This window comes from Desmodus rotundus, chromosome X (genome assembly GCF_022682495.2).
Source record: "Desmodus rotundus isolate HL8 chromosome X, HLdesRot8A.1, whole genome shotgun sequence".
NCBI classification, from domain to species: domain Eukaryota; kingdom Metazoa; phylum Chordata; class Mammalia; order Chiroptera; family Phyllostomidae; genus Desmodus; species Desmodus rotundus.
The window spans coordinates 98,757,134-98,899,939 of NC_071400.1; the positions used below are offsets into that span (position 1 = coordinate 98,757,134).

Consider the following 142,806-nt stretch of genomic DNA (forward strand, 5'->3'; position numbering starts at 1 on the left):
GTTGAAAATGAGGATCCATGAATAAGAAGCACTAGGTAAACTATGACAAGCTACACGACATAACACTACGCACCTGTGCAAAGAAATGCAAGCTCTTTCTATATTGATTTGAATGCAGGCAGGGTCTGGTTCTGCATAAAGAAAGTAATAAAAGGAGTTATTCAGCATGCGGGGCTTCCAACCCCTATTTGTCATTTGAACAAATGCCGGCATGTCCGCATGAGCGAACTAATGTGGAGATACTATCACTTCTGGTCTGTATGTTCCTTAAACCCATTTTATTTGGAAAATGCAGTTGGTGTTGACATCCACAGGAGAAACTGTTCGGAATCAAATATTCCTCACTGCCTTTTCATGTAATAAATTTCATCAAAACACTTCTGCACAGGTCCCTTGGATTTAAAAATGTTTTCGTTCCTGTAAAGTTTTCAGATGTCCGTATAAAGTAAAATAATTTCTCCCGTAATTTGTTTGATTTTCCCTGTTTGTTATTTCTTCCATTTTATTTCACGTTTTGGATTTGTGCTATCACCCGTTCTTAAATTAAATAATCTACTGGCTTATCCATTTTACTAATTTTCCCAAAGAGGCCACACTTCGATGTATGGATTTCACCATTGGTCTGTTTTCTAATGCTTAATTTCACTTTTCTTCTTCTTTTTTTTTTTTTTTTACCAGATATATATAGTAAATTATATATAGTAATATATAATAAATGTATATACATATACATTTCTTTTTTAATTTATACTTTATTTCATAGAATATTTTAAGGCTCACAAAACTTTGAGGGAAACCATTAGTTTTATTTTCAATTCTTTTTTTTCCCTTATTGACTAAAATAATTTTGGAAGTTATTAAATTTCTTGTGAGTATGTTTAAGCTACCCGCAATAAGTGTTCTATAAATTCTGCATTTTATATTTTCATTTTCTCTTGTACTCAACAATTAGGACACAGATTGTAATCGATCTTGTCCTATTTCACGTTTAATTTTCAGGGCGCTTGTCTTAACTTTCTCTTTTGTTACTGATTTCTCATTTTATCGTTTGTGGTGGGACATGGTGGCAGTTACTATTTCTACTTTCTGGAATCTCGTAAGATTTGTGTGTGTGTGTGTATTTAAGTGTGAGAGAATCTTTTGCTTTGAATAGGTGGATAAATTTATCTCACATTTACTGCTGTGACAGATATATTGCCTATTTTTTCTATATTTTCTTTTATCTTTTAGTTTTTATTATTTACAAAAGTTACTCCATTTTTTGATGGAGTTTTGATAATGATTTTAAAAAGGAAGGCGGCTTTGGAGGTATTTTTATTAAAAAAAGAAGAAAACCTGGCTGATATTACAATCTGCTACGAATCAAAAGACCTATGAGTATAAGAAAACTGTACAAACTATTTGAAAAGGAGGCTACTTTGCATATGTCTTTTGTTCTTAAAATTCCTTTTTTTTGTTAATGCTGACTTCAGTAATAGTGAAGCTCTCATGTGCAAAGAAAAGTAGCCACATTGGCTTTTGCTTCCGGTAATAAATTACAGAGATTTCAAGAAATTATGTACAGCAATACTTCCCTGTTCTGAAGAATGAAATCCATGTTTCGGAGAAAATTTTATTTATGTTTTTATGTTGTTTAGAGCTACAAGAAGATGGGCGTGCGTAATTGGTTTTCCAGAGAAGTTTCCGACGTCCTCTCCCGAGGCAACGTGACATGTCCTGTGTCAGGATCTCTGCACAGAATGCATGGCCGTGCACAGAACCTCCAGTGGTTCTTCCACCCTGACGGCTCGTGAGCTGCTCTTGCTTTGTCCAAGTTGACATGTTTTACTGTGGAACGGTTCTGCTTAAATCCCTCCTTAAGCCTAAAAGTCCCTAACATAAAGTTCAGTGAGCGTAACACCGTCTTTCATTGACCCCACTGTTTTTCTTTTCCTTTTCTGCTGTAGCAGGTAAAAAAAAAAAAAGAAAGGAAATAAGCCATAAGGACCATACTTTTTGTTAACAGAGAATCATACTTAAACATGCCCATAGTTTTAGTCTTTCGGTCTCACAGAAAACATGTAGGATGGAGGTCGTCTCCCTGGCTAAGGAAACTTTAAATTTCGCATCCGCGCCTGCTTTATTCACTAACAGGATTCAATGAGGTCTTTGCTTGTGTGCACATGTGGTATGTGGCAGAGTAGGCTGGGCCTCTGCAGAAGCTAAGGAAGAAGCGGAAGCACCAGATCAGCTGCCGGAGAACGAAGAGCAGGTGCACCACTAAGGAGCTGGGACAAGAATGCCCGCGCCACATTTAAAGCAGTCCCAAGTAAAAGCAGTTTCCTTCCCATTTCCGTTTAAACTATCTTTTCCCTGTAGAGGTTTTGATCTTTCTCGAGATTTGGGAAAAAGAAGAAAAATAGCAAGGATTTCTTTTAAAGGTTTTTGTATGGGATCCAAAAGAAGGTGTTTTCTCCCGTGAGACGTGTTTTTCTAACCAACACACGCACGTTAATAATCTAAGCTTGCTTCTAGGCAATGCTTTATTTAAAAATTAAATGAGTAGCCCTGGCTGGGGTGGCTCAGTGCATTGAGCACTACACTGCGAAGAAGAAGGTTGCCGGTTCGATTCCCAGTCAGGGCACATGCCTGGGTTGCAGGCCTGGTGCCCAGTAGGGGGCGCACGAGAGGCAACCACACACTGATGTTTCCTCCCTCCCTCCCCTCTCTCTAAAAATACATAAATAAAATCTTAAAAAAAATAACACTAGTGTAATTGATTCGAAACAGATCCCCAAAGAGAGTTCTCTGAGCTGCCAACCCCAGTCCTGGTAGAGTGTGCAGCGTGTGGCGTAACAGCGTGAGTCTCGGGGGCCGTCCTAAATGCAAACAGCACTGAGCTAGCTGCAGGCTCACACATCTCTAAACGACGCGTCTACGGCACCTGGCCCGCTGCACGCGGCGAGGAGCCGCAAACAGGTATCAGTAGGTGGACGTCCTTCAACGCCAGCTGCTGAGGGGAGTAGAGCATGCTCCACGGCTAAGAGAAGAAGGCACCTGTGGCAAGGGCAACGGTGAACTGGCAGCTGAGCCACCCTCTTGGAAAATGTATACTTTTGATAAACGTTTTTAATTCCTTCCAGGGGCGACAGGTGCCGTGATAACGACTGCACACCAAGAAGACTGTTAGCATTTCTGACAGCCCCGTGCGTGCGGGGAAGGGGACCTTTGGCAGGGTCGACCCTGGGACTGCGGTAGGTGCTGCGGAACACTGTGGTTTCTTCCCCCGCCCCGTTAGCATGGAAAGTATGGCATCATGCAGGGGACAGAGGACTACGGCCCCACCGAGCGCTGTCGATAAAGTTTTATTGGAACACCGGCACAACGACTTGTTTACCTTGTGTATACCTGTTGTGCTCGCTTGCAACAACAACAGAGCTGAGGCTTTGGAACAGAGATTGTGTGATTCAACACGTCTAAGGTGCTTACTCTCAGGAGCCCTTCCGGGAAAAGCGTGCGGACCCCGAGGGGCACGCAAGCACGGGGATTCTGGAGTCCGAGCTCCAGCGGCTGTGGCATCTCACACTTCGGTTTTGTTGGTTGCCCTCTGACACAGGCCGGCGTCGATCTCGGCTATGGTGTGACTGGTGCTCACCATGTGGCAGGATTTTCCCATCCCTGGTGTCGCTCACTCCCGGAAGAGCCTAGCACGGCGTCTCCACACCTGCATGGAAGGCGGGGAGACAGGGAGCACGCCCTCGCCTATTTACAGCACCCAGAATGGCAGGCACTGTGAAGTTTCGGCGCGTGCCGCCTTTTCTCTCACAATCACACACACAGTGTTTGCTTACAATGAACCACCATCTCCTGTCCTTGATTCTAGGACATGAGAAGAATCTGTTTCTAGGACCCGAAGTTCTGTTTGCAGGCCTCTCCTGCAAACAGCAGCTGGCCTGAGTCACCAGTTCCTTTGGCAACAGTCCCGTGTAAAGCTACCCACCAGCCCCTGCTACACGGTGCCACCCCGCCCTTGAGGACTCCCCTTGTCCTCCTGTGTCTCAGCACCGACTCGCAGAAGACGCCCCGTCTTTGGCACATCTGCCCACTGCATAAAGCCACCTCTCGCCCCCTGGACGCCATCCAGCTGGTTTTCCCTGACGCACTCATCTGCAGGCCCCGCCTCCCATTCTCGACGTGGCTTCTGGTCCCACCTGGACACCGTGGGCGACGCTCACACACACAGTGTTCGCCTTTGTGGCGCACGAAAGGGGCGCTTGTCTAGCACCTCTAATCAACGTGTCAAAGGACGCTGTGCAGCGTGCCAGCTGCACACACAGAGTTTATTCAGAATATCTGGCCGCCGAGGACGCAGCGTTCCAGCGCTCCCCTTCCAGGGCGATGTCAGACTGAAGTGCTGGCAGGGGGTCTGGGAGTCCGCGGGAGGCACGCTGCCCAGCTGGGCACTGGCCCGGGCCCAGCGGGGAGCCAACGCGACCACCGGCCTGGTGACGCCGGCGCTGGCCCACTGGAAGGACTCCAGTTGGACTCCTGTCATCCCATTAAATCTCCATTTGGGTGACGGAGCTGTGACAAAGGCTCAGTGAGCTGTGGGAGCAAGAGCAGGAGGATCGAACAGGAACAAGTGTTCGTATATGCTACCAAGTGCGGGGACTTAGCGGAGGGCACGTGAAGGGGCACGGCTGGCATGAAGACGTTACTCTTGGCTGTGGGCCGGCATACGGAACGGGGCTCCAGGGATGAATGGGCAGCCTGTTCGTGGGCCAGGCCCATCCCCAGGCGTGAAGACACAGGACGCCTGGGTTGAGGGAGAAGTCTCCTGGGCCAGAGTACCTGCCAAGCAGGGATACTAGGGAGACTTAGGAGCAGTGGGTATCATTCTGACGGACCAAGATTTGTGGATGGGCCTTTCCTTCTGACAGACATCTACTGTCTCGACCAGATAGTCCCTTGGAAGAAGCCTTGTCCAATTCGCTGAGGATCGGCTGACGGGAATCACTTGCCATATGGACGCAACACACACACACACACGATCAGCACTCGCGGTTAAACAACGAAATAACACACACACATTAAAAAAAAGAAAGACTTCCCTGAGGCTTGAATAACCCACCTATCCTGTCAACAGCCATGCTTGGCAGGTTGCTAATGAGAGCAAGTTGAAGCAGCTTGTGTCTAATGCAAGTTTCCAGTGAAGAGCATGTCCCAGCCGCAGACAGTGGAGGCTGTAAAGGACACTCTGGCTCCGGGCCGGGGGAGCCGGCCTCTCCCAGGCCAGGGTCCGAGACAGACCAGGTGTGATTTATGAGGACTCTGAAGAGACCACATTCAGGGTGTGCCAAGTGCTCCGTCCTGGTGCACAGCTTGCGTTGCTGGGGGGCAACTGGCCTGGGAGGCTGTCTCCAAGGCTGGCTGTTCTGTCTCTATTTCCTTTTTCATCAGAAGAAAGGAGGAGCCCTAGCTGGCTTGCAAACCAAAGGGTCATCAGTTCAAGTCCCAGTCAGGGCTCATACCTGGGTTGCAGGCCAGGTCCCCAGTAGGGGGCGCATGAGAGGCAACCAAACATTGGTATTTCTCTCCTTCTCTTTCTTCCTCCCTCCCCCTCTGTCTAAAAAATAAATAAATAAAATCTTTAAAAAGAAAAAAGAAAAGAAGAAAAGGAGAATCGCTTTTTTATTTGGACGTAAGACGTCTTTTTCTGTCGAGAAAATGCCTGTTTTCCTTTTGCCCATCTGTGACAATTCATTTATAGCTCCTTGAAAGGAGACGTTCTGTAGCCTTTGTTACAGAAATGCACAGCACGGAGAGTGGAGTATGAAATAAAAATAACTGGAAAGGAGGAGGGGCACCTGACAGTCGCCTGCTGCGATTCCTGTTTTCCCACCATACCTGTCAGGGAAGACTTGGGGCTCCCTGGGAATGAGGGTGTGCGGCAGGAGAGACTTGCCCTCTACTCTTGGAAAGCTAGGCCGTAGCTGGAGACGCGATCCCCCAGCAGAACGCTCTGTGCTAGGTTTCGGCTGCGAGACGCTGTCCGCGCATCTCACACAGGGGCCTGCAGCAGCCTCAGAGATGCCCCAGGCAGTCAGAACAGAAGGGGGCACAGATTCCTGGATCGTACACGGCTCACCGTGTTCACGGGAGAGAAGACCCCGTCCAAGAGAGCCACTGCAAACCGCTGCGAGCGGACTTTGACTCAGAGGGCCGCATCTGGGGTGCAAGCCCTGCGTGAGGCCGTTCGGCTACAACGCTGACCTCAGCTTCCCTTCCCGCCGCGGCTGGCACATCTGCACACCGGGCCCAACTCAGCCCGCTATGTCTCTGCAGTCTTCCAGGCTACCCCCCAAAATAAAGCACTTCCTTCTTTCAACACGAACGAGTCTATGCCGAGATGAAGACCGCACCCGCTGCAAAATCCACAAACTCAACACCTACGGTTGGATTCAGAAACAAGCAAAACAGCTGAAGGGTACGCAGAACAAACGGACCCAAGGGCACATCTGGGGCCAGACGACCAGGGAGACTCAGCAGTCCCCTTCTGGTGGGATCTGAGGGGTCCCCAGGAAAGCTCTGTCCAAGTGGCATGCCTCCGCGACCCGGGAGGTGTGCTCCCTGAGTGCTCACACCGCCCGCTCGGCCCGACTGGGGCTGAAGGCTCACCCTTGGCAGGTGTCTCGCAGGTGTGTCTGCCAGCCCTGAATCGCAGCGGCCCCTGGAAGAAGCCATGAGGGACACCCTATGCACAGAAGATGAAGGGCTGATGTGGCAATGACAGATGCACGGTAGCTCTGAGGGAGCAGGTCCCCTTCCAGAAAGTTCCATCCGAAGTCTGCCAGAGCCACCGTGGAGGGCGGCACATGCAGCTGGCTCAGGGAGCACGCGGCTGGCTGGCAGGGGATGGGCAGCCAGAACGTGCTGGACCCAGAAGGAGGTGTTTGAGATCAGAGATGCCAACCCCTTGAGCTTCTTTCTCTTCGAGCTGAAAGGGCAGGTCATGGGGCTTTAGGATGCAGCCCCGACTTCTTTTGCATGAGAGACAGACAGAACATTTTTAGATCTCCCTCAAAGTCCACCCCGTGTGTTAGATCCAACAATTGTGAAAGGACGTTTCCCCAGCCGGGGGGGCAGAGGGGAGCATTCATCGCACTGGCTTACAATGTACCGGCTCCACAGGCTCAAGGGCTCCCAGGTGGCACGTGCAGGTTTCTAAACCTGGCCTTGAAAATTCCCAGTGAACGGGTCGGCCTAAGTAGTTCCACGTGAGAGAGTTATTTTTCCCGGGTAACTCAGCTTTTGTGTCCTGCAGTTAAATGCCTTCCCCCACAGCCCGAGGGGGAAACGAGCCCGAGGGGGAAACGAGCCCGAGGCCGCAGGTGAACACAATGTGGGCCATGTCGGCAGCAACAGCGTCCTGGAGAACGACCGTCTCAAAGCTAGCCCTGGCTCTTCCATTGTCCTAGAGTTGGTATTAGGCTCCAAGCCACTGAATTGAGTCTTAGTAAGGTTTCTGTTGAGAAGAATACCAGTAAGTTCTACTTACAATGAAGTGATTTGCAATTGTTTAGGTGGCGGTGACGTCATATTTGTGTTGAAGTATTAAACACAGACACACAGATGACAGGTGACAACCAAGGGAGACAGATAATGCATGAAGGATAGCCGAGGACCCATAAATCACGGAGAGATAATCAACAGATAGATGATACATAAGGAGAGAATATCCAAATCTCTCTGCCTGTATTTGAATAACAACTGGTGTTATACTATTCTCAGTTACCAGTAAATGTCTCTCACAGGTTTGGAACTCTGAAGGAACCCACAAACCAGAACAGCGAACTGTAGAAGTCAGGAGGATAACTCCACGCAGAGTCCTGAAGAGGAGAAAATTGCAGAATCAAAAAAAAGAAAAAAGAAAAAAAAGAAAAAGAGAGAGAAAAAGATGAGCAACCTACATAGCTCAGGTCACACGACCAGCAAATGCCTTTTCTATTGAGTCAAGCCGGAGATTGAATTTCATGGATATAATTATACAATTAATTTACGAGCTTCAAGTTCACGTTGTTTTGATGAGTGAGTGAGGGACAGAGATGTTCTGCTCTAAAGATAGTTTGTGCCAGCCGGCTCAATCTGTCCTCTGCCCGTCTTTGATGTTAATAAACCAAGTATCCGAGATCAGCACAGCCACGTAAGTAACCGGCGCACACTGCCGGAAATACACCCTGTTGGACAGGATGGCGGGGTGGGGTGCAGAGGAAGCCATCGTGGCCAGGAGGTCTGCAGGGGCCGTGACCTGAAGGGCAATCAAAAGCCCCCCACTTCGTCATCTCTCAGTTACGGTCTCTTCCCAAAAGTCGAGATGCTTGTTCCTCGCGATACCTCGCAAACTAAACGTTGCGATTCTTCCAACGTGAAAAATGGCTTGGAGCTTATGCAAATCAAATTCATTCTGGAAGTGCGTCTTTCTTAAGCAGATGAAATCCAGGGGAAGCAAAGCAACATCTCTCAATAAAAGAATTCCCAGCAGAATTCGCAGAGATACTGAAGTTAGCTAGCGCCCGTACATATGGAAAGAGTTCAAACTTGTGCTTTGGACGTGGTCCAGTGCATGAGGTCATCAGGTAAACAACATAAACACACAAACGCATTTCCGTTTCACCTGACAGCCCCCGGCTCATCACCCGCTGAAGACAGCCTATGTGAAAGATGCCAAGTGCAGGTAGAATGAGGGTGTGATGGAATCGCTTCTACAGTGGATCCAGTCCCAAACCTGAAGTCTTTTCCATACGTCCCTCTCCCAAGAGGGCCGTGGGCCGGGGTGTGGAAAGGACTGAGGCCAGACGACAGCAAGCAAGCGCCGGAGCTGCCTGTCCGAGGAAGGGACTGTGTCCTAGCCACCGGCTCAGGCAGGACCGCACCCTCACCACACGGGCCCCGATGCTGTTCTCTGGCGAGCCTGCAGACAAAACATCCCAGCCAGGGACGGGCCAAGGATGACCTCACGCACATCGGACTGGGCTCCCATCCAAGGGTACACGACACATCAAGGCAGCCCATCGGGGAAGGAAAGCCCAACGAAAGACGTTATCTCGTGTCTGTCGCTATGGGAAAAAACCACGCGGCTAATGAGGCCACGGCACTACGGTCGTGAAAATGAGAGGGGGCTGTGTTTTACATGGAAACCCAGGGAGTATGTTCGTAGCTCAGTGAAGCCGGAGAGCTGACTTCCAGGGGAGGTGGGGCGGGGCGAGGCCTGCACAACCGGCTTCAGGAGTATTGGTTCTTTACACGTGCATTGTATTTATAAGCAAAGCCATATTCCACAGAGGTTCTGTCCTGTGCTTTCTGTCCCCGAGCTTACGGTAATGCTCTATTCCAACCGGCATGCCGCCTTCCGTCAAGTACAGAGGCGTGTGGCGCCTCTGTCCCTGTGAGCTGCTGTGACGCCATCCCCTTCGCTGGCGCCTTATGAACAGCACAGACCGGTTTCTCGCTGTTCCGGAGGCGGGAAGTCTCAGCTCACAGTGCCCGAGCTCACGGTCAGGTGCTGGTGGGCACCCTTGTCCTGGGCCACAGACACGGACACTCGGGGGCACACAAACACTCGGGCTGTGGCTTGGTCTTTGGTAAACTTCAGTCACTGGAAGAGGAGCCATTGAAGAGAAATCGCTTGCTCCCGCTGATTCCAATAAAGGTGCTTTTCCTATAAACCACAGTTCACGAGTCCTGGTATCTCTGCTGCGTTTGATGGTGGATGACAGATAAGGGGGAGGGATTACACATGGCAAAAGCCGGTATTGCCGCCAGATCTCCACACGACGGGCGGGCGAAGTGCGCACAGATTAGAAAAACGTCTGGTTTGGGTGGCTTTCCCCAAAGCAGATCTTGGGATAGAGATGTGAGGGCGAGGAGGCCATGCAGGAGCCTTCCTGAGGGTCGGGCGGAAGCAGAGGGGTGACACAGGGAAGGGGCGGAGCTCATCTTCGGGGTGCGGGTGAGCGGGGCCTGCCAGCACAATGGCACGGACCTGTAACAGGTGGGGAATACCCCTCGGAGCTGCCTTCCACCGGGGCCGAGGACTATTCGCCACCACGTCCCCTCTCTTTAACTGAGTGTTCCTGCCAGCTCCAGGGTCCCAGGGGCTGTGCGCCCCAGCCAGGAGGGCTTCCAGCTGCCACAGTGGGGCGCTGGGTGGGCAGAGTCGGCATGCAACCTGAAGCTTCGGCCGCGTGGAGAAGTTGTCCGCCAGGTGCCTGTGGGGTCTGGGACGGCCAGAAGACTACCCAGGGAGCCGCAGGCTCTGCTGCAGGGCGTCACGCAGTCATCACGCAGCTCTTACTTGGTGGCCCGTGGACCATGATAAGAATGAGTCCTTTTGTTTTATAGAGCTGTGGCAAGTTCATTGGAGAACCGAGCGGCAGGTACAGAGAGTTCCTGTCTAACTCGGCACCACACACATACACGGCCTCGTCATGTGTCTGCATGGCCAGCCTGAGGTATGCTTGTGTTACAGAGATTGAACTTACATGGACACGCCATGGTCCCCCCGAGTCCACAGTCACATTGTGGGCCACTCCTCGAGTTGTACACTCTACGGGATGTGACAAATGCATGATGACGTGAACCCACCACCAAAGTTCCTTCCAGCACAGAATCACGGCTCTTCAAGCCCCGTGCTGCTTGCTGCTCGTCACAGTTTCTCCCCACCCCCGAATGTCATCTCCTACGTTACTTTCTAGAACCTGGCTCAATCACAGTTCCCTCAGCGGTGAAGGGAGTGGTCAAGCTAAACCAACCCTTTGCTTCCGGCAAAGGTAATATGGGTTTGCAAATACAAAGATCGAACCTACAGTTTTGAAAAAAACATGGATCCGGCTTCTCAAGTCTCACTCAGCTATTTGGAATCAGCTCCTCGAAGTTCAAAGGCGCCGCTGCTGCCTGTGGGCCGTGCTGGAGTTACAGGCTGTCCGTGACGGTCCGGGGAGGGGGCCGGACCCAGGTCTCCAAGGCGTGTCCAGGGACGTCCACACCATGTAAGTGGTGGCAGATCTTAAAGACGCTCTGTTCCCTGAGGGGCTCATGTGACCTACCCACTTGAAGGGCCACGTGACTTCAAGACAACGAGTTCCATGAACATGATCGTTTTCACCCGAAGCGTGGAGTGAGGGACGGCATCAGGTGCAGCCGTGGCTAATCGGTTGTGCACAGGGAACTCAACTCAAACGCACTGAGTGAGCTGTATGTCAGCAACAGGAAGACAGTGAGGCTGGAAAACAGAGACTCCTAATGAATCACAGCCCTTGCTCTCCGAGAACAAAGCGGAGCGGTAAGTAACTGCGCATTTCACCCCGGTATGCCACGCTCTCAGTGCGTGCCACGGCAGACCGCTGGTGGGAAGAGAGGATGCTCGTCCTGTGGTGTGCTAATGGAAGGCAGCTTGAAAGCTGGGTGCTTGCCGTCCACACAGCCGAGGCAGCTACTGAACACATGGAGTGCAGGCCCGAGTGCAGTCCCCACACACGGGTCCTCAAACACCCATCCTGCTGGCCTGCACTTGTGCAAGGTCTCACTTCCCCGCCCCCGGCCACGTGTCTGGGGCCAGGCAGTGACCTTCGGGGAGAGCTAAGTCCTCCAACCACTGTGAACCGTTGAAACCAGTACATTCTTTATCCCGTCACCCAGCCCGGAAAACTAGCGCAGACAATGATGATGCCCGGGCGAAGCATGGCGCTAACCCGGATTATCCTTCTCGGTCATTGTGTTTGAACGAACCTTTCGATTCTAGGCAGACTGGTTCAGTGGGGGCTGAGGTAGACTTTCTGTTTTTCATTATTAGTAGCCCCAGAAAGCTTTGTGGGCATTCTTTGCTCTCACGAGCACTCCCAATGACATTTCAATACCTTTGAAATTCTATCTATCTGTTTATATATGCTACACATCCGGATTTTGTACATAAAAGGAGTGTGTGGTTGTCACGTCCGAGAAGCAATTTCCGCCCTGTTGGGGTGCTGTGACTCCCGTTGGGGAGGCGACGCGGGAAGGAAGCACTCAGCAGCCAAGAGGAAAGCACAGACTACGGGAAACGTGTTTCTAAGCATCTGCAGTGCTTACGTGATGAAGAACACCATTCCTAAACCCCCCCGGGTCTGCTTCTGGCTGGATCTGGCACCACGCAATGGAGTAGAACTATTTGCTTCTTGAAATGTCGTTAGTCTTCTATCCGAACAAGCGTTTCTCAAGGCCAGCAGCACCTCGTGTTCATGGCTTTAACCGTCACCGAAGATGGAAATGTGTGTTCGCTTTGCTGAGGGGATGAAGGGAGGAGTCGATGAGTGAGGAGGGATGCGGGAGTGAATGGCTTGTGGGTGATTAGTAAACACTAGGACTCAGAGGAGCCTTTTACAAAAATCCACTGACCACTGGGACATGAAGAGGTGGGAGTGTGATTAGTACCAAGGAATATTATAAGTAGAATTATATATCCAAGTATTGGGTTATGCGCCCTGGCCGGTGTGGCTCAGTGGGGTGCAGCATCGTCAGGTAACTGAACGGTGGCTCGTTCACTCCCTGGTCCGGGCACGCAAGACCCCCGACCCAAGCGGACGCGGGAAGCAACCAAGAAATGCTTCTCTCTTGTTTCTCTCCTTTCCTTTCTCCCTCCCCCTCCCTCTAAAAGCAATGAAAAACGTCCTCAGGTGAGGGTAAAGAGACAAAAAGTAGATTGGGTGCCCCAGCGGAAGGAGACAGGAGTTCACAGCCATGTTGAGGGTGGTGGGGTGTGTCTGATGCAGGGCGCTCTGTTGTAGCGGGGGTCCGCACTCAGCGCCCCCGAGCGCTGATTCCACCCCCGCCCCCTGGTGGGTTCACTGGCAACAACCTACTCTGGAGAGAAGGAGTGTGAGGAGAGGGGATTACAGGAACTACTGTAAAGGACACATGGACAAAATCAAGGGGGAGGGTGGAGGTGGGGGAGGGAGGGGGGTTCGGCTGGGGTGGGGTGGAGGGATGGGGAGAAAAGGCACACAACTGTAACTGAATAACAATAAAAATTAAAAAAAAAGAAATGATGAGAAAAAAAAAAGGAGTGAACTGTCCATCTGCTTCCCCAAGATGGTAACCCTCCAAAACACTTGCCTTTCACTTGTAGGAAAAAAACTATTAATGTGATCTCCAGAAGATTACCGAAAAATGAAGGACTTGGGCGATTGTTTCTGACCTGTGAACTTTGCACCTGATTCTATAGCTGAATGCCAAAGAGAAATCTGTCAAAGAAAATGGCTGGGAGATATTTGATCCACGGTATTTCCAGAATCAGTAATTGTTGAAAGTAAGCAAAATGTACTGTGTACAGAGGCCCGAAATCAGTCAGCAGATGCAGGTGGGCTGGCCTGCGCACTCCCCCAATCTCCATCAGGAACCCAAGGTGGTTTGGTCTTCATAATAAATTATTATTTCACTGCCATGCCATAGAAAGCTCCCGCTTTGTCTCCATTTGTAAAACAGACAAGAGTTCTCTATTTTGAGACAGATTTTATTTTGTAGAGTCGTTTCAGGTTCACCGCAAAATCGGGCGAGAAGGTGCAGAGATTCCCCATACGCCCCCCGTGTGGACCCGTGCGCAGCCTCCCCCCTCACCAGCATCCCCGCCCAAGTTCATTTTCTGCAGTGAGTGAGCCTGCACGGACCCACTGTCATGGTCACCGCAAGGCCCTAGTTGCCAGCGGGGTCCCCCCTGGGTGCTCTACAGGCTATGGGTGGGGACAAAGGTACCGTGAGAGGTGCCCACCACTACAGGATGGCACAGAACGAGTTTCTTCCCCGGAAACCCTCTGTGCCCTGCTGCTCACCCCGCCCTCCCCACACCCCCGGCAGCTACCGATCTTTGCAGTGTTTTGCCTTTTTCCAGAATGTCATAGAGTTAGAGTCACACAGCATGTAGGCTTTTCAGAGCAGCTTCGCTCACGTAGTCCTAGGCATTTCCGGTTCCTCCCTGTCTTTTCACGGCTTCGTCGCTCCTGTCTTCTTAGCGCCCAGTAATATTCCTCGGTCTGGGCGCACCGTCGCGCGCCCGGGTCCTGCTGAAGGACATCCCAGTCGCTCCCACGTTTTGGCACTGATGAATAAAGCCACAAGGAGCATGCGTGGTAGGTTCTTGTGTGGACGAAAAGAAGGCACATGAGTCATGAAGCCGAGGGATATTACTGGGTCTTTTTCTTTGAAGTTTTGAGGACACTCACCAAACTCATAAGCCCAGTCTCAAAAACACATGCAATACACACACACACATGCCCACACGCACACAGACAGCAAACCAAAGAAGGTGCACGTGCTTCTCCTTGGCACGCACACCAGCTCACATCTCCCGCGGGAGTAAGCAGACGATTGCTAAACACATCCTTCCTTTCTCTGGAAAGTAAAGGAAGGCATGTGACATTAACGAGAGTCCCCTTCCCGAGCTGCGTGGGCTGTTACCACGCTTTGAAGTAAACTGGGGCATTATGCAAACATCAGCTGGACGCTTTATTTCGAAATCCCTGGGGTTTGGGGAGGAAAGGCGGACTATCGGCCAGACGACCCTGTCATGCCAACTGTCCACAGGAACACTAGCCTTCCGCGCGAGTCAGGTCACGGGACTATTCGAGATCCTGTCACGTTAGAACGTCAGCATGCCACTTGTCAAAGCCAGAAGCCACGAGGTCAATTTTACTGTCCTAACCCAGGAGGTCGGAAGGGACTTACCTTCCCTCTCTGCTGTGCATGAAAAGGTACCTTCTCTCACTAACTGACAACAAACAGGTGGGATAATTTGAAAGTGGGAACAGATGTCCTCCTATCTGTTGATCCAAAAATAAAATTGATATTTGAAGATTCATGGATTTTCCTGGACCTCCTTAAAAGGTTGTAAAAAGCAATCATTCCTGCATTGGGTTGGCCAAAAAGTTCATTCATTTTTTTTCCATACGATGGCTGTGGTGGCGCTTAGTTGTCCTTAACTTCATTTAAAACAACATTGTTAAATGTGACAGCTGTCCTGTCAGTGGGCATTTAAAAAAACATCAAAATCGGTGAATTTTTGAGTAGTCATTTTACTATTAGAGATGGAAGAAAACATGCAACATTTTTAGCATGTTATGCTTTATTATTTCAAGAAAGGTAAAAACGCAACCGAAACACAGAAAAAAGATGTGAGCCGTGTGCGGAGAAGGTGCTGTGACTGATGGAACGTGTCAGAAGTGGTCTGTGGAGTTTTGTGCTGGAGATTTCTCACTGGACGATGCTCCACAGTCAGGGAGAGCAGCTGAAGTTGATAGCGATGAACTCGAGACACTAATTGAGAAAGATCAGTGTTTTCCTACATGGGAGAGGCCGACATACTCAAAAGGTCCAAATTAATGAAGTTATTGGTGACAGTGAAAAACGTGCCTTTTATTTTATGGAAAAAAACTAAATGGACCTTTTGGCCACCCCAATGCATTTTTTAAAATGTATGTACAATGCTTCATATCTTGACAAGTATCTCCTGGAATACTGTCAATGATAAAAGAGAAAAGAGCATACTATGGTTTCTGTTTAACCCCAAAACTCTCTGAAATTAAATATGCATGACTTGAAATGGAACGTATAATCATGTCTTAAAAGCGCTGCAAATTTAGAATTTAATGAGGAAAACTAATGTAAAATTAGACCGAATGAATCATGCCATATGCCGTCCTTTTAAGTAAATTGAAACCTTTTTTTCGTTTTCTTCCTTGTTGCCTCCCCCTCTCTCATCACAACGGGCCTTTTGATTGGACTATTTCTGGAAGCATGTTAGTGATTGAAATGGTATTTGCTGGGATTCAAACTCCTTCAGAAGACAACACAATTAGGAAAAATAATATAAAAGTAAAGCTTTCCAGAGAAAAATTGTGGAAGAACAAAAAAATTACAGTACTTCTGTATTCGGTTACTATTTCGAAATCTTCAATCTGATGAGTTTAGCATTCGAGTTTAAACTGAGAAGAGACCTTTCCAACTCCTTCACATCACAGAACCAATGACATTCTTAAATGTTTTTTTTTAATGAAATGTACTTTTTCCAGAGAAAAGGAAACAGGAAAATAAAAATAAATAGTCTTAATCATCTGGAAAAATGTTACTGCAGAATATCTTCTTATCCTCTTATTTTCTGGGTGTTTCTCCCTCATCATTTTGGAGGGGGGGGAGTTTAAAATTTGTTTTAACCTATGAAACAGGATGTTTTGAAATGCAATCGATGACTATCTTTTGAGGGGGCTTTTGAGACTTTTGAATGGATAAGACATGCGGCAGCTCCTCTTCCAAGATAACTGGAGGGGACAGAACTCTGCGTCTTGAGTCTGAGTGTGTGGCCTCCCGAGGAAGACCGGTGGGGTGAGCGTGGCCCATGACCCCCGGTTCACCACGTGCAAGGTGGGGAAGGCAGGGGCTTGGACCGCGAGTGTCACCGCGCCCCGGGCTGCGTGGTCCCTAACTGTGTTCTCCAGGCTCGGGGTAGCTGGTGCAGTATGTTACTGGTTCCCTTTCTAACGAGCGGTTGGGTCTCATTGTTGTCCTCGGGCATGAATGACCGTCCCTGCAAATTAGCAGTGATGAATCAAAATCTATCGCTACCCGTCGACTGAAAGACGAAGCATATATTTGTGAACATTAAAGTCAAATCACTTTATCTAGTTCCTCTCTTTCAAAAAATGCAATGCTGTCTGAATGTCTTATTACAGAAATTATGCCAATTTCCCCGCTCCTGCTTGCTCTTATCACATCAACTGGAAAAATTAATAACGTGCTTGAAGAAATCCAATATTTACCGGCATTTCTAATTTAATTTTTAAGCGAGCATATGTTGTTTTATATCGTACGTCACGGTGTAATAGTGACCGATTTTTGTATCATGGAATAAATCAATAAATAGAGGGTGCTCATCGTCGGTGCTCAGTTTTGAGTATAAAATGAGTTTTTTTCATCCCCCAAACCATTCTGGTTTTGCACATGGGCCTGACCCGTAAGCACTGGGTTTTTCGCACGTGAATTTAGTGTTTTAAGATTACGATTTTTACCTAGCACGTCTTCCAGCTCAGACGGGCCCCACACTGGGCCCGTTGCCTCCACATGAGAGCGGAGTTCCAACCCTTCTCAGTATGGACACAGACCCCAAAGCCGTTCCCTCCTCCCCTGGTCCATCGGCCCCGCCTGCAGTCTCTCAGCCTTTACAGTGGGATTTTCCTCCCCCATCCCCACCCCCCACTGCTAACTTCCCCCCAAGTGAGCGTACGCTCAACTCTTCTGCATTCAAACCATCTAGCCTCAATCCCACTGTTGTACGTAAGTTTTCACAGTCACTCTTCTTACCCTCAAGGAAACGGGAATATTGGGAGAGAACAGCCAAGTGTTGGTGACGCCTCCTCTTTTCCCTTCTCTAGACTCTTCACTTCTTGCAATTCAGAGGCCACCTCTGCAGCAGAATTGAAACTGGTTTTGGAGTTAGCTTCACAAGATGAAATTTTTTTTTTAACCTGCTCAGCTTTGCAGGGTTTGAAACCACGCTCGTGCTCACTGTCTGCTTTTCACCAATCTCCCAGCTCTCTTCCTACGGCTGCACTTTCTAAATCTGTCCAGCTGCAACCTCTCTCTCTCCCTCTCTCTCACTGCCACCTGCCCTTACTGCTGATGTTTGTGCAGGGTTTACACTCAGTCATCATCTTGTTCCCGCCACACCACTGGCCGCATGCTGACCTCCGGGGCTACCGCTACCTCTGCAGGCCAGTAACTTCCTCTCTCAGGGCTCATCTCTCCTTCCAGACTCCATTGCAGTGCCTCCCAGTCATTCCCTGTGCACTTGCCCCAGTGACTGACTCGGGCTTTATTGGAGAGAGCATTCCTATCCCTCTGCCCAAGCACCTTACTCTTCTGATTACAAGTACAACCCCCCAGACCCCAAACATCATCAAGCTTAGGTCGCTGTGACTTCCCTCCTTCGCCTTCAAACCAGCCAGGGCAAGGCTGTCTCAGTGTTCACACTATTCCCTCTCTATGCGTTAATTCATCCAGTACGACGAACTGAGAGCGACCAGGTGTGCTAACTCTCCCCTCCCCAATTAGCGTGAGTTCTAGACAGAGCAGAGGTGTGGACCTAACATAGGAGGCGGGCGGTACAGGCCAGTAAATACACTTATAAGCATTAGTACAAAAGCTTCCTGGAGACGCCTGTGTGGTGTTGTGGTCCAGGTATGGTGTGTGTGTCCCCTGGTGTGATTAAATGTCAATTTACTAAACATAACAGGTAAGAGAGAAGTGTAGGCAAGACTTGGCGGCTTGACTCACGGCATAGAGGGGGGTGCTCTTCATGGAAAACAGGAGCAAAACAATGAACTTGCAGCATCGTCAACTCGAGACCCTTGGCAAAACTAGAGGGCGCATCTACCAGTTCCTCGATCATAAGGATGAGAGAGTCAGAGACTTCTGTGACCGAGTTAGAAATCTGGGGCTTACCACTCATTGCCCTGTAGGTACTGTCGGCAACTATGGGTATTGTTTAAAAAAGCTCCCATTACCGGGAAAATAAGGATTATTATTTCAGGGCGCTCACAGTGAAAATGTAGGTGGGATGCCACGGTGGTGCAGCCCGAGAGGCAGAAGGGGAGAGAGGGGTCGAGGGGAGCAGGCAACGGGAGAGTGAGACACAGGGAAGCCTGGGTGGCCTCCATTCGGACTGTACGCTGTCCGCCTCCAAGGTCCCTGATCACGCTCTGCCTATTGGGTTCAATCCGAACTACCCACCGTGGTTCACATCCCGACACATGGGGCTCTGCACTTCATCCCGCACGTTGACCATCCCACACGTACAAGATGAGCTGAAGTCTCAACTCAAGTCCACACGCGCGGGTTCTCACCCCTTGGCCCCAGCAACTTGAACACCTTCCAAAAGGCCATCAAGAACCCCCACAGCTTATCTGCATCTGTCCCTTGCTCCTGCCCGCAGGACACTCGAGGAACAGTGGCCATCGTGTGACCCCTTTGCGGAGGATTCACTTGTTCGTGCCTCTCTCTGTCCCTCTGCAACTCCGAAAAGTCTGCTTCGGGGCAGTGTCTTGGGCTTAATAAGTGAATTGATCTGGGGGAGGGACTGTCAATTTTATTAAGTCCTGATGGCTAAGGTTGTCGGCGTAGAACTCCGCCTGTCATTTAGAAGTGCAGACATTTGGAGAGTCCAAGGGACTCGCAGATCCGTTAGCTCAAACAGCCCACTTTCCAGACAAGACCGAGGCAGACAGCTGTTCGCTCACATGCACACGAAGCCATCGGTGACCAAGGAGACGTGAACGCCAGCTCTGGAGGGGGCCCAACGTGGAAGCGAAAATTATTTCAACTCCTGTGATTAATGTGTCTTTGGTGAAAGCCACACTGACATCTCTCAAACAAAATGTCATAAGTGAAAATGTTTACGAAAGTCTTTTCACCGGAAGTTTACTGGTGGTTGTCTGTTCTACAAAATAAAACGTGTTATTTATACAGATAAAATTAGTACTTGTATACCATACTGTACTGGTTAGAACAAGATCTTTTTGTTTTTACTTAAAAAAAAAAGTATTAGCGCTTTGTAGTTGCATTTGCAAAGTTCTGGTCTCACCTGGCATGTTAAAACATATTCCTTTAAATTATATGATTTTAGCACCTTATGTAACTGACAAAAGGCAATGAGGGGTGCCCAACATGGACAAAGAAATTAGTCATAAAACTGAAGAACTTGCCTTCAAAAATAGCTATTCCTACCAATGTGGAAAAAAGATATTGTTGTTGGAGTCAACTGCAATTTTATTTTTAACCACCCCTCTCCCTTGGAAAATATGGCTGTGGTTTGAAAATTCATATTCCCTTACAGCTCACCTTCTTGGTCCTTGAAGTGAGATTTCAGGGCTGGAACGCGTGGTGAGCTTCTTTGGGAGGCCGAGGTTCCTGCTGGGTACCTTCTAAGGAGGCACTCCTGAATGTTAAAGTGATTCAGGACGTCTTACTAACTTCCCAGCCCACTGGCCGATAGGCACATGGAACAGCAACACTCTCCTTTCTGAAGAAGCAGTCCCAGTTCTAGTTCTCGTGTTTAGAAATGCTGTCTGCTTGATGTGTTCAATCACGGGCTGCCACGCACGCAGCCAGCGAGTTAGAGCATCTTGTGAGGAAGAAAGAGCCCTATGAACTGGAGCTCCGCAGATCTCACTTGTCACCGGAGATTTTGCAAAACAGCGGTGAGTTCCTGATTTTAGTTTGTCCCGGGGCGGTCTTCTGAGGCCCTAACATTGATCTCTAGACAGAAAGCGGAGGCTTTCGGGGAGGTTGTCTGCAACCTATTAGTTCTCAGTCCCTTGTTTACTCTTGACCGTCTCCTTATCACAGAGAGGAAGGCAATTACCTGGTTAACAGGAAAAATAAAGTTTGACCCAAGTTGTCGAGGCGACTGCTTTGTTTGAAAGAGAAGCCCTGACTGGTATGTAAATGACATTGAGAGATAAGTCATAAAACGAGATCAAGTAACCAAACCGTGCAGAACCTCCTGTCTGTTCCTGGTTAGGTGGATGGATGATAACACAGCGCAACAGGGTCAAGTGCAGGTTACAGCCCAGGAGCAGAGCAGACTGCGCTCCAAGCCACGGTGACTTCACTGGATTCAGAATGCAGTGTTAGCCCTGGCTGGTGTGGCTCAGTGGATTGAGCTGCAGACTGTGAAGCAAAGGGTCACGGGTTCGATTCCCAGTCAGCGCATGTGCCTGGGTTGTGGGCCAGGTCCCCAGTAGGGGGTGCACAAGGGGCAACCACACATTGATGTTTCTCTCCCTGTCTTTCTCCCTCTCTTCCCCTCTCAAAATAAATAAATGTATAAAATCTTTAACAAGATGAACACAGTGTAAGTGAGGACAATTCTCGAGATCAGGAAAACAGTGTGCATGCTGGAGAAAAGCAGAAAAGCACATTAATTTTTATCACAAGTGAAAGTAATCGGGAAATAAACCGTAAAATCACTTAATTCCAAGCAACAGTTTTTCCTGTATAAAAAATCTGAAGGCGACCCTTCCACCCATGCTGTGGTGGGCTGCCGAAGGCGTAGGCATCTATGAGTTTGTCTAGCAAGTACTCAGCCATGTAAGATGAAAAAGGCAGACATTTATGGAAGAAGACACAAGGTACAAGAAACATTGTGCACAGGACAATGACACCTCAGTCCCCTTCAGAGGAGGCACCTTGGGACCACACACAGTTCTCCCAATCACCATCAGCTGCCCCATCATATTTTCCTGAATCTCATGGACGGTCTGAAATCTCTTCCCTTTCAAAGGTGATTTTAGTTTTGGGAAAAGCCAGAAGTCGCAGGGTGAACAAATCTGGGCTGTAGGGGGGCTGAGTCACCTGGGTGATTGGATGTTTGGCCAAAACACTCTGCATGAGTCGTGATGCATGAGTGAGCACAGTTGTGATGAAGCTGCCAATCACCAGGTGCCCACAGCTGCAGCCTTCTGAGACATCCCGATAGTTTCCACGGAGGAATGTCCAAGCTTAACGCAAAATCTGATGCAGATTTGTTGCTCTACTGGCTCAGTCATTTTGAGTGTGACAGCCACACAGTACACACGCTCACTCAACAGCGTCTACCGCCCCCACTGACTAGTACAGTGAAGTTGTCCTTGTTCACGCATGTGCATTCCAGTCCGTTCTCCTTGGCTGCCAGGTCACATTGATGTCACACAAACCGTTCTCGTTATATTAACAGTGGTTGGACTACTTCTGGACAGACCTCATACCTGAAGCCGTGCATCACCACAACTGGGTTCCTTCATTTGTTTAAGAATGTCCCAACTTGGGCTCTGTGTCAAGGTAGTTAAGTCCTTTCCCAGATGAAAGCCAGGGCGACATGGGGCTGGTGCGGCTGGAAAACTGATTTTTAAACTTCACGTGATCCGAAATAATGCAAACGTAGTCCCGCGGGGCTGGAGGCCGCCGTGTGCACCGCTCAGCTCCAGACTTTGGAAGAACAGACGCGGGCCAGTCCCGAGTCTGATGTCTCTGTATCTGTGTTTGCTGCCTCTCCCCGCTGCATTTCCTAATTGTTGGGTAGTTTGCAGTGTTGGTAACATCCTCCGGTTCTGTGCTCTTCCCGTCTGAAGGCATCGTAGGCCACAACACTGAAATACGTCAAGCTTACCCAGTCTCCTAAAGAGAAAATCAGGGACGGATAATCGAAAAGTCCTCTAAGGTAACTAGCTTAATTGAAGCCCTGGGCTCACCTCTATTGCATTGTTCCGGTTGGTTCACGCCCACCTTTGGAAGTCGGAAATCTCTGACGATTGTGCTTCCCTGTCAGTTTACAGATACAAATTGTACACGAACAGTAACTCCCACCCATAAACCCCCAGTAGTCTGCCCTATGCGAAGCCACTCCCCTTAGACTAGTAAAAATCCATTACGAGTTAATGACATAGTGCTTTCGATCACAGGTGTATTCTTCAATTGAAGGAGGAGCACCGGCTCACGTCCATGAGCGAGAGCAGGGTCACCCCGTCAGCTACGACTGCCGCAGAAAATTGGGGCTGCCCGGCTCGGGGTTCCTGACACCTCTCCTAAGTCAGGCCAGGGTGCCCTCACCTCTCTCGAGCTGGTCTACAGAGACCGTCTCAATTCCCATGTCATCTCTCCCTCAGCCCACAAATTCAGAGAGTCACGACTCTGTCCATAGAACTTCAGAGTTTCACTAAAATCAGTTCTGTCTCTTTCTTTCCCCATGGCCTTTGCTGTGGGTGCAATCTTTCATAAATTGGTTGATTGACTGATTGATTTGACAGAGAGAGACACACACATACACAGAAACCTCGATTTGTGGTTCCACTTACTGATGTGTCATTGGTTGATTCTTTATTTAAAGGCTTTATTTATTTATTTTTAGAGAGAGGGGAAGGAAGGAGAAAGAGAGGGGGAGAAAGATCAATGTGTGCTTGCCTCTCATGCACCCCCTACTGGGGACCTGGACTGCAACCCAGGCACATGTCCTGACTGGGAATCGAACTGGCAACCCTTTGGTTGGCAGGCCGGTGCTCAATCCACTGAGCCGCACCAGCCAGGGCTGTTGGTGGATTCTTGTATGTGTCCAGACCAGGGATCGAACCCACAACCTTGGCGTACGGGGACGACGTTCTAGCCCACTGAGGTGCCCAGTCTTGTATCGGACTCTGTTCAAGCTTTTTAAACAAACTTTGGTCTATGTGATGCGCTAGACATCGTCACAAATTCTCTTCCTAAATTTCACATCAAACCACAGTCTACGCTGTTGACAAACAAACAAAACACAGAGAAAACTTGACTGCCAGGATATGGTACGAACGCTTTCCCCTTGAGCCTGCTGTTGAACGCCCTCGAATACATTTAGCTGCTCTTTCACCCTTTAAGTCCTTCCAGTACAACATTGGCCCGGCCACAGACGCAACTCCGCCCACCCTGGGTTGGTTATAATCGGGGCAGACGCTGAGGAAAGAAACCTAATAAAGTATCAGAAGCAAGTGTAGATGTTCGTGAACAGTAGAAGGAGAACTAAACGGGCGCTGACACAATGCACGCAACCCAGTGACTGGATCTGGGCGTTGGGGAAGCATGTTTGCGGGAAGCCGTCCTGGAGACGCGGGGAGCTGTGGGCTGCAGGGACAGGAGCTGGTGGAATGGGCAGGAGCGGTGAGAATGCACTGTGATGGGCAGAGGGAGGGTGACCTGGAGGGGCCTTGGAGGGGGGCGGACATGGTTAGCTCACGCAGCCAGGTTTAAGTTCCACGTGCCTTGACCACGTCGAAGTGGAGATGCCAGGGGACACGTGAGGGGAGAAGAGAGGCCCCGGGTGGGGGGTGTAGGGACAGCCACACTGAGTGAGCAGCTGGAGCTCGGGGTGCAGGGCGTGGCCTGCGCAGAGGAAGTAGGGAGACGAGCTCTGGCACCGAGCTTTGCATTCAGGGGGGCACAGCCCGAGCTGCCCGTGCTCAGTGCCCACTCGGTCTCTTGCCTGCAGGGCATTAGAGAAGCGGCGTGTTCTGGTTAGCTCTGGAAGGATGGGCCCTGCGGTGCCCCGTTTACCACGCCCCCATAGTTGCGGTCTCACCCTCAAGGTCACCAGCTCCTGTCTAGGCTACCTCTCTGGTCCCTGCAGCTGCCTGGACTTCACCCTCTATTTTTCGTCACATAACGGCGCAAGCACCCATCACCCAGCCTCTGTCCGTGTCCCCGCTCCTGTGGCCACAGGCTAGGATGCCCACCTTCCTGAGCACAGGTGAGTGTCAGGCTCCTGGGCTGCCTCCACACTCGGAAATCCTCTTCCCACTCTCCCTCTGGGCAGCCTCCTCCTGCCTCAGGCTTCAGGCAGACATCATCTCAGGGGAGATCATCCAATTCCCATCCTCTTTCTGCAGCTGGAGGGTTGTAAGTTTTCTGTGCATGCGTTTCCACTTGCTGTGGCATAGATGGTTCAGTGGGAGAGATATTGTCCTGTTTTTACCTCCTTCGTGGCACTTGCGTGATCACACGTCTGTGCACTGGACTTTGCAGCAAGAACTAAACACACCAGGATTCTAAGAGCTGGCTCTGTGGTCTGCAACCAACGGCCCGAGACAGTGGAACAAGGCGGGGGACTCCGAAGGCCTCGGTTCCCGCCTTGGGGGAAGGAGAGTTGGGAATGGACTTCAGAGACACGTGAGCGTGCCAGCCGCAGAAGGCTCACGAGAGGAGGGGTGTGTCTTTTCTTCACGTACAGACCATGCATCAGGTTCTCCACGGTCAAGTCCCGGGAGTCTGCACCGGCCAGTGCCCCCTGGCTGATGCTGTCGTGGTGGCTGTGGGTGTTTCTGCTTTGCTCTCGCCTCCTAGGCTTCCTTGCACAATGTAACACCTGCCCATCCAGTCGTACCCGGTCCTCTCTATGTTTTAGCCTGTGATTTCTTTTTCAACACTGCCAGCGATAATGTGAGAGGCAGAATCTTGGCTGAAGCCACTTGGGTAAAGGAAGGCTGCATATTCATCCCCGTATGTCCGACTGAGCAAATATTGCTAGAGATTTTAAATCTAAGAGCGTTTTGTCTCTTTCCAAGAGGTTGGAAAAAACAGACCATCCGCTTTGAAGTGGCCAAAGAGCATCATATGCACACACAGCTCTGGTGAGAGAAGAAAGCCTCCAAAGGTATGATGATAAAGACTTAAATGTGAACAGTTCCAATTTCAATGAATATTCATCACATGGAAATAGGGGGCTCATTTAATATTGAATACTGATATGAATCATGTTTAAAAATGTAGCAAGTTTCACCATACTTCTGGCTCTTTCCTCTGTTTCACTGGGCCCACTTGAACTTGTAAAAAAGTGATCTAGAATTATTCTCTTGGCCCGAGATTGAAAGGGGCATGCTCATCTTTTTCCAGGGCGTTCTGGCAATAACAAGCACGTCCGAGACGCCCCTAGAATCTGCACCCTTTGCAGCAGGACCGTGCAGGCCACCCTTTTCGTCTCTGGCTGTCCTGGGATTTTAAGGTTTTTTCTCCGGTTTCCAGGGAGTCTGCAGTGACTTGGACTGCGTTTCGTGCCTGTGTTCCCATGGGGGGAGCCCGCCGTGATTGACAGCTCTTTGCAGAGGGGCTGCCGCGCGCCCGAGAACTTGGCATGAGGGCTGAGAAATGACAGACGGGCTCTTTGCACGGGGAGAGTCACAGATGCGTGCAGCGCAGAGTGTCTAAGGGTATTGATTCTAACGGCATCACAGCGGTGGGAACAGGAGGGAAGGGTGGGAAGAAATGCCCGCGCGTGCCGTGCGCACGGTCCTCGGTCTGCCCCCGCCTCCCTCCCATCCAACCGTGTCCCGTGGGCTAACTCCTACCCCTGAGAAGTGGCTTCTGCTATGTCCGTAAAAGCTGCCAGGCTGAAAATGGGAAAGCGGTGGGTCTGAAACGCAGAGGTGGGGAAAGCCGCGGGCCTCGCGTGCTGCAAGAGGAAAGTCAGAGAAATCCTCCCCAGCTGGACACGTGTGGCCCAAATGGGTCTGAAAATAGCGGATCCCGATTTTTCATTTTAATCATTAGCTTATTTTGTGATTAATTTTATCGGGGTCACATTGGTTGAAATGGTTACATACTGTCCTTCGATAGAAGATTGGATGAAGAAGAACCTCAGTTTTAACAGAAGACATCGATCGGTATTTGTTTTCTGTTGCCGCGTGATGAATTGCCGCCGACTCGGGGACCTAGAACAACAACTGCTTAGTAGCTTACACTTCAGTCGGTCAGAAAACCCTTGAAGACGTCGCCGAGCCTCTGCTGAGGGTCTCCCTAGACCAGAGTCAAGGAGCTGCCCCCACGGGCTGGGATCTGCCCGCCGGCCCGGGGGAGACTGTCTCCTACGCTCATTCGCGCGGCCGCGGAGTGCAGTTTGCTGTCCTTGTGGATGGAGGTCCTTGCGCGGCGGCTGCATGTGCGGCAGGGGTCTCTCAGTTCCTGGAGACCCTCGCCTGGGCCCTGTGTCTGAAAGCCAGCCAGGATGTAGTGACCACTGGCAGTGTGAAAGCCCTCTCACCTCCACTCCGCCGATGACCAGTGCGAAGGCCCTGCTCGTAAAGGACGCCCGAGACACGATTAGACCCATTCGAGCGACCTCCCCTTCAATATCTGCAAAACCAAATGATTAGGGACATAGCTGACTTCTTCAGAAAGCCCCTCCGCCTTGCTCGGGGCGTGGGGTCTTACGTTTCTGGCTTTGGAGACCAGGGCAGGCAGCGTGGAGCTGAGGGAGTCTCAGAACTGGGCAACCACAGCCAGCGTCTCTGCCGTGCATGCTCCCCATACTCAGCCACGGGGCAGCCCCCCTGCCTCCCAGTCTGCTTCCCAGTCTGCTTCTTTCTGCCGGCACAACCCCACAAACCCAAAGTGAAAGCACTACCCGCCCCCCCGCCCCGTCTTTTAAGCTGAAAGACTGTGTGAAGGAAACAAGGCACTAGGCTGTGTTTTGGCATCTCACAGTACAGGTATCCTGTTATCTGTCACTTAGGAACTCAGACATGAAAGGCAGCCCTTGAAGGTTTAATGCAAGAAAACCCGATCGTCCACAAGCTGATCCTCTATCCTGCATCTGTGCAGAGCCTTCCCTGTCACCGCAGCCACCGAGCAGCAGAGGAGAACATGAGGAAAACGCAGAGAAGGGGACCCACACCGGCCACCCTCCTCCAAAACCAGAAGGCAGCGGTCAGAAAGAGGGCAGGGAGGAGAGAGGGGAAGACCACGTACACTGCAGGGAAAACAGATCTCGAAGGAAAGAGAGATGGTTTCTGGAGGAGAGTGTCATACAGACACACACACACACACACACACACACACCCCTAACCCTCAGCAACAGTCCTACCCCTTTGCACCCCTTAACAACGACGAGATTTATACAATGCAAAGGAAGCAACCAGGAAGCCAGGACCAGTTCTTGAATCTAAAAAGTCCAAGGATGGCGAGAATTCACCAGAAGGACAGAAGACAGGGAAGGAAGCCCCTAGGTGACAAAGCAGAAACATAACCCTGGGCACTTTCAGACCTAAGCGCTTTCGTTGCTCAGTCAAGGACCTTTAGTCACCCAGGGAAGACTTTTAGAAAGACAAACAAGGACAAAAGGGAATAAATGATTAAAACACATACAATTAGAAATATACAGTTTTAGGTCACAGGTAGAGGTGAAGCAAAGAACTCTCGACGTTGCGCAATTTCGGAACATCAAGAATGAGAGGAACCTCACAGACGCAGGACAATCGTTGGGGTAGGTCACGTGCAAGCAGGTGAAGGTTTGCGTCAGATGTCTCGTGTGCAGCTGTGGGAATGATGAGTACTGTCTCAGACCTCATAGGAAAAGCGGTGTGAACCCACCAACATCGTTCGTCCAGTCTGAGGTGAAGCATGAACACGGTCAGGCTTTACGAAACTCCTGTGCCACGAGGTCTTCTTGCTCACACAGACTTTAGGAGAACAAGTGCAAATACAGAGAACAGACATGGGATTTGGGGGATGGGTGAACTAACCCAGGAGTCTTCGAAAGAAAAATGACAGCTGAGAAGCTGTGCGGGAAGCAAGCAGTCCAAATTAGGGCTGGGAATGTGCAGACCCTTAAGAAAAAAAAAATCATAAAAGAAGAGTGCCGTGGACTGCACGAGATTGAAATAAGGAATGAAAAGGATAAATAATGTCGTGTGTGCTTTAGGAGTGATGTGCTCATGTTGAAAAGGTAACCAGTGAGAACGACTGTGCCTTTCACGGAGAGAGTGCTTCAGAAGTGCCTACAGAACGTGTGGCAGACCCTGGACAGCCCCCGCAGCCACCCCGCCGTCCCCGCCCGAACCCCAGAACCCGCGGAGATGATACTGTCCATGGCAGCCCAGGGACTGGGCAGCTGTGGTTAGTTCAGGATGCGGAGACGGGAGGTGAGCCTGCATGACCTCTGGAGGGGGGGCCCAGCGTCCTCACAGGCCCTCAGGAGAGGGGTGCGGGAGGGTCGGAGGTGGACACGTCCCGTGAGGAAGAGAGCGGACTCTGACCTGCTGAGCGCCGAGGACAGGAAAGGGCCTGTGCCACAGAAGGCAGGGGGCCCAGACTGTGGAAGAGGCAAGAAAACGCACCCTGCCTGGGGGCTCCTATGGACATCACCTAGCACGGCCCTCCCCGGCTGACCCCCAGCACTGTGGAATGGCACGAGGGGGGCCTCCACCTGCAAGGGGAGAGCTGGCTGTACTCGGGGTCTCCCTAAACAGGGGCTAGGACCGCCGAGGTCCCCGGGTCCCAACGACTTTGTGTTTATACTCTGCTGCTTCTGCATGCCTCGCCAGTGCTGAGGAGGGACAGCCTGCTTCCTGTTGCCTCTTTCCGAGTGTAGCTCCACTGCAGCCATCACCACGCACATCCCTCCGACGAGGTGGGCGCCACAGAGAGACACGGGCCCTCTCCGGGCTGGGTTTGGACCATTCCAGTACGCCGTGTTGGCTCTGGAGTGCTTATGCATTCCTCGCTTGTTCCAAAGCAGAGCAATGGTCTCTTACTGTGCTCCCCATTTCCCAGCTCCGCGGCTCCAAACCACACGCTGGCCCCGTTATGAGAAACAAGAAGCAGCCCGCTGAGATCCTTCGCTCATCGAGAGTGGGCGTGCCTGAGGCAGCTTCTGCAGACCACGACTGTGGGTCGCGTCTCGGGAAAAGCGCTCCTGTACCATGCCCGATGAGCACTCTCCTATTAAACCGCAAGACGCAAAGACGTTTCTCAACTATATGGGAAAGCCATTGTGTATTTCCACCTTATGGTTTAAGCCAGGTCTGGCTTTTATCCCATAAAAGCAAAATACAAGAAGATATAAGCACAGAACCCGATTGTATTTGTGACTCCCGGCGGTTCATATTCATTGAATGTTCTAGGGGACATTCCATGAATGGAGGAGCCCCACCCCCGCCTCCCTCCCACCCCTGCCGTCACCAAACGGGCACGGGTCCCACTAGCATTGACAAACGGCTCTCTACTTGTCCATCATGAGCAACCAGGCTACTTACCCTTGACCCCAAGCAGCTAAGCAGTTGGGAGCCTGCACGTGTGATACGCCGTCCAGTAATTGTAAAGGTTTTGTGGCCGAGTTCCGTGACTCCTGGCACACGAGTGTGGACTTGCGCCCTGTTCTCCCTTTCAGCTGAAAGCCGCCCCTGACTGAATCTGTCTCTCAAACTTACCCTTGCGGCTGACTTGCAATCACACCAAGGGCCCAGGCGGTCCATTTACACATTGTGAGGCCAAACCTCCTTCGGAATCCAGTAATTAGGCAGACGAATGTTATTAAATTGGAACTCTATTACGCTGCTTTACACATATGGCATTCGGTTCGAAAAGCTCACGGATGCATTGATCCCCCTTTGAACGCTCGTGTTTCCCCACCGACTGGCCGCTCCCTGCACTGGACCCAGGGGAATGCGCCTCTCGAATATGCAGGACTGACTTTTCCATCTTCCAGCCCCGGCTCCCCCGTGCAGCACAGGGTGTGGCACATTCTCTGAAAACCCCAAAGAGTGTCCCCTGCGTATTTTCTATCCCCTCTGCATCTGTCACCCTGGAAAGCACTGGTAGAAACTATTTTGTGGCACCTCCTTACACCCTTTCAAGTTAGGCACAGAGTTAATGATGACGGGTACCGTTCCTGCGGTCTCGGGAAGGGTCTCTAGAACGGGCTCTTCCGCGATGCGCCAGCCAGTCTTAATTCTGGCAATCCTAGATGCCTCGGGTTCACGCTTCCCTGCGGGCCGAGGACAGACTGCTCAATGGAGACTCCTAAGGTCTGGCGACTTTGTTCATCCTATCTGAGTTATAAATCTTGCATTTTCTTCCTCTTCACTTTGCCTGTACCTGTGGGACACTGGGACCAAGCAGTGCTCCGATCCTTGCTGAAACCGGCTCGTTCTCGCTCCTCAGCCGTGGCTCTCGAGCTCACCGCTGTCCACAGCTGACCGAGTACCTCAGAACAGACAGAGTACGGTGTTTCCCTCATTATGGCACACCCAGCTGTCCTCAAATGCAGGGACCATCCCCAAACGCATCTGCAGACTCTCTGCGGTTTTCACTGTTGTTTTTTTTTAATCTCCGATTCCCAATGTCTGGGACCTGATACTATATGCGTATTCCACATGTTTAGAGAAAGGATGTATCAGCTGGGAGTCTACTGGGCCATTCAAGCCTGATACATATTCACTGCAACATAGTCTGGCGTTTCACTCAACTACTAGCACGCACATCCTCTTTACGAGTTACTTTTTTTCCTTTTTAACTGGCACAGTAACTACTCCACTCGTTTAAGAAGAATTCAATCAGAGACTATTAGAGCAAATCAAAGTCAGAGCAAAGGGAAGGCATCATTTTAGCTCCAGTACATCAGCCACATATTCTAAGAGCTGTACTGCAGGCAGCCGGAGGGAGAGAGAAGTATCACAGCACTTTGGAAGGGAAGAGGTCACACCCACGGAGGCAATGTTAAACGTCGAGAGCCACAGAGGAAATGTTCCATGTCACTGTGTGCTTGCCGTGTTCTGTCACTGAACAGAATAGGCCGCTTACATGCTACATATGCTTGTATATCCTGTTAGACATGGGTGGCGCCAGTGGACATAAGCAGGAAATGAGGTTGGGAAGGCTGCAGAGGCCACGCCGCCTGCTGAGGCCCCAGGGCTGGGGCAGGAGACAGAACTCCGTCTCACCAAGGCCCTTCCGTGCCTGCGCTCTCCTGTCTTGCATCCAAATGTTTCCTTCGTTCTGGAAACAGTTGTTCCGGTGACCGCCCTTCTGAAACCTTCTCCAGAGCAAGTGGTTTGGACAACCCTAAAGCTGCGAGCAGGCTCAGGGGCACGGCTGGGACGTGTCCCCACGAGGGAGCACTGGGGAAGGCGTGCAAAGGGGCATCCCTGGGCAACCTACACTCACCACTCATGTTTCCGAAACGCTTTCGGTCCGACAGCAAACGTCGCGGATGAAGCTCTCAGGGAACAGCAGCCCAGAACACTTGAGGAAGACGCTAATCGCTAACACATGCAATAACCCTTCGCAGCCTTTAAAAATCGATTAAAGTGTGATTTTAATATGTGAGAATTCTGCTGACACTTAAATACGCCGTCGCTTTTCATGGGGAAAATATGAGTGGGAATTGTGTGTAATTGGAACTTCACAAAAATTGTCAGAGAATCCCATTTAGATTAAGTAACAGAACAGAGAGCCCCCAAGCTTGCCCTCAGGGATGATATTCTGTGAATTCCTACAGCCTAGGGAGAAAACACAAGCCCAGAAGCAGAGTCCCTGGCGTGGCACCATGCAGAATAACGCATAACAGAACACGTTGGGAGAGGTCACCGAGATTACCAAACGTACAGAGCGAGGGTCATTTCGGTTAAGGATGAGTGACCTGTCTCTCCACAGGTGTCTAACGGGGACGGGCCAGGTGGACGAGTGTGTGACCCACACGGCCGGTGAAGCAGGTGGTCATAAGACTAACTTCCCAGCCACGCATTCATGTCATAGCTTCCTTCCGAGGGGATGGCCTGCCACAGCGCAGCACCGGGCGCAGAGAAGAGACGGGCCACGCCGTGGTTCGTGTGACAGCGCGGTCTGTGTGGGCGAGTCCAGGGCACGTGTGCGCCCACAGGTGCACGGCTGGCCTCCCCGCAGCACCCTGGCCGCACGAGTCAGAAGGAGCCCAGTGCCCGCCTCTCCCGTTCTTCCCGTGGTGCGTGTGTCCCTGCACCTGGTTGCCCACCTCTCCCACCCCTGCAGTTCCCATGTCTCATCTCTCCCCTCACTCTAGGGCCCAGTGCTCCCTCTACCACATCAGCCCGTCTGCAGGTTGTGTCTGGTCCAGAGATGCCCGTTGTGCACCTAAAACACAGAGCCCCGTGCGGATGTCCTTCTGCGGTTACCGTCCGTCCGACGAGATTCACCGAGGTCACGTCTCTCCCTGTAGGGCGTTTGCTACCGTCGTCCACAGCAAGAACAGCAGAGAATTTATGCTTCTGTTTATGGGTACATGGAGTGTTTCCAGTTTGGGGCAGAAATACACAATGCAAGTGGAACATTCTAGTTGTTCCTTGACCGAGCAGGACAAACACACGGCGGCCAGACGGTGCGGCGGGGAGTGGCGGGAACGAGACGCGTCAGCCAGGATGGGTTTTCAGCCCCTGGAACCCCTCCGTTCCAGCCAGGACGGACATCCCTGGACCCTTCAGGAGAGGGCCGATCGCCGACCTGAGCTGCCCGCTAACTAAGCACGCGCACGTCCACTCCAGGACGTACAAGCCGAGCCGAGTGCACACGGCGTGCTACCCCTCACTAGTCCGCACGCCGCTTCCTTCTCTCCGGAACGTTCTTTACCGTCTTCCTATTTGTCACAACCGCCACGTACCCAGATGGGTGAAAGACATCTGCCGCGACTCTCTGTATCCACAGACGGCTCGGCGCTAAAATGCCAGCTTCTGCAGAAACTCTTCCCCTCCCCGGTCCCGCCCACACCCGACTGCGTTCCTTTCTGTCCTGGATCGGAGGTGAGGCCTCTTCTCTCACCTCGCTGGTGTTCATTCAAACGGCGCCCTCGAAAATGTCCCTCCCTCACTGTCTAACACCGGGAGGTTCTAGAGAACGGCCAAAAGGAAATATGAGCATCCCGAACACAATTCCAGACCTACGTGAAAGCACGGGCCTGACAGATTTCGCCACAGAAGCCAAGAAGAAAAGTAATGTCGGAATTTTGGGACTGCGTGGTGGCCTAGACTTAACTTTCTTTGGAAGCGATTAAATTTCTTCTTGTCTGAAACCTGAAATAACAGGAAAGAACCAAGACCAAGGCATGCATTTAGAGCGAACGATGTACATAAGTCTTACAGGAAGAGTCTGAGGAACACAATACAGTCTTTAAATGTCTCCCGTTATGTTCGAAAAGCAAAGGCATTATGTTTTAGAAGCATCAAACTGGCACAGCTAACTCTAGGAGAGCAGAGCTCTTGCATTCCAAACTTGTTCTTCCACGTGCCCTCTTGGGAATGCTGACTATACTGCCCGCACAGCCTTCCCACAAAGACCGCTGCTTCTGAAAACGTGGAGGGTCCCCTAGGGCCGACCTTTCCCACTCGGTGCAATCATTTATTACTTCGGCTTCCTGTGCTGTTCCTTCTGGGCGCCGCCGGGAAAGCTCCCATACTCACCTGGTCTCCCAGCACATGTACCCTGCGGACGAGGTCATGCCTCCCTCTGAGCCAAGGGTGGCAACAGACACACATGCGTGGAGTTTATTTCATGAAGAAGGGTTTTCAGATGAGACATGGCCTCGGTGTTTGCAGACTTCCCAACCTGACGTGTCTTCCGAGGATTTATTTTGCCAGTTATCAGTCATCTCACGGCTCAAGGCTGACAGGGCTGTGGAGCTCTCTGAAACATCAGCCACGCTCCGAGAAGGGTGTTGGACTGGTTCTGACCTTCTTGAGGCCGCAATGAAATGGAAAAATTTGAGTTTGAACACTCCTGCGTGGGAAGCTTGTGTATAATTTATTTTCCGGTGTGTTTGTGCCTGAAAACTCTATGGCAAGAAACTCTTTTATGATTCCTACCCTAGTGACCAGGTTCACTTTTTAGCCATGTGGAGCGATGGTTGTGGGACTGTGCAGGCTCTGATTGACTGGTCACACCTGGTCACACACCTGTGTGTGAGTGATGGAACGGGAAGCTTCCAGCCGGTGCCACAGCCCTGTCCAGAAAACGGAACTTCCTTTCCAGCGCTCGTGTGCCCTGTGAGTCTAAGTCCCCACGTTCTTGCCTGGTTCACATCTCGAATCCTCCTGGGGGAGCAGAGGGCTCACCCGTAGTTCCGGGCACCCAGTAGGTGAGGGACTGAGACGGGACAGACTGGCCCGGATGCTGAGGGAACGCTACCGAGACAGAACTCCAGTCGGATAACGAGAACGTGGCGGATGCATGCAGCGTTATGTAAAGGGCGAATGGTTTTTCACCGTATTGTTTGTTTTCCAGTGCTGATCCTGCTCATATGGAAAACGCAGGAGTTTTCGGTTTCGCAGACTCGAGCGGACCAGGATGGATGACGGTGAGGGACTCCTTTCGTCCTGTCTTCCAGTTTGCCCCTGAACAACTATTTCAACAGGGGCAGTGCTGAAAGGAAGAACTTTGCTGCTTGTCCTGCAGGAAGCTGTAGTGTTGCAGGGTGCAGGGAGGGGAGAGCGTGTAAGCCGTCCACGCTCTGGGTTCAGAAAATGTAAAGGAAGAAAATCTGTGTTCCCCACGTTGCGGACTGTCTTCCAAATACAACTAGGAGGGCTGGTAGAAACTGACCTCAGGAATTAAACTACATATAAAAGCTGGTCATGGACTGGAGTCGAGGTCCTCCCCTATCCCTCTCTCTATTTGCAGGTTCCTCAGATGCAGGTAAAACACATTTAGTGGGTGAACGACACATATTTAATGCATTCACAGCAAGTATTTTATACTGAGTGATTCTGGAATACAGGCTTAACACTTCCTTTTTAATAAAATTCCACTTCAAGGTTCTTAACGGTTGTAGAAACAAAGGTCATTCATTCATTCAGAAAAGGCGGTTTAATACTTAATAGGTGTTGAGCTGTGAGGATACAAAACATTTAAAAAAAACAAACTGAAACAATGAGCACCCTGGCCGGGTGGCTCAGTCAGTCAGAACATCGTCCTGTAACAGCAAAAGGTTGTGGGTTCGATCCCCGGTCAGGGCACATACCTGGGTTGCAGGTTTGACCCCAGGTCAGGACCCATACAGGAGGCAGCTGCTCCATGTCTCTCTCACACTGATGCTGTTTTCTTTCTCTCTCTCTCTGTCTCTCCAGAATAGAAAGTGGTCCTCAGAACCAAAATCTTCATCCTACAAGTGCCGTGGCCCCTGAGTTGGTCATTGCTTCTGTGTATTTTCAGTAGAGCTTGAAAATACAGTGAACTCTGAGCGGTCACAGCTGCAGATCCGATGCAAATGTAGGCTCAGGAAGCCTTTACTGAATCTCTTCCAAACCGCGCTTCATTCCACGTGAGGAATCGTCCTTCTCAAGGATGTGGGGTGGTAGACCGAAAGTGTCTCGTCACTATCCGTGCCCTCCCTCCTCCGTCGGTCACAACCGTATTGAGCTGACGGCTCCGAGACCAACTCTCAAGGCTGGAAACACTTTTTGCCGCTGCTGCTGCCGTTCTCTCTCATTTCCCATCGTTTCACCGCTCGGTAGTGTCAGATTAGGCGGCAATGGCAGCGGTTCTCTCCAAGTCTACACACTGTGTTTGTTTTATAGGGTCAGCTGTAATGAATGGGCAACACTGTTTTTTATTTATATGTATATATTTTTCCGGTTGGGATTTTTATTTTTATTTTATTTTTTTCACATTTATTTTATTGTTGTTCAGGTACAGTTGTCTCCATTTCCTCCCCAGGACTCCCCCTGACCCCAGCCGCCCCCACTTCCCACCCGTGATCCTGCCTCCCTTTGGTTTTGTCCCTGTGTCCTTCATAGTGAAAACCCCTCCCTCCTTTCTCCCAGTGTCCCTTCTCCCCTCCCCTCTGGTCACCTTCTGTTTGCTCTTCATTTCAGTGTCTTTGGTTCTATTTGGCTCACTTGTTTGTTTTGTTAATTAGCTTCCACTTAGAGGTGAGATCATGTGGTATTTGTCCCTCACCGCCTGGCTTACTTCACTTAGCACAATGCTCTCCGGTTCCATCCATGCTGTCGCAAAGGGTAGGAGCTCCTTCTTTCTTTCTGCTGCGTAGAATTCCATTGTGTAAATGTACCACAGTTTTTTGATCCACTCATTGGGTCAAAAGTCAGGTTGCTTCCAGCACTTGGCCATTATAAATTGGGTCAACACTATTTTTAACATGATGCCTCTGGTCATTTTCGTTGCCCAGAGATGGACAATGAGCAGGCTCCTCAGGAAAGACGGACAGAGCCACGCTCCTGGAGTTCTTAAATGTTGATAACACTCTGTGCTATTATAGACGGAATTTTTAATTTTGTGACAAATGCAATACAGTTTAACCATAGGAAAGCTATGCCCATTTTCCTATCGTTACACTGTACTGAATTCGTACCTGGCTACTTATTGAACAGGCTTCTGTTTTCCACCAGTTGATTATTACTCATTGTTTTGGCTTTCCCATCTTCCAACAATGTTCCTTTTGATTCCCCAAACTCTGAGTAATGACGACGGCTTGTGCCGCCCCACCGATGGGAACAATAGCAAGGGCAGAGCTCACCTTCGTTCTCACCAACTGCAACAGAGCGGCTCTCGCACCATCATACGCACTTAGGCCTTTGGTTGAAGTTACTTTCATTCCTTTCATTTCTATTTCCCTTAGAACTTTCATCCAAACTAATGGTTGGGTTTCATCAAATTCTTTTTTGGCACGTATGGAAGCAGTGAAGTTATTTTTTTTTTTCATTTAACTGAATAATGCCCTGAATGATGTTGATACATGTCCTAATATCGAGGAGTCATTCTGGTATTCCGAGAATAGATGTTACTTCATCACGGGGCATAATTCGTCATGTACCCCGGGTTCGATGTTCACTTAAAGAGTGTGCATTAATATTTATCTAGTTCAGACGATGCCTATCTATGCATGTCACTTCTCTTTCTTACAGTCTGCCAGACTTCAATATCAGAGGTAATCGACCTTTGTAATATTTAATACAAGTATCCTTTTTATTTGGCCTTGGTCAGTTTTAGTACCACAGGACTTAGTCGTTCCTTTGAAGTTCAATAGCGTGGAAATTTCACTTTCCTTGTGTTACGGGGGAAATTACCTCTGAAATAACCTTCGTCTGTCACCCATCTGTGTGGGTGGAGAGAGAGCAGGAAGTCTTGGACTTGTCCATTTGAGACCACCCTGCCTATTAGTCGGTTGAAAGTGTCCTAGAGTTTGACCAAGGACGAGCTGCCCCCTCTGGCCAGTTGTAACCGTCCGTGGGTTCCCCTGTGTACGACAGAGTGCCCTAGAATTTGACCAAGAACCAGGTGCCCCTGCTGGCCAGTTGTAGCCCTCCGTGGGTTCCCCTGTGTACGACAGAGTTACATTCCTGCTCACTCTGCCCTCTGTATCATGTTCTGTCGCCCTCTCTGCCTCGCTCTGTCTCTCTGTCCATCCCTCCCCTGTTCTCTCCTCTCTCTCTGCCTCAGAGTGGTGCACACAGGATGCTCTCTGCAGGTTCCGCAGCATGCCGCATGCCTTAGAGGGAACACCCCACAAGTAACTATCCAGTTTGTTTGTAGACCATGAGGCCGGTTCTAAGGCAGTAAGCGTGTATCTCGTCCTCACCTGCGAACCGCCCACCTGTCCTGAGGTGGGGGTCCTGGGCTCGGCCTGGCCATGGGGGTGCACACACAGAGGAGCCAGAGAGGACCCGGGCTGGAAATGCCTCATGGGCCTGGGAACAGGGGCTGCTCTGCAGGCAACTCCTTGGCTGCCCACACCGCCATAGCCACCAGCCCACACGGCCCCTCCCAGGACACAGGGCAGGGAGGACAGTGCGGAGCGATGTGCAGGAGAAGAGGGAAGCTCTGGCCCCTCTGCCCCCGCTCCACAGCGGTGCTGGCCCCACCGAGTTCTCCTGGTGGGAGCCCCATGCAAGGGCAGGCGCCCTTCACCCCATGGGCCTGTCCTCCACCCAGTCACCCATCTGTCAACCCGGAGTCGTGGCCTTGGCAGCGGCACGCACTCCCCTTGGTGAGTCATCACTCATTTCGTAGACCGTCAGTCGCCCCGCTGTAAGTGCCTGGATGCAACTTTCTCCTCTCAGACGAGTCAGACGAGGCAGAATTATGTGTTTTCCGGAGCCTGCTGACACCACGAGAACGGTTCATACACATAGTTTTAAACCCATATTTCAGCCACGTCCTTCAGAACAGCTTTCTTTCCCTTGAAATCACAAAGAAACGTGTACCCTTTCTAGAATACTGTTTATGTAAAATTTTTCGCCATTTTTTTTGGTCTAGGGATATTAAATGATTTCTGTTATTGTTAAGGATACAGATGAGTCCATCAACATTTAATGGAAGTGGACTTTTGTTTTCGAAACGTGGCATGTGACAAATGTGACTACAGAGTGGGACTATTCTCACAGTCCCTTGGTGTGAGTCAGTTTCAGGGAAATCAACTCGGTTTTGATAAAAGGAGATAGTGGGACAGCAAAATGCTCCGATTTAAAAACTAAGGAGAACAGAGACACAGTAAAAAGATTGGCGCATCCTGGGAGGGGGAGGAACGGCCAGGTGAAGCGCAAGGGAGTCTCAGGGCCGGGAGCTCTTCCGTCGCACACTGTGGAGGTGACCACAGGACGTTCTGTGTGAAACCCGCAGAGCCGAACAACACAACCAGTGAGCCCTAAAGAAAATGGGGCTTTAGTTAACCACAGCGGGTCCATATGGGCTCTTCTATTGCCGCAAATGTACCATAATGATGCAACATATTAATCCTGACAAGCGGGCAGAAGAGAGAGCACGCCGGCACCCCGTACGTCTGCTCGATTTTCCTGTAGGCCTAAAACTGCTCTAGAAAATAAAGCCCATTAACTATTTAAAAATTCTTTCCATAGCATTCAGACGTGAAATGTGGATTCCTGATGCCAGAAAACGTACGTGACGCCTTAATCAGCCAGTTGCCGAGATAGTTTAAATCAGTGACACAGAGCGGCAAATACAATGTTGAATTTAAGAGCGGCGAACTCCAACAGTACGCGGCTTTCCAAACGTGGACTGACAGCGAGGGCATTGCAGGAGGCGTGCGGGCAGACGTCCACTGGTCCCCGCAGCCCTGGCGGCTGATTTCGCAGCTCCCTGTGCTCGCGGACGCCTGCTCCTGCTTTCACTGCCGCCCTTCTGGGTGAGGAGGACAACGTCCTCACCATCCCCTCCCACCGTGCAAGGACGGCATGAATTGCGAATAACTGAGACCCAATAAATTTATGAGAGGCCTTTGTGCTGTGGCGGAAGGTGGGGGGATGAGGCCGCTGTGACCTTGGCTTCAGGGCCACATAAAGCCCCGCTTCACCGTCCTGGAGAGTCCCTGCATCCCTCTGACAGAGTAATCATGGTGGTCTGCATGGAGACGCAGTTGCTCCCGGTCCCAGGCCCAAGGACGGCGCAGGCCTGGTGGAAGTGTCTCTAAGGCCGGGGTGCCAGCCTCAGGCACCCCAATTTCTCCCCGTGCTGCTGATAACTGAGCAGCCCAAGCCCAGCTCCCATGTGCCCCAACAGGCTCGGAAAGGCTCCTTCAAGCCCATTAACTCTGAATGTGGTCCCCACCAACAAGGCGGCCCATTGTTAACCGCAGCTGAGTTCTGTGAAACGCTGGTTTTGAATGTTTTGAGTAAAAATTCTTCCCAAGCTGTGAAAAGTTGGCAAGAGGCTGATTAATGGGGCTGGAGCCAAAACAATGCCCTGGGCAGCTACGTGGCGGGGGAGGCTTGGGACAAGCGCAGGAGCTGGAAGCGCAGGCGCGAGCCCAGGCCGGGGCACCCACGAAAGCAAGCAGAGGGAGGCCATCACCTGGGCACCGACGCTCGGGCGGGCTGCAACGTGCTCTGGCAGGGTGCAGAGACACAAGGCTCCGCCACGGCCGCACGAAGCCGCCAGATGCACAGTGTGAGTCGCTGGCCTCAGAATCTGAGCAAGGGGCATCGTCGGTTTTACCAAAATCAGGGGCAGGCTTCCTGGTTCCCCTTGAGGGAAGCCTGCGGTGATGGGCCTGTCTCTGTCCAACCCCCCAACAGGTGCACTTCCTGGACGTGTCTGCTTGATATCCCGCGGGCTTTCCCAGGCTGCCCCAATCTGCCCTGCCGCTCACGTCTTTGTCTCCCGGACTCCTGCCATCCCTCTTAATGATCTACCTTCGAAGCTCCCCCAAGGTGTACTCAACTGAGGACCCCACCTGTCCCTTCAACTGCAAAGGAGGAAGCCACCAGACGCAGACGCACCCCCGTGCCCACTGTCGGAGTCTGTAACAGCATCGGTACCCAGGGTTTGGGACCCAGACTGTACTCCGGGTTCAGGGAGTTGCTCTTGGTTCCAGACAACAGGTGCTGCGCCGGCTGCTCTCCAAGCGTCCCTGTGCCCGTCACCCGTCTGTGCCTCGGGATGCGAGACCCAGCTGCCCAGCACCCCCCAGCCCCGGGAGATAAGAGGAGCCCCTACCCCAGAGGGAGGGAGGTTTTGGGGGTGAGCTCTCTCACACAGGGGATGTGCTAAGCACGTGGTGTGACAGGGGAACCAGCCTACTCCAGTGAGCACCAGCAAACACGGTCCTGTAGGGGGGTCGCCTGGACACAGCGGTCATTTGCATCTGCCTTCCGCGTCTGCTGTTTAACTGCTTCTACGTTAAAGCCCCATGGACAAGCGGGGGCACGTCCACAGCCCTTCTCTGCACCCGATAAAGACACGGCCCCAAAGGCATGATACCCGCACACCACACCGAGAGTCGAAAGTACTTATTGGAAGCCTGCTGGCATCGGCCATACGCAGATGTGGAAAAACTCAGCGCAGGGGAGAGGAAAGTAGAAAGGCAAGACGAGCCATTCATCTGGGAGATAGCGACTGAGCTTCCCGGACAGAGGACAGCCGGGTGATGTCACAGCGCGGAAAAACGCCCCCCTTGTTCTCACTGAGGCCGCATGGCCGTGTGTAAGAGGCCCTCAATAGGCCAAAACGCGTCCAGCATGTCAATGATGAACAGATCCAGTGAGGGGACACAGGCCGTCGGGGGGCTGAAGAGACCGTGACCTTGCCGGGGTCACAGAGAAGCTGGGGGGGCACTCAGGGCGGGGGTCGAGTGTTAGGGAGTATCTGCACGTTCACTTTCGCTGGATACACTTTCAGCGTGCCCGAGGCACACAGCACGTAGTACACTCTGGTATAAAATGAGAGTAAAACAGAAGAAAACGAGGATTAGATTCCTGCACTGTCACTAAACACTGGACGAAATGTGCTTTGTAAATCAGTTGGAGGGACTACGCATTTATTTGTCTGCCCCCAGGGCTCGTCCTTCGACTCTCTCCTTGGCACTGTGGAGAGGTGTCCACCCCAAGGTGCGGTCCAGCTGGGGGCATGGCCATGGGTCAACGGCGACACACGGCACAGGTGTGTGTGCCTCCGCCGGGAGCCCACCAGGCGCGGAACGCCCGCTCCTCCCCATCGCCACGCTCAGGCGTATCAGGGAGAGACTCTCGTTCCGGGACCAGACTCCAAACGTGCCTGGAAGCTTCACAGGAAAGCAAGCACGCAGCTGTCTGGCGAAAAGATTTAGGGGACAGGGAGCCAAGTGCTGAGTCCATCCTTGTCTCCTCCTCTTCCTCAGTCCCTCCTTCCTTCACTTTCTTCTCTGTCTGACTAAAACACACGCCGGTCTCCAAGGCCACGCGGGAAGAACTGATGAGAAGTGTCTCCTGAAACGTTTTATGCTGATGGCACCTAGAACCTGTGACACTTTCTGTACACCGTGTTAAACCCACTGCGGTGTTCAATTAACTTCGCTCCTTTCTTTGTGCCGTTTCCCCACGGCTGCTGGGACTTCCACAGTTACGTAGGCCCCTCAACTGCTGGCTGACGCTCACATTCAGTTAGACGGGGAGGACCGAGAAGAACCAGAGAAAACGTTCATGGACCTTTCAAGTTACCACCTTCCATTTTCGTAGAAAACGTCCAGGGGTGGCCCAGGGACTCCGCCAGGATTCTCGGCATTCCTACGTAAACGCTAGGGTAACAGATGTCGTCTTCCCATGGGGCTTTCCAGGCGCGACAGATTACTGTGGAAAACGCAAACGAGCAAACCACCGTTCACGTACAAGGCATTTGGGGAACTTAGTGCTTCTAGGCACGTCCATGTTGACCCCTGGCGGTGGAACTGCGCGTGCCTTCTCTGCCAAGGGACGGCCCTGTCTCCATCCTCACCTGGGCACCCACCTATTGCGCAGGTGACCGGTCTTCCCTGGTGAATAACCGCAAACCCTCAGCGTTGCTGAGATTCCTGGCACCAGTCCCCTGCCAGCAGCCTGCACGCACAGGGGTAGGGCCCAGCCAGGAACATCCCAGGTGTCCTGCAGGTAACCACGGGGGTCTCCATGAGGTCCCTCAGACACCCCGTGACCCTGTCCGAAACCCGGTGCCGTTGGACAGGTGCCCGGCGCGCCTTCCCCGCTGGGTGGTCAGCATTGGAAAATGAAATGGCAGGGCCGAGACCGATGCGAGACACTGTATAAAATTACGATTATTTTTACAGACGGGCAAACGTTCGCTTTCTGCCTCTGCAGCCGAACCCATGATATATGGCTTTCGACCTCACTGCCTGCCGTGAGACTCAGGCGTTGGGGGAGAGGCCCGTTTCATTGTGTCCATGTTAAAGAAGCTGGTTATTCTTGGCTTCGGTGTTTATTTACGCCACCAGTAATGAGAGACAGGCTGCTCTCCCGAGACGATTGGCGCCTGCAGACCTTGTGACTTGTCTGTCTCCTGTGCGTTTCCACGGCACGGTTCCACTTACAGAATGGGCCCAATTATCTGCTGAGGGCCAAGGTCACCCTCCGTTCACATGCTGGAAATACCTGTGCGAACAGTGCTGTGAGTGAGCGTTTTTCCCCCCTCGGGGGGCCGGGGCTTCGGGGGTGGGGGGCCTGGCCGGCGCTCTTATTGAAGCATTTCATCCAGTGAACTCGAGCATTAGCTTCGACTGACTGACCGCGAGCTATGGCTGCACGCCTTAATTGCCAGGAGAGATGACCACCTGATAAAAGATGGGTTAAAGATTAATTCTGAAAGATAACCAAAGCTGGCCGAGCACAATAAGCCGCATTCTGACTCAGGCAGCCGCATCATTTCACGGTGCTCTGCAGACAAAGGGCGTGTTTCACTGCTGGAATCCGTGTGCCTGCAACCGGTCCGAGCCCCTGATCTTGCCTCTCGGTGGGCAGCAGAGAAGCCTGGTGCAGGATGCAGGTCTGGGAAGCGCGGCTCTACCGTCCCTCGCTGGGTCAAAGGGCCAGCACCCTGCCCCACTGTCTCTGGAATCCCGGCTGTCTTATGTTAGTGGTCTTGTGATGAACCAATGCTATCATCCGAAAATTGTTCCAAATGCACGTCACAGGAATTAGAGTTTGTCCCTTCCTGTGCTCCCTCCCAGTTGGCCCGACGTCGGGAGGCCCGGAGACCTCCTGACGGAGAAACGCCCGCTCCCACAGGGCACACGGGGCCAGCAGAGGCAGACTGGTACGCAAATGACCACAGACAAAATTGCTATTGCGAGAGTACAGGATGTCGCTGAAACTAGCATTCCCACACGTGCTTCACGCCTGTGTACGTACACGTCACTTCCCCGAGCAGAACGGGGTGGGGGGAGACCCTCCTCGGGGAAGATCCTGGTGGGATGAGCACTGGCCGGGACCACTGCTAGGACGAGACGGTGCTGACGGTCTCCCCTCCAGCTCCTGCGGTGGGCGATTACTCGACGTCGTCCAGCTGTTAGCTAGCACTACGACGGTCACGCTACTGCGGCTGGTCGCCGGGACGGTCCCCCAGCTGCCACAGGTCACCCCATGGCAGCGGGCCCCTACGATGTCATCCAACTCCCACATGTCTCTGCGATGCTCACCCTGTTGCCGAGAGTGAGGGCTTCGTGTTGACAGGCTGTATCCCTTGAAGTCACACCATGTGACATGCCAATTCCATCTCAACAAAGCCGGAAAAAAGTGCTACGTGACTCCCCCCTCCCCGCACGGACCGCAGGGATTCCTCTGTCCATGCCGGCTCTTTCCACGGTCACCTCCCTTCGGCTGCTGCAAAGGCTCAGTGACCCCCTGCACGTGGGGCATCTGGGCTCCGAATGACACGGCACTTGGGATGCCTCAGATGTCGCAGGAATGCCACGCAGCCCCCACCGTTCCTTTTCCACCGAGGGCATCGTGGGTCCTGTTCCCACCCTCACTCTCCTCCAGAAGGCGAAACGCAGAGCATCAGCCCTGCCCAGGCACGGGCGTGGAAAGATGCCCGGCTCCAAGGGACCACGTGGAGGCTGGCGAGCAGACTGTGGCTGCCGGCCCCCTCGTGGGTGACCCCAGGGACTCCGTGTGCTGGCAGCTCACAGTAATTGCTACATCCCCTGCTTCACAGACACAGCCACTGCTGTGAGCAACACCGGTTAGGTTTCTTCACTCCTTCCCTCTGCACGCCCAGGTTTGAAACCTGCGCGGCTGCTCTTAGTCTTCACTGGGACATGTGTGGCAGGAGGCTGACGCCTGACCGTTGACAGTGTGGGGCCCCCACCAGAAGCGAGTGTCTGCCAAGGTATGCTCAGCCCCCCACCTCAGCTCACCCCCCCGGCTGCTTCCCCATTTCCAGCTGGAGGCCAGCGGCCTGCCTCTCCTCCCAGGAAAATATACAAGGAACCTTCCGGAACATGAGCTAAGCATTAAAACTGTATCCTCAAGATGACTCGACAGGAACAGAGTACTCATGCTTTGAGAAAGATTCGAAAGTGTATTGGGTGACATTTTCCCTCTCAGCTCTGTTTTGTCCTCCTCAAGTAGCTGTAAGATTAAATCTAGAACAAATAAGTCTGTAAGCGCCCAAGTAGACACTGTGTCTTGATTTCGGGAGCCGAGGGTGCGGTGATGTTGGTGTCTGGTGATGAGAGTCGGGGCTGAGGGTCACCCTGCCCTTTCCGTGTGTCTAGAAAGTGATCTGTTCACAACATGGGCTTGTGTGAACCTGGGTGCAGGTAGCCCACCGTGTTATTATCCAGAGTCGCTTACACAGACGTTAGGTTGCTTCCACACACGAGTGAGTAACCACATTAGTTAAGAATCCTCAAGGTATTGTATTCTTTTACGGACCAAAAAGAATTCTCTGAGATTTCAGGCAAACATATGTATCGGGCTCCTTAAAAAAGTGAACATGTTAAGCCCTGGCTGGTGTGGCTCAGTGGACTGAGCACGGGCTTGCCAACCAAAGGGTCGCAGGTTCGATTCCTAGTCAGGGCACAGGCCTGGGTTGTGGGCCAGGTCCCCAGGAGGGGCTGCTAGACAGGCAACCACACATTGATGCTTCTCTCCCTCTGTTTCTCCTTCCCTCCCTCTCTATCTAAAAATAAATAAGTAACATCTTTAAAAAAAAAAATGAAGTGAACATTTTAAATTCCAAGCTATTCCAAAGCTCCCCCTGTTCTGCCGCTTCTTGTCCTCGCTGTGGCCGGGAACCTGTTCCTGTCCAGGGGATGACCTTTACCCCTCGGCCCCTGTGCTTCCTCCCCTTGCCTGTGGGCCCGACCCCTGAGTCAGTGACAGCCGCGCGAATCTTCGAGCGTGAAATGACTTTGCAAAGCGGCGTTTCTCTCCGCCCCAGAGAAATCCGCTCTCAAAAAACGAGCGGCCCCACCGGGCCAAGCGTTTGAAAACGCTGAGGGTATTTGCTGAATGGCACACGGAAACGTTCAATTAAAATTGGCCAAGTAACTGTGACGGAGAGGAAAACAGACACGGCGGATCGGATCGCCAGATTAGACGCGGCCACAGCCTCCCGGCCCGCCATGCCCTCGAGGTGCCCTTGACACACTTCGAGATTCAGGCAGAGACTTCCCGACGCTCAGCCTGACGACTCTCGCAAATGGCAAGAGGAGGCTCTTCCTGGTCTCCAAGGGCCGAAACCTGTCTCATATTATTTATCACGTTTTCTAAGTGTCTCCTCCCTACTTTATATACTTAGATACCCAGACTCTCTAATACAGTAGCCAGTGGCCCCCTATGGCTATTACATTTGCATTTAAATGCATTAAAGTAAAATCGAACATTAAGTTTCTCACCCAACCGGGGCCAGGCGTCAGGGGGTCAAAAGCCTCGTGTGGCCGGCGGCTACCGCGGTGGATCGCACAGGTAGGGACCTTCTCCGCCACGGCAGGAAGTTCTACTGAACAGCGACCGCACGCGGCCCGATACTGGTCTCCCCTTCATGCTACCACATCCGGCCGCACGTCCCTGGCCCCTGCCCTCCTGGGTGTGAGCCCCCGCTCCTGCCAGACTGGCAGACACCTGGCTGCCTGCCTCCCTGCAGCGCTCCACTCTGGTGCAAGCGCTTCCCCGGTTCACTGGGAGCAGATGCAGCCTCCCCCGGCGGAGACCCCGGAGTCATTCAGTGTTGTCGCTCAGAACACCTGCTTGTCCTCCCCTGCACCCTGACTCCGAGGGGACGTGCCTGACGGGCCCAACGACCTTAGAACATCTTTGACGTGTGGGGCCTTACGCCCTAGCGTCTCTCCGCGTCTCAGATGGGTTAGGCATTCAATCTGCGCAGCAGCGGGAATCAGATCCGATTTCCGCAGCGGCATCACTCTGCAAAACCTCGTCTGGCCTGCAGAAAGCCCGCGTGCGTACTGGAAACTGAGGGCTGCGCTTTGTTCCTCGGGAGCGTTACCTCTTAGGACGTCCCCAGGACACTACTGGCTGGGACCTACCGCGGTAATGTCATCACTGGAGAGCAGCCCATGCTGTCGTGGAGGGGAGGGCAGGCAGGGTGGTCCACGTTGTCCCGCCTCCCAGCCGGGCCTTGCTTGCTGGCATCCACGGTGTTCGGGACTGAGGCAGACAACAGCCCTTCGGCATGTCTCGCCACCTCTCACCTCCTCTTTCTGGTCCTCTCTGTGGACACACGCTTTTCTGTTGGCCTTTGTTGGGTGTGTCTCTTCTCTCTCTTCTCCCTCTCTCCCTCTCAGGGTGCACCATCATCCTGGCTTTGTCATTCTTACTCTTCCCTACAGACCCGTCATTCTCCTGGCCGTTTGCTGCTCACGCTGCCTGGGGAGTTGATGGCCTGCCTTCCCGTGCTCCACTCGCCCTCCCGCATCTGCAGGGCCCGTCCTCTGCACACCTGCCCAGCCGCCTGCCCGCGAACGCCAGGCGGCCGCACAGTGCGGCACCTTGCAGCCCCGCTGCCCGGGTTACAGTGTAGCTCTGGTCCGGGTGAGATTTTAGCCATCACTAGGGGGAGACCGAAGGTGCAGCCCGCCATGCCTTCTGGAGCCACCAGAGCATTTCCGGATAAAGTTCGGGGAAATGTGACCAGGGCAGGAGAGAAACCCAGGGGTCCAGGGCACAGGCGAACACGAACGCTTCTTCTCTGTGACACTTGAAAGCCCTGGGGCTATGGCAGTGACCCTGCTCTGGCTTGCTGGGGTGCCTGGGGGTCGAGCATCAGCACGTAACTACTTGGTGACGATGTAGGACGACATGGATACTTCTCAAGCGCCCAATTTTGTGCATTTGTATACAAGTGATTAATCACACGCTGATCCCCATTGCCCGCATATAGTCCATACAGCACCCCACTGACTTAGGGGTGACCCGAACAGCTCTGCACCTCGGACCGTCAACATGGAGTGTGATGCCGGTCCCAGGAAGTCACTCTGCGATGACCACACATGACCAGCGTCCTTCCTGCGGTTTTACTGCCACTCCCTGCAGCCCCCTTGGGAAGGAACCCGGGAGTCGATCTGTCACTAGAATTTATCTCCGGCCACCCTCGGCCTCTGCGCTGCGGGAGCACACACAAGCCGCAGGCCAGACGCGAGCACAGCGTGCTGTCTGAAATGGCGCAATGGGCCCCTGGGAGGGGGGGGCAGGGAGGGTCTCAGAAAAGAGAGCAGCCAGCGGCCGGGGTCTTTCCTTTTGATTCCTGTGTACCCACGGAGCACGGGGGACGCCGGCCGACAGAGCTGTCTGATTAGGGGATTTCTCAGCTGGAGGCCCTGTCCCCCTACTTTCTAATGACCCCGTGGAAGGACGCACTTTCGCTCCTCAGTGGGCGGTCGTATTGTGTGTGGGTGGTCGGCGTTCCAAAGGAGAAAATAATTGACATATTTTCCTTCGAGACCCTGGGCAGGGACAATAGCTTCCATTACATTCACACAAGCTCTTTCTTTACAATAACAAAGTTTGAAAACCAATTTTCATCTCACACATTGCTTATGAAGGCTAGATAATGTTTATTTTGGGGGGGCGGGGGTTAGACACAGCCAAAAACGTTGATAAATAGAGATATAATGATTCCTCTCTAAGCGAGCCTTGAGCTACACACAGACACGGCCCCTGCAGGTGATGACACAGGTGATCAAGCAGCCGTCACACAGGTAATAGGTGCCTCGCCTCCCAGGTGACCTGTATCTGTACCCAGACCTGAACCTTCTACATTCACGCGTTTTCCTGCATTAGACGGACAATCATTTCAGCTCACAACCCAACGGCCTGCCCTTGCTCAATGATGCAGGGACCTTTCATGTCCTGGAGGCGCCCACAGTGCCAGGCGCACAGGAAGCTTCCTGTTTCCTTTGCCCACGTCCGCCGCAGCGTGTGCGGGAGCCCAGCCGTGGCAGCCCTGCCTCTTCCACGGAGAGGCGGGTAATGGGCCCAGGTCAGGGTCACTTGCGGAGAACTCGTCGTCTTTATTTATCCAAGCTTCTCCTCTTCGGTGGCCCTCCTGGGGGACGCGGTTTGACATTTCAACCTCGTTCAAAGTACCATCCCCCGACCGAGTCAGAGTTAGCGTGCAAACACGGAACTCGTTCTGATGTCGTTTTCTTCTGGGTGCTGTTTACCTAGGTCCTCATTCACGGGTAGATGGTCACTCCCCCGCCACGGAAACCTGCTGTGAAGCTGAGAAGCACAGAAGGGCCAGGTGCGGGCCCGCCAGGGCATCGCAACACGGCTTAGCTTTGCAGCGAGCACACATGCCTTTCCACGCCTCTGCTTCCCCGGGCGCCTCCCCCACACTCTGGACGGGGACGGCTTCCCTGGCCATCCACGTTTCGATCTTCCTTCTCCATCACGACTGCCGCTCCGAAACAGCACCTCGTCTTCACACCGATGGACTGACCACTCCCGCTAAAGACAGCGCTCTATCTCCTGCGGTGCGAACAGCCACCGGCACGCTCCAACCTTGCAATCCATTGTCCCTCGTCACCTTCTCTCGTCTGTGGACCCACCCAGGGCACGGCAAATGCCGACCTTCCTGAGACCTGAGACCGTCCTCGCCAATAAGCTGCTTCCCCTGGGGTCTGCATTTTATCCTAAGCGACGAGCCCCACATCCGCATCCCAATGTCCCTGCTCTGGCTGCTTCCCCTCACCTAGAGGGGAAGTACTGGGAACACCACACCCAGCCTAGGGGGGGGGTGACCGCAAGGTGCTGTTGGTCCCCAAATCAATTAGGGACTTGAAAGTACCCCGAAAAGCCTCATCCGGTTCCCCTCCATACGCACTGTCTGTAGGTCCTCTCTGAGAGCTTCGCTGCTGCCCGGCCCCCCGCTGCTGCTCTCCTTATTTTCCATGGGGGGGGGACTCCCCCACCCCTCTGCAGGGGTACTTGCCACCTGACCAGTTAGAGTGAAGGCCTCCTGTCCCCCGTCTTCTCAGGAACAGTGGCCACCGGTCCCTGAGTGCGCTTCTCTCCGTCTCAGAATATCACCCTCTTCACGACACCAGCTGATTTAGAGCCTCCCTTTGTTAGCAGACTACTCCTGAGGACATTCACATATCTGTACCCTTCCCACTAAGAAAGGCAGAGGGAGGAAGGGACAGAGGAGGGAGGGGACAGAGAGGGAGAGACAGGCGAGTGAGGGAGGGGGGAGGAAAGTAACAACGAAAAAAAGAAGGAAGAAGAAACACAAAAGAAATGAAAAGGAAAAAATACAAAAAAAAAAAAGAGAAAAGAAAATTCCCCTTTAGGCCGATTCCCCTTTCCAGCTACCGCTTTATGAGTCCCTGATACGTTTTCCCCGTTTGCTTTCTCCGTGTCTGCCTGCCCAGCACACTCCTCACGCTGCCCCAACTTCACCTCCAACTCCCCACCGCAAAGAGGGGCTCCTGGGACATACCACAAGCCCCGTGCGGCAAACTCAGTGGACAGCTTTCAGTCTCTTCCCCGCCGATTTCTCAACAGCAGTCTGAACAGCCTGTTTCCTGGCACCGGGAACCCTTTTGTGCTTCCTCCAAGTTCAAAAGTCCCCTCTCATTTTGCTTTGCTGGGTTGGCTGTCTCCCTGTCTCCTGGTTGCTCAGCATTCTTTTGGGCTCGAATTACAGACACCCAGCTGCCAGGAGACCGTTGGGCGGGAATGCAACGCAACGGAAGGGAAGGGAAGGGCGGTGCACAGCTGTACCTTCCTCGGAAATTCTGAACTGAGAGTGGCCACTGGCCTCCCCGGCGGTGGAAGAGGAAAGACGTGAGCACGTGTGGCAACAGGTGATTTATCACATGTGCACAGTTAGAACGCATAAAAACGGCCGTGTAAAGAGCCAGTCACAGACTGAGTGCTGGGCTCTCAAGTATAACCTGTATTAGTTTTTAGTTTACTGATTTTTGAGAGGCAGGGAGGGAGCCAGAGACAGAGAGACCACACTGGCTTGTTGTCCCACTTACTGACACGCCCATTGGTTGATTCTCGTACGTCCTGACCGGGGATCAAACCCGCCACCTCGGCGTATCAGCACGATGCTCTAACCCACTATGCTACCCGGCCAGCGCTTCACATGGATATTTGACACTGGTTTTAAACAGTAACAACAAAATTAAAAAAAAAATAAAATCAAATAGCCCCCGATGAGCCCACTGTCTTCCTCTTCAACACTCGCCCAGAGCCTTGTAACGACGTTAAGCCCACCCGGCCCTGCATGGATGCGCCTTTGCAATCACCAGTCTCCCAAGGAGAAGAGAGCAGGACTTTTCCCACGGTGCCTGCGGCCCACTTGGCTGTGTGTCATCTCAGGCACAGTCTGTCCTCACAGGTCTTTTCCACAAGTTCAGCTGCGCTTCCGTCAGAGAACAAGCACAGCTGTTTTGAACGGTCCCGAGTCGCTTCCGTCAGCCTCGGCAGAGCGAGCAGAGCGCACGGGAAGAATGATGGCTATCCGCTGGAAACCGACGGCCCAGTTCTAGAATGTGCCTGCCCTCCCCTGGCGGTACCCGGGGCCGGGGAGAGCAGGCGAGCGGACACCGAACACCGCCATTCCCTCCACCGTTCAGCACCCATGGCAGTAAGGAAGCTCTTGGTACAGCAACGAGCTCTTCGAAACCCTAACCCCACCCAGCACACACACAGGTGCCGTGTACGGGTCCTTCAGATTTCCATGGGCTGCACAAACACCTGGGCGTGGCCGACCCCATTGTACTGTTCGTTTGCGGGTACATCCTTGGAGGCTTCCTTCTTATCCGCCAGTGTGTTAGGAAGAAAACGGCTTCCCTACAAGGTGTCTGGCGCGGGATGTGGCCATGTGCAAACAAGAAGCAGGGCGCGCTTCAGGAAGACCGCCCATCTGCAGCGCCCAGCGGACACGGCGCGGACACGCCTGCTCCTACCGTGCCGAAGCCTTCACACACGGTGTCACGGTTCACGGTGGCCGGGCACCAGGGCCGCCAGAGGCCAGACACTCTCGCCGGCTGTGATTCTCTTTGTTCACCGAACGAAACGCGTGCAGTGGAAGTGGGCAATGCCCTCGCGAATGTTTTGTGCCTTTGTACAAAAGGTTTGTACTTTTACAAGCATGCCCGGCGACTATCTCGCATGCTGGCCAATCACAGACGCCCGTGGTGTGGGCCGCAACGCGTGGTTCCTGCCCCAACATCACCGCCCCAGCACACGGCCTAGACCCAAATACCGATTTGCCAGGAGCCTCTGCATACCCACGCACAATTACAGCTCACTCTGTGCCGGCCCACTTTTCCTCTCTCCCTCTTTAAAAACGCTCAGCAAAACGTGAAATCGACACGTCACTTGGTGGACCAAGGACCCAGGTGGGCCTGGTGTACAGATTAAGTACAAGGTGACGTGATAAAAACGGGGCATGGTGATGGGTAAATTTGTTCATACGTGCCTTGCGTCCCTTTCCTTGGCCAGGTTCACTTCCTAGTCACTTTCTTTCCTGATGCCGTTACTGCCATACTCCTGGCCAGGAGGAGAGTGGTTCCAGAGATCCCAACCGTTTCGTGTAATTCTTCTGAAACTATGAGCGAGCTCCTTGCAGTCATGAAACCTTAGCGCCTTCACCTGAAACATGGCATTGCACTTTCGTTTTACTTGCGATATGGTGAAAGCAATTGCTATGGTTTCCCTCTGCTGCGAGGATTACCCAATACGGGGACTCGTAGCCACACATCCAGGGAGCACGGGGTTTCCAGCCTGCTTTTTCTTCCGCAGTCATAGCTGCTGTTGCTACTGGAACGCATTTCCGTCCAGCGCACGGAACGCCCACGTCCTGAATAGGAGCGGGGTAACCCCGGAGGACTCATTTCCCGCACGCGGTTTCTCTCTGTTTCTGCTCCTTCCATCGCAGCACTATCCTCCGGAGGACACGTGGCCGAAACGACAGCACCTCCTGATGTCCTTCCCCGGGGCGGCGACTCGCACACCCTCACTGACTTCACTGCGTAGCCCACCCAGGCATGCAAAAGCGAAGACGTAGGACAACTCCCAGAAAGATGTCCAGGGGTCTCCCCGGTGAAACAACCGCCCTCCGGGACCTTGTCCGCTTTCCTTTCAAACTGTTCTCACGCACTCTTTATGGCCCGCGGCCTTCAAGCAAATGTATTCAAAAGGACAAATTACGTTCTTCTAGGGTAGTTTTCCTATTTTGAGGGCCATTAATTCCCTTCTCTGGTTTCTCCTCTGAGAAGTGACTGATGGAGGCCCCCCGCTGGCACCCTGCTCCGTGTGAGCTTTCTCCCGCCCTGTGATAAGTCTGTTGCACGAGGTCAGAGGTCCGTGGAAAGTCTCCAGGTGTCCCAAGGGACTGAACTCTGTTGGTCCTTGCAGGCCATGCAAAACAGAGTGGACCTACGGGATGCACGTGCAGCCCTGAGTGGGGCGGCTCAAGGGTTGGGCGTCATCGCCGTACACTGAAAGGTGGCAGGTTTCATTCCCGGTCAGGACTCGTGCCTGGGTGGCCGGTTCGGTCCCCGTCAGGAAGCGTGTGCGTGGGAGGCAACTGATGGGTGTTTCCCTTGTCATGTTGCCATTTCCGTCCCGTCCTGCCGTCTCTCTAAAGTCCGTAAGCACGTCCTTGGGTGCGGATAAAGCATGAAGAAAGAAATGAAAGGCAAGTGTAGGCAACCCTCAAAGGTACTGCAAGAAATCAGACCAATCAGATCTCAGGAACGACGGCAGCTGCCAGTCCATCTACGTTCCATACAGAAGAAATGGAAGAATGAGGAGAAAACCATCTCTAACGCCACACTGACTGCCCTCCTCAACTGGGCGTGGCTCGGGGACCTCGAGCACGCCTGGACTCCAGGAGTGGAACTCCTCCCCAAGAAAGGAAATGACACCCCCTCTTTAAATGCCAGTGTGCTGTACACAGGCAAAGTTAAGTAGCACTAGGGAGGCAGTTGGAGTTCTGAGATATCAATTGCCTGTTCACATCCCATACGCCTTCCATACCCATTTGGGAGATGCCAGCATCAGGGTCTTTGAGACAGAGAGAGAGAAAGACCCATGAGATCAGAGGAAATTAAATGGCCAAAGACACATCGGTCAAGAAGTGCTGAAGCCAGAGACCGAGGACTTCGGATAGTTGGCATGGAAGGGGCGACGGCTGCCCGGGGGATCAATGCCAGGACGAGCGGCTGGCCATGAGTGCTTCCCAGTCTGCAGCGCAACCAGGGCACCGGGCTCTGAAATCAACAGCCCTGGCTTGGACACGGGGAGAGTCCCTACCCTGGGCGCCCCCTGGGCGTGCCTGCGTCTACCTGTGCTGGCCTGCGCAGGTGAATCCGAAACGCCTCCCTTTCCCTTCAGGTAACTGCAGCTGGGCCTCCCGCACGGGAAAGCAAAGGTTCCCTCATCTGCATGCAACGGCCTGCCAGGTTCAATGAACCCCGGCTGCAGCGTGGCTCCCTGTTCCGATTCCACGTTTATCCGCTCCCTCCGGTGTCTCCCGGGGCAGAAGTGAACACGTGCTTCTCTTCCTGGATTGCTGCGATGACAAGAGACGCGATGGCGACGTTCTGCACGAAGGTTAGGTTGGCTCAGACGAGGTCAGCAAGGGCACTGGTGGACACCTGCCAGTATAAACTGAGTAATGGTTTTCAGAGATAACTGTGAAGGTTTTTACCTCCTGCAGAAAGACACATGAAGACAACAGGTCAACATCCGTCATCTTCCCGTCTAAATCTCAACTACGGAAAAATGCCCTCGCATGCTGCTTTCGACACAGGAAGAACCGCAGGCTTCTGGTGACTTCTCGGCTCGCCTTACTTACACATCAAATTGCATGCCAGTGTCCGCAGGGGACCCATGGCCAGACCACGCAATTTTGTTACTGCAAGGTCTTCCCGCCTCCGTTGAATCCACCACTGAGCTCGACGCCACGGCCGCAGGGCAGCGATGGGAGTAGCAGCAACACTCACTGGCCTGGGCAGCAGGTGCGACGGCCAAGGACGCTGGTTCAAGGGCAGCAGGCCTCCCTTCCCCGTGTCTCTGGGCAGCTCGTGCCGCCGTGGCTACTGCCGTCGTGCCTGATGAGCTTCGTTGCTGGTGTGCTCATTACTCCCTGAGAGCTGGGCGACGTTGCCCAGAGACACCCAGCAAAATCTTAGAACACAGACCGTTTACGTCCCAATCTGTTGCCTCGCGTGTTCCCCCTGACGCAGCAGCAAAATTACAGTGTGGAATTGAGCAGAATGTTGTGTGAAACATCGGTCTGCACTCTCTTTTCCAACTGGGGTTTCCGAGAGGACAGGGACACAGCTTGAGAAAGGTCCAACTGCACCGTGAGAAGTGCGGCGTCTGCCACAGGTACGGGCAAAAGCACAGCACGGGCCCTGCCTACGTGTGCAAACAGCAGGTGGGCAGGAGCCGCGCTGGGTGGTGAGCCCGTGAACAACACTAACAGCGCCCGGAGCTCTCGAAGCTTTCGGGTTTGCCCTGGGCTTTGCGGGCCCTTCCCTCTGATGTTTGGCTGTCATCAGTGAAGCAGTCAGACTTCAAAGGCACTTCAAAGGCGCTTCGCTTGAGTCAGAAGTCTCCTCGTTCATGCCCATGACTCACGACACCTGGCAGTTTGCGGAAACCTCCCTCAACCCCTTGCCCTCAGGGAAGTTTGGGCCACAGCCCCCTGAGGAAGCCCTGCAGAATGCTTGTGGACTTTCTAAAAAATGGCTTGCGAGCGTGTCTCACTCCGTTTTGTGCTAACAATCCCTCCTTAGTTAAAAAAAAAAATTACTTTCTCACACCACCCACAGTCGTCCCAAACTTAGAAAACGACAAGGAGGCATTACACTAAGTTTCAGCCTCATGTACCTGAGACGAAAGTCAGGGAAACTGTTCCACACTTTTGGAGGCAGTTATGGAAATCTAATGGACTCTGGGATTCAGACTTACTGTTCTAGAAGCAATAGGAGAATGTATTTGGACTGAGTATTAAAATCGTCAGTCACCTTCAAGGGCAAATGTTCCCGCACGGCAAAGTCCCTGCGAGCTGTTCGTGTGTGTGAAGGAGCATGTGATCGGCACCGGGGAACCTGCAGAGGGGGCCGGACTCGTTAAATTTTACATTAAGTGCACTCCCTGTTCAGTCGCTAACCGATGGCCTGGCCTCACCTGGCTGCCAGGTGGAATTGGTTGGAAAGGACTCAAACGGATTAGGAGGAAAGCTCTGTTCTGCTCGGGGGAAGCTGGATCTTGTCTGACTACACTTTTACCTAGTATTAAACCTAATTTATAAAGTCCTGGCGGGTACAGCTGCGTAGATTGACTGCCGGCCTGCAAACCAAAGGGTCGCCAGTTCGATTCCCAGTCAGGGCACATGCCTGGGTTGCAGGCCAGGTCCCCAGCAGGGGGTGAGCGAGAGGCAACCACACATGGATGTTTCTCTCCCTCTCTTTCTCCCCCCCTTCCCTTATCTCTGAAAATAATTAAAAAATATATATTTAAAAAAGTACCACTAAGACGAGGCTTCTGCAGTCAAAGTAAAACACCGACTCCTTTTGAGAAAAAGTAAAGTCACTCTGTTCCGGAGATTTCCTCCCATTTAAGACACAGCCGTGGAAGGACAGGAAGCCTGGAGCAATTCCGTAACCATTTGTTTCAATAGCCTCAAACGTTTTAGCCAGGAAAGAAACGTTTTGCCTTCTTTCTAAGCGGACTCACAGCACGATTAGTCAATTAATCAACGTGAAACTCTTCCGAAAGTACTTACTGTGAAGAGGTGCTGGGTCCCGGCAACGCGGAGAACAATGCATCACGAGCTGGAAGAGACTCCTCGTGCCAGGCCCTCCGGACACGTTTATGAAACCAGGTCAGGTGGGTCGACGATGATTGAGGTGCGAAAGAGCTGGTGTCTCTGTGAGTCCTAACGACCTGAGGGCTTCGGGCAGGAGGGACACCTTCCAGAGGAAGACAGAGCGCTCTTATCAGGAGAAGGGTATTGTGGGTCCATGTGGGGAAGGCCCAGAATGCAGACGGCCGTTTCTTCCCGAACTCATCGCCCGGCCACTTGCGGAGCAGCTACCATGTGCTGGCACTGGGCACAGGGAGAGCTCCTGGTACAGGGAAGAAAAAAAAACAACTCAGCAGACAGAACGTGGGCTAGAAATAAAACCGTTTGAACATTCACCTAGTCGGAGTGCGCTGCCAGACGAACTCGAAGCCACGCCCAGGCGCGACAGGTCGAAGTTCTCCAAAGTAACCGGGGGTGGGGGCGAGGCATGCATCGAACCAGTGCAATACAACTCCCCGTTTTGCCTCTCTTTGCCTCTTGCCATATTTGTGGCTCCACGTACTGATGCCTCATTGGTTGCTTCTTATAATTGCCCTGACTGGGGATTGAACCCACAACCTTGGCATATCGGGACGATGCTCCAACCCATAAAACTGCCCGGCCAGGGCCTCTGGTGACCTGTTCTTAGGCCTGAACTCTCATTCCACTCTGCCCTTATATACTTGCTACTTCCAATATGTAATTTTGCCAGCGTTTTCTTTCTATGTATTCCATGGATGAGTGATAACCTCACATGGTAAGGACTCAGCCTTAAAAAGAAATTACCGGCAAAGAGTGACGTTCGTAGTGAAAAGGCTTTTTTTCCCCACTGTAAAATGGTACGTCCAAGGGACAGGAACTCGCTGCGAAGGCCAGAAGAATCCGTCCCCGGATATTCTCGGGTGAACAGGCCGGGGTAACGCTTGAGTCATCACTGACATTTCTCGGCGTTGTCTGCTTGCATGCTCACTAACACCTCATTATTTTTCTCAAGTAACCAAGAGCTGGGAGCCTGGCCAAAAGTTATCTTAACAGATGCGCTTTTATCATTTCAGTGAATTCCAACACTTTTCACATCCTGGTAATTACATCGCACAGGTGGAATGCCTGCTGAGTGCGGCGGGCGGCTGCTCCGAAAATAGACCCAGAAATAAATGAACGCCTGACTCCACCGGTCCGGGGAAGCGGGTGCGGGGGCGGCGGGGGGGCCTGGCAGGCCCCACCTGCTGCTCGTGTTTCTGGAATCCACTGCTTGCTGTTTCGTGCTTCACTTCAACTCACCTTTTCTCTCCTGCCCCACAGTGGATTCCCTGTTGGGGCATCATTAAACTCTTGGTTTCCGTGGGTGGAGATTAACTCATTGCAAATACTGGGCGGTTTGGAGAAGAAACGGCCGAGCTGTCTCTCAGCAGTTGCTCACGCTTGAATCAAGTCACCGGAATGTCCCCAAAGAACAGCAAGGGCGCGGGGCACAGACTGAGTTTTCCGCGTTTGCCGAGATGACAGGACTTGATAATTGTCTCATCTGTGTTCCAACACCGGGAGACCCGACTCCGACCCACCCGGGGCAGCAGCGTCTGCAGCTATATGGATTTCTGGGCCATGCGAGCAAAGTCTTTGCTTTTCAGAGTGCGTGTCCTTCGGGTCAAAGGGGTCACTGGTCCCGATACGAGGGGATCCTTAAAACATGTGCACCCAGGGCACAGTGTTCCAGCCCCTGAGGAGAGTGCCACTTACATGGGTGGCCTTCTCCCACATGGGGACGGAGCAGTGGCAGCTGTCACTGCTCCCCTGAGGACAGAGCGAGGGGATCAAGGGTGCTCCCATGCCTGAGAGATGGTGGCTCTCTGCATGGGCAGTTAGTTCAAAGACGGCTCCAGCCGTGGCCAGGCTGCCCCGTGGCTGAGCTTGCACGAGCACTTCATTCCTTGTCCTCACTCTCGTCAGGCACAGACCGAAATCCACATTCCCCGACGTGTTGTCCAGTTGTCTTATTTCCTGTTCTCCTCGTTTCCCACCCCTTGCTTGGGTGCTCTCCGTGACACGAAATCTCCACTCTCTCCTCCTTCTTTTCCTTACTGAGCCCCCACCTCAGCGAGAGCCGTTCCGTACAGCAGAACTCAGCCGGTGCACTCTGGCTGGCTCGCCCCGCTCCCTGTGTATAATGATGGCGAACTACTCACACCCTTTGGCGGCACAGCGCTTTCCGCAGCCGCAGCGCCCACTCCGCTCAGAGCCTCCCCGGCCAAAACGAAGGTGTTGGTGCCTCAGGCTCTCATCTGAGAGGGGAGAACGGCTCTGCGGCACACTCAGCTTCTTGCCAGCAAACGGCTCTCTGCAGATGTTGGATGGAGCCCTGGCCCCCTCCCCCTTCTTTCTGGCTGCTGACCAGCGTCCCCTGCAGCCCCTGGGGCTGCTCCCAGGGGCTGTCGCACCTGGCAGGGTCAGAGGAACCCCTTGTACCTGGTCCCTGTATATACTCTTGACCTCTGCTTCTCTCACTGGCTGGAGAAAAAGGAGCCCACATGTGGCTCCAGGTTAGTCACTTGTCTTATGGTCTGCAGAATTCCCTGTGCCACACACGTGACATGACACAGTCCTGGAGGTGACACCAGGGATGGTGTGGGGGGGAGAAGACAGCCTTGCACGGTGCCCCCACTGAACTCCCAAGCTGATGCGCTTTCTTTCTTTTTTTTTAATTTAAGATTTTATTTATTTTTAGAGAGAGGGGAGGGAGAAAGAAAGAGAGGGAGAGAAACATCCATGTGTGGCTGCCTCTTGTGCGCCCCCTACTGGGGACCTGGCCCGTAACCCAGGCGTGTGCCCTGACTGGGAATTGAACCAGCGACCCTTTGGTTTGCAGGCTGTACTCAATCCACTGAGCCACCCCAGCCAGGGCTGATGGGCTTTCTTACGCGTGAGAGGGTGAACTGAAGGGAAACGGGAAACCTGTGCATACCGGCAGAGATGAAGTCACTCCCACAGCGTGTTGCCACCTGAACAGGGTGCGCGCGGGGCGGGCTGTGCCGCAGACTCTGCAGCGACGTTCTGGCCGGAAGGGCTGGACTGACCGGATGCAGTGGGTGGGGGGGCGGGGGAGTAAGAACAAGGCAAATACGTGCATGTTGCATTTCTATGCAAAGTCGTCAGAAAAGAGCCATGGCAAACACGCGAGCTGTGTGCTCGTCACCGAGCTCCGAGGAGCAAGCCCCGCGGTGTCAGGGGACCGCGAGACCCTGTCGGTCTGCACGGACGCCACTGTTTCTCACAGTCGCGTGGACGCGGAGAGAGACGCACAGTGAGGGCAGGCGGAGATGCTCGGAATGACCCTGTGTTCTCACGGAAATGTTTACCGCTAGGGCGGCGATTCAGCAAACGCAAGACCACTCTTCCTTTTGTTCTTTTCGGTAGCAATTACAAAGTCACGGGAAGGAAAAAGAGGCACTGTGTGGAATACTCACTGCAATCCAAAACAAAACAACAAAAAAAGTGATTTCCAGCCCCGTGCCTTCATTAATGGGCAACGTGACCTTGGACAAGCGTCATTTGGGCGCTCCCTGAAACGTGGTTCTTCTGTGTTGAAAACAGACCTGAGACTCACCCACACCCAGGTCATATTGCGCAGAAGCACACATAGCCACCCCCGGCGCTGTGAGGTGGGGCAGACCCATGGACCCGGTCTGAAGCGCCTCCCGAAAGGTCCCAAGACTGTTTCCATCGCCCCATCTCCCTTACTGCATCGTGAACACCGTGCTGGACCCGCTCCGGTCTCGGCAGGGTGCACGCACGCTCGCTCACTCACGACCCAGGAGTTCACCGCTTCTGAGTGCCCACAGTCAGCCCCAAGGCCGGCCCCTCTCACAGACACCCCGCCCCCCACCGCACACACAGCTAACTGACCTACACTAGTGCCTTCGTTCTTGTCACAGGGTCCCACAGTGTCTTCGAATATTTAATGGAAACTCTCCCCTCACCCTGACAAGGTCAGGACAAAGTAAAGACACTTGTCAGCTCCGAGTCCCTGGGAATCGGGAGAGCCTCTCCCGACTGAGCCTTTCACCTGCAAATAGTTATCGGACGTCTATGAGATACCTGTTTTCCCTAAAGGAAGGCAGCAGTACATGGAGGGACAGAAAGGGGAAAGTTCTTTCTGCCTTAGTTCCAAGCGTGTCTGCACAAAATCATGCTCTTTAACAAGTTGCTAACACAGTGCCGGAAAACGGCTGGGAAGGCTGCTATGCTTTTGTTAGCTGGCCCGGGAGGAAAACACGCCTCTTTGAGGAAAGGACTTTGGTTTTCTTTCTTTTGTGATATCTGTTCTACTCCCTTCCAGGCCATCTCCCCTCGACACCTCCTTCAACACTCACCATGTGCTGCCAGGAAGACCCTCCCCTCCCCCCGTCTCCTGTCCTGCGCCTTCCCTGTCACCGGGGATGCACAGACCTGGGTCCTCGGTCCTTCCCCGCCTTTCTTTCCCTCGAAGCAAATCTATCGGCTGTGCTCACCAATTCCACCTCCGTGCTATTTTTTTTGTAGTTCCCGGTTTCCTTCACTATCAGATACGCTGTCCTACTTTCTGCCTTATGATTTCCTGCAAAGACTGGGAAGGGCTCCTCCCGTCCCTCCCCGTCTCTGCCCCACGACGTTGCCAAAGGGAGATGCAACGGAGCTGAGAAAACCCCTATGCTCCCTGTGGCATTACTGACAGCAGCCAAGACATGCAAGCAACCCAGGTAGGGGCCCGTCAGTAGGTGACTGAGAAAGAAAGTGCGGTATGTGGACTGGGATGCGCACGTGTGAACAATGAGGACGTCACTGTACTAGTGAGAGGGGGCGGCAGACGCCCTTGAGTGAGCATGTGTTCTGTGTGGCCATCACATTCAACATGACTCGGCCAGTAGAGCAAGAAATCTGCATCATATTTTGCGTTAAGTGTCAACAGTCCTCTACGGAAACTATTCAGATGACTCAGAAGGCCGCAGCCATGGGCAACTGCTGACTGGCAGCTTCATCACGACAACATGCCCGCTCATGCATCACGTCTCGTGCAGAGATTTTGGGTGAAACATCCAACCCCCCAGGTGACTCAGCCCCCTACAGCCCAGATTTCGTGCCCTGTGACTTCTGGCTTTTCCCCAAACTGAAATCACCTTTGAAAGGGAAGAGATTTCAGACTGTCGATGAGATTCAGGAAAGCACAACGGAGCAGCTGATGGTGATTGGGAGACCTGTGTGAGGTCCCAAGGTGCTCACTTTGAAGGGGACTGAGGCATCATTGTCCTTTGTACAATGTTTCTTGTCCCTTGTATCTTCTTCGATAAATGTCTCTATTTTTCATAGTACATGGAGGGATCCTTTCTGAACAGGAGAGAGAAGGGGATTGAGAAGCACAGACGGGCAGTCATAGAACAGTCACAGGGAGGTAGAGTCCAGCACAGAGAACAGACTCAATGATACTGTAATAACTAGTCTGGTGCCAGCCTGGAACTGAACATATCAGGGCAAACACTCTGTAAACTATATAAATGTTTATCCAGCACGCATACCCCTGAAACTAATATAATACTGTGTGTCAACTGCAGTTAGAAAATAAAGAGATACATGTTTACAGTAACACCGTATAGGAAAGCTAGAAAGTCACGAGGAGAAACTGGAAAACAAACTGCTTTCTGGACTAATCGGATACACAGTAAAGAAAAGTGTGTAATTGTATCTCTGTACACTGTGTGGGTGCGATAGCGCACAGTGAAAAGCTTGGAAAAGGAGTCCCATGGGGCGAGCCGAGACGGCCAGGCTGCCGTGCCGCTTGTTCGTCAAGAGACAGACAATGTGCGTCTTCGCTCTGTGGGCCCCGGATGTGTGCAGAGCACCTGTGGCGTGCCGCTGTGTCACGCGTGGTGGCGTGGACGCTCGCCCGTGCTGCCCGGCTGCCCCCACCAGCGCTCTGTCTGTGGCCCAGGTGGCAGCGGGCCGGCCTCGGCCCAGAGGCAGCTGCGTGCCAACCGCGGATGCAGCAGCAGGGACACACACGGATGACAGTCGCTCCTCATTCCCTTAGGACGCCCGTGCGAGAACCGGAGGGCAATACGGCATCGCAGGGGATTAATATTTCATACCCCGCGGTACGTTCTGGGACACAGCCTGTTCAAGCAGAAACAGAGCAGACCAAGCTGACTTTTATTTTCCCTTCCCTCCCGTGGAAGCAGTGAGGCACTCTGACTGCGAGCGAGGCCAGCTCTGATGTTTATCATCTCCTCCCCCACCCCCCACCCACGTTCTGCCTCACAGCCCCTGTTAAAGAATGCCCGATGAGCTCATGGAGCGAGCTGCCTTGAATTATGAGCTACCTGGGGGATGTCAGATCCCTCTAACGCAAGAGGTTCTTAAGCCGAAGCGGCACTCCCGAGGGGCTGAGCAGCTCTGATTAGACTTGGGCACCGCCGAGCTCTTCTGGAGGCGGGGCTGCAGCTTGTTAAGCGGAGCCGGAGACCTCCGCCTTCCAGCGCCTTGTAACAAGCCTCCGCGGCTCTCTGACCCCTCTGTGTACATTTGTTCTTCGCTGCAGTGAGGAATCAAAGGTGGGCTCCCGTGTGAGTGTCACAAAGCAGCTCTCCGCAAGGCCCACGGCAGAGTTCAGGGCATCAAGACGGAAAGAGGCCCTGCAGCCGGCTGCAAGCAGAGATTCGTTTAGCAGACACCTGGACCCCGGAGGCGGGAGCGCATACGGGTGTGCTGTGCTGCTCTCCCGGACAGCTTGGCAAACAGCAGGGGCGGCCGGCACGGGTGCAGGCACACGGCTGCCGGCCCACCACAGGGCGGCCCGCACGACACTCACCGAGCCCGTAATTGTCGAGAAACAATTTTCCCGAAACCGCGGTGATTTCATTCTCGCTGCGGACTGGGCCTTGGGCACGCATTGTCCTCCAAAACCAGTCTGGCACCATCTTTTCTATAACTCTCAGGCCTGCCTCCACGCAGATGAGTTCAGTTCCTCAGTTGCTCCTTAACCACCACACACCTTTGCAGAGCGGAAGCCCAGGAAAACAGTGACGAGAGCTGGAGTACAACGAGTTTTGGAGGCACACGTTGCGGAAGAGGCGCAGTATCGCGCTTTGGCAGGTGGGGCTGATATTCAGGAGTCCCTTCTGTGAGCTCTGCACAAAGTGCATGCTGCTGGAATAATTGCAGAGTCCGAGAGGAACCCTCCAGCGGACGGTATGTGAGTGCCGCTCTGCTGCTGAGGGCGCCGGAACCATTGACGGCATCTCCAGGAATGCCATAGACAGACGGACAGACAGAGACCCACAGACACAGACAGACAGATAACAGACATGTGCATACGTGACAGAAACATACACGGATGACAGGCGTGAATAAAGTAAACGAGTCTTTAGGGAAAACTGCCGAGTGCCAAGGCCGGGCTGTGTAAGCTGGGGTTCCAGTGACAGGGCCGCAGCTGACAGAAGTGAGCATGGGACCACACAGCCGGCGAGTCCCGGGGGGGAACCCTGACTCTCGGGCCTGTTCTTTCCTCGTCTACAGGAATGGGGCGCACCGGTCGGCCTGCCAGAGGGTACCCGTGGGTGACGTAGCTCAGGACTGCGTTCCTCCTGTATGGAAGTTGCTACCGAAACACTTATGTGTGTGTGATCATATATATATATGACATATATATATATATATATACACACACACAGTTTTTTTGCAAAGACTTCCTTCATTCCACGTAAAGTCGATGCCAGATGCTCTCAGGTTGAAGATAAATGAGGGACAGAAAGCTCTTCACGTGGGCAAGCAGAGGAGGAGCGCCGTTCATGTGGGTGAGCAGAGGAGGAGCGCCGTTCTGCAATCTCAGTAGGCTGTAGAGGGACACTTCAGCTTTGGTGAGAACATATATAGACCTATCCTAAGTCTACCCGCCCAGCAGCAGCTCGGAGAAGCCCTCCGGTGCAGACGCAGGCTGCGGGGGAGCACACAGATCACAGGTGGGTGTCCGATCTCCCCAGGGACGGAGCCACTGCATTCCTCAGGAATCTGCGTTCGGTGCCGCCCACACTGGGAGGGACTTCGTGGCGTTGCCAGAGCTCTGCCCGTCGGCACCCACACCGGCCTGGTCTGGCCTCTCTCTCCAGCCCGCCCTCGCACCTTGAAGCCCGCTGTCCAGCCCCGTCCCAGACCTCCGGAGGAGTCAGCACGACGTCTGCCTGTGCCACGGTGCCTCCAAGTACCGTCGGCCTGAACGCTGCCCACGTTCTGCTGAGCCAGCTGGGTCTCCGTCCGTCCCCTGCTCGGACTGCGCAGCTGCAGCTGCCGTGCAGAGGGAACTGGGTCTGTCCTTCCGACCCGCCTTGCGGGTGCTGGGAGAGGCGTGTGCCGCGGGCATTGGGGATCAGCTCCATTGGGGATCAGCTCCACGTGGCTTGTCAGTTCCTCCTACAAGCGAGCGCCATTGTGTGGCCACAGGACAGCCTCCTAAGACACCCTCTGCTTTCTGAGAGTGTTTTTCCCCTGCTCCCGGAGAAATCTGTGCTCGTCATCACGGGGCAGGGGTCGTCCTCCCAGGTCTGGGCCCCGTCGGACTGATGTTTTCCAACAGGCCCGCTGTCTGACTTGCTGGAGATGAGGGAAGCCACTTAGGAAAGGTGGGTTTGCCGGGATGCTACTGTTTTTCCCTAACGGCCACCGTCTTGGTGATCAGCATCCTTGCCGAGTGGACACCCCTGGCGAGTGTGTGTGCTGCTGCAGCTTAGCACAGGGAAACGTGTTTGACAGGTGGCATCCAGTGTAGCGTCTGCATACAGAAAGCAGCATAGAACCAAACCCCCAGCTCCGGAAAACCAATCACCAGTCTTCAGGGGAGAAGCCCTTCTCCTCCAGCACAAAGTCCAACTCGGGGAAAGAAGGAAGAGGCCGCGGGAAGGGGGAGAGGAGTCTGGCTGCTGGGCCACCTTGTGCGCTCGCGGCCTGGAGCGCCTCCCTTGGTGAAGTTCGGGCACTGCAGGGCGCTGGTCTGGGCCGCCCTTTGCACAGCCAGCTCAGGTCAGTCCCACGGCTTCACTTCCGAGCCTGCGGGTGGATCCCGAGTAAGCTGCTGTGATCTGCGGTCACCACCGCCTCATCAATTTACTCTCTATCTTCCACATCACTGTTTTGCATGTTCCACTCTTCCTGTTTATTGCTTTGGCATAAACATAAATTTCCATGTTTTACGATGCTGCTTTACAACGGGCTGTTTATGTACCTCTAATTCCCCCCCCCAACCCCACATATATCATAGGTGCCATTTTTTCTTTCACAAGTGTAATTTTATAGGACGTTACTGGGAAATGCCGGGAAAGACAGAGGCTTCGAGGACAGTCGTGACAAGGTGTTTGCAGCATCTCAGGCAAGCAGGCACAATGCTTCACCTGAGATGCATTTCATGTTGCCCCAGATTTTAGGAATGGAATCCCGGTGTGCCCACAAAACTTGGCAGCAGCCACTGCATCTCCCAGCCTCCCTTGCAGATGGATGTCCCTGGGTGGCTGGGTTTTAGCCCAGTCTTCCCTCGGCAGCCGCTGTGGAGGGGCAGGGGGAGGCAGCCAGCGGATGGGAAGGGGCAGTTGAGCAACCCCTGTATCTCACCTCCTGTCAGTGCATGAGGGGTGGTCGAGGGGGCAGCTGGAAGGAGCTGTGGCCCTGGACGTCGCTGTGAAGCCACCTTGTCACCCCCAAGCTCCCTCCAGACTTCATGTGAGCAGAGATGAACCTTTATGTCCGTGAAGCTGCCATGGCTTATGTGGAGTGTAACACAGCGCTGAAGGACACAGAAGCCTTGGGACCTGACGTGGGTCCGCCCGGGGGTTACTCTGAAAAGCTAAGCCCTGCTCTTGTGACCATTTCAGGCTGCAGGGTCCCTCCCGTGTGGCTCACAGCGTGCCACACACCTCGGTCCCGTGGTGCACACAGCGATTTCTCTGTGACATTTTCAAGCTCCCGTGTCTGCTGTCTCCCTCGGGACCCGTAGGAGATGCACATTCCCTGAATGCAGAAACCACCTCTGCATTGCTGTTCTGCGCCCTTAGCCTGTGCAGGAGGAAAGTCAGGGCTCAATGGACCCAGGAGAATCCCACACTTCGATAACTTGTTGCCAGAGCTCGCTGAGAGCGCAGAAACTGGAACACATAACTTCACACTAACAATGAGAGCATCTCCCCTTCTTCCGACGCACACGGACAGTGCTAAATACTCGGTCGGGTGATGAGAATTACAGGAAGGGCCACAAAATTTTCTTTCAAATTTTGGTAAAATACAAGAGTATTTCCCAATGAAATGCAGGGGAAAGCATTTGGGGAATCCAGTATTTTCTCATTTTTATTTAAGAGTTACTTTCCTATTCTTCTTGGCTCTGCTGGGACCCGTGGAAGCCAAGAACAATTAGAACATAAAAGAGGGTTTTGAAAATGTTTGAACTTAACCCACCAAGTGAAACGTAAGTGGGCTTTATAGATTTAGAAGCCAAGCTATGACTAAGAAGTAAAATACAGACTATAAAATGATTCCCTTGAAACCCCCACTGTGAGGGCAATCATAAAAATTCCAAATCTCACGAAGCCAAACGCAATCTCGAACACCTGGCGAAAAGGCACCGTATTAAACACACCATCATTTTAATTTTTTCTAATGTGGAGGAAGGCCATGTGAGCCGTGCCTAGTTAGAGCATTCCAAAAATTACTTGACTTCAAAACTATTTAAACGGACGGTTATCCAATCTGACCCACGTCATACTTTTGCTGTAAGCGTAACCGAAGGCCGTGACCACGGTGAAGGGTAGTGGGGCGACGTGGGTGCCGTTTGAGAGAGTGGCTGGGCCCCAGGAAGTGGGCGCCATTAAAGGCACTGGGTGCACCCAAGAAGTGGGACAGGGCGAGGCTGCCATCAAGGCAGGTGGGCAGCTGTGTGGCTGCCCGAAACAGCTGCTCTTCCTGCCACCGGACTACCCAGCGGCAACCCAAGGCGTGACAGCGCGCACGGGGCGTGTGTGTCACCAGCGCTGAGGACAGTGACAGGTACAAGCAGTGACTTTCCACACCAACTCCACCCTCCTGCTTCTGAGCCGGCACATCCTTGTTCAGCATTCCTGCCATTCTCTCGGTCGTTTGGGGTTCTCTTCTCCTTCACGGTGCCCTTATAGCTGACGTAGGTAGGGTTTAGAATGTTCTTCGCCATGCATCGCTCATCTCTCACAGTGGACTTGAGTATGGGACGCAAGCGATGGTCATGCTGGGCCGGGAAAGGCTGGTAGGTGTGGCGAACTAACGGGGCAGAGAATTCCCTTTGCAATATAAACAGTCAGGAAATGCGGTCTTGCGAGAACATGCGAGTTTTCAGAATCGTCACCTGAATCGTTGGTAAACTCACCCCAGGCACCACGGCAAACACCTTCCAAAATCGGGAAACTCTTCCCTGACCAGCAGTCTGAGAGCAGACCCAGCGAACCAAGAAACGTCCACACACCCGTGGACGCTTCCCTGTGGGAACCTCGTTCTCTACCAGGTTCTCACTAACGCCGGGAGCATCCTTGGACTCAGGGATGTTGTGTCTCAGGGGTGCGGGGAGGCCTGTGACTCTGCTAAAGGCTCCAGGAGGAACAGAGATACAGGCACCCATTTTCCATCCTAAAAAGATCGAGTTGGGTTAACACTGAAATCTGCTGAAGTCAACAAGTCCCAACGTCATTGGTGGGGACTGTCTTCCTAGGGCGGAGGCTGCCTTCGAGTACTGAATTCGCTTTGTCCTCCGTGCGGACTCTCTCCAGCCGTTGGCATTTTCCTCTCCACGGCTCACCCGGTTCCAGGGGTCCTTCGGGCACCTGCCGCTCCGCCCTGTCGACTTCACAAAAACAGGCTCCTGATTCCCCAGCAGCCAACTGAGCAGACTGGATTCTTTTCTCGTTCATGCGCCTCCCTCGGCTTCCTCAGCAACCACGTCTGACAAACCCGATATGGCTGAGATTGAGAAGCTCGGTAAATTGAAATTGAAGACGACAGAAACGCAAGAGAAAAACCCACTGCCTTACAAAGGAACAACTGAACAGGAGAAGCAAGCAGGCGAATCGTGACGAGGCCCGCACCGCCAATATGCACTGTACCTTCCACAAGCATTGCCTTCTTGTTTTACTTCTTTTAGCTGTTTAACTTTGTAAGCCGCAAAGAGGTTGGATCAGTTTAAATGACTGTGCTGCCCCCTTTTCACATCAGAACTACTGACAACGAAGGCCGCACCTGCCTCTCGCATCTGCCTCTCTGGCTGGCAGGGCAGGAAAAGAGCTTGCAAGGAAGCAGCTGGGTGGGACGGCAGGGAAATCTAGAGTAAACCAAGCTGGTCCACGGTGTCCTGCAGGCTGTAAAATGCCGTTGAATCAGAGTGCCTTTTTTTTTTGTCGTTAAAATGATTTTAATTATTGGAATGCACATTTTTAAAATATGAAAATAAAAAGGTTTAAAACCTAAAAAACAAAAAGCAAAAAACCAGGCTTCTCTGCCACCAGCCTGAGGAGAGGCGGTGTGCACCCCTTCCAAATGCTGAACACTGCCTCTCTCCCTGCCCTGGGCTGGCCAGTGCGGAAGCCCGGAGCCCGTCCAGTGTGTGCGTCCCCCACCGGTCCTCTTTGGGCTGCTAACACACCCTCCGAAGAGTCACTCAGCCGTCTCCAGCTGCCCCAGCCAGACGCCCCTCCGGCCAGCCAGCATCAGTCCGCCACCTCGCAGGGGAAGTGGTCAGGGCTGGACACGCGCAGGCTCACTCCGCACCTGTTCAGTGCCCCCGAGGCCAGTTCCGCCCTAGAGCAAGTGAATGCCTGCCCGCCCAGCGGGCTCCTGTCTGGAGGACATTGCGTGCGTGTCTCCTTGCGGACTGACACGCTCAGTCTCAGTCTACTTCGCACACCTGTGTGCACAGACGTCCCCGGGCCCACCTGGGCAACAACTGATCCAGAAGTAGTTATGTCTCACTTTCCTTCCCATTGGGTTCGCCCACAAGTTTGTTTAGTTTTTTTTCCCATAATATGAAAGACACATTTGTCATTTTCACCAATAACATTATTGGTTTGGATGTTTTGAGGATGTCGACTATCTCCTGCTATTGGCTTCTGGTGGGCAGAGGCCAGGGGTGCTGCTGAACACCTTCCCATGCGTAAGGCAGCCCTACAGCAAAGAGTAATCTGACCAAAATGTCAGTAGCACCAAGAAACTTCACAAACCACTTTGGACACATTCGATCACCCACAGCATCTTCTCTACACACTGCACAAATCTTTTTGGTGCGTTTCAGTTCTGTTTTAGCCTTTCTTGAATTAGTAAAGCACAATAGGCTGAAAAGGTTGCATATTGGCTTCCATCTTCAATATCAAAATGGCTGCACAAAAGTTCACCCGTTTCGGTAAGTTTTTTTAATGCACGTTGTAGGACGGCTGTCCTGGTACAAGGCAACAAAATTGTTCCCAATGAAGTTTAAGACGACGAAGCAGTATCAGAGCAATCATTCAGAAAAAAAACTCCGTGGACCTTTTGGGCAGCTCAGTATTTCTGAGAATGTAACCCAATTCCAGGCTCCCTGCAGTGATCACAATGGGCAGGCTCTGTCCGGGGAAAATGTTAACTAATTAAGGAAAGAATGCAAGGGTTGGTGGGTGGCTGAATCTGCCGATCAACGGAGACCTTGTGGCTGTTGCTCCGCCTTTGCCACTGGTCAGGAAACTCTTTTTATTTCATTTTCCTCATTGGGTGTTGGGATGCAACAGGAAAATCGAGATTCTTCCTTTCCTTTGCAAGTTGGGTTTTAAACTCAATGTTATTGAAAACACATTGTTACCCCCCCAAAATGGTTTAGCTCGAGTTGAACTTGATAATCGAGGTCAACAATGGAGCCTCTGCGAGACTCGAGGTTAACTCCTATAGTAAACGCGTTTTAGAAGGTGAGCGAAATCAATCTTCCGAAGCAAAGGTGTAACCGACGTGCGGGTCAGCTACACATGGACGGTGGACAGCGGGGACAGGACGACGGTCGCCGGAGGTACAAGACTCGCTCTGCGTCAGAGCGAGGCTTCCCGCTCTTCCAGCCAGGCTTTCTGCATCGTGCTGACCGAGCTGAGGATAAAGAGAGATTTCCTGTCATTTCGACAAAGCCTCGTGCTGCTGTCCAGTGGCCTTCGACATGACCCTGTGACCCTTGTAGGTGACCCTCTGGAAGCACCAGTGTCCTCTCAGTCTCCTGCTTCTCAGGGTTTTGTGATCGCTGCTCCCGGAAGCCCAGGGCTGCCGCTGTGACGCTCAGTCACAGGTGTAAAGCAAGGGTGAATGTCACCAATGTGTCCTCCATTTCAACAAGCCGGGGGGGGGGGCAACGCTGCTGAGGTGAGGGGCCTGAGGAAGGGTCTCTGCTGCCTGGGGGTGATCACAAATCACGGAGTGACATGCCGTGGGACAAACCAGAAAGGTCTGGCATTGGCGTTCTGCACCGATGTGCTGCATAAGTCCGCCTGGGCTCGTGGCCATGGCCCACGGTGCTAAGGCCTGCATGGGGATCTTTTCCCTAATCAGCTCCTTTAAAATTGGGGTTTTCTTTCTTGAAGTATTTGATTAATGTTGACAGAGAGAGAAACATCGACGTGTTGTTGCACTTACTCCTGCTCCACTGGTTGACTCTTGTCTGCGCCAGCTCAGCGAGCCGGCCAGGGCTCCTTCTCTTCAATTCAGGTGTGCAGGCTCCTGGGTTCCGACAATGAGCAGCAGTCACACACGTGTTTTGAACAGAAGCCAGCCCACCTGGTGGGGAAAGCCCTGCCAAGAGCACACGGCATCTTCGTGAGTCAGTAGAAAACAACGAAGGGAGACTGTGTGTTGGTGTGTGGGTGTGTTGATGGGCAGCTCCCGCCCTCCACCTGCTGCATGCCACTCACCCTCTCCTTGCTGGGGTGGACGCATCGCTGCCCGCTTAGGGCCGCGCGCGCACACCCATCCCAGGGGCGCCTCGCATGTCTCTGAAGTCTACGGCACATGAGAAGTGCATTTTCCCACTACAGGGTGCTGGTTTTCGTCCTGCGTCAAGAAGCCAGGGCAAGCACAGTCAGCAGCAGCACTTCCGCCAATGGAGACGGAATCTGCAGACCGGCCAGCACCGCCATACCCTTCTGTATGCCTGGGCACCAGGGAGAACGGGAAGGGCGCCCCGAGGAGGCTGTGTGGGAACCGTGGTCCTGAGGGACTGAGGGGAAAGAAGCGGAAGCTGAAACAAACCCAGCCAGGGCTACAGAAAGCTGTGATACACGAATGGCAGCCAGGGCCAAGCTCATGGTCAAGGCCACGGTGCACAGAACCCTCGGTCAGCCTGGAGAGGGCGAGCGTGTGCTTGCAGGCGGTGCTGGCTTGCCCCGGGATGGGATTGCCCTGTGGCCTGCATGGCCTGAGGACGAAACCGCAGGAGAAGGTAGAATGCGGCCTGGTGACATGGGGCACGTTCTTGTCTGGGGTCTTCCCCGAGATGCAGAAGCTGCAGGCCATGTGGACCACACGGTCACGAGACCCTGCGACAGGGCTGAGAGAACCAGGTGGAGTGGGCATCCTCCCGTCCCCCACAGGAACATACGGAAGCCTGACGGTGCCCAGGGAGGCTCACTGCGCTAGCCTTGCTGGGCGTGCCGCTGGAAAATGCAGAGCAGCCAAGCACGTGGGATGAAGGAGTGAGAAGAAAAATCGAAGGGCGCCACCACCTACGAGAGGTAACGCGTGAAAGGGTGGGTGGCCACAGCCTTGGATTTCTCGGGAAATAAGCACAGACAAGTCACGGCACAGAGAGCTTGCACGGCGATCGATACAAGAGGACTTTGAGACGGTGTCCCGGGGAAGAAACGGGGGAGGACAGCACTGTGCCCTGCGGGAGCCCAGCAGCTGAGGACTGCGGGGGAAACGGGGAGCGAGGACCTCTGCGGAGGATGAATTGAGCTGGCGCACACTCGACAAGGAACGGCACCTTTAGACTCTCCACGTGCCTCTGCACGGAATGCTTCCTGACCACCCTGGGAAACCCCGGGGCAGGAACTAGGGAGTTAAGGTCAAACGTGATACGTCCTAGAGCAGAGGTCCCCCCAAAGTGATGCCAGGGGAAGCCTGCCACACGAGTATTTGCCAACCATGCAGACAGCAAGGGGCACTGTCAAAACGATGATTTTGTTTCTCAAGCAGTGAACACTGCTCTTACTAGACTGTCTCAATGAAACAGGGTAAACCACGGCTTCCAGCGCCCTGCGGGCTGCTGTCCTAGATGACAGAACTCACGTTACGACCACAGAGAGAAGGCCTCGGGCAGAGAGTCCCATGCGTAATGAAGTTGGTGTTTAGCTCTGGACGATCATACACAACTTCTCCCGTGGGTCATTCACAAGCTGTGTGTGGCGTGGGGTGCTTCGTGACCGCTCACAAGGATCCCGTGCAGGACCACGCCTGCCCCCGCTCTCCCCCCACCCCCGCAGCGGGGACAGCTAAAATGCGCCCCTCCAATTTCAGAAGCAGCCCGCGGGGAGCGGCGACACCCCCACTGAAGAGCAGCCCCTCTCCTTGTACGCTTTCCCAGTCTCTCTTCACATGGGCTTGGGAGCATTCCAGAACTTGCCTCCGCTGCTCTTGCTTCCTCCTTCATTTGGAAGCACAACTTGTTTGGATCCTCAGGCATCCCCTTCCCACCCAGGTCCTTCACCTACACCTGCGTTTACCTTCGTAAGGGCTCGTATTTGCAAATGAGTCTTATTTTTAGTAACACACAGAGCTACGTTCCTGGAGCAACAACTGTAGGCGACAGTTTTAGTGCCCAGCTTCACAAGAATGCAGTTGGAAGGATCTGGGCAGAAAGCATTCAAGGAGATTCGCCTGATGAAAAGTTAATAATTATAAAACATTAAGCTCGCATATTTCACGATTTAATGTGAAATGCTATTCAACAGATTTTTTAAAAATTCTAAGTGCCAGAATACATTATTTAATACTTCTCTGTGTCAGAGTTTTCAGGCGATTCAATCATCGTATCAGGAGCGTTCGCCTTCATGTAAGGCATTAGCTATTTGCGTTCTTGTTGCACAAAGCATTTAACTATTGGTATGAACGTCTTCTCCTTCACCCAAGAAATAGGTGCTTGTCGCGTTACTGGCTTGGGGCGATAGCAGGGCCGGGGAGGAAGTCCCACAGTGAACTTCTGATGGCACCAGGGCCGTATGGGGTGCCTCCCAGCCGGGGTTCCGCGCGCTGCCGGGTGACGCCAGCTTGCATTATTACCGCGGCCACGTCTAACATTCCAGGGGGGAAAGAATTCGTCTGTGTCCCTGCGGATGTGGTGTTGACAAGCCTTCTCAGCTGCTGCCAACCTGTGAAGGCGTCCCGATGCGAGGCTGGGGATGAAGGCAAATTCCTGAGGAGTTTAACCTTTATTAGAAATCCTTATCTGCCTGATGACAGAAGCCGCCCCTTCTCTCAGGCCCCACCTGAGGCTGTACCGTGAGCTTTACTGGGAGCGACTGAAGCTCGAGCAGCTCATTTCGGTGAATGCTTAGTGAGCGCGGTCCACGTGGAAGGCAGGGCAGAAAGCCCTGGAAATACAAATGTAGACATGCGCCCCGTTTTTGAGGACCCCCTCTGCTTGTTCCCCATCACAGTATTTTCAGCCCTCGGGTGGAAGGAGCCAGAGCCCCTTCCCACGTAAGCTGGGGGCACCTGGGCTGAGCTAGGTAAGAAGGAACCACCTGTGAGCATCCATGAGCACAGCCACCTTCGACGGGAAGTCAACCTGTTAGATGCCACAGGCACACAGCGTGATCGCGAGGTGAAACTCCCTTGTCTGAAGCCGTGCACTGGAGGTTGAGGAAATGCTAACTGACCAGGAAAAGGGAAAGGGTTAGAGAAATGCTAACTGACCAGGAAAGGAATTTAAAAAAACAAATAAATAAAAGGTCCTCGATACAGGCAGGGAGGCACGTGACTGGCGGAGGGGTGGAGAGTGTGTCAGAGCTGCTGGCCGGGGAGCAGAGGCCTGGAATGGGGCAGCTGCCCCACGGGAAGGACGAGGGGTGCTCCTGGGGCCAGCGACTTGGGGACCAGACGAGGGTGTTCCACGTGCCCCGGCGGGGAGTGGGGCGGGGCCAGCAGGGGCCTCTCACAGAAGGGGGGAAACTTCAGCACCAGCAACGGCTCTGCAAACATTCTGACCACAAGTCCGTCTCTCCCACTGACAGGAGAAACCCGTCTGCAGGTGGAAATGTGACACGGTGGTGTTGTGAATGCGGGCAACGAAACCCACGGGGAGCTCGGACAGGAGCGGGGTGTCCTGGCTGAGTCTGCAAATCGGTGCCGACGTGCTGCGGGTAGGAGGGGACCTGGCAGTTTGTGTCTGAGGTGATTGCATCGGACATGTAAACTCTTACTCAAATGAAGCTATTTTTCCTTTCCCCACGTGTCTGCAACCTGGGGGACACATTTCTCTCGTGGTCTTTGCTGGGCTCAGTCCTGTCCCTTGCTGTGCCTTGCTTGTCCCACCTGACAAATGATGGAGGCTTGGAAATGAAAATGCCACCAGACGTGGGAAGAGCTCCTGACCTCCGTGGCTCCCCACCTACTGCCCACCTCTCCTTCTGCACGCAGGCTGCCCGCATTCTGATCTGACAGGTGGGCTTCAGGACCCCCCACCGGGCCACATCCGGATGACTGCAGTTGCTGAATCTTTTTCCTTCAGCAAGACGTTCCATGAAAAATCTCATTATTAAATTCACGCTGTCCTTTGTCCATGCATCAAGTTTAGCTGGGCCTTCCAGGCGAGCCTACAGAAAGCCTGCACGGTAGTCTCACCCACTGACTCGGCGTGATAGCGTCACACGGCAAGCTAGGAAACACGGAAAAAAAGGAAACTTAAACCAAACAAGCCTCTTTCTTCCCTGGCAGCTCCTCTGTTCATCTCTGCTGGGCTCCTCTCTGCCGGGGCGTTTTCTCCAGTTTTTCTTTGCATCTTTCTTCTGTTTTTTCTTTGAAAACTCTTCACCCCCACCCCCCAAGAGTCGTCATCTTCACGGCAGAAGCCGCTGGCATAGTCTGACTTCCACGGGCATTTGTCTGATGTCTGAACCGTGTGCACACCCATGCGGCCTCGGACTTCTCCCGGGAGGGAAGAAACGAGCCAGCAGGCGACCACCAACTTGAAACGCATTTCTTTCCCACTCTTTGTCTGTATTAAGCAAATAACTGAATAACAGCAATCTCAAACACCAGGGAAGAATTTCCAAAATAAACGCCTGCTTTGCCAGAAAGTATTTGCGAAGGTATTTCGAGAGCCGTCGGAGAGCAAATGCTCGCGCCTTGCGCAAACAGCCCAGCCCAGCAGCTCTTGCATTCCTTCCCCGGCCCCTGCGGCACCTGCTTCTCTGGTGAGCGGCGTGCGGGGTGACGTGATGGGCTCCCCAGCTCCCCACCCCCCGACCACGCACAGTAAGTCGAGCAAAAACACTGTTAGCCGCAGAGACGACTTGGGGAGTTAACACGTGCCCAACTCAAATCCTTTGCAGTTGCCCGTGACTCAGTATTCACAGTGGTGGGCTGAAACAGCAGCATGCGCAAAGCGGAAGCCTCACAGCACTGAACAGCGGCTACAGCCTGGCTTCCTTTAACAGAAAAAGTTCACGTGTATGTGCCCACATGTATAGAACATGCACAATGGGGAAAGCAATGGAGACAGAAGGTAGATGGATGAGGGGTTGCCTCAGGCACGGGGGGGCTGGGGGCACTCGGGGAGAAAGGGAAGGAAAGGGATGCCACATTTCTTTGTGAGGGGGTAAGAATACGCCCAAATGGGCTCTGGGAAAGACCGCTCATTCCTGTGCCTGCATCACAAACCACAGAGCTGTAACTTTCCCCGGGTGAGTCTTCTGTTATGGGCAGCAGACCTCAAAGCTAGTTTGAAGATGACTCAGGTACAATATTCCTTCCCCCTCACTCCTGTCCTAGCCATTTTGTTCAATGCACCATGTGCTGTCGGAGCTCATTCGTTCATTTATTCAGCACGTAGCCTACCTGCCCAGGTGAGGGCAGGAGGAGGGAGCCTCTGACACGCACGTCAGCCTCTGACACACACGTCAGCATGTGCATCTTCATGTACCAAAGCGGGTCGCCTGCGTCTGCTCAGTGAGACAGGGTGTACTTTATTTTTAGAGAGAGGGCAAGGGGGGGAGAAAGAGGGGGAGAGAAACATCCATGTGTGGTTGCCTCTTGTGCGCCCTCTACTGGGGACCTGGCCCGTGACCCAGGCATGGGCCCTGACTGGGAATCGAACCTGTGACCCTTTGCTTCGAAGTCTGGTGCTACTCCACTGAGCCAGACCAGCCAGGACGACAGTGTGTACTTTTACATGGTGCCTTCACCATGTTTGCGTGCTCCCCGGCAGGAAGTATTTGGACATCTACTGAGCACATCCTTGCTCCTGGTGTTTGCTACTAATTCACGAAAATGTTCACTGCTATCAGGTGGCTGCATTCTCCCCCAAAGTGCTGCCTAGCTCCTTCTTTCTCTCATTGGCCCCTCCTGTGTCCCTTCCCCCATTTTTCACACACCCTGATGCGGACATTAGAAGTGTACTCCTTTGGAATTTGGTTTCTGTGGTTCATTCTTCTCTTTAAAAAGATGTATTTTTCAGAGTTGTCATTTCAGGGTGCACGAAAGCCACCATGTGGTTCCACGAGGAAGTGGTGGCGGTGGGGGGAGGTATGCTCACTCTTGGGACACACCAGGGCGAGCCTGTCCTCAGCGTGGCCACTGCGCACTCAGAATAGGACAGCCGTGGATGCCTAGGGTGTCCCTTTTAATCCAGTGGTCACTGAGCACGTCGTAAAAGTAAAACTTGTAAAATAAAGCTACTGTTGCTAGAGGGATGTGGAAGGAGCTTAGCAAGAAGTGTGGATGCAATGCAGACAGGGCGCATCTCCACACGGCGGGCTGGCCGAGTGCACGCCCTGCGCATCTGTATTGTGAGCGGAAGGCAGGGTCTCATCCCGAGCCCTGCAGAGCGTGAGAACCCCCTGCACATACAGAAAACTCTCGCATGTTTCAATATTCGCTGAGCACACACGGGTGGTTGTTACACAACGCAGGTTCTGTTATCCTCGATACGTTTCTCCACTGCGCTGGTAAATCTGCACTCTTAGAAAATCCTCTTTACATTGTGACAAAGAGAATTCGTTTTCTAAAAAAGAACTTCTCTAGCAGTTGGAAGCAAGATTTTAATAGAAGGACAAGCCAAGGACAATTCTTGGACAACATCAGACAACTCAGAAGAACTGCATAATCTCCACGCAACCACCCAAGACGAAGTCACGTAGAAACAGAAGTATTATTCCGCCTTCAAAAAGGAAGTCCTGCCACTTGTGACAGTGGATGGCCCGTGAGGCCACGATGCTCCGTAACTCAGACGATGACAGTCACGCGCTACACAGAACTGCTTTTATGTGACATCTAAAGACCAAGGTTGGCCTCACGACAGTAGATGGCGGGAAAGCTGCTGGTAGGAGAAGGAGGAACACTTTGCTGAACGGGTGCCATCGTTCAGTGATGAGGTGAGTGAGGTGGGAGGGTCTCATGCCTGACATGCCGACATCACTGTATCATGAATTTGCTGGCTTCAATGGTCTCTCTCTCACACACACACACACACACACACACGCACACGCACCTTCCTATGTGAGGTGAGGATGTGTTATCCACCTCTGTGGGGGAGTCCTTTCACACTGTATACGTACATCAAATCAGTGCACTGCACCCTTTCAATGTCCTGGTCCCTTACACCTCAGAAAGGCTGGGAGAAAAGAACCAACCAAGTTCGAAGCACTCCCGAAGGTCGCGGTCTTCAGAAGCTGCAGAGGCTCTCAGACACATGAAACTCATGAGTCCACGTCACCCAGTGAACTTGCAGAAGGGGCCAGGAGAGCAAGGGAAATGCAAAGCCTGCCTTCAACGTGGGCGCAGGGCTGAGGGGTGCCGGGGTGCGGGGCGCCGGGGTGCGCTCTGCAGGGCTGGAATGAGGAGGCCTCGGGCTGCCCGGTGCTAAGGGCACGGAGCCACGGCCCAATGTCCCCAGATGCCTGACTGGCCGACTGCTTCACTGGGGTGTCCGTCAGACATCCCTGCGGAGACAGACAGAATTACATCGGAGGAAGGGCTGGAACGAGAGTCGGCAACATGCAGGCCTCCACCCAGTCTGGCGCCCGCAGCGTTCCGGGAGCTCGTCCGCTCCCTCCCTCGCTTTTGGCGGGCAAGGCGCACACTCGGAGTTGCATTCGCGTCCCTGCGGAGGAGGCTGAGGACCGCCAGCTCTCTTCTCCCTCCAACTGGAAACTCAAGTTGGCAAGAGGATGCGAACCCCAGGTCTCTCCAAGAGCGCAGGCTCCAAGGCTTCAGGCGGAGGATTACGGTCCTAAATCCCGCGAGGTGCTGCGTTAGAGGCATTGGCCAAGGCGTTTCCCTCTCCGGCTGACCGCAGACAGTCTCCACGCCTGTCAACAGGCCGGCTGGGGCTGCAGGGACCCCAGCAGGAGCGAGGATGTTGTCACACAGCAGGGAGCCCCTCGTGCAGCTTCCCCTCCAGACACACGATTGAGCAACGCCCAGCACGTCTCGACACACCTGTAGCGCATTGGTTTTTGTAACAACAACAATACCAATACTGAAAACAAACTCCCCAAAGCCAACCCATGATTTTCCTATTTGGATGCCCTCTAAAAAAAGTCAAGCTAAAAACAAAGAATTTAACGCTCGAAAGCAAAAGTTCAAACTATACATTCTTCTAAATTAAAGGAACAAGATCAGCTGCTAGTAAATATCCCCGTAAACCAGCACGTTTGTTGTCACACTGTGGGAAATACATTTTGTAAACATTGAATCAAGAAGCTTAAAGCAGAAGCAGAGCGCAGGGCGAAGAGTAAGTGCGGGGCTCAGACCGGGCTTTTCTATTGTACAACAGTGCCCCCTGCAGGGACAACTGAGCTGCTTCACTTCACAGCAAACCTGCGGCAAGCTCGTTTCCTTTCATTAGCAGGCCTGTGCTCAATTCACTGAGCTCCACCAGCCAGGGCTTCAAGCTCGTTTCCTTGTTACATTTAGTTACTAAGAAAGCAACTCACCGAAGTCGGTTAGGAGAGTTCACATGGAAATCGTAGCACGAATGTGGATGGCATACAATGTGTAAAAGGAAATCTCTCGTTTCTTTTTGAGAAGAAAATATGAAAGCCCAGTACACAAACTTCCACCCAGGGAAGCTGTGTGCCAGTCGTGTGTAATGCACAGACAGAAATCAGCTGCAAAGGAACGGCAACTACAAGCGAAAGCTCACCACTGCATGCCGCTCTCTGCCCTGGGCAACGGAACCGGGACCCCAGTGAGAGAACTCATTAAAATGTGTCGGTGTGCGCCCTGGCTGGTGTAGCTCAGTGGATTGAGTGCGGGCTGTGAACCACAGGGTCACTAGTTCGATTCCCAGTCAGGGCACATGCCTGGGTTGCAGGCTAGGTCCCCAGTAAGGGCCCCAAGAGAGGCAACCACACATTGATCTTTCCTTCCTTCTTTCCCCCTCCCTTCCCCTCTCTCTAAAAACAAATAAATAAAATCTTTATAAAAAAAATGTGTCGGTGTATCTGTGCGCGTCCCTTCTTGCTTTTAAATACCACCTCAGTCACGCATGCGTTCTATTTCTTTTAGATAATAATTCCGCCAACCTACTTACCCTTGGTAAATACAGTGCAAATTCTGGAAGGGGAGGGGCTAGAAAACTAAGTGATAATAAAGAAGTAACCACCCACACACACGACTTAAACATCGTTGTCGCCACCCGCTGGGGTCCGTGGAGGCAGACAGTCGCGTGCACGCTGGAGGAGGGCGTTTGCTGTGGACACAGGGCGTGCAGAGGAGGGGGAACGAGGATGTGGTCGAGGGAAGCCCTGCATCACAGTGCAGCCCTGACGGAGCCCGGGCCGACCCCAGGAGCCCCGGAGCGTGGGCGCCTGTCCCAGTCGTCTTGTGTTGGGCTGGAATGGCTGGGCCTCCTAGCCCTGCCTTCTGAACCGGGGTCCCACAGGGAAGGAGCTGGCCTTGCGCCGAGAACCCTCTGTGGCCAGCTGACACGTCCCTGATGGAGTGCCCTCCCAACCACACCCACCCCACTGCGCTCTGCGACCTTCGCAGAAGGGGGTCTGTGTGCCTGTGGGGGACTCGGCCCAGCCCACGCCTTCCATCTACTCCTCCAACATATGGGCGGCTCTCCCAGGGACAGAAGGGGAACAAGGCACGCCCAGCCTACAGCCATTGTCTCTGCTAGCTTGTTGGCTGCCCCCAGGAAGAACCCGCCCTGAGTAGTCTCAGCCCACCCCCAGGCTGTGTTCTCGTAAACACAGGGCTGTCCCACCTGTTCCTTGTTTGTTGGCGGAAAGCAGATCCCTTGGGGGACACACCTGTTCTCCCCGCCCTCCCTGCACAACAGCGAGCCTGCTTCCGGGCATCATTTCTTGCCCGCTGGAAACAATTCCACCAAGTGCCCGTGCAGCAGGTAGCTTGCAGTGCAAAGGGATCCTTTCTTGTTCCCTGGAAACCGTGCCCTGCCCCTGGGGACCGGCACCTCCAGTCCTGCAGAGCTGAGGTTCAGGGGCAGGAAGCATGAGTTCCCACCGAGGGGCAGCAGGCGTGCAGGGCCGTGGGGCCCTTCCCGCTCTGCCCCCAGGTTCCAGGGCACCTGGCATCAAGTTGGAGCTGGACCATATCCACTCTGCATGCGTACCCCCATGCTCTGAGGGTGGCATCCCGTTTTCCCAGCGGCCAGACGGCTGCCTGACTTGTCCACTGCTCTTGTCCTTGGACGGCTGTATTGTCCGGTGTCCATCGGAGCCGGACTCAGTGCTCAGGTCCTCCTTCCGGAGCGTGGCTATGCTCAGACGCCTGCCCTCCTGACCCCGTGTTCTGTGTCTGCTCCCACAACAGGGGTGCGCCAGGAGGTCATGCAATTCTGCACGCCCGGCACCAGGGGGCGCCCGGCACCAAGGATTCCTCTGAACGGAGGGCCTGTTTTTCAGGACACAGCACTGGCTGTTGCATAAAATGAGCATCGCACAGTCCGTAATAGCAGCTCAAAGATGCCTTTTTATATCGGAGGCTGGCGGGCAGAGAGGAGGAGATGAACGCCATGACCTTTAATTATCATTATCTCCACGGCCATCGTGAAAAATCAATATGCCACTTATTGGGGGGAAAAGAGCTCTCGGAAGGTCCCTTGCTCGGGAGTGATTGCTAAGCATAATTTTCTCAACAGAAGAGATGACAGACCACCCCTCCCTAAGTTTTATGGCTTCCAGTTCTTATGTGCTGTTTGTTCTCTGATGCGCTGCAGGTGTCCTACACCCTCGGGGAAACGGCAGCATGCTGCCCCCCGAAAATGCAAGTATGGACGCACACTTGCAGTTGTCAGGGGTCTGTGACCACCCTGAAGCCCACCGCTGGATTCTGGAAGGTTCCATGCACTTGAGCATTGGGCAGCCAGGGTAAAATAGAGCACGCACCTCAGGTGGATGCAGAAGACGTTGCGACCCTGGTCCTGGCACATACGGCCCGCGTGACCTCATGCCAGGTGAGGTTCTCGGTGGCCTGCGCTCAGCTGCAGTGAGGCTGTCACTGCTTCATTTAACTGTAGCGTTTCCGAGCCTCACAGTGGAAGAGAAAGCAGGAAACCTCTGCCTACAGCTAGGAACTCACTTAAAAAATTAGTAATAGTGTTGTTCACCGTAAACATATCACTATGATTTTCTACAAACAGCTGTCTTTCCCCAATCTCTTCTACACTGATTTCGCAAGCCGGTGGATTCTCAAGACTTAAACCTCTGTCACGAAATCACTGAAGTCTTTGGCTCTAGGATATTCCCCTGCTTAATGTGGTTATAAAATGCTAGTACTATCCTCACTGTATTTAGCCACTGATGTGCCTAAAATTACAGCAAATTCGACCGACGATGCTTTGATGGGTTATTTCGATGGGGCTACGTATGTCTACAGGTGTGCAGTACAAACTGTACAAAAACAAAAATGGCTACATTGCAGGTGCAAAAGCAACCTGCATAGTACTTTTCACGTGTACAGCTCAGTGTAGCAGATAACTATGTAATTGTCTAACCAGGTCCTGTATTCATGTAGCTGCCTAGGCATCTCCACCAAAACCGTTCTCCAGCATTGCCCTGTCTGCCTCCCCGCATGTCTCCTGCACTTTGCTGCGTCACGAGGCTTTTACGGCAGACGCCAGGTGAGGCTGCACACTGCTGCCCTCACCCGGTCCTCCTGACTTGAAGGCAAAGTTTAACCATGGCCTTCTCTGACAGGGGCGTGCTTCCTGCTTGCTGGTCTCCGGGCAACATCTCAAAATCACAGATTGTTAGACCAGCTTAACCAGTCATTCCCCTCGTGATCGCATATCCCACCCTCCTTGTGATTGAACACACAGGGCTTTGGAACGGTCTTCGGCCAGCGGGTTACCTGACGGTGGGGTGATTGCATTTACGCTTGCAGCCCCTTTCGGAAGTTAGTGACACCCCCCTGACCTGTCCTTCCATGTGCGGCACGCCCCACACAGAGGACAGCTGTACGTTCCTGCGTACTGCAGGACCAAACGACTCTGGATGCAGAACTATAGAGCACAGTGGAAGCAGAGAAACCGTGCGTCTTAAATCCTCGCGTATTCTGCTGCTGGACCTCAGTTTCTCACCCAGCAAACGAACAACTGAAAGAAAAGCTCGGGTAAATGCAAGTCCAGCTAGGACGATGTAAATGCATCAGTCACGTATGGTCTTCCCTGCGCATTTATGTCACGCATTGTCTCTAGGTTGTGTGATTTATTTACTTATTTCTTCCTTAATCCCGACAACAGGCCCCGTTGCTGCATTCCCATTAAGATGCGGGAGCATCGAGAGCTGGTAGGAGTCCAGTTCCGACGCCCACTGCTGGGAGGCGTGGACTCCCGGAATCACTACAGCATCTCCCGCACGTCCGTATCTGTGCTTCACGCACTCGGGCCGCGGCTGAGGCGCTTCTTGCCTCACGTGTGAAACAGAGGTTCAGCACCGGATTTCAAGGTGGCATCCGTGCGAGCCCCGAGCTGCCCTTCCCTTAAGAAGATCTATGATGTGTGACGATGAGGGTGCTGCCACTACGCTGGTGCCTCCCCTTGGCCACTAGGAAATGTGCCTGAGCACCCCGACCCCTCCTCCCCATCCTCCTCACACACTCGCACTCCGTTTCCTATTGAGAACCTTTCCAGAAGCTTCTGTGGGCTCACTGCCTCTCTCAAGTCGCTTGTCCGCTTGCAAAGTAAAGGCAGAGTTGTATAAGACAGAGGGGAAGGAAGTGACTTTTCACGTCTACTAACCGCCTCACCCTGTGAGGTGTCTCACACAGCTTCCTCCTCATGAGACCTCATGTACGGTCTCCCACTCGGGACGTACAAACAGAGAGCATACACTCTGTGGCATTAAGTGGGATGGATTCTGTACTGGAGCCCACGCTGCCGCCTGCAACAGGCAGCTCGGCTCTGCTCCCGCGACGGACTCAGCCCTGACGTGTGAGACTCCTGCTTTCCGGCTGGCTGACCAGCTCGAGGCCAGCCGAGCCAAGAGTGCGGCTTTGCCAGGGACTTCCTGCAGGGCAAACACCACAGCCCTGGGCTTCATTCACACACCCGAGGCTTAGGTAAAGGCCCTGCCAAAACCGGAGTCGAGGGGAGAACCACTCTGGATGGGAGCTCCAGGAATCGCTCCCGGGAAACTGCACACTCTAAGGCAGCCCAGGACACTCGGCGCTGCTCCACGCTGTGCGTGAGACAAAGACTTCCCTCCTCCCCGACTGGAAGTGCGTGAACTTGGGGCCAGCAGCAGTAACCTGTCCTCTCCCAGGGTTTCTACGTCTCCTGCCAGGTCCCTGGGCGCACACCAGCAACAGCACACGTGTTTCTACCCATCCTGCCGTGGCAACCCTGTGAGCATGGCGGATGGTGTAGGAAGAACACCCTCATTCATTGCAGATTTCCAGTTTATCTTCCTCTAAGCCTTTTCACGGCAGACGCCACATCCACTCATTGATGCATGGCTCCCAGCCCCCCAGAGTCTTCCATGGCATGCCAAAGGAGTATTATTGATTCTGTGTATTATTGATTAACGGAGCTTTGTGATAGCACAGACTGTCGTCGACAGTCCACAGCGCTTCCCTCTCGAACGGGGACATGGCAGAGAACGAAGGGGTAGGGGCTGGCTGAGCAAGAGCCAGGAGAAGCACCGTCCTAACTCCCCTCTCCACACGGCTCGTAAGTCCCACAAAGCAGAGCACAGGACAGGAGTGGGGGACCTTCTAATTAGCCCCGTCCTTTACCTCGGGCCTCTTTACGACTCCTTCTTGCCCCGGGAAAACAGACACGCGCCATTCGGGACGATGATGCCAGCTGGGGGTCAAGAAGCTTCTTACCACGAGGAAGGGTATCATTTCGTGTAACAGGAAGTGGATGTGCACCACGCACAGGTGGCTGGTCCTTCAGTGCAGAGGAGAAGCTGCGGCATTTCTACCTGCCGGCGCAGACTGGCTCACATCCGGGCAAGAGGCACGGTGCTTCCTTGATGTTCTGTGTCCTGAGCTGCTTTAGCTCTGAGTTTTTAAAAAAGATGTTATTGATTCACTTTTACAGAGAAGGGAAGGGAGGGAGGGAGAAAGAGAGGGAGAGAAACATCAATGTGTGGTTGCCTCTCGCTCACCCCAACTGGTGACCTGACCCGCAAGCCCGGCACGTGCCCTGACTGAGAATCGAACCAGAGACCCTTCAGTTCACAGGCCGGTGCCCAATCCACTGAGCCACACCAGCCAGGGGTCGGAGTCTTTCTTCCCAAAGCCCTCGTGTGTCCTCCAGAACAGTGGGTGAGCCGGGAACTGTGTGCCCTCCAATACTCCCACCACCTGCCAAAGTCCCCTCCGTTTAACCTCAGGGGCCGTTGAACATATCTCAGTCCTTCCTCCCCATCCTCTTCCGTCCCCAGCCCTTGCCCACAGCCCAGAGGCATGCTGCTACCCGTTGTAACTGTTGCTCCTGGTTGAGGCTTCCTGGCCTGTGTGGGTGGGGTGGAGGCCCCCAGAGCAATCCGCTCCCACAGGTGAAGTCCATGTGGATGCAGATGGCGCGGCCTCACTGCCTCTCACCCTCAGCCCCATCAGCACGCCCGTGACACCCCAGCTTCGCGACACTCTGCACACGGCGGGCACTCACTCGATGTCGCACGGGCACTCACTCGATGTCGCACGGGACCTCCTTCTTCCTTTCTCAAATGGAACTCCTCCCTGAATACACTTTTGTGCATTTCAGAAGAGGTGGTGAATATTCAATGATTCCTTAGGAAATAGCACAGAACATTGGGAGAAAAGTAGCCAACTGAATACTAATTTGGCTGCAACGTCTTGTTACTCAAGGACACACTGGATCACTTTTAAAAAGAGTTCTAACCTCCATTATTCATTAAACTTAGGAAAGCCTTCAACATTCTTGTCTCGCTATGCAATGAGGAACGACAGGAAAAGAAGTTACACTCGGTTTTACTGCTCCAGGAATTAGAGTTACTGTTCAAGGAATACTTAATCTCTTCGCCATGAAGTTCTAAAACAAGAACATCCACATACTGCTATGCAAAGCCCGGACTACATACTTTCATGCCATCCCTTCGTGGGCACTGAACTCCGCAGCGGACCGCACTCCCAACTCCACATCGTGTCTGGGAGGCTCGGCCCCGCAGCCCAGGGCAGGGCTGGCTGGCAGCGGCACGTCTGTGTGGCACCTGGCCGAAGGTCTTGCACGGCAATGAACTTGCAGAAGACAAAGAGTTAGGCGGTCGACCCAGCACCCAAAGCCCAGACTTCTGAATCTTATGCTCCTCCACGTGGTTCTATAAAATTAACTGATGAAGAATCTCTCTCATGGAAGCACAAGAGCCCAAATTGTCTTGTCATTGTAAATACTGTGTTATAATTTCCAGGTCCATAAAATGTCTGTTTGCATTAGCTACAACACATGGTCTGGTTCACTTACGGTCTTATGCTGAAAACACAGTGATTCGATGTAATGCTTTTATATTAGGTTCCATTCGCAACCTGCCTTACACCCAGTTACCAGGGTTTAAAAACATTGTTTTTAAATGTGTTGACTTCACAGAGAGAGGAAGGGACGGGGGGAGGGAGGGAGGGAGGGCGAGGGAACATCAGTTTATCGTGCCACTGATGCATCATCGGCTGATTCTTGTACGTGCCCTGACGGGGGATCGAACCCACAACCTTGGTGCATCAGGAGGATGCTCTAATCCACGAGCTGCCCAGCCAGGGCACGTCCAGTCACCAGTTTTTCCACGCTCGCTATGAACTGGGACTTCAGAATCATCTCCAGGCTCTGGCAGAAGGACCACCTGCGTGAGTGTGGTGGGCAGGGTAATAATACGGGTGTCACAACGTACAGTTTTAATGTGAACATTTCACCCAAAACGTCAGAGGCTGTGCTCGAGTGTGACAGTGTTATGTCACAGAATTGCACGTGTATGATTTTCTAATAGTAGATGTAATAACTGGGGCGTTGCTTGTGCCAGGCACTGTCCACGGATCACGCCTGCCTAACTAGAGATACCCGGCTGACTCGAGAGAGACGTTGCTACTTGGCTCCTTCCGGACTGAGCGCACCCAGCACACTGCCCCAGTGGGACTGCGGAGGGGGTGTGTGCTCGCATGGCTGGAGGGAGACAGCACTGTGCTGAGAGGTCCCTCTGAAGTCCTGTGTCAGCGGCGTGGGGTTGGAAGACACGGGGCCGAAATGGAGGAGCTGGCTGAATTCTGCGCTTGCGTCACGCTGGACGGGAGAGATGAGCATTTGTCCTCGTGGAAGAGAACTGATACCCGGTGACTCAGAAGCCCCTGCCCACCAACGCTGGCTGACTTAAGTCCTCCTGCCGAGTCATTCCCTCCTACGGGCCATCTGTTCCCCGCGACCGCCACTGCCGAGCGTCACGCAGCAGGTGTCCTCACGCCGTGCTGAAGGGCACGGGTCTGCCTGTCTCGACGCGCTCGGCCTGCCTCTTTAATAAAAGCTTCCTGGATTTCCTGAGTGGGCAATCGCAGCTCTCCCCCTCGCAGACACCAAAAAACCCTCATGTACACAGCCCCGCATCGTGGGGTGGCACTCTGCCCTGTGCCCAAACCAGCCAGAAGTGCTTGTGAAGACAGGACTTGCTTCTCCAGTGGCTTTGTGCCCTGCAGTCCCGCCTCACCTGTACGCAGGGGCCCCTTTGCAGTCCCTCCAGCTGCAGCCCAACCACGCACGACTGCCGCACGGCAGGCACGCACACACGCAGAATGGTGTGTTAAGTACGCACGTGTGTGCGTTCACGTGCATTTCCCATCTCCTTGCTGACGAGCACGGAATCTGTGAAACTTGCCTGCACGCCGCCCTCAGAGAAGGCGCAGAGAAGCCCTCACAGACTGGACCCAGGGAAAATGAGTCTCCTCCACGAACTGGTAACGTTTAGTGGGCAGGCTCTTCGCAGGCCGCTGTCAGTCTTTCGAGGGCTCCTCCTTTCCCCGTCTGTCTGCTGCACGAAAGGGCTGCATTTCACAAACATCTTTAACAGTTTGCCAAGTTTACTTCCCACACAAATGCCACAGAAGACCGGCACTCGCGAGAGACGGCCACACAAGGACGGAGGGTGTAAGTACACAGGACAATCTTTCTAAGGAGAAAAGTGAAACTACCAGACAGCAGGCTTACAAAGGCGCTCGGCCCCATCGCCACTGTGTTACATTCACAAGTGTCTCAACGGCAAAGGTGGAATTTCCAATGGAAAAAGAACCTTGTTGCAAGGAGACTTTAAAAAAAAATAGTTCTACACAGGAATACTTGGGACTCAGGCTCCGCGGAAAACAGCACTCCGTTGTAAAAAGTTCAGTACCTCAGGGGGAGTGGAACAGAGGGACTGTACCTTAGACAGAAGAATATTTCATGCAAACACATCAGTGCCAAAACACCGCTATTAAAAAGGGAAGAACGTGCATCGGTATGCCCCCGGTGAGCAACAGTTGCTCTGTGAAGAATGTTTTAGAAGTGTCTGCATGAAGTACTGAGCTTGTCAAGACCGGCAAGGTGGGGAGACAGAATAAATTAGCTCTGGACCCAGCCGTTCAGAACGGAGCCCAGGGCACAGCTAACTGGCGTGTTTAAAACAATGACTACGGCCCTCGCCAGGTGGCTCAGTTGGTTGGAATGTTTTCATGAACATTTAAAGGTTGTGGGTTCGATTCCTACTCAGGGCACATAGCTGGGTAGCAGATTCAAGCTCAGTCCGGTCAGGCAACCAGTTGATGTTTCTGTCCCTCTCTCTCTCCCTCCTCTTCCCTCTCTCTAACATCAAGAACCACATCCTTGGGTGAGGACTAAAAAATTGCTGTGGGCTGACACAATTGATGGCTTGGCGGCCGGGGGTGCGGTCGAAGGTCCGTGTGTGACGGGCTTCCCGGGTGTCTGGGGTTGCCGAGCGGTTCTGGCATGACACGCTGGTTTGCGTTTTATTTGTCTCATAAACAGGCACAAGCCAACAGCAAGATATTTCAGCGATGAGTAATAGGTCGTAACACGGCTAACGGGGTGGATTTATCCTTGCAGAGAAATCCCCACAGTGGTTTGCGAACCTTACAGGCTGTCCAGGCGCAGAGGCGGCCCGCTGGTAAATCGTGTCTGGTCCCGTGACCGCTGCCTAACTGTCCCTCGGTGTCACGCGGCCGTGGTGGTGACGGAGGTTATGATGGGTCGGCAGGGCTGGAATCTAGGGCCATCGGCATTCTCTGGATGGGCGCACGAGGACTCAGCCAGGGGCGCACGCTCCTCTGAACACGCGCAGGGAAGTCAGAAGCTGCCTGGTATGACGCAAGGCGCCCTCCTGTTCGGCACTCTGCCGTGTTGCCTAGACCGTGGCTCAGAAACGGACGCCTCCGGTATGCCAGAAAGTCTCGCTGAGCATCTCATGGGCTCGTTGGGCTCGGCCTCCTCCCATCCTGGAGCTGCAAAGGGCTGTCACAGATGAGACGTTGCAGGGCAGGTCACGGCGGCGCTGGCAGCTCTCTCTCATTTTATCTGCTGTGATGTTCACCCAGGTAATGAGCCAGGAGTTTCTAGGGCTTCTGGAAATCTTTGCCCTTGGTCACCTTGGCTGACCTCATTATCACATTATTCCTGAAAGGGTATCCCCGAAGCTCGGGCCGGTTGCAGGCTGAAAGACATTCCGCACGGTCGGATTAACTGAGAATGAGCTTTGATGAGCACGCTAGAGGAGTAGAGTCATTAAAACGCTGATCGATTTAAGCAAAACCAGATTTGGATAAGCTCTCCCAACCTCTCTCGGTCTTCCCGGCGGGTGCAGCAAGGAGTTGCATCTCTCCAAACGCTGGATCAGTTAAAGAGCCTTATTCACAGGAGATGGCTGGCGGCCGTATTTTGGGTGAGGTTTTCTCTTCAGCCTGAACATCACAGCTCACTGACTGTGTCTTCTCCCAGGACACCATTCCTGATTCGATACTCCAGCGCCTCTTCAGTGTGTGACCTGTGACTGTTTCACTCAAGGGCGTTTGTACGTCCACTGTGTGCTCACTTCTGTGCTAAGTGCCGGGGATGCAAATGTGAGTACAGTGTACTTCCTGCTCTCCAGTCTAGTAGCAGAGAAAGACGCGCAAACAAATAATCACTGTGCGATGGGCTGCGGATCACAGCAAAGGGACGTGCACGGGCACTAGGAACACAGAGGAGGGACGCCCGGCATGTCCTGGAAGGATCAGGAAAAACCCTTCGTAAAGCATCAGCATCCCTTTTCCTTGTCCCCTTTCCTCAGATGGAAATCTGTTGACCAGGTGTCGCCGGAAGCAGCCTAGGTGAACATAGTTACCCGAGTTATCAGAAACGTGTTGGTTCAATCATTAATTTTGCCCAGCCCTGGCTACCATGCCAGCTTCACGACCACACGGCACGCACACCACTGAGAACCAGCCTGCATGCCCGAAGAGCTGACAGTTCCCAAGACACTTTCTCGACATCACCTCCTTTTTCATCTCACGTTGGCCCCAGGACAAAGCCGGGTTGGTTGCTTCCATTGCATCGTCATTAACTTGGCACACGGGAGGAAACCGAGGTGTACAAGCTTGACTAGGTAGTCACAATATCACACCCCGCGCACACGAGACAACTGAGCCCGCGCTGTGATTCCAGGTGGGATGCCGGGTGCCCGGGGCTCAATTCCGCGTGCACCATTCATGAGCGCCATACGCTAGGACGAGCTGCCGAACGTCTTCACGGACTAGCTCTGAGATTAGACCAGTACTGGTACTTCTTCATCGGGCGGTTGTAAGCGCTGCCTGAGAGTTTACACGGCAGGCCTCAGCACTGCGCCCAGTGAATATGAACAATCATCCTTACTCTTGTTACTATGACTCCGGTGCTTCCTCTTCCCCTTCCTTTCACTCCTAGAATCACCGCTATTCCGACCACGACAACTAACACCAATCTCCGCTGTCCGCAGGCGGAGCCAACGGCCCTGCAACCACACCAGCTGAGCTCAACGAAACCCTCCGAGCTCACCTTTCCCTTCTTCCCACACCCTCCAAAAGCAACCTGAAACATGAATAATCCTCAGATAAGGCACTACATGGCATCAGACACCCCAGAATTGTGCCCAGAGTGAACTCTGGCGATCCTTGGCACAGCTAGCCAGCCAGGGAACTCTAGGTGGACACTGAAAGGATTTAAAAGCCGGGGTAACCGGCAGCCTTGGAGACGAGCTGCTGAGCCTCGCGGAGCTCAGTGGGCTGGCAGCAGTGCGGTGCGGTTGTCAGAAGCAGAATCTGCTGTCTCTGCCCAACACCTTCCTACTCTCCAGGCAATCCCGTCCCAGGGGCCCGCTGCACCCTTCTCCATGTGCGTGGGGTCTGGGCTCTTCCTGCCCATCCCCCGCCATCCCCCAACCTTCCTCAAGTACCAGAGTACACAGGTGTGAGGTCTTCCTGGTGAAAGACCAGCAGAGAGCACCTCCCCACGTTTCAAACAGCCCCGGCAAGGGCAGTGGGGGGTCGTGCCCTATTCCACTGAGAAACAATGTAAAAGATATTCCGGGCAACTGTTGTTTCAGAACTCTATTATTTCATGATTTTTTTCTAAGCGATTACTTATTTACGAAGGTCCAAGGCACTATGTAACTGACCGGTCTTTCTTTCTAATGGAGCGCCTGCTGTATGAGGTTTAAGGGGGGAAATGTGATTATGGATTCTGTTCTATTCATGTCATCTGTGTTTTGCAAATTAAATGTGTTATGCCACATTAGCTAAAGATATGAATGTCTCACAAATGCCAGATCTGTAAATTGCAAGAAAAATGAATTAGAATTCTAAAACGCATTCATTTCCAAGGAACGGAATTTTTCGAGGATGTATTTCTCATCCAAAGAGAGAAAAGATATTCTAAATGACCGCATTTCCACTTTCACCATCTAATTTCCAGGTTATTTTAATAACACACATTTTTGTACATACTTAAAAACTTAAAAATAATGAAAAGCTTCATGCTAATGCTAAAACTATTTGAAAATACTAGCTTGATCTAGAAACCTAAAAGTTTTTGACATCAATATTATGGTGCTGAAGGAGAATAACAGAAACAGTTACTATACGACAAATATCACTCTGTGCTCCTTGTATACATTAACTCACTTGACCTCACACCCGTTCTATAATTTAGAATTGTTATCCACAATGTATACTAAGTTCCCAGTATACTAAGTATACAATATATACTATCCACAGTTCCACTAAGGAACTGAGAAACAGAGAGCGTCAGTAACCCGCCCAATGTCACACAGCTGTAACTGGTAGCGCCTGGATTTGAACCGAGAAGTAGAGTGCTGAGTTATGTTAAGTCACTTGCGTTACACTGCCGGTCTAAGAGTATGTGCTAGTATGCAGTGTACCAGAGCATACGCACACTGAGGGCTTTAAATCAGACTGGTTTGACTTGAACGGGTGTATGTGAAGTTGAAAACCCAAACACACATGGTCCTTGTGAAAGTACTCACCCAAAATACTTGAGGCATGTTCAGTGGCTTGGCAGCCCCGCCTCCCTTGCTCGGACGAGCCTCACGTCGCCGAAGAGCCCCTGGAAGCGAGACCACGAATTAGCAGCCACACGAGGAAAGTGGTGTCTGTCTCCCACCGACCTGGTTCCAGACGGGAACCGCCACTGCCGGGGTGTGCAGCAATCATTGTGCCGGACGGCCTGTAGTCAACGATCGATCAATAAACACGCACTGTGCCCCTAGCGTCAGCTGTCCCCTCTGCCACACCGTGGGGCTTGTACAAGTGAGGGGTGACTCCGCTACCCCCTGAGCGAGCAGGTACCCACAGTCTCGCCTGTAGCCTGGAGAAAAAGAACCCACTGACATCATGTGTTTACCACGCGCCTCTCTACGGGGCCCTCCATGAAAGTCGACAAAGCTTTGAGGACAACTCCAAAAGAGCTGGATGCTTTCTCTGAGACTCGGAGCCCCACTGTTCCCCCACGCCGGGAATTCCACTGACGGGTGCTCAGCGTAGGAATCACGTTGTTCAAACCAGGGACCCGACCCCCGGGCCTGCGCTGGGGAGGACCCTCCATCACCCCGTGCACCTTGCCCTGAGGGCCTCCACTCCCATCTGCCCTCCATGGGCAGTGCCCTACCTGCCCTGTTCTCGGCCGTGTGTACGCCCAGGGCCAGTGAGGACGCCCACACGCCCAGCACTGTCAGCGGAGGCTGCTGAATGCGTGCAGCCGTAGAAACGCATCCACAGGTGAGGGAGCCAGGCCGTGAGCTCGCAACAGGGCTGCCGTGTTCTGCCGTGTATAATGCGCACCTACATTTTGGCCCAAACTTTCAGGAGAAAAATATTTTAATTTTTAATTCCATTATGTATGTATGTATGTATTTATGTGTGTATGTATTTATTTTTAGAAACAAAACCAGTTATCGTCTTCCAGGGTACTACTTTGCACATGGATATCGTTCTTGCCTTCTAGACTTATACTTTCCACACATCTGCATAAATAAAAGAACTAAAAGCATTTCTATAGACGTGCAGTATTACCCACGGACAATGTGCATCTTTATTTTTTTCCCTCAAAAGTTTGGGCAAAACAGCACGCATTACACACGGCGAAATGTGGTAGGTTGAAAGCATGGGTTCTGACAGGTGTGCCAGACGCCTCCCTCCACAGACATCCCAGCTCTTCACACCTCTGTACTTGTGGCCCTGAGGCCTGGGGCAGCTCCTGATGTGTACAGTTAGTGGCACTTTCCGACAGCCTGGTCGTTATGCACAACTGGTGGGGAGACGTCACTGGGGCGGTGACGGTGAGCAAGCCTACCAAGTAATCAGACGTCAGTGGCGAACGTGATCTTCCTTCACAGGTGGGCACTACCGCAGGCCGGGGCGATGTCCGTGAGTCAGGCGGCTGTCTGAAACAGGCCGCCCGACGAGGCCCAGCTCTGGAAAGCACGTCCAGGGCCAGAGCTACAGACGCGGTCCCAGAGGAACCACACGTCAACCGCAAGGTCAAAAATGTTCTCGCTGTTCCTCACGCAGGAGACACTGAGGCAGCAGAGGTAGTAAGATACACCGAGAAGTAACTGGGGTCACGGAACAGAAAACCGCACTAAGACCTTCCAGCAAGAAAATAGTGAATCAAAAATGGAGCTCGTCTTAAGATTAAAAAAAAAAAAAAATCAAGTGCCTGTTGAGTCCTTGTCATGTATTAAACACTAAATAAGGTTAATATAGAGTCGGGAAAAATCGGAGGACAAAGGACGAGGGATGTGGTTTATTTATGGGCAGTGAAGACCTTGGTCAGTGAAATGATGCCCTTTCTGATCTTAGCTCCTAATGGGAATTGAGGTTCTGTTTTTACAACGGCCTGCTTTAGGATGGCTTCCGGGAGCGGCGGCGATCGGGAAGGCTCAGCCGACGAATGGAGAAAGGGGAGCTCTGAAATTATTCCACGGGTAACAAGGACAACTGAGGCCCACCTGTACAGGTCAAGGGCATAGCTGTTTCACGCCAAGGTGGACAGGGCGGAGAACACAGACTGTCTTTTCTCCGGGCTTTTAAAAACATGTACCAGTCCGTAACGCATTTGGCACCGCCACCTGCCACCAAGACCTGACCCCTTTTTCTGTGAAAGGTGTTTTGGAAGTATGAAAATTTGGAAAGGGTATCTGTTCTAGCTTTCGAGTGAACAGAATAGGAATGGCAAACACAGCAATTCAGTAACTCGGACCCAAGAAGGGACCACAGAAGATCTTGACCATTTTTCCAGCTCCACGTACAATATTTTATATTTGGAACCGTGCCCACGTTGAATTAAAGTGAGGCTGATAAATCAATGCGGCATTTTAAAATCGTTTCTCTTTAGCGGAGATGACTTAACATTTAGTTTCTACCCCATGTGAGGAAGACCCATAGATCAGCGTACATTCTCAGATGTATGCGTCATACATTACCCTTCTGAAGGATGTTTATTTTTGTTTTCATATACTATCGAGGTGTTTTGTTACGTATATGTGTGCATGTATATATATGTGAGGAGCTTAGGAAGGCGGGGTGGGTGCCCTGAGGGAGGGAGTCCGGGAGGAGCTGAGCTGCATTCGCAGGCTCGGGAAATGCCAGCTCTCCTGGGACCTGGGCCTGACTCTCCCCGACTTCCTCCCTGCGCCCTCTCACCCCCTTCCCTGCCTCCCCCACCCCCCACCTGCCTCCTTCCCCCTCTCTCTCTATGGGCCTTTATTTTCTGCGTGCAGAACAGCTTGTGCTTTGCCCTGAGATGGGAAGGGGCGCAGCCTCTTTCTCTGTGTGGCCAGAGGGCAAGTGCCCCCACAGGACTGCAGTGGAAATCCGTGGTCTGTACGGCGTGCCCCCAGGGGGGTGGCCACGTTCCCCTGCAATCAACCTGCAGGCCTCTGGTGTTTCCAGGTCACAGGAGCAGCACGCAAGGTTGCGAGAGGCGGGCACAGGGAGGGGGCTGAGGGTGTTGCCTCGGAAACGACCGCACATCCCACGGCAGTATGGACGTGTGTTAAGAGGCCACGGTGGGGAAATAAAGTGACACCACCGGGGGAGCAGACTGCGAGAAGGACTACACTCAGCGATTCTGCAATAAGGTCCCGTCCTTGGGGCGGAGGTGTGGCAATGTGGATACGTGAAAACATCTCGTGGGAAGCAGCCGGGAAAAGACAGGAAAAGGGGCACAGAGCCGTGGACACTTGGTCTGATGCCAGGTGCTCTTGCAGCTGCGTCCAGAGCTAAGGGTTCCTCCTCTCCAGCTCAGCGGGCGCACCCACAGCGGCCGCGCCTGGCTTTGCAATTATACATGTTCACGCCCCTCCAGTTATGTCTCTGCTACCTGGCTGCCCACTAGACTGCACCCCGGACGAAGAGGGACTGAATTCTCGTCAATTTTGGATGCCCTGTACCAGCAGAGTGATTGCGAGGCAATGGATACTTCGTAAACGCTTGATAAATGACTACATAAACCAACCACTCCAAAACGAAATTACCAAAGAAAATAAACAAGCAAACGCAAGCAAATAAATTACGGAAAAATGTTCTTATAGGGCAATTAAATTCTTGTATACTTGCATTACAAGAGTAATTCACTTAAATCCAACATCCAAAATAAATATTTATTGATTATGTACTATGCTCCCAGTGTTGTTCTGGCTGCTGGGATTCCAAAGACAAACGTGAATGATTTCAATGTTCTTCCTTACCTTAGGGAGCTGAAGTCTTTAATCAGCTGCATAAAAATACACGGAACAGAAGGGGAAACAAGGAGAGAGTTTAAAAGACTATGGAACTCCTGAAGTTTTGCCATGAGACTTACATTGAACGAGCTCTCACTCACCAGCAAGCGTGGTGGGAACGGGTGACCTTGTCTGACCTCTACGCAGAGGATGCTGCAGTGGCTGGTGTTCGTCCAGGCCGCCCAGTCGCACAAGCTCTGTCTTCTCCGCCAACCCTCCCTCCCGCAGGGCCCGAATGCAGGGCGACATCCCTCTGCCTGCGCCACCCCAGGTTCTGGCGCTGCAGACCTGCCTCTCCTTAAACTCTGGATGCCACGCCACTTTAAACCACACCCCCCAGGAGTTAGACCAAGGGTGCAAACCGTAGGAGGCACAGCAAACCCTGGAGATGCTCTTAAAATGCAGATTCTGCTTCGAATCTGATGGGAGGCCTGGGATTCGTCCTTTGCGATGGGCTCCCTCTGTGGGAAGAACACACTCCACCCATTCGGGGATGAAGGAATGAAACGCTTGTCCTTCTGGCCTTCCCTGATGTACACGTCAAGGTCCCTTCGCCACATTCTACTCTTACTAAAGAGTTCGTAATGCCTTCGGGATCAGCTACGTCAGAGGTCCTTTATGGAAACGAAAAACAAAATCCCTGCAGCCCCCCATTCTGGGCCCTTGCTTGCAGTGCTGTGGGTCAGAGGCCAGGAGGCTGGCACACCAAATAGGGGAGAAAGAAAAAGCCAGAGGTAAAGGCCATTTGGGGAGCGCCCTCTTAAGACAAGAGACAGCCTTGCACTTTCCAGATTCTCTTCTGTAGCTTCAGGGAGAACTCAGTCTGTCCTTTAAAAAAGGGGACCTTCAATCAGGAAGCCTGAGATTCCTGCGGGCTTGCTTATTAGGATCGCCCAGGAAACGCACTGTTTAGGGAGACAAAGAACGGGTCAGAGTCCATTGAACTGGGGCGGGCGCGTCAGCCAGCTTGGCCACCATTTAAAGCTGCATCTAGAGTCTGTCCAGAGCCAGCATGGCCACCGGGTTATGGACCGAGGGGCGCGCTGCTTGCAGGAGCTTTCGCCCGACTCAGATTTTACCACCCCTTTTGGCAGCGGAGTCACCTGGGAAGCTCAGACAGGTCATGCCGCCCGCCCAAGGCTGACTGAGGAAGTGAACGCTACCCAAAGCCGCAGCCCGGCCTTTCCAGGAACGCCTAGGTAAAAATCATAGGTAGGCCCTAAAAAGGGGCATGGCAACCAGCAACACAACGCGGTCCCTGGGGCCCGCCCTCTGAGACGGCGGGGGCGGAGACGAAGGGCGGGGACAAAGAACCAGTTCCGGGGAGCAGCCGCGAGGATAAACAAGCACTTCCGGTGCGCCGAAAACGTTCAGGGTCAACGCACCTGAGGTCTGGCCCGCAGGTGGCGCTAAGCCACCACAGGGTGTCCGAAAAATTCAGAGCTCCAAACGAGAGTCGACCCTTACCCGTACCCAGGGAACCCCGGGGTGCAGCGGCCCAATGCGCGCCGCCATGATGAGGCCACCCCCTTAAATAGAGCAGGCGGGGCCTCGCACACGCTCACGTCAGTGCGTAGCCCGCGCCGTAGGCGGGCCCCGAGCACGCCGAACTTGGTCCGGCCCTGGCGGGCGGGGTCTCGTTGAGTGACGGCCCGGCCCCGCCTTTCGGTTCAGGGGGGGCGTGTTGGGGCGTTCAACACGGAAGTGCCTCAAGCCTGCATGGGTAGGGCTGAGCGGGGCACTTGTAGGGACGGGCGAGGGGCGGGCCTCGGCCCCCTGGCGGTTGCTCCGGCGACGTGAGCGTCGGTTCTTTCCCCCCCACAGCCCTGTAATGGCGGGCACCTCCGTCCTGTCCCCAACCCCAGGCCGCGGGTGGACACTGGGCCTGCGTGGCCGGGGCGGGCCCCCTGGAGATTAAACACCCATTTCCCCACTTGCTCCATCTGCCGTAATTAAACCAAAACCCAGGCTCGGCTGCAACGGCTGAGATTCTGCCATCACAGGGCCCAAAGGTTTTAGGTTCCTGAAGTCGAAGCCTGGGCCAGGTGCCTATTACGATGACCCTGGAACTGGGGTCCTGGGCCCCTCCGAGGAAGCCCTACTGAGGGCCGAGTAGTGAGCAGCATCTTGGGGGCAGGATTTCATGCAAGGGGGGGATTCCTGTCCTCTGAGGGTTGAGCAAACAGTTCTATAGTTAGGCTTCCTACAGGTGTCACGTGGTGCGGATAACCTTTCTTTGAGCCTCCCGTGCCCTCGCCAGGCACGACCTCAGATTGTCCTAGGAAGTTTGGCTGTGAACTATATCACATTATTGAATAATTGCTCGTTGCATTATTGAATAATTGTGGGCATTCGTTTTTTAGTTTTTTTTTTTTTAAAGAGAAGTGGATGCTCCACAAATGGCAGAGGGAAGGGAGGGAGCAGGGACTTGTGTTTGAAATTGACTCATGCACTTGGAAAAACCAAATGTGTGAGCCATTGGGATTTGCTACAGTCTAATGATTTTACTTTAACACAAATGTAGCACTGCCGCGAAAAGTTTCAAAAGGTCGAGAAAAAAATAGCAAGTGCATTGCCAATCGGATTTATCCACCTCTCTCTTGCCAAGTAATTAAGTAGTTGATTGCATAATCTAATGAATGCATCCCATATTTATTCAGTAGATTGCATAAGCTACTGAACAAATGTGCAATGTTGTAACTTTTAATTTTTTTTTTTAACATTGGGTGAAGGTGAGAGATCGGGGGACGTTTCCTTGAAAGATTTGGGTGTTTAGGCTTTCCCTGAAAATGCTGTGTTTAGGTCAAAGCATTATCTATTAATACAAAGGCTTGGGAGGATGATTGGCATACGTTGTAGCGACTCACAGCATTTTTGTCTTTCTTGGGAGGCCTGTTTCCAAGCTGGAATGAAGCACATCAACTTGTCCTTTGCAGCCTGTGGGTTTCTGGGCATTTACCACTTGGGGGCAGCATCGGCCCTTTGCAAACACGGACAGAAACTGCTCCGGAACGTCAAGGCCTTCGCCGGCGCCTCGGCGGGATCCTTGGCTGCTTCCGTCCTGCTAACAGCTCCAGAAAAAATACAGGTAATTAAGTGTGTTAAGCAGACCGTGTTTCTCCGCCAGAAATTAAGCCTGAACAGCAAAGATGAACGTTAACTCGGAGTTAACTGCAGAGAAGTAAGCCTTTGCCTGGGAAACAAAAGGTTAAAACTTTTGGAGCGTAATCGCTAGGGACCTGGGCTGGGGCTGTGGAAAAGGCGATGATTAGGGGTGACAGGGAGACCGAAAATGTAATGCCCGGTTTTACTCTGGAATGTTTGTGGAATCTTAAGACTCAAGCTCTATTGCTTTCAAGGGAAGCATATTTCTTCCTTCTCCGAAACAGGGCCCCCTTTTTCCAGGCGGTGAACATGTGGCGGCTCCCTCTGCCACTTCCGATGCCCATTATACATTCAGTGGGGGCCTGTAATTTCTATTAAGTGGAGCGATATTAGAATTTAATTTGTTTCTCATTCTCACAGTACGAAGAAGCCCTGAATGCCAAGCAGTTTACCCAGAAGTAATAAAAACGAGCCTTCATTAAATATTTCATTGAATGCAATCGGTGTTTTAAAAATGTGTGTTCTGCTTCCAGGCATTGGTTACGCATCTGCTGACTTCCAGAGCCTGCTTTCTTTCCTTTCCTAGGTGCAGCGGGTCTGGGTTAACTCCTTGCACACCCAAGGGGCTCTGAAAACGGTCAAATCATGATGAACACATTCGTGCCCAACAACGAATTTAAGGGACATTTACATTTTCAAAAGTACATGTTACACATTAAACGTCGTGTTTGCAAATCTCTGCTGAGCTGCTTATAAGCGAGAAGCTGGATTTGAGGGCAGTTATGCAGAAATCCACTTACCCTTCCATTGAGTCTTTCTGGGACGCCTTCAAGGGCAGGTGAAGAAGTAAGGACTGCAGAGATCGCGCAGGCCGAGAACCCGCAGTCAGGGAGACCATAAGTCAAGTGCGCGGACTCCTTGCCAACGAGCAGACTAGACTGTCGAGGGTTCTCCCTTCCCAGCTGTGTTTTCCTTCGGAGGCAGGGGCTACTGCGGGTCATTTCCTGCACCGTGGTGCCGTCTTTCACAGGTGGGGAAAACCCTGAGCTTTGCACTTGGGCAGCCGTTGTTGCACATTTTCAGCCGGTTTAGAAATGTAATCACTGCGATTTAGGATGAACATAATCTGGAAATAGTGAAACAAGACAGCCTGAAATCCTGTGATGGTCACACATTCAGTGCTGGACCTGACCTGGGGACGCGAATCACCGTGTGTTCAAATCACGCTACCTGTTCTTCTTTAGTGTACGATGCCTCGGAGAGCCGTTTGCATCGTCTAATTGTGCCGGTACCACCTAAGAGTGAGTCTCTCCTACCGCGCCCATTGGAGGGTGGAAAGGAGACCTCATTTACCCAGGGCCTCCTCGTTTTCCCTTCACGGTAAACATTCAGCTCTTTGGCTTAAGGCTGTTGTATTTCTTTATACCATTTGAAACATATCTCTTGTAGGATGGCTTCCAGTTTTTCCAGCCAACTGTTTTCTGCCCACTCCGGTCCCTGGGAGCTCTGTTCTCGCCGATGGTGTGTGGTGTGAGCTCCTCCAGCTCTGCGGAGTTGTGACAAATAGGGGCATAATCAATCCCGTTCTGAGCGTACGCATGCATAATTCACAGGGGCACCTGACGCTGGTGTATTTTGGGGTACTAGGCAGATGGAGACGTTGCTAGGTAAAGAGCTCAGTGCGCAAGCCTGCTCTCGGCGTTCATAATTTGCAAGGCATGGCGAGACACAAGGGTGCCTGAGTCCGTTCCTTAGTAAGTTTCCAGTCTGCGCTGGGGTGTGTGTAACTGAAATTGATACAAGGCGACAGCTGAGTGCTGCCTAGCTTACTAGAAGGAGCACACGTATTTATTTGGGGGGCTGCCTTCTCACCTGGAAGCCTGCAGCAGCTCCCTGACAGGCGGGCCCACGTCCCCCTGCCTGCCTCCAGTCCAGCTACCTTGTAGCACTGCCCGTGCTTTGGCCCACAAGCGCCTCTGATGATCCTCTGCCCTACCTGCCCCCCACACCCGGCTCCCAGTCCGCTTGGGGTGGGGCCCAGCTTTCTGTGCCCTGTGTGACTTAGCCTGCTCCTTGCTCCCTGACGAGGAGGCCTCTCGGGTGTCTGCCGTATGTGGGGTGCTGTCACTGAGGTCTTTGCCTCCCGTCCGAACACCTCCATCTGCTGTCCAACTGCTATTCCTGTTGTCTGTCGCAGCCTGGACGTCAGGTTGGAGGGACGCCCATGGTGACCCGTGATGTAGGTTGGCACCCACGGGATTTGTTTTCTGCTCTGCTGCCACGAATGATAGCGGCTCAACACAGCACCTGTTTACTCTGTTATAGTTCTGGCGGGCACCTGTCTGGAAAGGTTTTGCTGAGCGAAGGTGAAAGGGCCAGCAGGGCCATGCTCCCTCGGGACGCCCTCGGGGACCGACTTTCCGATTCCTGCCTCTTCTGATTTCTCTCAATGGGCGCCTGCGTTTCCTGGCTCATGGCCGCTTCCTCCAGCTTGGGAGCCGTCATGTGGCATCTCCACACCTCTCTTCCACTGGACCCTGCTGCTTCCCTCTTTCACATGCAGGGACCCTTGTGCTGGTACTGGGCCCGGCTGGGTCACCTAGGGTCCCCTCTCCATCCCCTCGGGGCCTCTAACTAATCACCTGCATAAAGTCCCCATTGCCAGGGACCGTCCCATCTTCACAGGGCCTGGGGGTGAGGGTGTGGACCTCACTGGGTGGGGAGGGGACTGGGTTCTGCCTCCCTGACAGGTGCTTCCACAGTCCTGTGGGACCTGCTCACTGGGGCCGTCTCAAGTCTCGCGAGGGCGGGGATGTTGGACTCTCACTTCCGCCTAGTCCCCGTGCCTTGCCCAGTGCCTGGTGCCCGTAGGTTGCTGAATGGTTAATGAATATAAGCAAGACAGACCTGGGTTCAAATCCTGCCTGTGACCCTCATTTTTAAGGAGATATTAGGAAAGATACTTAGTCCCTTCAAGCCTATTTGCTTACCTGGGCGATTATGTGAAGAGGAGCAGACAGAGGCCCAATTTGGGGGTCCCAGTCTGCGGTGGTTGGTAGATCCATTCAGTCACTGGCAGCACCCAAGACTCATCCGCAAAGACTCGCATTCAGTGCTTGCGAAGGCCAGTCATCGGTCATCGGGACTCCTTCCTCTGGTGCCGGTGTTGTCGTGAACAGCCGGAGCTGTCGCCAAGGCCGTGGCATGGGGGCGGAGGAGGAGGTTTATTGTGTTGGACAAGTCTGCGGAAGAAATGTGCTCAACTGCAACCACAGCCTTCGGGAGACCCCCAGCTGTGGGCCACGCCGTTGGAGGGGGTGTAGAAAGGAAAAGGAGAACAGGTTGCATTGGAGAGAACACGGAGTCTGCTTGGGGTAGACTCAACGACGTAGAGTCACCTGTTAATTGTTTTCCTCAGGAATGCAACGAGTTCACCTACCAGTTTGCTGAAGAAATCCGAAGGCAGTCTTTCGGGGCAGCAACCCCTGGCTACGATTTCATGGCCCGCTTGAGGTACGTATGTAAATATATCGTCCACAGTCCATTGTCCGCAGAGCGTGTGGAGGCTGTGCTGAGCCCACTCTTCCTAGATCGCGGCTAGCTCAGCCCAGCTGGCATTCACAAGTAGCCCGAGGCGAGTGACGCGGGTCCCGTGTTCTTCCCCAGAAGCGGGATTGAGTCCATCCTCCCTCCCGACGCCCATGAGCTGGCCCAGCACCGACTACACGTGTCCATCACCAACACCAGGACCCGAGAGAATCTTCTGGTCTCCAGTTTCTCCTCCAGGGAGGACCTCATCCAGGTAACGCATTTCCTGTTGGAGGGCTAGGGCAGGCGCCCACGTCAATACTTCTCACGGGCACGGAGCACCGGCCCGTTCTTTAGACGCCGCGTGTGCTGTCGTGCCTGCAGTGCGGCGTGCTCACTGAACGGTGTAGGGGGTGAGTGCACCCACCCCCCACCTGCGGCGCACGGCTGCCGCGGCCCCTGTACCAGTTCTGCGTTTCTCTCGCGATGCTCAGCAGCCTCCTGTGTATTCCGGGAGGCGGGCCACCTGTGCAGTGTAGAAGCGATACGTCGGTCCCTTACATTAACGCAGCTAATCGTGAAGTTTAAGTAAGACTCTGAACGGGGACTCTGTGCTTGGGTCCTGCCCCGGCCCTTCTGTGAATCAGGAGGGACAGGTGCACCTGCTTCCCGTGCGTTGCTTTTTAACGGAAGGGACCTGGGTGGAAGGGTTTACGGGACCGACCCGCGGTCAGGCTCATTGCCAGTGGGGACAGGCTGTGGAACCCAGGTGTCAGCTTCTCAATTCCAGGGTCCCTTTGGTTGTGAGGCCCTACTTGCTATCCAAACGCATCGGAAAGTTGGTTGGTTGAGAATTCACCATGTCAGCAAAATACTTGGGCCTCTGATGCTCAAATGACTATGTGCTCGGTAAGGGAGCACGTGATGTTTTTATCCGCTGAGAAGGGCGTGCTTTTCTTAGGGAAGACGGGCAGGTTTTCCTTTCTTTCCCCTCTGTGGGGATGACGGTGCACGGCCGGTGACACGGAGAAGGCGTGTTTGCATACAGGACGCGGTGTGCGCTGAGCCTGGGCCGTCTGAGCCCCACCTGATTTGGATGAGGAACGCATCGGTTCTCACTGCTGGATCTTGCTGCTTGACGTTCACTATTTGAAGGACATGGCTCAAAACATCTCAGGAAATGTCGAAGTGACGAGGAGCACTACTTCGCGCTTTACGCGACTAGAGTATTTGCGATTGGTACCCTGCTCCCGCCAGCCGCTCACTGATGCGTTCCGAGACGTCGCCACGATGTTTCTGTCATCTTATTCGAACCCGATGTAGACGGACGCATGATGAAGGGGGGCTGGGCAATCATGCCTGAATGATCGCGGGCAGTCAGTGCCCATACAGACCCATGAGGCTTCCCACGTGTCGAAACCCTGCTTCTGGTGTGAGTGGCAACAAGCCTGCGGGTCCCAGGGTCCTAAAAAGAGGGGAGTCCCTTCCCACTGGGCCTGTGCTCGGCCGCCCTCTGTGCAGCTGTTCCCATAACCCGTCCCCATGGGCTCGTCACTATTCAGCCCGCTCCGTACGTCACAGCTTTGTGTGCTTAGGTTCTACTGTCCGTCCGCCTCCACAGAAAAGCGAGCTCCCCGGAGGCACAGAGGCAGAGTGGCCGTCTTCTGTCTGCTGCGCTGTCCCAGCCCCTGGCACGGCGGCGGCTCCATCAGGACGTGTTCTGTGAATGAACACGCCCAAACGAATGAACGAGCCCAGGTGGCCGCTGTCCAGCGGTGTAACGTAAAAGGAACAGAGCCCAGAGCCCGGATCCTGCATGCGCGGTGACCTGCACACAGTCTCCCAGCGGGTCAGCGGCTGGCCGGCCGGGCCTGCACCCCAAGCCTCTGACCATCTGCGTGGTCCCACCGCGCACTGGATGGGAGGCCCTTGTCTCTGCTCCTTGTATGTGGGAATGTGTGTGCGGAATGACAGCCCCCAAGGCTGTCCACTCCCGTCCCCGTCCCCAGCTCCTGGGAATATGTCACCGGACATGGCCAGAGGGATTTCGCAGGTGACGCTCTGTGCTGAGATAAGACATGATTCTGGATGACCGGGGTGGGCCCACGCTAAGTCCTTACACGGGGACGTGTTTTCTGGATTGCCTGCCCCCTTGCTGCTTCTGAGACGTGGGTGTGCCCACGGGAGGACAGCACACAGGCTTCTAGGAGCTGCGGGGCCCTGTCCCTGCCTGCCAGCGTGACGCAGGGGCCTCCGTCCAGCAGCTGCTGCGGGGGCACTGCCGCACTGTGAGGGAGAAGGACCCAGAGTGCCCCCAAGCGCCCAGGAAGGACGGCAGCCCTGCTGAGGCCCGCGTGAGCCCGCGCCAGCCTGCAGCCTGCCCACATCAGGGTCGCAGATGCGGGCATTTAAGTCTCTGAGTCCCTGGTAGTCAGTTGTAGCAGCACCAGCAAACTCTCGCAACAAGTAAACATGCTTTCCTCTGGTTCCCTTTGTTTTGGGTAATAACTATTCAGAAAATTGGGGTAATTACTCGAGTTCATTGAACAGGAGAGAAGTAGTCGGCGCCAACGTGTAATACCTTGTAAGGAGAATAATTGAATAATTAGCAGTTATCCTGGGTTATACAAGAAGCATTTTTCCATGTTCCGTGGAGCGCTCTAACCTTATTCAGAACTGAAAGAAGGAAGGGTGCATGGTTCCTTGATGGCAGACGGTGGCTATAAAAAGGTGTGAAATATATGCCAGAATACTCTGAAGCATTCAGCTCCGAAGAATAATACTGGGTGGAGACCAGGCGCAGGGAAAAGAGAAGCAGGAGGGGGCAGGGAATGACCCCCCTGTGAGTGAGTAGTGACATTGTCAAGCGGAAGTGCTCTCTGTCTGAACATGAGGCCAGTGGGAGCATTTGTCAGCACTGGCACGGCCGGAGGACTGGTGTTCCGACCACCCTAGTCAGGGCTGGGGGAGAAGAAAGCTGCCGGCCAGCCCTTCCCATCCTCAGGTGGAGCCGGGAGGGTCTGAGGTCCCACAGCCAAGAGGAGAAGCAGTTCTCAAGGAGAAGCTTGAGTCTCTGCGCAGCCCTACACCCCTGCCCGGCACAGCGGCCTTGGGTTTCCGGAAAGTCTGTAGATGAGAGAGAGAGAGAGACAGTGAGACAGTGAGAGAGAGAGACAGAGAGAGACAGAGAGGTTGATCAAGATTAAGGCCAATGTCGAGAAGGTCAGCCTCCACTGGCAGCCAGTCAAGGAACATGGGCGAGCCGTAAGCCCTGGCGATGCTAATGACCCCGCTGCATTTTATATGTATTTCCATCATGAGCTCATTTATTCCCTTCCTCACTGCTAGGCTCTTCATTATCCACCAGCTGCCGGTACCGTTCATTACAGGCAGGGTGTCGGTGTACCTGGACATCCAACTGGAATGCTGTCACTTCGAGTGTGTGTGTGTGAGTGTGAGTGAGTGTGTGTGTGTGTGTGTGTGTACTGTAAGTCCCTTCCTGATGCTGTCTTGGGTGGTTGCTTCCTGTCCATTTCCCCGGGCGCACGTCCAGGCCCGTTGCTGCCCGACAGTGGCCTCTGGGACTTGCCGTGCCGGAGCCTCCGTTTTCTCAGCTGTGCAGTGGCCGTCATACGCCGATCAGGGTGACTGTGGATAGTGCATTGAGACGAGGGTGACAGGTGTGTCCTAAACAACCACGCCGTACGGGCATGTGGGACGTGCCCAATATTTCGTAAACGGTGAACAAGTAACAACCAGCCACATGCATGACTGGTCAGCGCCCTCTTTTACGCCTTCCTCCTTGTCTTCATTCCTGACCGCCGCGCTAACCCACGGCTGTCGGATCTCTGCGTGTGCTACCCTCTCTGGCCACACGAACACATTTGATCTGACACCTCTTCACCACTGGCCTTCTTTTTCCGGCGTTGGTGTGAGGGTCCCTACTGAAATGATAAGAAGTGACTTCGCTTCTGGTGGCGTGACAAAAATGCTCTTTCGTTGGATGGCTGCAGTGATAGCTGGTCATTTTCTGACAGCCTAGTGGACCAGTGATGTGGTCCAAAGATGCCTTTCGTTTGGGGTGGCTTTTCCAGTCTCCCGGGTCTCACGTCCACCGTGACTGCGCTGAGCGCTATGGACTGGCAGTTTGTTCCCTCCCAAACTCACACATTGAATCCCAGCGGCCGTGAGCTGGGGTTGGGAGGGGGGCTTCTGGGAGGCCATGGGGTCCTGAAGGTGAGGCCTCAGGAATGGGGTCAGGGCCCTCCTGAAGGATACCCCAGCGAGCTGTCATCCTTTTGCTACGTGAGGACACAGACAGACCCCGGATCTCAGCGGCCCCTAAATGTGCCCACCCCTCGATCGTAGCCTTGCAGCCTCCAGAACCGTGAGACATAAGTGTCTGAGTGGCTTATGAACAGCAGTCTCTGGCATTTCACTCCAGCAGCCTGGAAGGCCTAAGACAGGGAACAGGTTCGCGGAGGAACTGTCAGGAACACGTGTGGGAGTGGCCTGAGCAGTGGGGGACGGGCAGAGGCCCAGAGACACGGGAGGTCCCTGCTGGGAAACCCCCCACTGCTGTAGACGGTTCTGGGGAGGAAGGACCAGAAGAGAGCGGGACAGCACTGCCACCCGTTCGGACGATGCTGAGGGGTCTCGGCATCGTAGTGGTGGGAACAGGAGTGCTAAATGGCATTCCGAGGGTGTCCCACACGGAACCGAGGAGCTGTTTCAGACGGTGGAGAATATGCCGTCCCTGTTATAAATGGGCACAAGCGCAGCTGCATCGTGCTCCTGCCCTAGCCTCCTGTGGAAGGCCGAGTCGGCGAGACGTGAAATTGGACATTTGACGAGGCCGTCCGTGAGCAAAGAGTTGAAGGAGTGGCCTGGGTTCCCTTGACTGCTTATGGCAAACTGCAGGAAGAGCGAAATGGCTTCAAGATGGAATGGTTCATCAGAAGCGAGGCCGCATGTAAAGATTTGGAACAGTCTTCAGCCTGTCCTTCCGGGAGAAAACAGAACGAGAGAGCTTGTTGAGAACGGAACGGGAGGAGTGTGGCCATGTGGTCACGTACCCACTGGCTGAGGGGATGAGTGCACCTTCTACACCAGGCAGGACCTCCTGTCCCAGACGGCAGAAGGATGGTCCGAGCACTCAGACATGGTGAGGCAGCCCTCCCGGCACAGGGCCACTGTGGGCACCCCCACTAGAGCAGTGCCCAGCACAGCCACGAGGCTGGGGCCACCCCGGCACCCTGGAACCCGGACCAGAGAGCAGCAGCACGCCGTGGTTGCGGTCCTGCGGCCCTCAGGCAGCAGCGCGCCGTGGGGGCTGAACACTTTCCACAGGCACCTCCTCATTTCTTTACTTCTGCACCCTTCCCGCATTGTCCCCTGAATGGATGGCCACGTATGTGTGTTCCGCAAATCATCTCACCTGTTTTAAGTTCCAGTTCCCATTCTGGGCTATTTTCCCTGCCCCGCCCCCCCCCCCTCCCCCCAGAAGCAAAGTGCAATCAGGAAACCCAAGCTCATTTTAACGTTCGTCTTCAGCAGAGCGTCATCAGGGAGGCGCATCTTTGTTTCAAATAGCCGCTGAGCACCAGGACTTTGCAAGGCGCCATGCAGGAGTGGTAGCGGGCCTCCACTTGTCCAGTTGGGCGCGGATTGCTGAGTTGTCTGCGTTCAAAGGGGATGCCAGCGTGTGCCGGAATGGTCTCTTGGCAGGCATGCGTCCTCTTGGATGCGTACGCCCAGGAAGCTTCCGCAGAACGGTGTCCCTCCTGTGAAGAAGCGCCCTGTCCCCGTTGCTAAAGGTCCTCAAGTTCCGTGCGCTTAGTGGAACACTCGTGCAGCAAGACCCCACGTGTAGCTGCCGGAAGGTGAGGGGAGGGCAGAGTTTCAGGTGGGGCATTATCTTGGGAAGACTGGGCAAGAGAAATTTGAATCTGCCTTTGAGTTCCAACCACACCAGGAGGTTCCGAATAAACAGCCAGACTCTCATTAAACGCCACAGTAAAGTTTAGGCATAACCAAAACTGGTCGGGAATTTATTCTCTAAGGAAGCCCGGCCACGTGCTTTTCTGAACAGCCCCGTTGTATAGACTGTGCGATGAAGTGAGCCTGTCAGCACCTGGATTGTAGGTGCACTTGACCGTGTCTGACACAGTTGCTCCAGGAAGTCACTGACTTTTATTTCTATCATCGTGTGTTTAGTAAGAATGAAGCAAAACCCCCATCTACGGTTTCACATTTGGGGAATGCCTAAAGTGCTGGCCCAGGGGATGAGGCCTGCAAGGCAGGTCCCTGCTCTCTGCACCAGCGTCCTCAACCTCGACCTGGCTGTGTGTCCGCAGGTGAGGGTCCAGGCTCAGTCAGCCCCACTGGGAACCCCTGCTCTAGACGTACTGAGATTTCTTGGGGAGAACGAGTCCACTGGGAAGACAATGAGACAGGTAACAGCACAGGCTCAGGGATAACATTTTGTTGAGGGGCCCTGGAAGGTCAGTCCGTGTCTCCTTCTATAGAAGAGACAGCAGTGAGCGCACTGTGGATGAGAGAAGCCGTGTAGTTCTTGAGTACGGAAAGCTAATTTCCCCCGAACTTACTCTGATAGACAAACCGGCGGCCATCAGCAGAGCAGGCTGAGCCGGGACGGAACAAACGCATTGATTCGGAGATGACAGGTGTGTCCCGTTCCCTGCATTCTTCATGTCATTTGTGAGGTCTCCTCCTGTCACTGTCTGCAGGAACGTCATGGCGTAGCGTTTTCATCCAAACGCTTCAGAAGAGCCCCAAGCATTGACTTGCGAACCTGACATTATACTTTGACACGGGGGAAAAATAAGCCACTTAATTCTGGTTCGATGGGGAGGATTTTTTTTTTTTTTTAAAGGAGGGCACATGTGTGTGTGTGCGGCGTAGAGAAATAAATCACTGTATTTGTACAGCGTTGGTTCTTTGCACACCTCTCAGTACCCTGAATTCACAGTGCGTACGCTGCCGGCCTATTCCTCCAGCAATGTGGGGGAATTGTCGTCGCTTCTCCCCTGTGGAGGTGGGGTGGGAGGCACCAGGTGTCTTCATCCCCCCATAGAGAAGGGCCGACCCTGACACGTGTTGGGTCCCACTCTGTGGAGGGTTCAGCGAGCGTGTGAGGACAGGCACACCCTTTCCTCTCCGTGGGCTTGGGCAGCGAGGAGCCAGGACGCCGGCAAGGGCGGCCCTGCACCTGGGAGCTGACGCCACCGAGTTCTAGCACACGATGCGGAAGGCAGTGGGCTCCCGCTGTGTGAGTGTGGCTTTTCCTGTGGCCATCGCGCCATGCCGGGGACTGGCTGTGTCCGTGGTCTCACCTCGGAGTAAACAGCCTTTGAGAGCAGAGCTCAGAGTACCCTCCCAGTTCTCAGTCATTTTGAACAAGTGATTCACGAATCTGTTTGGGGCCCTAATGCATCTGCAAATATAGGGGAAAAGAAACCCCTCACGAACTCCGACAGTAAACAGCCACAAAGTCTTCGCTTATCGGTTGAAAGACTGTGGCTTAAATGTTCACTTTTCCACCTAGAATGCCAGCAGTTCAGAAGCTACACTGCCAAACACGGCGTGTCCCTGTCGGGAAAGCTCCCAGAGCCCAAATCCTGCAGGAAGAAACGGTCATATTTAAACCGCAAGCTTTGCGTCTTTGTCCATGCAAGATAAAGAACAAGTCTTGTCCCTGCCCCCCACTCCCACCCCGCCTCATGAGGTCTGCAGGCCACGCTGCCCGCACAGAACACCTGTAGCTGCCTGAGCAGCACCTGGCGGCAAGAATCACCACCCCTGAGCCGCAGGTTCCTGGGACAAGCACAGCGGTCCGTACCTCCAGAAAACAGGGCCCGACCCTGAAATCGTCTTGACAGCATGTGAGAGAAAACACCAGGGGTAGCTCTTTCACAGCTGGCCATACCCAAGAATGTAGACCTAACTGGGCTTTCATCTTGGCCTGAAAATGCCGGTGGTACTCAGGGGGAATGAGCGGAGTGGTGGGAAACACCGAGTTGTCCACGGTCTTTGCAGATGGGCACCGGGATCATCTCCGTCAGCGCGTCCCACTGTGCATTCGTGGTACACGGAACCCGTGTGACGGTGACGGCAGTTCTCCTGTGTTTTACACGGTGTGGAATCCTGCGGCAGAGGGCACGCCGGGGCTGTCGGCGGGGTGTGAGGGCCTCTGCTCACGGGCTGCTTCTCTGTCTCCTTGCAGGTGCTGCTGGCGAGCAGCTTCATTCCCGTGTATGCGGGGCTGCGGCCGGTGGAGCACAGAGGGCAGGTAACCACCGCCTCCCCCCTGGCGTGCTGTCCGTGCGTGCCGCATGAATGCGGCCCCTTCCAGCACGCCGTTGTGGAGTTACCCGTGCTGCGGGCGCCCACATTCCATCCTTTTTGTAATGGAGTGAACGACCTTCTTCCTAAAACAGGCCGAGTCACAGTGCCTTCTGTACATAGCGAGGCGCAGGACTGAGCTGTCAGGGCAGGAAAGGCATCCGGGCAGGCACACCTGCTCCCCCAAATCCCGCTCCTCCCTGCAAACCCCTCCACCCCAGGGCCCTGCTGCGAAGCAAGCCCCCTCCTCCTTCCTGCACTTACCCGTGGGTTTGATGCGGGCAGCTCTCTGCATGCTGGGCTGCCGCTTACGGAGGGAGGCCCGGCGTGCCAGACACGGTCAAGGGCAGCATCCCCCACAGGCAGCTGCTCCAGGCACGCAGGCCTGTGAGATCAAATCCAGTGTCTGTCACACTGGTGCCGGAGGTGTGCGACACACACCAGAGAGGCGCCTTCTGTCCTCACGTATGGAACACGGAGGAGGGGACGCACTGTAAAGCCAGGTTCAGTGTCCACCGCACACAGCAGAGACATGCATTGCTAACCGCAGAGTGTCCTGGAACACGTACCAGAATTTCACGTATGCACGAGATAAATAGTGTCTAGTTCACCCATAAGCAAGACCAGGCACATGTTGTCCACAAATAAACACCATTTGTTTTATACATGCACAGTATATATTTAGTCTCAGTTCGTGAATGAAAAGTGTTTAATGCCTGCCATTCAGGTCCTTTGGGGCCCAGCAAAGTGTCCCTGCCCAGGAGGCCACGTCTCACAGCCCCAGAATCGACTTTCCCAAACCGCCTAACGGATTGGCCTTGGGAATTGTCCCCGAGCTGATCTTGTCGTTACTGGCGGTTTTCTTCCTTCGAGCTCTCCCGGCCCTTCCAGGCTGTTTCTGTGCTCTCTGCACGGCTGTGGGCCCGGGCTGGCCTGTCTGGGGTGGCGGTGTGCAAGGACCGGTGGGGCGGCCGAGGCCCAGAGATGGTACGTCGCTGCTCGGTCTGGGATGCTCAGATCACGGCTAGGCGTGTGCCCTGGCGGGAGGTGGAGCCCACGACCCTTTGGTGTACTGGACGGCACGCCCATGCACTGAGCACCTGACCAGGGCGAGTGTTTCTGCTTTTCACCTGGAGACTGGCAGGCTGGGCTGGGTCTGGGGCAGCCGGCAGCTCTGCACACTTCCTCACGCCCCCTGGAAAGCTGCCTTCTCCCTCGCCGCTAATCCTATCCGAGCAAGCTCACAAGAGCCAACGCAGTTCGGAAACACGATGTCCTGCAAGAGCAGTCATGAGCTCCCAGGACATCGGAACACTGCACCTCGGCCACCCAGGGGGCCTCTCGTCCTCGAGTCGGACGGGCCACGTGCACCTGACTTCAGTTCCGTGACGCAGGGCGCGCCCTTTCAACTCCCCTCGCAGAGATCTGCGCAGATTCTGCGTCCTGTCGCGTGAGACGTTCTGTGGAGACTAAGAGAGAGAAATGTGGGAGGTGCCTCTTTCCCCACAGCACCCCACCCCCACTCCCACCAGTATGAACTTGCTCCAGGAATCCGTATCCATGCCCAAAACAACCAGAAAACAAGAAACAGGCCAAAAAGGAAGCAAAAGAAAAGACGCTCTGGTATAATAAGGCACAGAACCAGATAACTTGGGTTCCCCTTATTTATGGTAACCCCCCTTTCCCCCCGTTTATGTAACCACATACACCCACACCAGCATATGTTCACACCCACTTCCCATACAAAACCGTGCAAATATGGGTGTGTTAAATACACACAAACACACAGGGATATGAGTGTCCGAATAATACACCTAATTCTATAATAAATGGGCATTATGTTCTTTCAGAAACACTGACAATACACAGATTGTCCAGGTCAGGTTCATTTCCAGCTAATCTACCTATGTTTTCGCCCCCAAAATGCAGTTCCCTCCAAACATGCGTTGCAGCCCATTTCCACTATTTATTTCCTTTCAGAGAGCTGGTGGCTGGCCAAGGCCACTGTAGACAATGGAGTGCCCGTCCTTCAGTCCCCAGCCTTAGAAATAAAAACAAGTAAGAAAGACATTTAAAAGGAGAGAGAGAGAGAGAGAGAGAGAGAGAGAGAGAGACACCTTAGAAAAAGGGAATGAATTGTTTTCAGTTCAGAATATTGTGTCCTAACCCATTCCTGCCTCCTCGCTCTGCCTTTGGGTTCAGAAGCCGGGCTTTGCCTTCCTATGCCACATTTTCAATGTTCAAGGAAAACTCGGCAGGCCACCTGCTCAGCAGAGGTTTCCTGCTGACGGGTTTTCAACCATTCCCAGACCCTGTTTTTTGTTTGTTTGTTTTGCATTTCAACTGAAGGATCTTTCCCGTGAGAGAGAGATAACTAGGGGACCTTGGACTTGAGTCTTGTGGGCGTGTTCATTTACTGTCGGAGCTGAGTGTGTTAATACCCAGCTCAGGGACGGATTGGGACTCTGCTGCCTGGAATACACAGCATGACCAATATTGGGTTTCTTCGGCTGTCTGCCCCTAGCACACAGTGCTGCAGAAGCCTCTAGAAGCTTCTCTCCCCTGCTCTGTCAACCTGTCTCCTTCGGGTGCAGTCTGCAAGTGCAGAAAACGCTGCTTCCCAGTTCTCACAGTGACAATGCAATGTGCTGTGGTGGAGGGAGGTTTGTTCAGTGTTGGGCGTAACCGTGGCTCTCCACGTGGATTGAGGCATAAACGTGGCTCTCCACGTGGACTGAAGAACGCACCCCACTGAATGACACGTAGCTGTGATGTGTGCGCAGTCCTCAGTAAAAGCTGACGTCCGTCTTGTTGGACATAATCGAGTTAAAGCTTCTGAACAATTGGCCAGGTCCCCCCATTCTGTCACGTTCTTTCGGGTGGGTGTAAGGTGTGGGTACGCACATACCTTTTGCTTTCAAAACAAAAACCCGTATTTGGATCGGTCCCAGAAATGGTGATTTAAGAGCGAGTCCAAGGCAGGGTTGTGGAAGAAGCAAAGAGCCCTTGCCGGCGCTGACGGGGCTCTTCCTCTCCACAGAAGTGGGTGGACGGGGGCCTCACCAACAGCCTCCCCATCCTGCCTGTGGGCCGCACCGTGACCATCTCGCCCTTCAGCGGGCGGCTGGACATCTCCCCGCAGGACAGAGGGCGGCTGGACCTGTACCTCAACGTCACCAATCAAGACATCACGGTGAGTGTTCACGTGCGCGGATATGCGAAGCCTTTTTACCTGTCTGCGCGGTTTGGGAAGCCTGCTGCTGAGTTTATGTACAAATTACGTCCTCTCGGTAGTGTCTCTTCTAATACTTTGCCACATGCTTCGTGCGCATGGACCTTCGTGCTTACACACTACGAGTGAGTCACTCCTCTACAGTGTAACAACTACCTGTTGGGGAAGCCGTTTCTCCTTGCTCACTTCTCTTTCACGTGAATAGACGTGGCAGGATGTTAGTGAAATGGGAAGCCAGGCCGTGTCCTTGTTTACAAGGTGGCCGGACTCAAGTGTATAAAAATACGGGAGAGAACCTTTGGGTCTCCACGGAGTAATTTCCGTGGAGATGTCCATTCCTTAACCCAGCTGCCAACAGGGGGTGCTGCTGTCAGTGGGAGGCGTTTGCCAGAGCCTGCAGACGGCTGTGGGCGTTGCATCAGGGAGGTGCTCTTGGCACCACCCGGCAGGGGAGACCCGGGATGCTGCTCAGCACCCCACAGTGCCCAGGAGAGACCCTCCACACAGAGGCATCTGGCCCAGAACGTCGATCGTCCCAAGGCTGAGAAACGGGCGGCATCATCTCATCTACGGGTGGCGTGCACGGCTCACGTTCACTGTTTTCCTCCTAGTCCTTTCTTTATCTCTGCTCCGAGCACCCGTGACATGCCGGGAAAGCTCAGGTCTCAGAGCAAACGTACATGCACTTACCCTGTGCTGTGCTAGAGCTGCTTGTGTCCTTCTGTCCTAGCTGTCCGTGGCCAACCTGGTGAGGCTCCAGCAAGCCCTTTTCCCCCCAAGCAAGAGGAAAATGCAGACCCTGCACCAGCGCGGCTTTGCCGACGCTGTCCAGTTCCTGCTGAGGGAGAACTGGTTCGAAGACAGCGCCTGAGCGTCTGCACGGCGAAGCACCTGTCAGACGGTTTGGATGCGGGTTTGCAATTCAATACTTGTTAAATGTCAGACGTCTGTCCAGTCTATTCCTCTTTGCCATGCTTGTCGTTCTTTTTAATAGTTCAATGTTTCCTCGGTGCAAGGGAATATGAGGCGTTTCATTAGAATTGGGCCACGCCATTGGGTAGAACTCAGGTGACAAAACGTAAACAGGTAAACTGCAAAGCGCGAAGAGCCCCGCGGGCCAGGTCGTCTTCTAAACAAGCACTGAACCCAGCACCCAGCACGCCCGCTCACTTGTTCTGGTCCCGCCACGGCACACGATGCCAGCTCTTCCGGGACCCGAGCAGCTGGCCTGTCCCTCGGAGGAGTCGTGTGTGCGCGTCACACTCACTCACGTACGCTGGCTTGAATTTTAGTTCTGTTTTTATAGGGCTTCGCCCAGCACGGACTCTAGATTACGAAGAACATTTAGAAGCAAACCCGTTTGTAATGGCACGCCCTTCATTGTCATGCATTTGTCTGCTTTCCCACCGGAACCCATCCCTTAGATCAGTTTTGTGGTTCCTAACAGCCCGAGCCGCACAAGTGTGGTCCCGGAAACCCGGACTGCTGCCTCTCCTTCCCGCGCAGTTACGCACAGACCACGGCACAGCAGCGCTCCCAGTCTCGCGGTGCGGTGAAAACTTCCCGTGCTGTAGTCTGGCTGGGGTGGCTCAGTGGACTGAGCGCCAGACTGTGAACCAAAGGGATCAATTCCCAGGCAGGGCACACGGCTGGGTTTCGGGCCAGGTCCCCAGGAGGGGGTGCATGAGACGCAACCACACATTGCTGTTTCTCTCCCCCTCTTTCTCCCTCCCTTCTCTTCTCTGTAAAAATAAATAAATAAATAAAAATTTAAATAAAAAAAAAAAATTTCCTGTGTTGTTTCACTGACTGCCATGAGCTCCAGGGGTCCTGTCTTCATCCTCACGTCTGTTTAGTCCCTCAACAGGTCACCTTTGATCCTGGCCGGTGAATGCTCTGTTTGTATGATGGTTTAATAAATTCCACGTCGATGCCTCTCCGAGCAAAGACAAATCTCCATGCACTAGGCCTTTTAAAAGCCTTTGGTACCTACGGCATACGCCTTTCCGCACGCTGGTGGCTGGTGGCTTCCTTGAAGGACCTTGTAGGGCCATCGACAGATGTGGGGAAGTGGGGCCGCGTCGTGCGGTGCTTTCCCTGCGGCTGCGGCGTTCTGCGGGGCTGTACCCAGCTCTCACGGAAGGCGAGTCCACGCTGCTCCATGCTGCTGTGACTGCGGGTGCCCTCACGCTCGGCGACTGATGGCAGGCGGGCGCTCCCTGCAGGCTCTGCTGTCTCACGGGGACCTGCACCCCGGGGCGCTGTGGCCTGCTGTATGGAAGAGCGGAAGAGGCTTCCTCAGCCACATCCCATGCCCACAGCTCAGACAGGTCCCACCGCCCTGTTGGGGCAGTTTCCTGAACGTCTTTGCATCTGTCATTAAGAATTTCATTCGTCATTTTTCTCTCTTTTTTCTTTCCAACACCACTCTTGACCTTGTAACTGTGGTAACCCACTGCTTCCCTTGACAATTAGAGAATATCGATTTGGTTTTCAAGTTAAATCAGAAAAGAGCACACAGTATTCAAAAAATACCAAAACTGTTGCGTGTGAGGTTTGCAATCTTGGACGGAGCACGGGAGTAGCAGAAGCTTGCGAAGGCACAGCTGTCTGGCTCTCGGTGACTGCAGACGGATATCACACGTGAAGTGGCCGGCTTTCGGTTAGCCGGCTTCTCACTTTTCCCTGCTGATTCAGGCTGAGGCCGAGGAAACCATGTGATACAGGCGTGAGAGGTCACAGAACTTGGAATTTACATGGTGCCCTTAGCCAGAGTCGCCCCAATACATCGCTGTTTAAAACACACGTGTAATTACTTCCCTTTTACATGTATGAATATTGATCACGCAGACCCCTTCGTTACACAGCCGAGGAACCGGGCATTAGGGAAGGTTAGGGTTTTGAGGTGGTTCTCGCCTAAGCTGTGTCTACACTGTAGCAAAATAAAACTGACAGTTGAGGTCATTATCCACCTAAGTCAAGGCAGGAGGACAAGCCGCGGTGGCCGAGCGGGGAAGACGGGGGCGATCATAGCTGTTATTCATATTGTTATTTGCAGAGTGCCGTTTACTCGGCTGCGTTTGCCACGGCATTGCTGAGCTCCGCTCTTCATTTTGCCTCTGGGAGAGAACGCAAGGCTTTGCTCACTCCGTGCTAATACGTGTATTTAAGTTGTCCTCTCGTATGTCCCCTCTGGGTAATTTCCTCTGCTCTTGACTGACGCAAGGAAGGCAAACGTGTCACTCAGTCCTTTCCGCGCCGCGGAGAGCGTTTCTGAATTGCACAGACAATTCGTAGTGACAGCATGTCCGCCGTCATCTCGAAATAGGCAGTTTTCTTAAAACTGTGAGTGTGGGCGAGCGTCCTTAACCGTGCGAGCACGTACGGGTAGGCAATACCTGCATCTGTGAGGTAGAACAGGTCGTGGCCGGTACGTCTTAGCTGCGCAGAGGTCCCGCGTTGGCCCGCTGCGCAATTTCACCGTGTCTGCAAATGCCGTTTAAATGGTATATTTCCCGATTCACTTCTGTGGGCAGAGGAAGTAAAGGACAAATCGGCGTGCTGCCTGCTGCTGGAACACGGCACCGTGCCCGCCCCGCCAAGGGCATTAATTAGCCCTGTCCCGACATGTCACTTTACGACGACAGGCAAGCCCGTGGCCCCCTGGGTGATAGGCCGAGATCCGTCCGCTGGGAGGCTTCTGAGATTCGAACAGTGCCCAATGCCATGCCAGGAGGTGCGGGCCACTGGAGACGTTCTCCCTCTGATAATGGCACTTGAGCCATCCAAGAGCTCTAGGACACACACAGAGGTTCCTGTGCCTGAGCAACAAGGATGAGAGATGACTCGGGGCCTACGAGCCACAAGACAGGGCCGGGAAGCGGGAGGGCGGCTGGCTCTCCTCCTCCCAAAGCTGCGAGAGGCCACAGGGACGGTGCTGCCCGCCTGTGGCCTTGCGCATTCCATCGCCGTGGTTCTGTGAGTCACACCCCCACACACAACAGAGCGTGTGCCCTGCTGCCTCGCGATGCCTGCCCTCTCCTCGCCAGCAACATACGGGCGCCGTGCTGTTAGAAATGCGTGTACGTCGAGTTAGAGGCAACTGCGCAGGGAGTTTCGCACAGTGCCTTGCGGAAAGATCTTTCTGTATTCCCAGTTCCGTCCGGGTTTATCCCATTGGCTTAGAGGCAGTAAGGGACTGGTGGCCACCCCTATCGTCTTAACAGTGTCCTTTAAATGGTGACTCTCGCCAGGAAGACGGCATTCCTGTGCACTTGAAAATACCAGGGATTGGCGGAATGCTTGCATGCATTCAGGGGCCTGGATCCGTGCTTCCTATCTTGCTCTCCAGTCTATTCCGTCAGTGTTTACTCAGAGTTAAGTGTGTGGCAGGGAGTGTGTACAGTGCTTCGGATGTAAACAGTGACCAATTAGCATCGGTCCCGGACTCAGGGACTATTTTGGTGGTAGCAACAAGGGAATGAATAAACCAGCAAGGCTTACGGATGCCGCTGGTGTTACACGACAAAAAGTAGTAGAATTATCGTCCTCTACAGTTACGGCACAGGCCTGGGACAAAGTACCTCACCACCAACTCCTGGGCGCCTTCCAAGTGAGTTCTGAAGTGGTTCCATTTCCACAAGACGCCGTTGTGCCATTTGCCGGGAGGTTGTATTCTTGTCACCGTGGGTGGGACGTTCCAAGTTGCGGACGTGAGTCACGCCCGGAGGGCCACATGCAGATGGGATTGCGACGACCCTGTTCGGAACTCTGACTCCTGGTACTTCTGTTGGTGTGTTGGCGGACGGCGCCGTGCCAATGTGTCCTTGGTCCCTGCTTTCCCTCTTGGGGTGGCTTCCCAAGCTTCTCACACAGATGGTGCCAAATCATGAGTAATCGTAAAAAGCGTCCTGCGTGGCTGGTTGTGGACGTACTTTTGCACGTTCTGTGTGCTCCTCAGAGAGGTGAGCATCCGTATACACACAGGTCCGTCTCTCCTTCTGTAGAGCTCTCCACCCTGTCTTCCGTTTTATTCTGTCAAAGTGGACTTTGTGTTTAAAAACGTGGTTCTGTTATATTTTTGAACTCTGCGTTTGAATGACCTTCCCCAGGGATCCATCGAGTGTTGAGGAATGCAGCTTCGATGGTGGTTTCCCTCGTGATCGGAACACAAAATTATCGCTGCAGGGGAGGAAGTGGCCGATTATACAGACCGTACTGGCACATTGTGTACAGATAATATTTCCCCCCAGCGTGTTGGATGTTAAAGGGATGGAGTGAGGAGAGTAACCGGAAAGTCACATGCAGGGCTACATGTTACTTTTGGTTGGGGACGGTAGGGGTGGGGACAGAAGAGTGAGGCATGCGTATCAGCAGATGAGGAGCATGAACTGGGTGCAGGAAAGAGGAAAGCTCAACGGGCATCCACCTGCTGAGCAGGCTCCTGGTGGAAGTCGGCGCCCCGCCGGCCGGAGCCTCTGGGGCCAGGCTGAGAGGGGCTCTGTTAGGGAAGCCAGGTCTTGGGGAGAGAACGGTGGGCTGTAACAACAGGGCGATGGGTGGTTTTCATCCTGGGAGAAAGGACTGGTCACTTCTGTTGGGAGCAGCTACGTAAAAACGTGGGGCTGCCAGGCCGGCTGAGAGCCAACACTGGGACCGTGGGTGAAACTAGACGGGTACCTGTGTAGCTTCCTCCCACAGCGAGTTAGCTGGCAAAGAACCCGAGACCAGGGACTGAGAGTGGGGCGCCGGCACACAGGATGCTCGAGGGTGCCCAGGTGCTCACACGGCCCTTGGGTGGCAGCGTCACCCTGCCTAGGGTGGCAGCGGTTGCCAGGTTGTGAGAGGGACATGTGTAGATGGGGGACGGGAACGCACACGCGGGGCCAGGGCAAGGTACTTCCTCTCTGACGTGAAGCTTTGCCCACTGTCTGCGTGGAGAGCTGCAGGGCTAGGCGAGCACACTGTCCAAAGGCATTGGAGCACAACATTGCGTGCCTTTGACCTTACTGGGAAATGCACATCCCAATTCTGTTCCCGCGGGAGGACCAAGGCTCTGAGTCAGCGGCCAGCCGTAGGCGGTCACTCTCGGTCTAGGAACAATAAGACCTCTCTCTCCCCCACCAGGGGTCCAGTCCCTTTAGCAGTTTGCTTCATAATTGAAGTGTAAGACTTTCTACGCTACGAATAGTTTACACGTTCTATTTTTATTATTCCCAGTTTTACAGATTTATCACTTTACCAAATGATAGAAGATAAAACCGCGCCATTACCTGTGCTAGCCATCTGTCTTGCTCGGGAAGGAGTGTTGGAGCCCCGTCTCCGGCCGCCGCCAGCTGCGCCTTCCGAACCAGCCTGGCCCCTGGGAAGTAAAAGCAGGCTCTTCACGTGCCGTGAAAATACTTGGACAGATGGACTGTTTAGAATAAAGAAACATACTTCTTGCCTGCACTTTTCGCTCCCATTATCTAGTTCTTCCCGAATAATCTATGGCCATCAATACAAGGTTATTTATGGGAGAACAGGCACGAAAAAGTGGAACTAACTTTTTTTTTGTGGCATATAAACAAAAGCTGAAATCCCAAGCATAGGCGACAAAGCAGAACTAACAGAAAGTACTGAATTATGATACGCACGTGTAAACATTTATATCAGCCTTAGTTTTGCACATGCTAATGTTTTCTGATTGTGACAGTGTTTATATAAAGACGTTTCCTCGTTACCTGGGTGAACACTCCTACTTAAAGCTCGGCTCACAGTCTGCAAATTTTTCTTACGCACCCACCTTTGGTGACACCAGAGCTTGTGCAACAATATTCACAGAAATATGTTCCTGAGATTTTGTACAGGGAAGAGTCACTTTTTCCCCCCCATTCACCCTCTACATGCAGAGCATTTCCAAACTGTCACTATTTGCATTGAAGCATTTCCCGCTCCAGGTTATTTTGAAGATGGGGAAGCTTCTGAGTCTCAGAAAATGTGACGTGTTAGGTTCAGGTGAGTTTTCTTCTTCCGCACAAGACTAAAAAATCTAAACCTAAATACAAATACAGATACAAATGTAAATATATACGCAAGACATATAGAAAAACCCTCCAACTAGCACCCACAAACTTGCAGTGGGCGGCACCCAATGCCCACCTGTCTTCCTACCACAAATCTTTGAAAATTAGGTGCTTTAACTCAAAATGGTATATGCACGTTGGAAGACAAGTATAAGTACATTAAAAAGGAAAGTGTTCTCCTTACTGAATAATCTGTTCTCCTTTTCCAAAACGCCTTCTTGAGCAGGGGGTGTGATTTTGGAAGCCCCAAAGCAAGGACCGCCGCCTCCGTTTAACTGAGACGCCAACGCCCCATGTCCTTAGCGCTGCCCTTGCGAATGTGTATTTGTGACGTTGGAAAGCGGGAGGAAGCCTTGTGAGGTGACCACGCTCTGCTGTGTCGGGGTGCCTCATGCGGCACAGGCCGAGTTTCCTATCTGTTTCCTATCTTCCTATCAGTCTTGTTTGGTGACCAGATGGCCACCCGGTCAGAGCTGATGGACCCAGAGAAAGGGGACCTTCTGGAGAGTTCTGCCAGACTTCAATTCCAGATCGAAAACTCCATGCAAGATGGGATGACGATGCTGTTTTTACCAGTTCAACCCCATCCTCCAGCGCTGCTGGTTGAAGACAGACGATGTTTCAGTGCTGTGACTGTGAGTTCCTGCGGAAGAACCGTCTCTACTCCCTGACAGGAAAGAAGAGAGGCCGTGGTCCCCCAAAGCTGGACTTCGCAGACCGACAGAACCAATTCTAATCCTCTCTCAGCTCCTCCTAAGCCACTTAATCTCCTGAACCAAAATGCGGACGTCTGTCAAAGGAATGTAAGACTGACTTTGAAGTTGTTTGAGGATCACAGGCCTGGGGAATGTTGGCGGATCAACGACCGCTTGCCACCTTTTCTGTAAAAATAATGTCAGCAGGCTGGTCTTCAAAGCAGGCACACCAACCAGGGGGGCCCGGTCTCCTCTTCCCCAAACCCTTAAACATATCTCAGTGCCTTTCTGGATGTTTCTCTGGACTGTGCCATCTGGCCATTTGGGGCACAAAATGCCAATCAAGCTTTCCTCTGTTGCAGAAATTAACTAGCTACACTTGACTCCTGAAGTCACTTTGACAGAAGAAGGTGGGAACCCTGGCTGGTGTGGCTCAGTGGACTGAGCACGGACCTGAGAACCAAAGGGTCACTGGTTCAATTCCCAGTCAGGGCACATGCCTGGGTTGCGGGCCAGGTGCCCAGCAGGGGGCGTGCGAGAGGCAACCACACATTAATGTTTCTTTCCTTCTCTTTTTCCCTCCCTTCCCCTCTGTCAAAATAAATAAATAAAATCAAAAGAAAAAAAAAAAGAAAGAAGGCTGGGAAAATAGGGAAAACATTTTGAATTAAAGCACCTAATTTTCTAGTTCCTCTAGGTTTAAGGTGCTTTGTAACAGGAGAGGTTTTTGTGAGCTTACAAAACTCCAAAGCCTTATTTGATTAAAAAAAAAAAAGATATATGCATAGACAGGAAACATCGCAGAGAGAAAGCATACTTATGTCCTTATAAAAGAAGCAACTAGCTGCAAGTGTTGCTTTGGAAGATGCCCACAAATCACTGAGTATGAATATGGGCAGAGTTCTAGAGACGAAAAGTGATGGTCATTTTTACTTAGGCCAAAAGTCCTTGCAAAGCCAGAGAAACTCCAAGCGCTCTTCTGCCCTAAAAATTGCTAGATTTTGCCAAGTGGAGATTGCACATGACCCGGGAATTTTCTTTTCGCTACAAGTAGGCGGCTACTAGCAATACCCTGTGCGCAAAGTCCCTGTAGTCTGCTGTAAGCGCCACCCCCCCCCCCCCGCCCCATAGTTGTCCCAATGTACATTGTGTCTGACGCCGTGAGGAAAACAGACGCAGAGAGAAAGCCAGCAGTTGTATCTGCTGAAGAGAACCGTCTTTTGGAGCGGAGCAGTGTCGCCGTCCTTAGAGACGTTTCCTATAGGGTCACGGAAGGAATCGGGTGATTTGTTGGGGTCATGTGTCCCAACTGCGGGTCGAAAGAGCTACGTGCCATCACGTAATCAGGACAGCCTGCTGCTAGGGAAGAGACATGGACACCACACCGACGGGAGTTTAAACTTGTATGAGCAGCTCTGGCAGGAACCAGTGTTCCAAACCCAGACCGGGCACAGACACACACGTGCGTGCAGAACTCGGAGCTTTCCAAAGAAAGGCCCACGGAAAACAACAAAAGGATGGATGGAATGAGAAAATTCAGTGATGCCTACAGGAAGTCGTTAGCGAGGAGTCTTCCTGCGGAACTGGAGACGCGTGCTTCATTTCACGACTACTAACTGAAAGAAAATAATAAAAAAGAGCAAAACTGCGACGCCTCGCTCATCGCTCTGTTTCCGTCCAGCCGTGGCAAGGATGGGAGCCAGCAAGGACGATGAACAATGAAGAGAACGCAAACCATCTCCAACTAAGCTCGAAAACCTTGCACTTGCAAAATGGGAATAATGTTAGGCCTTAAAACACACACACACACACACAGGCCACCTGAGCTCAGCCTGGGGAGTTTGAAAGGAGTTCCCACAAGTCCGCAGTGTAGACATGGCGACCCTTCCAATGAACTTGGTCACCCAGCAATACACTGATCCGCTCTTGGCCACCTGGGAGTCTTGGGTTTTCGGCAAACGTTAGGATGGTCAGGGAGTGAATCCACCTAAGTGTAAATTGACGGGCAATGGAATCAATGTGAATTTACAGACCATCTTCTCATCCTGGAGTTCAGAAGCCAATACTAGGTTTGGCCGGGCTAGAAATCGCCATGTCAGCAAAGCTCTGGGCCTTTCTGGAAGCTGAGTGGAGGGCTTGTTTTCTTGGCTTTTTCAGCTCAGAGGGGTTGATCATATTCTTTGCCTTGTGTCCCTTCCACCTTCCAAGCCAGCCACCACAGTGTGTCTCCTGGTGTCCCCTCGCTCCGCCCTCCTCCTCCACCCTGAAGGGCCTTTCCAACGATAGTGCTGCACCTGGGTACCTCAGCACTTCCCCCTTTTGTCAGGTCTGCTAATGAGCAGCCAGAATTCCCTCTGGGCCTCTGTTTCCCTTTGCCGTCTAAGGTGACATAGCCACAGGTCCCAGGAATTAGGGTGGGGACATCTTCAGGGAAATGGATGTTGTTGGTTTTGCCTACTATAGGAATCATGCTCTTCCATTCATTTCCCAAATTCGGAACTGAAGGACGCAGGGATTACGTGACCGATGTTTCAGGCACGCAATGGAGGATTTCCTCCGAAAATCACGATAAACTGACCACTTTAAAACGATGCCCTCTTATAAACATCGTTTTGATATATACTTCTAATACAATAATGGTTGCTAACTGGAAATCTCCTGTGCGCCTTTTGCAAAACATTCGAAGCTCTCACACGTTGGAATCCCATCCTTTTATTTTGAAACATTTAAGAATATAAATACTAACACAAATGTGCCACGTGAAAGATGTACAAGTAAAATACAACCCTGTGAAGCGTGTCACGTTGGGGACCAACGATCCCTGGGGTTGAATGACGTTATGTAATCGAACGGAAACCACCGTTGGATCAGATGCGTAAAAGCACTTTGAATACGAATTAAGGATCGATGTCTTAGCAAACGGCTGAGTATGTTGATGTATTTTACTGCTTACTCTCTCTCTCTCTCTCTCTCTCTCTCTCTCTCTCTCAGTTGGGCTGGACTGTCTTACCCACTTCCTTTCAAAATCAGTGTTAGCGGAAGCACGATGCCATTTAGTATTTTGGTTGATGTCTCACTTTTAAATCGCCCTAGGAAAGGCTACGGAGAAGCTTTTCCCCCCCCCTCATTTTTAATAATTCTGTTTGGGTTTTAAGTAATTCTATTTCATTTTATCTTTTTTCAAAATCCACAGGAAACTGAATGTTCCAAGTCTTTATTTAATTCTTCTGCCCAAAAAAGAATTTTAATAAATCCTTTAGGTGGAACACAGTTTGATTGGCTCTGAGATTCGATACTCAAATATGTCAAGGACAAAATTTGAAAGCACTCATCAATTAAGATAAAAATGTCAACGGCAGGATTACAGTCATGAATATTTATGAGGGGCATGACAAAGCACCCACAGATATTTGAAATGTCCTTCCGAAATGGATTTTGAAAAGGAGAGGCACTGATTGCCGACACCTTGGCAGGCGTCCCCCAAGTCTCGGACAGAAGCAGTCACCAGAGAGATTCACAGACGCGGAGAATGTGCACACTCTGACCCGCAGCGCGGGGGAAACACGCCAACTAAGCCCCGAGGTGTCCTGGAAGCACACGGCGCTGTTGCTGTTTTGCACGCGTGTGCACGGCGATGCACCGAGAAGGTCCTCGGTGAGGGGAGAAGGAGCGTGACGCTAAATTTGCAAAGACGACATCATTCTGAAAATGCTCTTTGACCTGAAACACACACACACACACACACACACACACACACACACAGAGATTGTTGACGCTGTGGTAATAGTAACTCTCTCTGCACGCAGCAGTGAAACCTGGAAGATTATGTCGCCTCCTGCCCCTTGGAAACAGGACCTCAAGTTCCCTCAGAGAGGTCAGCCGGAGCTGAGCAGAATTGTCACGTCGGCTTACTCCCCACAATATCACCTTCAGGCGTTTTCCACAAAGCACTTCCCTGAAATAGCTTCTATTAAAAAAATGTGCTGTGTTTTCTAGAGCAGTTTCAGATTCCCGGGGGAAGCGGAGTGGAAAACCAGGCTTCCCACATACCCTCTGCCCCCGCACATGTGCAGCCTACCCCACCATCACATCACAACACGGGGACACATGTATGACAACCCACAAGCCTGCATGGCCACCTCGTCAACATCCAAAGTCCATAGTTTACATCAGACGCACTGCTGGCGTGGGACATTCTGGGGGTTCTCACAAATGTGCAGAGTTGTGCGTCTGCAGAAGAGATTCAGTGGCCTGAACATCCTCTGTGTTCCGCCTGCTCATCCCTCCCTCCCCTGCCCCCAGCCCCTGGCAACCACGGATCTTTTCTCTCCGTAGTTTTGCCTTTTCCGGAGCATCATAGGGTTGGAATGATACAGAAGCTCGCCTTTTCTGATTGACTTCTTTCATTTGGTTGCACACATGTCAGGTTTAGCCATGTTTTTATGGCTTGAGAGCACATTTTTCAGTGCTAGATAATATTCCAATGTCTGCATGGACCACAGCCCAATTATTTATCCATCACCCACCGAAGGGCATCGTGGCGGCTTCCAACTTCTGGCAACGAGGAACAAAGCTGCTATAGACCTCCTTGTGCAGCTTTCTCTGGGGACATCAGTGTTCAGCTCTTTTGGGGAAATTCCAGGGAGCACAGTGGTGCATCACATGATAAAAGTATGTTGACTATTGTTAAGAAGCTGCCAAGCTTCTCCCAAAGCGGCTGTGCCATCTTGCATTCCCAGCGGCCGAGGATGAGCGTCTCTGTTGCTCTGCATCCTCGTCAGCACTTGTGGCTGTCTCTGTTTGGGATTTGCGCCCTGCGAACCTGGTGTGGAGCTATCTCATTATCGTTGGAATTGGAAGTTTTCTGAAGACACAGGATACGCGGCATCTTTTCTTCCGCTGACTGGCCATCTGTGTATCTTGTTTGGTGAGGTGTCCATTCAGATATTTTGCCCAGTTTTTAATTAGTTTGTCTCCTTATTGCTGAGTTTTAAGAGCTCTTTGTGTGTTTTGGGTAATAGTTCTTTTTTTTTTTAAGATTTTTATTTATTTATTTATTTTTTGAGAGAAGGGAAGGGAAAGAGAAAGACAGGGAGAGAAACATCAGTGTGTGGTTGCCCCTCATGTGCCCGCAACAGGGGACCTGCCCCGCAACCCAGGCATGTGCCCTGACTGGGAATCGAACCTGCAACCCTTTGCTTTGCAGGCCCACGCTCACTCCACTGAGCTACATCAGCCAGGGCGGGTAATAGTTCTTTATCAGATACGCCTTTCACAAATATTTCTTGTAGCCTGTGGCCTCTCTTCTCCTTCTCTTGAAAGTGTCTTTCACAGAGCTGACGTTTCTAATTTTAGGGCGGTCCGGCTTGCCAGTGATTTCTTTCACGGATTGCTGTTGCCTCTCAACTGTCATCGCCAAACCCCGGGTCATTCAGGTTTCCCCCGTGTCACCATCTAGGAAGCCACATTTAGCTCTCTGGTACATGTCAGTTACTGTCTTAAAGGTTGGATTCTGTTTTTCTCCATGAGGACACCCAGCTGGTCGTTCCAGCACCATCTGTTGAAAAAGACTGTTTTTCCTCCATTTGTAGCCTTTGCTCCTTTGTCAAAGGCCAGCCGACCCTGCTTCCGTGGGTCTGTGTCTCAGCTCTACACTCTGCCCCACTCATCCATCGGCGTATTCTTTTGCCAACACCACACAGTCTCAACGACAAAGTCACTTTTCATTCCTGCGCTTACAGACATAATGGAAAAGGAACTATCAGTCCCATTTGTTTACCTCATTTAGGAGCGCAGGGTTCCCGGGACATGAAGGCAAGCAGCACAGGCCATTTCTGTTTAAATATTAGAATCTAATATTTGGATTTGGTCTAAGGTGCATTCCAGAGGCAAGTTCCTGTCCATCAAAGTTTCCTACATTAGATAAACAACCAGAAAACCAAAGATATAGTCACTTGTTTTTTTTCAACTGAACTAGTTTGCAAATGGAAAGAAAAATGAACAAAGCTGAAAAAAAGCCCAGGGAACTAAGTATAGGCAAAACTGTGAACTAAGGAGTTAGGGAAAATAAGAATCTTCAGAATTAAGAAACAGTTGGCAAATTACCGGAAGCAGAACAACAGTTGAAGCTGCAACCAATTTCTGATAGAGTCCAAGGCAAAAATGAACAATGAAGATGAATCATGAGTGGGTTAAAAAGATGTGGTACATTTATACAATGGAATACTACTCAGCTCTAAAAAAGAAGGAAATTTTACCCTTTGCGACAGCGTGGGTGGACCTGCACACAATTATGCTGAATGGAAGAAGCCACTCAGAGAAAGCCAGGCATCATCAGAGGTCCCCTGTAAGAGGGATCCAATGACCCAAATACACTGTCCAGCCAGAGAGACTCATGCATAGAGAGCAGGTTGACAGCTGTGGGAGCAGGGGGTGGATGTGAGGGCTGCGGGGATAGAGCAAAAAAATAAAGAAAAGAGAAAACAGTCCTGGACGTGGACGATAGTGTGGTGATTGCCCGGGGGGGGGGTGGAGGGAGGTAGAAGAGGGTGAAGAGGGGGAAAGTGATGATGGACCCAGACCCGACTCGGGGTGCTGAGCATGCGGTGCAGCATTGTGGAATTCTGCACCTGAAACCTGCATGATCTTGTTACCCAGCGTCACCCCACTACATGCAAGTGAGAGTGTGTGGCTCCAGGTCTGTTAAATAACCTTGTCACGGTTTTATTTATCTAATGCCAAATTATCGAAAGTGTGTTCTTCTAAGGCGGTTTTGTGCTTTGGAACATAGTCACTTGACCAAACTTTACTACAATCACTTTTAAGGAAAATTCATCCTAAATAGAGTAAGTGAATCTGAATGGGTTTTCCTGTTCTTTCTCGACCAGGGTTGTGTAGCTGACCCACAGAAAATAAAACGCCTTCAGTGCCCATTCTACGAGAACGAGCAGTAGTGTTGATACGTCTTTGACGCAGAGCCTAATTCTCTCAAAGAATTTGGGTGGACAGGCTGTGTGGACGGACTTTTCAAGGGTGTATTTACTTCAGTGTTATTGAGCGTCGATGTTGCAACCCAGGGTGTTTAATCGAGCTCAATGAAAGAACAGGGTTTTTCATCTGTGAAAGTACGGCACTACAATGTCAAGCATGGTTCATCATATCAACTCTTGAATTTTTAGAACTTAGGTATTTAAGAGCGTATCCGTCCTCTTATCTGCCAATCAGACTTCCGGAGAAGGTACAGCGTGTCAGACAAATACCCCAAATTTATATTGAGCGACTTAGAAATAATGTGTTTGCAATAGCAAAGACAGAGGTGAGCTCATGCATAACAAATGCTTATGAAGCAGCTATTACCCTGATAACGCGTTTATTGAGGTGGAAACTCATCACAGCTGCCTCATCATCCCCATGGGGCCATGTGCCTGTCTCTGCCCCCCCCACCCCGCACAAGCAACAAACAGGTGGAACCTTTCAGAGCGCCCAGGACACGTGCTTCTCCTTCCAAGGCCAAGGGGTGGGCTGAGGGTTTGAATTCCCGGCTGCGGAACTCCATCTCCTACCTCATCACTTTCTCTACTGTCAACCCAAGAAGCAGCAAACACAGCAGATGATTAAGACGATGTAGGAGAGCGCTTTGCACACAGGTGGGCGGACGGCACCCTCCCATAAATGCAGAGAAAACGTCCCTGAGAGAGCGATCAAGTGTCACCCGGCATTTGTGGGATGACTGTGTCTCCTTCCCTTTTCCTACAGGTGCTGTCTACTGTGTCTACTGTAAACCTGTCACTTTTCCACATCTGTTTCTTAAGTGTGTAAAAAAGAGAAAACAATGATTATCAACAAGCCCAGAAAATTAGCCTTTGAATCAATCGGTACAATAGATGAAACTCTGTAAAGTATCGTGAAAAGACAAGAGGAAAAGGCAGAGAAGGAGGTCAACACATTTGGGCATGCGGCACTGATTCTGGCAGGTGGAGAAGGAATGAAAGATTTATAAGCGACACTGTGTACCGACCCCTGCGGAGGAACTGGGAACTTTGAGAGAAGTGGAGAATGTCCCAGAACAATAGCAATTACCAAAATTAAATCCAGAATTGTAGAGGAAGGTGGAAATCTGTATGAATCAATACAAGCAAAAGAGGGACAGACAGCCGAAAAAAAAGAAAGAAAGAAAGAAAGAAAGAAAGAAGTAATAGTTAAAATTCTCGGGCCCCATTCACACAGATTTACTGATGCGATTATTCGGGCTCCATGCGTAAAAAGAAGTTGATCCCACATGTGCGCACCCACACACACACAAGCGCACGCACACATACACCATAGAGAACCTTTGTTTGACCAGATGCTTGGGGGAAAACCTGATGAACTCAGAGGTGGGGAAGGTAGAATACACACCTGTGCTTCCAACACTTACAAACCAGTCTTTTGCAGGAAACGAAAATGCAGAACAGCTTCCTGTCACCTGGCCTGGTGGGAAAGGGCAAGGGCAGAGGGGTGGGAGGGAGGAAGCTGCAAAAGCTGCAGCGCTTCTCTCCGACCCCCACCCCACGCTCCAAGGCTCGGCAAGCCCCAGCCCTCATTTAACCCCCTCCTTGTCTACGCCACAGCTGCACTTGGCAGCGGTTTCCGGAGGGAGGAGAGCTCGCACCTTGCAGAATGGGCTCTGTAAACACAGCATCGTTAACCGTTAACCCCAGGGGCCCTTCCCGAGTTCATTTGCTTGCCCCCATACCCAGAACACTCAGTCTTCCAATGGGTTTCATCGGGGTCATTTTCAGTCCTTCAGATGCCAGGCTCCTTCCCGACACCATCCCGATGCAATGGGTCTTGAGTGTGTCTCTGCCCCAGGCATCCCGAGTTGGCAGATGTCTCCGGTTAATTGCAATCTGAGCACAGCTGTGTCAGAACTCACCTGGGCATCGTAGTACAGTGCAGGCTATGCCGCGTTCAGTGCAGGGACGTGGGTTACAAGTGAGGAACTCCGGCCATGCCGATGCTCCTGGGTGCTGAGCATGCTCTCAGCGGTAGCACCCCTCTGTCCTCCTGCAGGCTGGTGTCATCCGATTCCCCCGCCCCATCCTCACTCTCAGTTCGTGGCGTTCTTCCTGTTCCACAAATATAGGCAAGCCATCCGTGGACAGAGTCCACCAGCTCTGCTTGCAGCCCAGCACTGTTACAGAACAGACCTGAGTGGGAGGGGGTACGAATGATATACTATTACCAAATGGACTCACCCTGGTGCTCCGGGGGTCCCCCACCCCGTACTAGGTTCACCTTGCCCATCACCAGGGAAAGACGTCCCTCAAGGCCAGAGATTGGTGAAAAGGAAAGGGATTATTTATTTAAAGAGTTATACAGACTTAAGAGTAATGCGTTCATTGAGATCCCAAAGTCCTTTAGAATACCCACAAACGCACAGTCCTTCCTTCCCCCTCTGCCCAGTCCAGGGTACCGTATCTCAGAAAAAGGAATAGAAGTCCATGGTTTTTCTCTGCCGCAGCCATGTGGTCCCAAAAAGACAGTGCACGGCTGCCGCACCTGGGTTTAAATCCCAGCGCCAATCTTCCTCTGCCGCACCATTTCCGACTCCTCCCACAATTGGCCACAGCTGCCAGCATTCCCGTATTTGTCCAGCTTCACTGGGCTGCCATAGTAAGTCCGGGCAGGTGTGGGCCTGTGGTGTGGAGCCAATCATCTCCAAGCTCTTATGCAGGCCCTGTAACCAGGGGGAGTTGCCTCCCAGTTACATCATGGGGTGAAGTCACTCCCATGCCCCTGGCTCAAAGCATGGCCACAGCTGTTTAACGTATCCATGAAACCAGTCAAAGGTTATGGATGTGTTAAATGACCGTTCTAGAGGTTATCTGCAAAACTGTTGCTATTCAAAACAGCACTCAATGGCCCTGCTCCATGCATCCCATCCCCCAGCTCAGACTGGTGGGGGTGAGGACATCCTATATATGTATGTATTTTTTTCTAATATTTCCTGGACACCCTGAGTTCTGGAGCCCACCAGCTCTTTGGGCCCCACCCCCCCGGCTGCACCCTGCTTCACCACCTTGAAGCGCAAATGCTGCCCGTCCCCTGTGGCCGCAGCCCATCCATGTCAGGGAACGTCAGGGTGCACTTTGCATTCTCTCTCTTTGTCATCATCCCATACACACCCCCGACCACATCGCTCCAGGCAGTGGCCGGCCATGGTGTCCCATCGCAACCAAAGATATCATAAATCCCTTCTTCTCCTCACTGCCCCTCTCTGGAACTGCCCCCAAACTCTCCCCCAACATTGAAACACCTTGGACATGTGTGTGTTCACAACTTCCACTTGCTGTTGACTGTTTTGTCTTTCAAACAAGCCTTTCTACATACCTCTCCGGGGACACTGGTTCATTCTGAGGTCACCAATGACTGCCTGTGATGTCAAATTCAGTCCTGAGCCCACCGAAGGGACCCCCAACCCCGGCACCGCCCACAGTATCATCACTCTTCCCGCCTTGGAAGCCTTTCCTGCCTGGCACACCTCGCTGTCCGGGGCTGTTCCTCCCGACTGCACCAGCCACTTCTTCCCAAGCTCCTTGACCCAGTGTGCTCATCTACACAGCCTCTGAACACAGCGGCGGTCCTGTCTCGCTGTTTGCGGGGCCTGTTTTCTTTCGATTGCACGTACAAACGAGATACCACAGTATTTGTCTCTCTCTGTCTGACGTACGTCAGCAGAAAGCCTTCGAGGCCCATGCATATTGCCACAAATGGCTTATTCAGCCAGGAGACAAAAGGGAACACACACTGCCATCTAGGCATGTCAAAATCTGAAGTCCTAGCATGCCTCTTCTGATGCCATGCCAGAAAAACAAAGAGGGAGAAAGAAGGAAGTAAAGAAAGGAGGAAGTAAGGGGGGGAGAGAGAGAGAGAGAGAGAGAGAAGAAGAAGGAGGAGGAGGAGGAGGAGGAGGAGGAGGAGGAAGAGGAAGAGGAAGAGGAAGAAGAAGAAGAAGAAGAAGAAGAAGAAGAAGAAGAAGAAGAAGAAGAAGAAGAAGAAGAAGAAGAAGAAAAGGAAAAGATAAGAAAGGGAAAAAGAAAAGAACAGGAGAAAAGAATCCCTTCTTCCCTGGTGGTCATCTCCAGCTGAATGTCAATTCTACTCAGGACCAAGTGTGAGGAATTTTCCTTCCTTCCTGGCCTTCTGTCCTTCGCTTCAGGCAGTCCCACAGTGCCCATCCCCCAAGGGCCAGCGGGATGCAGCCGTCCTCCCAGCCTGCCCAGGCTGCTGTGCCGTGGTGTAGCGCTCACTCTGCAACCGGACCCTTGGTCCCCGCTGTGCCTGCTGGAGACGGCTGCTAGTGCAGTAGGCATGGAGACGCATGGCAGCTGTGAGGCCAGCCTCTGTCCCCACCTTCCTCTGCAATGATCCACGCTTCCCTGCCGCCTGATGTCCTCCACATCAGTGTCCTGACAAAGTTTCGCAAGGCCCTCCCTTCATGGCCCGTCCGTGACTTCCTATTACCTTTCCTCTTATTCCAACGAGCCTCCTAAGCCATGGGCCCCTTGCCGACCCTAGAACACTCCGATCGCCTTCTAAGGCCTGGACAAGGTCCCTTCTTGTCAGAATGCTGTTCCTCAGATCGCCACACGGCTTGCTTCCTCATCACCCCCCCCACCCCCCGGGGTTGTCTGAAAGGCGGCCTCGCCAAGCCCAGTAACATAGGCAGGAATACCTTTCCCCAAGTGGTCTCAGTGCGATCAATTCCCAGTAAGAATACTGAAGGCATTATGGGCAACATAGGTTCTTTTAAATGGGGAGACACAGATTTTGCTATTAAGACAACATCTCTTAGAACAGTGCTTCGGACGCCGAACCCTGCATATGCAACAGCTGGGGATTTGTTCAAATGCAAATCCAAGTTCAGCGCAGACTGAGGATTTGCATTTCTAAGGGGCTCCCAGGGGACCTCCAGGAGATGTACAGCTGGTCTGTGGGCCACAATTTGAAGGCAGGGTCCTCAGAGGATGGGTGAGCCTCTGGAACCGTAAGCAAACACTGAAATATAAAAAGAAGGAAAATCAACCGTCTTCTGCTCTCCCTTTGCTAATGTCTTGCGAGTCCCATGTGGGTCTATGCGGGTTTTCTTCGTTTCTGGAGATGGCATTCCTCTTCCGTTCGTGGGTTCATTTGGACAGTTAGTAAGCACACACCAGGCAGCCTGGCAGCAGTGGGTTGCGTGCTGAGCACGCAAAAGGGAGTGGAGACTCAGCCCCCCGTGGTCAGGGGGTTCCCATGCACGTGAATGACAGGCAGAGCGAAGGTCACGGTGCAGTTTTGAGTGCTGAGAGAGGACAAGCGTGACACGCCATGGGGACGTGTCGGCTTTGTTGAGCAAATACTGAATACCTAACACCCCCCGCACTCACACACACATTCCCTGTTAGCAGAGTGCATAATGGCCGTTCACTCTGGACTCCAAGAACTTGGCACGTCATCTGTCGGTAACGTTCAGAACCGATTTCCGCCGCTGCTATTTCGTCTGCATGGTGTGGCAAAACACGGCGAACCCCGACAAAGAGTCAAACCCGAGCGGTACCTCAGCCAGAGGATTTCAGCAAGTTCGGTCCGAGTGAACATCCTGTGGCCTTCGGGTTGATTTCCACGCGAACCAGCAACTTATTCTGCTCGTAGACACGGTTGCTTCAGCGCCAACAACCATCTCATTAGAATGGCATTATGTTTCGGCATAAAGTCGGATGTTTGGAGAACTGAAGCAGGGGGATTCACTTGTGCAATGAGAAGCAGAGTCTTTGAACGGTGGTTTGTCTGTGCCACGGCGGGTCTGGTTTTCATGGTTCGCGTTGGGGCACAGCAGAGAGCGGGGCGCAGGCAGGTGTCCCATGCACAAGAGGTAACGTGCTGTTCTGTCGGACGCTCCACGCAGGCCGGTCCTCCGCCCGTTACCGCGCCGCCGTGCGGTCACTGTCTGCATCTGCAGGAATGCGAAAATGGCTAGGGTGCAGTCTCTGCCATGGAGGGGCCCAGCTTGGAAAGACAACTGTGAGGTAGGTAAGTGTGGATTCCTCAGGAGAAGGGGCGGAGACTGGAAACAGAGTGTTGTGGGCAGGGGACAGGGGACAGATTGACCTCGTACGAAAAGGGTCTTGACTGTGCACGAGAGGTCTTGAAGAATTAAAAACGCAAACAGGGTATTCTAACAAATTCCCAGAAGTGGAATCAGTGGGTAAAAAGGAGAAGAACTGCAAACACTAATTAGAAGGACTGTATGCACCCTTAGGGTCATTGCTGTGTTATGTACAATCGCCAAGATTCGGAAGCAGCCCAGGCGCCCCTCCGTAGATGAGTGCGTAATAAAGCTATGGTCCATTTACCCGACGGAATACTTCTAAGCCGTAAAAAAGAAGGAAATCTTACCTTTTGTGACAGCGTGAATGGACCTGGAGAGGATTATGCTAAGTGAAATAAACCAGTCAGAGAGAGACAAGTGGGTTATAATTTCGCTCACACATGGAGTCTTATGAACAAAATAAACTAGCAAAGAAAATAGAAACAGACTCATAGACACAGAGAGCCAACTGACAGCTGTCAGAGGGGAGGGGTTAGAGGGCTGGGTGAGAAAGGTAAAGGGACTAAGCAAAAAGTAAAACATAAAAACACCCCGTAGGCACGGACGATAGTAGGGTGGTTACCAGAGGGAAAGGTGGCGAGGATAGGAAGGTGGCCTCTTTTCCTGAAAGGCAGAAGGGGACAAAGGGGGATAAATGGAGACGGAAGGAAACTAGACTTGGGGCGGTGAACACACCATACAGGGTACAGATGATGTGTTATAGGATTGTAGCCCTGAAACCTATGTAATTTTGTTAACCCATGTCACCCCAATAACTTCAAGAAAACGTGCAGGGAGCCCTGAGCAAGAGTGACCGCTGCTGAGGAACCTGGGGTTCATAGTGAACAGACTGTGTAGCGGGGAGCATGCACCCCAGCAAAGAGGCAGGCAGCCTGCAGTGAGGCGTCAGGGGTAGGGGTGAAGGAAATTGGACAGATTTGGGGCAGTCCTTAAATGTACAGTTGACAGGCGTATACGCAGAGTCCTAGCAGATGTGGGGAGAGAGCGACGCAGGATCCAAGGTGAAATCGGGGCTCACATTGCTGGTGACCGAGATGGGGGCACTGGGGAAGAGAAGGAGTGAGCGTGTGTGGGCTACAGAACCAGCGGCCTTATTCAGAAGCGCTAGTTCGGAGCTGCCTGTGGGCGTCCAACTGTGGCCGTCGGTCAGATAGTAGGATTTCGGGTGTTAGGACAGAGGTCAGAACTGGAGATAGCAATGTCAGGGCCATGGTGATCTAAACGCACTGTCTGGCCTTGGGGGCGGATAATGTTGCCATGGAAACAGAGGAAGGATGAGCCCGGGGGAGGTCCTGGGGGAGCCCACCATTTAGAACTTGGCGGACGAGGGGATGGCAAAGAAGGCAAGAAAAATCGTGTGTGCACAGCGCAGACAAGAAAATGTGTCTATGACAGATGATGTTTAATGGAAAAGAGCCTTAAAAAGGAAGAACAGGAAAAGATTTTACAATGCCTTTTTAACAATCCCTCACGTGTAACTTAATAGCAATCAAAACGATACCAGTAACGTAGGCGCACACCCCTATTTTATAGTCTTCTTTGTGTGTGTGGCAGAGAAAGGAACCTCAGCTGTTGGAAAAACTTTTGCAAAAAATCTCCACCAGGCAGCATGCAGAATTTCATTTTCCTGGTGGTCCAAAGGGAGAGCTCGGTTCAGAAGCGTGGGTCTGCGCGTTCTTGAACCAACAGAACTAGATCAAGGGCAAGGCCTTGTTCAAATGTCCCTCCTGCCCCCTCGACCCCTTTCAAGTTCCCCTTTCTTTGCTTCAAACCCCAAGCGGCCACCCGATGAGTGACAGTAGCCGGTCACCTGGCTCACTGCCATTGTGTCTATGCCAGCTTCCCAGGAGAGCAGCTGGGACAGATGCCCGTCGGCAGCTCTGCCCGCTGGCTGTCACGCATCAGAGGCCAGAGCCGCGGCCGCCTGGCACCGTCACCTTTGCTGAAGGCGACTCTGCTTCTGGAAGTCGTATTTATTACTTTTGGCTGCGCCAAAGCAGAGGTGTTTGTGTGCACGGGTTTAACGGTTGCTATTTTCCTCGCACATGGCCAGGGTGCATGCTGCTCTTACCTTGACCCACGGGGCAAGAGGAATTTCTGGGACAGATGTAGCAGGCTCTGTCACCTGGCTGGTGGGCAATCCCCTTGGGAGCCGTGTTCGAGGGCTTCTGAAGGCACCAAAGCTCCTGCGTGGCTCAGGGGCAGGCTGGCGTTAACCCCGGGGACCACTGATGTGATGAGCTAGCTTCCTGCCTCGACACTTACTAATGGGACCTTTGCAGGAGGCTGGGACCGCGGATGAGTGGGAAGGAGGCCTCTGAGTTTCCGCCCTTGATTCTTCGGGGCACACAACCCCCCGCCCTCTAATCCCGAAAGCACGGGCAGCATCCCTCGTCTGATCCCGTCTCCCAGGTCACCTCGGCGGAACACATGGCCCTGTCTCCACCATCCTCAGCGCCTGTCTCTCCCCAGCACATCTTCCCCCTTCACACAGCCCATGCAGACTCAGCATTGCCACGGGCTTTCTACGGTGAGGTGGGTTTTCCCGTTGCAGCCGACACACCGCGTGATTTTGGATTCATTTCAGGTGTGCAGCATCGAGCTCCGGCAGTCCCGTGAACGGTGGAATTCAGGTTGACTTGGGTTGAGAGAAAAGCCAAAGAGAGGTTCACGGTCCTGATGTTTTCCTTTCCTGAGAAGAGAAAGCAGCCGCGTTTATTTGTCGGGGCCAGCAAGGCAGAGCTACCATATGTGCAGGAGGTCTGGTCTACCTCCTGCCACCCAACCCCCACACTACAATGCAAGGAGTGCTTTGTTGCGTGGGCTTTCATGAGTGGCGGTAGATCATAAGAACCACGGTTCACTTGCAAAATTACACAACTGGGCCTCCAGTAGGCAGGCAGCATGCTTTCCAGAAAAGACAGGGACGCAGTACCAAACTGTGAATGAGGACGCCCAGAAAGTGCTTTTACCTCCGATTCTCCGTTGACTCTGGAAAGAGTTGGCCAAGGTTTCTCTCCGCTGGAGCACCCTGCCTTTTTTTTTTTTTTTTTGCCTTTTTCTTTTCTTTTTTGGCGTCTCCAGGCCTCTCTATCCAACCAGGACCTCCGTTTCCTTTGCAACGGCACACCTTGAGCTCGCAGAGCTTTCTCTGTCTGGGGTTTGGGGAAGCAGTGTGCCGGGGAGGGGATGAGAACAGGGCAGCTTCAGAGGGTCCCTTTGTGGTGTTTTCCCCTGGGCTCCACAAAAGCATCAGGGGGTGACTCGGAGCTGACAAGTGTGTGTGATTGCAGGAAGGTGTCCTTGCCTCCTGAGCCTGCCCTTCGGTACTCAGCTTGGCCTTCTCCATCCGTGGCAGACGGTTAGAGACACCCGCCCCAAACCTCCCCTTCTCTCCGAACACACAACACAACCGGCACGTCCTCATTGCCCTCATCTGGAACAGAAAGTGTCTAGTTCCGTCAGCAGCCCGGCCGTTCTGCCCTGTCCTCTTGGTCCTCTTGGGACACATGAAAACAGTGCAAGTGGAGGTGAGTCAGATTTGGGGGATGGGAATGAGTCAGCGCAGATGGAGATGTTCTAAACCCTAAGCATTACATTAACACTAGGTACGTAGAGTCCGCCATCACTTGACAATGGTCTGGGCCCCGTGGGGGACTTCCGTTCGGTTCTCTGGTCCGGGTCTATGGCTGGACGCGACCATGGAAGGGCACCCGTGACGCAGGTCTTGCAGCGGCCTTCCCGGAGGAGGCCCGTCCCGCACTGTAGTCAGATGATTCAAACCACCCTGCATGTTGAGTACGACAGGCTGTTCTGGATTCTGTCATCATCACTTCTCCAGGGCCATTCACGCCACCTCCCGCGACGGGTCTTCATTGCCACTGCGCTCTCTGTAGACTGTGACACTACATCCTCTAGGCTTGCCCTCCGCGTGTTATCTAAAGCTCAGAAAACATCCTCCTTAGTCACTGGGGCCCCACTCCTCCGAGAATCATTTCCAGTGTCTCCCTCCACCCTGAGCCTCCTCGACTCCTCGGCTTCCTTGGTCGGTCCCACCCATCGCTACACCTTTAGTGTTTTTCCTTTTCCTCGACGAGGCCCGCCCATCACAGAATCCCCTTTCATCTGCAGCTCTCCTTTGGCCCCCTGGCCGGTCCTTCTGTCCTGCCCCTCCCCTCTGTACCTGGGACCTCCCTGCAGACGTGGGCCTGCGAAGCGCACTGACCCGTCGGTGCGATCGGCCTCTTTCTGAAGGTTTGATTAATGGTGGGATGTGACCCATCATCAGGGATGGTTTTGCACGAAGTGGTGCAGGTGAGCTTTGACAGCGTCCTCATCAGCTCTCTCACCTGCCAGCGATGCCCGAGCACCTGTGCCTCTGACGCGCTCACAGGCTTCCTTCCACGTGCCCCCAGGACCCCTCCTGTAACCATCTAGAACATGCCGGTGACTTCTGGTCGAATGCAGGATTTGGCTACATTTCCTATCAGGCAGTCAAACTAAGGGAAACTAAACTTAAAATGAGGCTTGATATCCCTTGCATTTTAGTCAAGCCCGTTCTCAGCTAAATTTACAGTCGTGGAAAAGTGTCCGACAAGAACAGAATGAGAGAGAGAGGGAGAGACTGGGAAGCAGGGAGCTGTGTTCCTCCACAAGGCTCATCGCAGGGAGAGATGCTGACCCGTGCAGAGCTTGTGCTGATGTTCTGTGAACGGGCAGAACGCTCCTGTCCAGCACTGTACTCAAGGGATCACGAGCCTAAGACCTTGTACCACAAGTTTCACCCAATCCCGTGTTTCTTTGAAGGGACTACCCTGTTTTATATACACATATTTTAAATAACTTCAAAGGAATGTAATAAGCAACTTTTTTTCTCTTGTCTTCCTTTGTTTACACGCCATGAGGCATCCATCCATCCACCCATCTCTCTACCCATCCACCTACCCATCCATCCATCTGTCTGTCTATCTACCCACCTACCTACCTACCTGCCTACCTACCTATCCATCCACCCACCCATGGGTCCTTCTGCCCATCCATCCACCTACCTATCCACCAAACTACCCACCCACCCATCCATCCCTCTATTCACTGTACTCACTCACTCCGGTCCCTTTACCCCACACATATAACCCAGTGCCTTTTACGCCAGACACTGTGCTGTGTTTCAGAAGCAGACTCACTGCCTGCCCTCCCTGCCCTTCCTGGTGTCCAGGAAGGACGTTCAGTTCTGAAGGTACGGCAGACCTGGAGGACACACACAGAACCGGACTGACGAATGCTTTATGACCGGCAGCCTGCTGCCTGCCTCCCGTCTGCACACAAACCCGCCACACTTTTCTCCCTGTCCCTCAGAAATGTCCCAGAAAAAGGTATGTCCTGGACGCAGGGAAGAAAACATAAGTAACCCACCCATTATTGGTCACAAAGCGGCGGCCTTGCCTGGGAGACGACAGATGCCCCTGTTGAAGGGACCTCTATGGAGTCCCACCTGCACAGAAAGCCATCGACACACCGCAGTCCTGCCCGCCCCACCCTGATTCCGCGGGGGCCCAGACTACCATCCGCTACGTGGGTGCCCGAGAGCCTGCAGCTGCCGCCGCCACTGTTGTTCAAGGCTGCATTGAGCAGTCGAATGGGGTTTCCCACGGCCTTCCCGGACTCCGGGCCAAAAACACCAGGCCAGAGGCGTTTCTGCCTCAGTGACAAACCACCTCTGGCCCCCTTGCCCAGGGACCCACCCCCTCGCCCCTTCCCCGACCATCAGGAGCTACTGTGCACTTTGCCTTTCGCTGCCCCCTCTCCACAACACACTGTGGAATTCCTAGTCCACTTTGATTTACACTCCTGTGCAGGCAGAGGCGCCTCTGTGCTGTCAGTGCGGCGGATCGACGGTACAAGCCGGTTTCCTGAAGTCCTCCGCGGTCCTTCTGCGGAGGGAGAGGCAGAGAATGCAAATCCGGTTAGGACGCCCGAGTTGTGAGTCCCTCCCTGCTTGGGGGTCTCACGCTGTAATTTCACGGACGCTGCGCCGCACACTACACAAATAGATAAATAGCTAATAGAAATTAATTCACTTGTTTGTAAGAGATTTTATGACGTTTTATTGGATCTGAAGCAATTGTACAGCTAAGCACAGGAGCTGGAGACTGTTTCCTGCGGAAGCTTGCAGGGTAGTGCGGGGATTCAGGTTTGCAATTATGGAAAACTTTCACACCGTGTGGCTGCAGTGTGGCTCCTGTTTATTGATTTCCGTGGCGGGGTTGCACGTGAATTGTCATATATACGCTGTAAGTGAATTTAATCCTTGAGCTGCCATACAAATGTTGCTTACAGCCCCCTCGTGAAGCATAACTTTTGCAAAATCACATGTGCCTGTGATTCCCGCATTTGCTCAGTATATGGGATTTTCAGAGGGTTTCTATCTACACGGGCACATAGATGCATGTGTGCACCGATGTAAGCATAGGTATGTATGTGCTGTGTGTACATAGCTACACACTCGCCTATACGTAGAGGTGTTTGAGTCATTAAATCATAGCCTGTATGCAGACTGCTATTTACATATATTCAACTATGGTTTAATTCGAAATCGATACATCTTCAATATGGGCACATCAAATATGTTCCGTCTCCAAGGACGTATTAAAATGAATGAATAAAAACATGGCCGGATTCCTTCCTGTAGGGCAGGAGTGTTTCCAGGAAAGCCCACAAGACCTCAGGCAGTAACGGGAGTTGGGACATGCTTTCACGTACAGGGTACCATCCCCGTAGGTGGGGGCCCGTGGGGGTTAGGGGTTCCTGCGCCTGCGGCTGCCCCGTGGTGGGAGCCTGTGTTTAGCCGTTGACTTGGGTCCCCCACGGCCGTCCCGAA

General features: G+C 52.8%; 1 protein-coding gene and 1 long non-coding RNA gene across 2 annotated transcripts; one reads left to right on the top strand and one right to left on the bottom strand.

Moving 5' to 3' along the window:
- Nucleotides 1–21,935: 21,935 nt before the first annotated feature.
- On the bottom strand, nt 21,936–97,822 carry LOC139440536 (uncharacterized). The gene is made up of 4 exons (XR_011650787.1): nt 96,911–97,822; nt 93,054–93,133; nt 56,791–57,133; nt 21,936–22,212 (listed from the first exon to the last, which is right to left on the bottom strand). It is a non-coding gene; the product is annotated as an uncharacterized lncRNA (long non-coding RNA).
- Nucleotides 97,823–97,870: 48 nt separating this feature from the next.
- On the top strand, nt 97,871–116,764 carry LOC139440240 (patatin-like phospholipase domain-containing protein 4). Its single transcript, XM_071220300.1, has 7 exons — nt 97,871–98,008; nt 99,700–99,897; nt 103,333–103,427; nt 103,581–103,716; nt 111,688–111,753; nt 114,847–114,999; nt 115,769–116,764. The coding sequence occupies exons 2-7, from the start codon at nt 99,718–99,720 to the stop codon at nt 115,907–115,909; spliced, it is 771 nt and encodes a 256-aa protein (XP_071076401.1). The 5' UTR covers nt 97,871–98,008; nt 99,700–99,717; the 3' UTR covers nt 115,910–116,764.
- The last annotated feature ends 26,042 nt before the right edge of the window (nt 116,765–142,806 follow it).

Bases quoted from the DNA above. Each gene is read 5' to 3' on its own strand.
- LOC139440240 (XM_071220300.1), top strand. From the start codon at position 99,718: ATGAAGCACATCAACTTGTCCTTTGCAGCCTGTGGGTTTCTGGGCATT. The intron at 99,898-103,332 runs GTAATTAAGTGT...TGTTTTCCTCAG, and splicing joins CAGCTCCAGAAAAAATACAG to GAATGCAACGAGTTCACCTA. The intron at 115,000-115,768 runs GTGAGTGTTCAC...CTTCTGTCCTAG, and splicing joins TCACCAATCAAGACATCACG to CTGTCCGTGGCCAACCTGGT.